The sequence below is a fragment of the Pseudopipra pipra genome, chromosome 15 (assembly GCF_036250125.1).
Source record: "Pseudopipra pipra isolate bDixPip1 chromosome 15, bDixPip1.hap1, whole genome shotgun sequence".
Taxonomy (NCBI): Eukaryota; Metazoa; Chordata; class Aves; order Passeriformes; family Pipridae; genus Pseudopipra; species Pseudopipra pipra.
The window spans coordinates 5,022,245-5,166,423 of NC_087563.1; the positions used below are offsets into that span (position 1 = coordinate 5,022,245).

At 42.8% G+C, this 144,179-nt stretch overlaps 2 protein-coding genes across 22 annotated transcripts in view; both read right to left on the reverse strand.

Annotated features, from left to right (window-relative positions):
- Nucleotides 1-273: 273 nt before the first annotated feature.
- WWC1 (WW and C2 domain containing 1) lies at nucleotides 274-67,642 on the reverse strand. Its single transcript, XM_064671579.1, has 23 exons — nucleotides 67,377-67,642; nucleotides 35,674-35,783; nucleotides 30,925-31,128; nucleotides 29,190-29,266; nucleotides 28,186-28,265; nucleotides 27,151-27,280; nucleotides 26,503-26,649; nucleotides 25,412-25,485; nucleotides 20,608-20,850; nucleotides 19,053-19,142; nucleotides 16,210-16,748; nucleotides 12,092-12,200; nucleotides 10,228-10,308; nucleotides 9,219-9,305; nucleotides 8,314-8,506; nucleotides 7,394-7,546; nucleotides 6,749-6,849; nucleotides 5,869-6,016; nucleotides 5,048-5,212; nucleotides 3,476-3,568; nucleotides 2,380-2,610; nucleotides 1,514-1,635; nucleotides 274-1,013 (listed from the first exon to the last, which is right to left on the reverse strand). Exons 1-23 carry the CDS (start codon nucleotides 67,493-67,495, stop codon nucleotides 947-949), a joined length of 3,363 nt encoding a protein of 1,120 aa, XP_064527649.1. The 5' UTR covers nucleotides 67,496-67,642; the 3' UTR covers nucleotides 274-946.
- An 11,753-nt stretch (nucleotides 67,643-79,395) lies between these two features.
- TENM2 (teneurin transmembrane protein 2) overlaps nucleotides 79,396-144,179 on the reverse strand; it is a 1,078,265-nt gene continuing 1,013,481 nt past the window's right edge. For 18 of the 21 annotated variants that reach the window (XM_064671589.1, XM_064671588.1, XM_064671590.1 and 15 more), the window contains 17 exons: nucleotides 133,103-133,249; nucleotides 122,016-122,226; nucleotides 117,383-117,502; nucleotides 115,159-115,420; nucleotides 114,253-114,520; nucleotides 112,980-113,123; nucleotides 111,198-111,447; nucleotides 108,224-108,244; nucleotides 104,129-104,361; nucleotides 102,499-102,653; nucleotides 101,128-102,002; nucleotides 94,628-94,803; nucleotides 92,870-93,105; nucleotides 87,795-88,091; nucleotides 85,278-86,892; nucleotides 82,493-82,623; nucleotides 79,396-81,287 (listed from right to left, as the gene is read on the reverse strand). In XM_064671589.1, coding sequence (XP_064527659.1) covers nucleotides 80,526-81,287; nucleotides 82,493-82,623; nucleotides 85,278-86,892; nucleotides 87,795-88,091; nucleotides 92,870-93,105; nucleotides 94,628-94,803; nucleotides 101,128-102,002; nucleotides 102,499-102,653; nucleotides 104,129-104,361; nucleotides 108,224-108,244; nucleotides 111,198-111,447; nucleotides 112,980-113,123; nucleotides 114,253-114,520; nucleotides 115,159-115,420; nucleotides 117,383-117,502; nucleotides 122,016-122,226; nucleotides 133,103-133,249 — 5,903 coding nt within the window. In that variant the 3' untranslated portion in view covers nucleotides 79,396-80,525. The remainder of the gene's footprint in view (nucleotides 81,288-82,492; nucleotides 82,624-85,277; nucleotides 86,893-87,794; nucleotides 88,092-92,869; nucleotides 93,106-94,627; nucleotides 94,804-101,127; nucleotides 102,003-102,498; nucleotides 102,654-104,128; nucleotides 104,362-108,223; nucleotides 108,245-111,197; nucleotides 111,448-112,979; nucleotides 113,124-114,252; nucleotides 114,521-115,158; nucleotides 115,421-117,382; nucleotides 117,503-122,015; nucleotides 122,227-133,102; nucleotides 133,250-144,179) is intronic. The other 3 variants (XM_064671606.1, XM_064671598.1, XM_064671595.1) reach the window with 1 other exon arrangement.

Consider the following 144,179-nt stretch of genomic DNA (forward strand, 5'->3'; position numbering starts at 1 on the left):
AACTATGTGCAAAGTGATGTTCTGTAACCAACCAGGGAGCAGTGAGTTACATCTGTAACACCTTTAGTAAAACCTGTGTTTAGAACAAAAGGAAAAATCCCAGGAGCAAATTCCTCCAAGGTATATCCACCAGCTACCTCTCAAAAATGTCTCAAGGACATACAGAGGAAGACACATGAAAAGCTATATGCTTCCAGACAGTGACAGAAAACACCTCAATTTAGGTGCCAAGGGATGAGAAGATTCACACAAGACAAAAAGCAAGAAGACAGGTTTGTCCAGAAAGGTCACTTTATTGGAAAAACCTAAAATGGACTTTAAACCTGCAGCCCTCCACCCACAACAGTGGTTTCAATGGGCTCCCCACGTTACCTTAACAGACCCATTACAGACATGAGCTGCAGTACAAATGTTAAAAGTGCAAGTATTCTGAACTTCACACCTACTTTTATGACCTGGCAGGAAACACAAATGCTTCACAGCTCACAGAGAATTCGTTCACAGCACTTGGGAGTCCAAACTGGCTCCCTGCATTCCCCACGGGGTACAAAAGACATCACTGAGAGTCCGATGCAGAACATCATAGAAGGTAGGGGTGAGGTTCCTTCAAATTCATTTTATTGCAGTAAAACCTCTAAAAGGTAGAGCTGTACAAAAAGTCTAAACAGCATTATTTAAGAATAACAGCACCTTACGCTGCATTTGTTCTTATTTAAAATTCTATTTCCCAAAAATACATTCCTAAATATACAAACTATACAATCTTGTCACTTTAATGCTGGTTTCTGTGATGATATAACTTTAACCTAAAAATCTTCAAAACATCCACATACTGACAAAAGCTCTAATATACAAATGCCTTGGTACCTTCATAATACCACATAAATAACTTCAAAACCCAAACTGCATTTGTAGAATTGTCCGGAAAGCAAATACTTTATGGTGATCACACGTCGTCCGCAGAGAGTGTGGGGATGTTTATCCTTGGCCGTGTGAAAAATGCCATTTTCTCTCTAAAAAAAAGAAGACCAGTTGTTAATGCAACAGGAGTCTTGCCAGAAATGTCCATCATCCACATGAGAGTTTATCCCACCAGCTGTTCCCACAAGGAGCAGCGGTAGGTACATCCTCCCTTAACCTACACCTCTTAATTTACTTATCAGGCATGAGGCTGCAGTTAAACTCACAACACTGACCTTACCAAAAGCCATTTCAGAAAGGCTCAGGGTTTTTTCCCTTCTAGATCTGTTAGGGAAGCAAAGGGCTGCTTCTGTGTCAAAGAAGCTGCTGCTAGGTGGGGAATGATATGGAGTACTGCTGGTTGCTTTGGTCATGTGCAGTGCTGCAACGAGTTTCCCTGACTCTCAGACCTTATACTTTGATATAAAAATACAGAAGTTCTTATTAACATTTAACTACTTCTGCAAAGATCAGACTTCCTCATCAGCATCTTTGTTATCCACAGAAAAATCATGGCAGCAGTCCATTTTTCCTCCCCTTTACCTGTAATTACCTGAATGACTGTACTTCCAGAGGCTCCTTCCGACTCTGCCCTCGCAGCCTGTGGACATCCTTGGCAGCAGCTCTCATCATTTTATCAGCCTTTAGCTCACACTTGTGTTCTGTTTTTTGCACCTAAACAAACAATAAAAATAAACAACACATAAATGTTTTTGTTTCCAGGAGGAATTATTTTATCCTAACTAATCTCCAAGTACAGCAGTATTTCAGCTAGAGGTCTGAGGGGTTTGAAAACTGTTGACTCTGGAAAGCATGAGCCACAGGAGCTAAACTGAAGCTTGTCAACCAACCAATGTAATGGAGAGAGCTTTTTCTAAGGTCTTCTTCCAGCCTTTGGTAAGAATTATGGGTGCTATCAGCACTCTCTTGGTGTCTTCTTGATATACCTTTTAAGCCAAAAGATCAGCTCACATAAGAACATGGCACCCCACGTTCCTGCTGTGCCCAAAAGCATCTTGCACCAACTCCCTCCTACCCCTGGTGCCATCACAGCTCAGTCTCTGCCTGGTGTCAGCAGAGGTGCCCAGCCAAGCCCAGAAGCTGGGAAGGAGCCCTGTACATGAGGGAGGGTGTGATGTAGAGTGAGGTAAGTGCCAACCACCACATGCTGCACCTACTGCAGGCTGGGAGGCTGCCCTGGCAGAACAGATGGCTTTTGTGACATCTCCTATGGGCACCTGTGCTAGGGCAGGGAATCTCTGTGCTGGTAAATGCCAGCTAACAGCCTGATGGAGCCCTACGTGGAAGACAAGAGTGACTAGTGCTGAGGCTTCCTTTAGTGATGGTCCAAAGTCCCCTATTCCAAAAGCCCATTTTCCCCAACTAGCTGAATGAAACCCAAAGGCAGGTGTTACTCACTCGTTTCTCCACCAGCCTCAGCAGCAGCCGAAACCTCTCATCGTCCTTCACCCACTGCGGCAACTCTTTCTCACCCTGACTTTGAGCTTGTTCCAGCTGTTCCTTCAGCTCCCTCAGCACTGAGATCTCCTGAACCAGCTGGTCGTGCCAGGTTTTTGAGGCTTGCAGGTCCAGCTCCAGGTCTAGGGAGGTGCGGATCAGACGCTCTGTACCGAAGGACTTGACTGAAGGCTGGAAAAGAAAGGGTGTATGAACACAGGGAGGAGAAGTGTCCCAACCACACCCCCCAGGAAGTGCCAAATACATCATAAGACCCATTTTTCCAACCATCTCTATTGATCCTGCTTTCTAGCCCATCTCAAGACAGAAAACACAAACTCAGAGTCTTTGACTCAAGAGTCAAAACTCAAGTGTTTTGATTTCTGTGTTCCCACTAATGTTCTTCCTTGGCAGCTCCTCCAAACCAAACAAATCCTGCTTGCACACCTTGATCCTAAGTTTAATGTCTCATCTTCAGATGAATCCACAATGCTGCAGAAAAACCTGTGATTGCTTTTTCCAGTGACGTGTTGCCTTCTGCTGGTTTCAAGCACAAGCTGTCCCAAGAAAACCATCTCCTTAGGAGCTCAGTATCAGTATCCCGGGGGAATTTTAGTGACTGCCACCACAATGGGCATAGGGATTCATTGTGTGCCACGGAGTCACTATAACAGGGTCACCTGAGCATCTGAGACATTCTCCTCACCCTCTTCCCCAGCTCCTCACATTTATTGTAAATACTTAAAATCTCAAAACAATAAACACAGCAAAACTGTTTGTGCTACTCCTTGTGCTCTGACAAGATGGAAAATACCAGGAACCATCTTCCTAAATTCATTGTTCTAAATTAATTCCAACTTCAACGTTGCTGTCATATTCTGTTATATCAAAGAATCCTTGAGAGCCTTGAGAGACTTCTCACACACAAAGAAAAGGTTGTGAATGAAAGCATGTGGCGATTGATTTATGTTTGCAAATTTTTCCTTTAAAACACTTTTCTGGTTTTTGCCAAGTGTCTGTGCCAGAGGAAAAAAAAAAAAAGTGGTGATGTTCTTACCCGTTTCACTCTGACACTTCGTCTCTCCATCGCATTTCGAACGAAGGGGGGCTTTTTGGATAGAGTTGAACTGTCACTATCACTGCGATTCAGCTGAAAAGGAACGTGAAAACCACATATTTTTCATAAAGAAATACAAGCAGTGCATACACACATTATCAGTGAGACCAGAGGGTTCTCTAAGTGGCTGTAAGCAGAGCTATGAAGCTTTGTGAAAGGCTACAGGAGACACCCCAGTCTGAGTGCACAGACAGATCCTGCCACAAGCCTTGAACTCTGTCCCTTTTTGGGAATTGTGTCTCTATTTCTGTACAGTCTAAGATAAGGTATGATATGGGACTCTACCCCACTACTGCTCTTCTACTGTGAAAGTAACTAGCCTGGGCAAAACAGCCTAGAAAAATAAGCTCTAAGTAATAATAATAATAATAATAATAATAATAATAATAATAATAATAATAATAATAATAATAATAATAATAATAATAATAATAATAATAATAATAATAATAATAATAATAATCTTTTCTAGCATCTGTAAAACATGGGACTTCTCTATTAGAGAATTCTCTTTTCTCTAATGACATGTATTTTAAGCTAGTGGTGGAAGAGGCAGGTTTACCTGAAAGCTCCCCCCGGGTTTGTCAGCTGAAGAGTTGTCATGTTACACATACACAGCCTGCCTTCTTTTGTGATTGTCTCTAGACCCTTACAAAGTGCTCAGCTAAGTGGGGTTTAATTCCCTTCTCAAGTTCTTTCTCCAAGCTGGGGGAGGAGGGGAGCAGGTGTGTGGGATCTGCATGTGCTGGAACACAGTAGCTGTGCTGCAAAGTAAGTGAGGTTTGTTCCTCTGGAAGCACCTGCTTTTGAAGCAGAGAGAACCTGCACAGCAAATCTGGCTCAGCTGTGTTCAGAACATGCCCATTTGGGACAGGTTGTGCATGATTAAAAAACAGCGCTTGCTTGTTTGCCAATTCTACTAAAAAGATGCGTTATTTATAGTTTATTCTAACCCTCAGTTCAGGAAATAATTGTGAACAAACATTTCAAAGCAGAGGAAGTGACATCTGACCCAACACATGATCTGTTCAGTTACCTTGAGACAAAGCACATTGGTGACTTTCAGGCTTCTACAGTTTTTTTGCTGACATTATCAGGTAATACCTTTCCATTTCTATCAAGGTTTCACATTCACCTCATGTAAAGTCAGGTGGACACAGCTCAATCAGTTCAAATTAGCACAGAACAGTCTTAAAGCAGCAGGAAAGGGTTTGATATGCAGCCTATCCATCACTATTTTACAGCAGCCCTTCTAGGTCAGTTTGGGCATCTCAACATGCTGCATGTACCACAAACACATGTGCACATATATATCTTATAAATTTGTGCTTAATGCTGTTAGTTCCAGGGAAAGATACTCTCTGAGAGGTGAGGACAGAGCAAATTCTGAAGCCAGAGGGGGAGAGAAGAAAGCACTGTCATGTTTCTGTGAAAAATTCAGACTAAGTGAACACTGATATCACCCATCACAGAAGCCCAGCACTTGCACCCTCGGGGTTGCCCTTTCCTTACCCGACACACGTACTGACTCTGTGGTCCCGGGGAGAAGGTTTTGGAGCGGATGATGGTGCTGCCTCTGACAAACTGAGTTTGGGGTGGGTTTGCTGCTCTTTTGTCTTTCGGACGAACCACAGTGGAGGACTGTGCAGGGCTCTCTGTGTTGGTCTCTTTATCCACCTGGAAGACACAGCCTGCAGTGTAAGTGCCACCTTGCCATTGTCCCCATGACACACACCCAGGGCTGTCTGACAGCCACACTCTCAGTCCCACAGATGTTGCATTCAAACCCAGAGATTCTTTTAGCCCTTTCCATGCAGGGTGTCCTGACACTTCACTCCTGGAACTCTGGCTGCTACATGGACTGTATTGCTCCCTAAGGGCTCCACATCCATTGATTGCTGTACAACACAATCGATTCCAACGAGCTTTGCCTGTGGATCCAGGACATCCTTGTGACCTGGCAATCTCACAGAGAACAGAGGTATGATTTTAAAGACCATTATCTTGTTGTGCATCTGCAGCAGAGATCCAAATCAATGTGTAGAGCACGTGTACAGCATACCTTTGACTACAACTACATTCAGAACTAAACAAGGTCAAACCACTGTCACATAAATGAAAACAGTTTTCGTGAGCAGCAAAAAAAAGGCATGAAACAACCCTACACTAACTGTGAGACACAATGGTCACACAGTCATTTACAAAGACTTTGGGTAGATAGAACATTTAATCATCAGTGATGAACTTTGAAATAACTGCTCACTTCAACAGCAACCCTGTCAGCTGAGCAATAGGTTTACTCATCTTTCTGTTCAAAAGGCCTTTGACTGTACCTTCTCTGCTATTTCCACGTGCAGCTGGGAATTCAGACTTTCTTCTGTTTCCCACAGAGATTTTCCAGCACAGAATTCTTCCTCCTCCTCTGCTTCATTTTCACTGATCTCGTCCTGTTCTTCTGGATCAGGAACCTCTTCATCTTGCCTGTTAGGAACAGCTTTGTTATTGAACTGGCCTGTTGTGGCCAGTACTGGTGCTGCAGCAGGAGTTACCTCCTGTAAGCTGCTGGACACAAACACATCCCCAAGGCAGCCAGGGGATTACACAAACTGGAGTGAAACTGCACCAGAAGGCAACATTACAGCCAAAAACTTCATCCTGATCTGGTTTCAAAAGAAGAAGGCTGAGGGTTCAGCCATGTGGTCTGGGCTTAAGGTGAGTGCATCTTGAGGGGAGCTCTCGGGATGCCACTAATCTCAGTTAAAAAGTGTGGCTGGACAAAACTGAAGCAATGTTTTGACATCCTTTTTAGCTCATTTGAAATCACAGCAGGCTTCTCCATTAACCCCATTGGCCAGGCTTACTTTTTATTTCAAATATTGGGCTTCATTAATGAAATCTGAATCTGAACTATTTAAACAACAGCCAAATTAATATTCAAGCAAAGCCTTGCACTATACAGTGAAGTTTTCAGGACATCCATAGAACATTGAACAAATAACAAAATTAGCATAGTGCCGTTGACTATTTTCAACATTTATCAGCTTTGTTCTCATTTTCCATGCACAGCCTCCAGAACAGAATAAATAGGATTTTTCACCAAAACAGAAACAGAAGAGGCCTCCCACAGCTCAGAATCATCTGCTCTTCCTCTGCACATGGATATCCAAATGCTCTGATCACCCCACAACACTAAGATGGTGGGATGCTACCTACCAGCTCTCTCCACTAGTTAAAGTGCTTCTGCTTTCCTCCAGCTTCTTCTCCACAGCTTCCAGTTCAACAGCTGTCTGCTCTAAGAGTGCTGAGACAGAGTCCTGAGGAGAGCAAGAGGCTTCTTGTGAAGAAATGACTCTCACAAACTGCACAGGTCAGAACAGCCCCTGCTCTCCTCCAGGGGCAGGAGGCAGCCCTGCATTGTTCCAGCAGCCCATTGCACACCCAGTGTGAGCCCAGCCTGTGTGAGCACTCCTGGCCCACCTCCCCCAGCACGTGCACGTGAGCAGCTCCAGGCTGAGCCTGTTCCATGCCATGCGTGTGCAAAGGTAAGTGGATCTCGACTCGTCCAGCAAGTTCATTGCAGCAAAGTGAACTGCCTGGTGGGCAGACAGGCAAGAGCTCACACAGCACTTACACCAGATCAGGCACCACATCCCTCAGCTGCGTGAGGAGCAGGTTTCAGTAAGTATTTAGCCCAGGACAAGGGCATATCTGTAATTGACATGTTTATTATTTTGCTGCACTAAACATTTTCAAGTTGTAAATATAAACACACCAGCCTTCCCTTCTCCTCTACTCTAACAGTCCCTCTTGTTAGTACTGTTTAGAAGAGACTTGCTTGATTAAAGCAGTTGTTCTTACTGTTTTTTCAGTGCAGGGTACTTCAGAGTGACTGTTTCCTTGTTTATTTTTCCTGTGTTGCTTCTGCTGATATTTATAACTAAGGAGGTTATACCACCGGGTTGATTTCTCTCCAGATCTGCATATTTCAGCAAGGCTGATTTGTGCTCCACCCTATTGAGAGAAACAACACAGTTTTAGTGTAATACTAAAATGAACAACTACCTCACCAGTCAGAAGAAGTGAGAGTGAAGATTCAGGACTTCTTGACTTTGGCAAGTTTGACAAAAAGAAAAATTGCCTGTTTATCCCATTTCAACATCACTAGTAATGGTTTATTTATGTTTATTTTTAGCATTGTCTAGGGCTTCCAAGTAACAAGCGTTTCACTACAGCAGTGTACAAGAATCCAGAAGTAGGAACAGGGCTACTGCAGCCAGGATAAATTACAGCCAGAGCTTCGAACAAAAAGAGAAAGCAACAGGAGAGGAAGACACCCTTTCAAGAAATTTGCAAGGCTGACAAAAGTCACTGCCCAGCCCCAGATGTTTTAGCTTTGTAGGTTCCATTCCTCTTCATCTGCTTTGTCATTTTTTACTGCATTACATTTAGTACATAACCTGATACATTCAAAAACCAAAGTAATTGGTTCTCAATTACACTACAATGAAAGCTTCCAAAAGGAAGAACAATAGTTAGAGTTTGACATCAAGTCATGAGAGAAGAAATATCTAGTGGTCTGACAAAGTCATTCATCTAATAATTTTTTTCCCTGATCCAAATTGTTACTGCAAAGAATTCTATGTGGGACAGACCATACAGCCAAGGATTATCAAGAACACTTATGTAATAAGAAATTGCCATACTTTAGAGTGCAACATTCTGTCTAATTAAAAAGATGGAACAATCACAAAGTTATTAAGACAGAGCTGAATACTAACCAAACACTCCTCAAGGTGAGACTTATCTACAGTGCAAACATCGACTCTTAAAGTCTTCTGGCGCAAAGCCGGGTAGGAGATGGAAACCCAAAATACTTCATTGTACACAAGATTGTCTGAAGCTTCCACCGGTCTGGTGCGGAACAGGCAGCTCGTGCTCTCCGAGCAGGGCAGGACAGCCACACGGATGGTCCTGTGGAAAACATGGCACTCAGGGCTGCCCTGCAGCTGTGCAGCTCCACACAGCTGTCAGGCAGAGTCATCCTAAGCACCGTGGACACCCCTGTCCTATCCTATTCCCTGGAGGATCAGTCAACCGAGAAAAAAGGAAGGTCTCGTCACAGCGTCGGAGATGGGAAGTGGCAGGAGTTGCCACAGACCTCGTCCTCCTGAATCTTGTAATCAGACATTGTGGTAAAAACATTGTTTTACGTGGTTTTTTACACCTCTGCAACTTGTCACATGCTTCTGTAGGTAGAAACAGCAAAAGTGAATCAAATCTTAGTCAGCACACAGCTGAATTTAAAAATCTTGTGTCCAGAATGAGTCTGGTAGAAGCTGCATTTTCCCACACCTGCACCTGTGCAGGTGTCCAAGGAAGAGTTCTGCAGCAGAATTAACACCCCCCCTCCACTCGATGCAGTTGCTACAATTAAACCTCACCAGCTAGTGCTAATTCCAGGCAAGTCTTTTCCTAGCAAACACAGACCTTTGGAGGAAAAAACTGCACTTTATTTCATTTTACAGCTCTATTAATTGATAAGTGTTGCTACGCATAACAAAGTACCCAAACATTTCAGAAAGGGTAAATATTTAAGAGTGTGAAAAGCCATAAGCCAGTGTCAGTTTTATTCCCGCTGGAATCCAATACAAATATATCAAGTGTGTTTATATCACCCACTTACACTTTTTGATCTTGTTGTAACAGCAGTGCTGGAACATTACTCAGCTGGATGACCAGTATTGCAAATTGCTTATTTTTGTCGTCATATCTGAATTGGAAAGACACAAAAAAGCATTATTGTTAGAGAGTCTGCCTTGCACTCCATGAATGAGCGTTCCACTTGTTTCATTAACACAAATGACATAAAAAATTTAAAAACAAGACAACACTATAATGGGACCATGACTGCCTATAATTTAAAACAAAACCAGTTGCATATTACATGAAGTCTTGCTACCAGAGCATCAGAATACAGAACAGCCCAGAACACCCAGAATTTAATTCAGATACAATGGACTACAGATTTGACTTAACATACATTGCTTTTCCTGAGGTCTGGTTAAATTGCTGTGTTGTAACTAAAATTTTTTGAAAGGCCTTATATAGTGACTGTAATAGAGGAAAGTTACAAATAAAAATACTTGCAAGTACAACAGTGAAGGTATTATGGGTAATCATTGTTTTACTGTGGCTGGCCACGACCAATGAGTTTTGTGTTACGTATTTTTCCTCAAATCCCACAAAAATTCCGCTAAGTCTTTTAAGGAGGGTGCCTCTGTGCCTGCCCTCCTATGCCTTACCCACTACTGGGATTCAGGTGTGGTCAGTGATTGTGACTGCCATTTACTCTCAGCAGTCTTCCCCCCACAAGCTGGACACTTAAGGACACTGCAAGCCAGCAAAAGGCTTTCTCCAGCCCAGCACTCAGTGCTCCCATTGCTGCTTTGCACCCTCATAACACGCTAACACCAGCTGATTTCCAGTGACACAAAAGAGGGTAACTGGTCCTAAGAACCTCCTGGAGCCAAGTGTATTTCTCAATTACACTACCAAGAGGGCATTAGTTAGTTAATACAAATAGGACAGGATAAACAGGGTAAGAAAACAGCACAGAAAGCACCATCTTTTAAATCCCAGCTATCATTCTTTTCCATTGGAAGGGAAATCCAATAAAAACCTGCCATGCTTACCTCATTGCAATTTGCACTTTAGCTGTCCCAACTGCTTCTGTGTCATCACTGTCAAACACCATCACTTCTGACACACGTGGTCTGAAAGGAATCAAAGACAATTAAGGACTTGATTTGCCTCTTATTGAAGTGTTTGCATTTAGGTGATACAAGATCTTTTCCCTGCCATTCAGGGGTTAGGGATATGGATTTTGTACAACTAGCAGCTAAAAGAAAGCTCATTTAAGAAGTAAGTGCAATCAGCCTTAGAGGTATGTATTACAGTGCTTATCAGCAGTAAGTCATATGTCTTCCCTCTTCACTGCCAAAAAAAAAAAAGCCACACACAGACTGCAAAAATAAGGCAGTGGGGGATTTTTAAAGGGTTCCCTTGACTGATTTTAGCAAAAACGGCTGACTGCCCAGCAAGAGAAATAAGACTTAACAACTGCAATCCTGTCCTGAATCATGACAGCAAAAATTCTCAAGTTTTATTAGATTTAAGTAATTCCTTTGTTTCTTTAAGAAATCAAACTGTCTTAAGCACATTAAAAGTGACAGAGTACACTGACTGGTCTTGCTGGAAACAGCTATTCTGCATCATTTTCCTCCCCATGTATTCCTCCTCCAAAGTTTTATGCACTGAAAGTCCCCAAAACTACATTCATTGTCTAATTGACTCAAGAGGCTATGCTGTAGCACATGAAAACAGGATTAGCATTCTTCTCTTCTAATTATTTTCCATATTACTATCTAGCACTCTCTTGGATTTCCTTGCTTTTCAGCTACAAAGGACACATGGAAAGCACATCCCACCCTGACCATCTAGAACAGGCATCAAAATGGCACTGAAGTCACCATGAAGGTTGGTAAACTGATAACCCAAACAACACTAAATAACATCAGACATGTGAGTGTGCATGGGATGCCTTCTGTGATTGCCACATGTTATCCCTCCTCCCCTCTCCACAGAGCTGCCTGTCCCCTCGAGGGGACACAGGGGCTCTGAGACACCCAACTGTCTGACTGCCTAGGTTGAGAACCATGGGCTCTAATTTACAGAAGCATTGCACTTCCTTGTCAAAGTGAATTGTGCTGTAAACATAAAAATTACTCATTTATCTAGAGAATTAATGAAAAAAATGAATGAATGGGGGGAATATGAGATGAGCAATTTTTTGCTTCTACAGTTGTGTCTTGCAACTAATGACCCTCAGTGCTAATAAAAACAGGAGGAAAACCCATGTTAGAGCAGCCAAACCAGGTACCAACAAGATCAGTGCCTTCCAGTGAACTTTTTTCAAAGCTCCCCAGACAGCTTGAGCAAGCAGTATGAGAGGTCCACAAACCCAGCAAGAGCAGTGACTCCCAGCTCCAGTGACAAGTTTTGTCCTCAGGGGGACAAGTCCTGCAGGAGACACATACTGGTTCCAAGAACTTGGGAACTGCATCACAGCATGTACACAGCCATGAGGCCCTCCAAGGTGCCTCTGCTGTTTTCCTTAGACATCCCAAATCCCCTCCCACTGACTGAGGGCTGTCACTGACAGCAGAGTGGCTGACTGAGAGGAGGGGAACTTTACACCTGCCAGATGGCTCCGCTACCCCCACCAAGGCAGCAGTCACAGCTTACCAGCACCTCCACAAACAGACCAGCTGTTCAAACAGCTCTCTGTGAGCTTGCTCTCTGCTATTATGGGAAGCACGGGCCATTTTGATAATCAAATTCAACCTGCTCATGGATTTTTCAGAAGTATTAAGAAATCCGAGATTGAGAACTTCAGCCGCCGAATTACAAAATAGGTCACAACCAGCAGTATTCCAGCTGACTCTCTGTGCAAAGCTGAGTCATTGGCTTCATCCTAGAGAGAGATCTGATGTCTACCTTTGTACAGATGCCTCGTACACCCCGCTATCTCCAGCAACAGATTCATCAGACACTGCTGCTGACACACACGCCACCTTCAGTGCTGTCCCTCCAGCTGTATTTATACCTGTCAGAAAAGCACAGAGGAAAACCAAAAGTGGGTGTTAATGAAAATGAACTCTCTGAATAAGCAGCAGCTTTTTTTCTTCTCCTCCCCTTGAATTGCATTTTTTCCTCCCACCCAAGTACTGTTAAGCAACAGGCACATTTCTGAAGACAAGAGAGGGCACGGGTGGGGTGGGCTGAGCTCAGAAGCAACCATGGAGTGAGTGCACTGGGAACATGCTCGACTGCCCTGGAGAACAGAAAGCCTCAGGAAAACATGAGGAACAGCCTGTGTGGTGGAGGTGAGAGCAGGGCTTCATCACATGTCAATGAACCATGGGTCCTGCAGCAGTGTACCCATGGGTTGAGGTGACACAGAGGTTGTGCTGCGTGTGTTCCAGTGAACTTATTTATAAGTTCCAATGAACTTATAAATATGAACCAATAAAACAAGTCACTCTTAGGCAGACAGCAGACCTTCTGGTTCAGCCACCCAGAGAGCAGCAGCTGGGCAAAAGCTGCTGACCAAGCTCTAGCCTAGTATGGATTTTGGGGAGAGGCATATTCTGCCTGAAGAGCTTATGCCAAGTTTAGCTTCAAGGAGGGGGAACAGCAAAAAAACCCATCCCATGACTACCCCTAAACCCAAAAGGTTAGTGTACACAGGACAGAAGGCAGGTCCACAAAGACCAGGTTAATTAGCTGAACATGGAGAGAAAGAGATATTCAAAGATTTAAAAGAGCAGCCACGGGCAGGAACGCAGGGAAAAGGAGATGGGTAACAGAAACCAAGGAAGGTGAAGCAAAGAGTTTTGCACAGAGGTGTTATCTCATGTAAATTCCTTTGTGCTACAAAACTGCCCTGGAAACTTCTGTAAATTCTGCATCTTTTCTTGAACATTTCTGCAGAGAAGTTTTGGCCAAGAGTCTGGAGAACTCCATCTACCAACGTGGGTAAGGAATGCTGGGCCATACCCAGCTCCTAGATGTCCCTCACTTGTCAGGGCTGTGGGAGACCTGCTCCCAGAGTGAGGAGGTGCCATGTGTGTCACCCCAGGAGCAGCTGTGACCCCACAGCAGCAGTGCAATGCACTCCTCTCCAAGGGGCTTTTTCAGCAGTGGTCCCTCTTTCCTGTAGGCTTAGGAAAGCGCTTGCCCCCAGACCAATATATGGTTTCCATCACTTGTTTTTTCTTTATTAAAAGACAAGTTTGAGTTTTGATTGGTCTTTTGGGTTTTGAGTTTGGGTTTTGGGGGTGGCTTTTTGTGTTGTTGGGGTTTGGGGTTTTTTTCACAGTCTCGCAAAGCCACTCAAAGAATTAAAACCAGCTTTGAATAAACTGGTGGAAAAAGTGTGCAAGCTCAACACAGGGTTATGGAATACCATTAGGACTTGTTCTACAGCCAACAGTAGAGGGTGCTACAGGTAACACCAATCCATTGAGACACCTGTGTCATTTGGGCCCGTTTATCCATGGATTTTCTGATACTACCATCAAATGGAATTTTTCATCTTGGTATTCCCATAGAACTATCACAGAAATAAAATGTCCAGACCTTTTCCCCATAGGGCAATCCACATAAATAGAAGTTAGCATCTGTAACACAGTAATTAAAACAAGTGGATCCATTTGATAGTGGCATTCACAGTTTAATCCATCCTCCCTCCTGCCCTGTGCAAGGGCCTGGTCCCTGCTGTGCTCTGGATCACAGGCTGTGCTGGAGGTGCGTGGGCAGGGGCAAAACTGTGGTGCTTCTTTCCTCAATGCTGCTTTGCACCTCCTAGTCCATGGTTTTAATATGAAAATAACTTCTAGATCAGGTTGTTTGAGTTCTACACACCACTCTCAGAAATGCTGCTCTGGGAACCCCTTTGCATGAGGTTTCCTTACTGGGAAAGGCATCACAGGCTGGCCTCCACACACCCAACCTCTTTTTCTCCTTCAGTTACCACTGCCATCTAGTCCTTTCAACCCAAAAAGCCTCATTTTTTACCACTTCTCCTGAGCACCTCGAGGCCAAGGGAGGTGAATACAGAGGGTGCATAGACCTCAGCAAGGAAGTCAGTCTCTGTACAGTGGAGTGTTAATTAAGAGGAATACTTCCCTGAAAAGGATTCATCATGCAGCCATCCTTTTCCTTCCTGTTTTTGCAAAGGACTTGGAAGCTCAGCCCTGCAAGTCTTAAGCTCTTTCATGCAGCTAATTAATATAAAATTTGGATTTTCAGTTTTTAGCCTTAGGTCTGTGAAGAGGTATCACTCTAATAAGAAAGTTTATGGAAGAGTTCAGACCTGACTCAACTCTCTTCCATATTTCCAAGCAGGCAGATAACACTACCTGTGGTTTTCCACCTTTTTTCCCTCCCACTCATATCAAGAATTTAAAAAGTTTGCTCTTCTCTTCCTGCCATTTTCCCTTCCTTGGGCTCTCCTGGAGACCCCATGACAAAGCTTTGAAGAGCCATGTCATGCACTTTCCTCACATCCACACCATCTAATCAGAGAATGCAGGACTCTGCCAGATCCCAGGTTTTCCTAAATTGCACAGTTTTTCTTCAGGTGAGAAAGGAAACCTTATTTCAGTCCCAAAGGCAGCAGAGGTTCTGTTCTAACAGAAAGACAAAGCAAATCCCTCAGATATATACTGCTGAGCTCTGCTTACAGAACACGTGAGCGTGCTTTGCCCAGGACTGACCACCCCAGATCCAGCCACTTCATTTCCAGTGTTACAGTGAACCACCACCTCCCCCCTCCAAAATGCCTGAGGAGTAAAACCTCATCTCGTTATTGCCCTGAAATAAACTACTTATGGTGATTATTTTGTCTGCTGACTGGCTAACAGCAGTAATCACTTAATCTGCTTAACACCTGAGCTTTCACTTTAACAGCCTTGGCAAATCTTGAAGAGCTAAAAAGGTTAAAACTAATCAGTGCCCAGTTCTAATAAGAATAATTAGTGTTTCCTACTCAAATGCATAATACCTCTTGCTTTTAGGAAAATGGTAGCTCAAAGGGGAAGATTTGCACTCGTGTCTTTTATTGTGTTTTAAATAATGTCAACCTCCTTAATGCAGAAGGCAGTGATAACATGGTGCTAGTTCCCTTTATTCGCACAGGCTGTTCTATAATCCCATGAAAACAGAAACAAACTGCACTGCTGGTTCATAGGACTATAGCTTGCAAGTTTATATTGTCTTTAAAGCTCTTTCTCGCTGCAGCTACAAATCCAGTCCTTTCACTCACTGGATTTTACCCAACTACAGCCAAATGGGCTTCAGACAGGCCCCAGCACCGTGCCCTGACTGTGTCTCCTGCTTTCCATCCACCATTCTAAAAAAGGATGAGCCCTCCCCACCCACCAACAAGCCATATGCATATATGAGAACATCCACTATCTCTAAATGTCTTATTTTATCACACTCACAATCTACACACGTTTTTGTTGCTAAGAGACCACCCGCCTCAAAACATCAGAATTCAAGCACAGCCTTGACATGTCTGCTCAGCTGAAATTAATAAATTCATTGCCACTGATTTACTGGGAACCAGGGCAAGATCTTATGCATTCCAAAGTGGAAGGGAAGGATTATTACTATAATTTCTTAACTATTAAGCTAAATGGCTTTCCCAGCCCTCCTCAAAAGCTTGGTCAAAAAGTTTGTGTCAATATGGCATTATGTGTCTCCCAGACCCAAAACACTAGATGACATTCTGAATAGTTTAGTGCCAAATTAAACCAGGAATCCCACCACAACCATTTATATTTGCACATCAAATCCCTGTGAGTTGTGTACATGTGTGTGTAAGTAGAATAAAAACACACCTAAATACAGTCTTTTGAAAGACTCATCAGATCAGCAGCACTTTTTGTGTACAAATTAAAATACCAACCCTTCCTCCCAAACAAGACAGAACTCACAGCTGAAAACACTTTTCAACATAAAGATATCAAGATGACAGAGAGCTTCTGAAACACTTGCTTCTCAGGGCTTTATGAACTACATTAAAAATAAATGCATGCAGTGCATACCTTGACCTAGATGTTTATCTCCTGCTCTAGGCTCTTCCAGTCTACAGTTGCCACTCCCAGTGTTTAGGGTAAGTTCTGAGAGATTTGTACTTATCTCTGCATCATCAAAATCCATATGGCTTGAAAAGGCATCACCAGCTAGGAGTGGGTCTATCACCAGTGGAGAGCAAGGTGGAGAGGGAGAAGAGAGAGATGACCTTGGAGACAGTGATGTCATGGATTTTGGAGTACCAGACAAGGATCTCAGAGCCTGAACGCGACTCGTGGTATCTGCTTTTTGAGTTTTTGCTACTTCATTTTCATGAATAGTGGTGATACAGCCTGATGGTCTAAACCCAGTGGCTCCTTCCAAGAGCAAGTCAAGCTTGTTCTGATATTCTGAGTCCAACTGCTCCAACTGCTCCAGGTGCTCGTAGTAGAGATCAGTGAAACTGGCTGAGGTGGATGAATCTTGGCTGGAGGTGGCAAGAGATCCTCTGCTAGATGCAAGAGACCCAGGGCTGCTGCTCGAGGAGAGGGAAAGCATGCTGGTGGAGAGACTGGGGGAAACAAGTCAGAAAACCATTACACTGTAATTTCTCCTGAAAACACTGCAATGTCATCAAGCCCACAGGTTTTGCTTTGTTAGCTCAGGCCATATGCATTAGTCCCCACAGCAATCCAGAACCCCAGTCTACGCAGCAGGAACATTGGGTCACTTCTCAATAAAAACAGTGTCATTCATACACATTTTTCTGCTCACCATATCAAACCCATAAGAGTCCTTGTTTAGCCAAAACAACTCTAACGAACAGTTTCAAATCAGTTAAAATTAGTGACACCATCCTCCTCCCGCATCCGTCTGGAAAACATCTTTGGTGCCTGTTAATCTCCAAAGCACAAAAACCAGCCAGGCCCATGCAAGAAGATGAAGTTATTGCAATGAACTGTCTGACCATTTGGAAATTTTTTCTTCCATTTGCCTCAATTTTGGATCTGCAGCCAAAAGACAATATCACAGCTGCCTGGAACTGGCCCTCAGAGATCACAGCAGCCAGCAGCTCCCAGAAAACTGGCAGGATTTACCTACGTGAAAGACTGCTACATGGAATACAGGGCCAAAAGAGCAAGGGAAAGAGTTGGGGCTGGGCTGTGAAATCAGTTCACACACATTATTCATCCCTAGAGTTCTAGGTTCAGAACATAACTGACAGCAAAATTAATTTTAAGCAGGTGCCGAACAGAAGTTTGTTCAGATGAGAAAGCCCAGACACCACGGCACAGTTTTCTGCTCAGAAGACCAACAAATACTCCAGTAGTGACTACAACATGTACCATCTCTAGAAATTCCATTCAAACCAACACTCCTGCTCTGGATATTAAAGACCCTGCTCACTACTGACCCTCACTTCAGATAGGGATTAGCTACTGAAAAATCACTGCATATGTATAAGTGGCTTAAGTTGCCCCACTGAAAAGCAGTGACATGTTAATAAGCCTAATAAATCCTTATTTATTATTTATGGGGTAAAAGCTGGAAGCTACATTTGTATAATTATGTCCATGACCTTATGAGAGAAAAGGCAAGTATGCTGTATTTTGTATAATTTTGGCACAAGATGTCTTCTGCATTTGTATGACAGATGTGTACTGCATCACATTTGGTCAAAAAAGCTTCTGAGTGAAATATAATTGAAACATGAGAGATGGTTTTGCATATTGGCAATATATGTAGATCTGTCAAGGTCTAATAAATTTACAGCTTTTCAGTGTATTTCACTATGAAAAGGGAGGGGGTTTTAGTTAATCTTTTCCCTATCAAAAAACTGTGCTTGACTTCCTTTTGTGCATAGCTTTGAATGCCAGACATTTTGCATTATGGGGTTAATAACAAACACTTATTCTTCTGAAGGAGCATGCCAAGAACACTGGGCACATGGTTAGGAAGAAATTAGTTTCACATGCTTCTTGGTCACCTCAAAAGATCCCTAATCAGCTAGGTGAAATGAAAATAGGATGCATTTCCACTGCATAAAAGCCTCACAGATTGCTACTCTCCATGGTGGCTTATTTACATGTCAGTCTTGCACTATGACATGTGCAGTCTTTCCAGTCTTTTCGGTGTCATCTTCACAAAATCAAACAGAATCCAAGTGGAGCAGAAGCTACAAACAGAGCAAATTCAGTACACACTGATAGGAAAAACCTCAAACAAAAAATCCATCGAACTTTCTTGAAAAGAGAACAATAAAAACACAGTTTTAGCAAAATGATGATTTGACCTTACTGCCTGCAATTTGTCTGGAAACAGTAATCCTGTGCTTTTCCAAAAATACAGCCTGAACTACCAGGCCCACATTCTGACTGCAGAAACCTTATGGATCACAACAGATTCAGGGATCTCTCAATACATTGTCTGCACTTAAAGCAACAGCACATTTGGAAATAATTTAGAGAAATACAGTCATGACATTCATACATGTAGCTGCATTACTAAGATCCACTTCACTTGCTGTATGTGTGTTAAGCTGTCTTTACCATACTTCATTAATATAATACTTCAGGAATTCAACCTGTAGTGAAAAAATCTCAGCTATCCTTGGTCACCTAAATGTTACATGTCTGAAGCAGAAGGGACTGTGCAAACTCCTGCTGTCAGGCAGAGGCAGTTATTCAGGTTATTCAGTCCAGTGAAAAGCATCCATCTAAACTGACGTACGATCCTCGAGGCTTCTCTTTCCACTGCCTACACAGGGCTCTTAGGTCACTACTGAAAGGCCTTGCAGCCCTCTCAGCTGGGAGATGAAATTGTTAGCAGAGAAAGGCAGTTAAAGCACCTACAGCTTCTGGAAAAGGTCACCTACCTTTTCAGCTGGGTGTGCAACATTGCAACTAATCGTGTTGTTTCTTCCAGCTCCCGGACAAGCTGATTTCTTTTGCTACTCAACTTCAATCTAAGAGAAGACAGAAGAAAAAGATGACCTAAAGCAGCATTTACTATTTAAAATGCAGATTAAAGATAAAATCCACTTTTTTTTTTTCCTGTGAAATCCTACAAAAGTTAATAAGAATACACAGTATAACAGAGGACAGAATTTGGTCGAGAGGTGTAAACGTTTACCAACTTCAAAAACTCTTACAATGTGGAACTCAATCCTGAAAACATTCACAACAGGGGAAAATAATTACAGCTAGCACCATAAAAGTTAATGTTTCTAGGATCAGGGCTCAAAAGAGTCAAGCAAATTTTACTCACTATTCATTATTGCATTCCTATAGTTACTGTGCTGATAAATGTATAAATGCCTTCATTTCCTTTCACTAAGGTCTGTGGATGACTAAGGGTTACATGATTTAGTTATTAACCATCTCATTACAGCTCTACATGAATTATTGACTTTAGCAACATCTCAGCTTTATTTCACACCTGAACTGGTTTGAGACAAAGCACTTGGATGCTCACACCCTAACTTAACAGGTCTCTGGACACAAAATCCTTCCCCAGAAATATGCTATTTCTTTGGCACACTAGAACATCACCATATTCCTAAAAATCCCAAATGAAAGGGTTCATCTTAAGACCAAAAAGATTCGTCAAACCACTGATATTTCAGGCTGGTAAAAGTCTTGCAGCTGAGATGTCTATATTTTTTCCAGCATGATAAAACCATGAAAAGACTATATAAAAAACTGGTGTCATTTGGACACTGACCATGTAGAAGAAATGAAAATACAGAGCCACAGAGTGAATGCAATGTGCCTATTCCATACATATTCAAGAGACTGTAGCTACCAGAAACATTGTTGTAGCCACCCACGTTAATACATCCAGGTTGTAAAACACCTGTAGGCAATGCCTAATGCAGTATTCATCCTCACTGTACATCCCCATGAGATCTTCCCCTGCAACACAAGTAAAATTAGGGAGCATAGCCGGCATTTTTTTCAGCTAGTTTAGATTCACAGGATATTCCGTGCAAGTCCCACAGCCCTGTCAAATACCAGATCCTACAGGACTCACATACGAGGATGCTGAGAACAAACAACAAATTTTAAAAATTTAAAATTCCATCTGCTGACATTTACCAAGCCTCAGACTGCACAGCAAGTGTAGAAGCTGCTGTGAGGTGCTGGCTGCATACAGAAACGTTACACTGCACTAGCACCACACTGGGTTATTTTGAGCATTTCTCACATTCCTATAAAGGATCCATCGTAGGAACAACAACCTTTTGCCCGCTGGGGGAGTAAGACTTGCAGGTGGGTTGTCTGGGAGATGATTTCAGAAGCCTCCTAAGAGGAGTGTCCTGGGAATCCGAGGGCACACTGCTCTGAGCAGTCAGCCAGGGGATGCTGCCGCCTGCCCCTGGGTACCTCTCGCCCAACAAGGCACACTCTGTCCTGTGCCCACTCACCTACCTCTCAGTCAGAGCTTTGCTCTGAGTGTCTCTGGCAGCCTGAAGGTCTTCTTCCAGGCGCCTCCTCTCCATCTCCAGTCTCTCCACCTCCCCTCGAGTCCACTGTCTGGGGTTAATAAACCGCAGTTCTTTCAAGAGCTCCTCCTTCTCATTAATCAGTATCAGACGGTCCCGCTCGGAGTCCAGCACGCCAGGCCAGGCCTCACTGTCAAGCTTAGCCAGTTGGATTTTCAGGTTTGCTATTCTGGAGAAAAAAAAAACCAACACAACAAAGCAGTTATTCCTAGAGCAGCTGATCTCCTGCTCCAGACACACAAAGGTGCACCACAACCAACCACATCTTCCACTGCCCTGAGGAAGAATCTCAGCCCAGGGACAACCACCCTTGGGTCCCCATTACCAAAATGCTGTCAAAGTGACAACAACCCCTGGCATGTGGACATGAAGAATGGGGTTTTAACTCAGGTTTGTTCCCAACAGAAAACTAAGTCTCTAGCTAATCTGTAGTGTCCACCAGAACAAAAATTCTGGATCTCAGAAAAAGCTATCGGATACATTCTAGGTGCTCCATATGCCTTACAGCCAATGACCTCACAGTAGTTCATGTGGAGAGTATCATGTGGCAAATATCTGATCTTTAATCAGCTTTATGGAAAAGAACTGTATACTCCCCATATATGATTCAGATAAAGATCAGTGGTTACTCAAATTTTAGGAATTCTTTTTTGTCTTTACAATGAGGAAGTTAATCATGTCTCCATGCTGCTACTGGAAGCATTCACCTGTTGACTCAACAATAAACATTTTAGACACATTAAAGAGCTACACTACTTCTGGGGCACCCTGCACCTGCAAATGTGAGGAGTCAGAGAGGCAATAAAACACTACCTAAATCCAGAGCTTCCAGCTTGCACCCAATTTTAAGTCTATTTTCACTAGAGGTATCATTCCAGATTTCAGTTTAAAGTCTGAATCACCAGTCCTTCAGCACCACACCACATGAGCTCAGGCAGGAAGATGATGACTAAAAGCAAGAGCAATACAGATCTAGAATTTAGCAAGAGCTTTGACTGACAGCACAGCTTGTGGCAGGCAAGGAAGCTGCCTCCTTTGCACTCACTGACCTACAACTCTCCATGACCTGACAGGGTGATCATGGCAGTTTGGTGAGAAATCATAGTACAGATAAAGCTGAATAAGAATTACCAGGGACTCGCATTTCTGGAACTTGCACAATCAAAAACATCAAGTGGAAAGCAGGGAATGGGAAGGGCAGAATGGGTTGGGGCACAAAAATTAGAAAAGCTTAGAAGGCAAACAAGAAGAAAAAGTATTTTGCAATGTAAGGCAAGATACTTGCAAAAATAATTCACCTCACTGAAGACCAGAGAGTTAAGGCATATGTGCCCCTTCATGTGATTAACTCAGGTTAATCTCTCACTTGGATTTAGTAAACACATAAGAAATGGAAGTGAACTGTGTGTGTAAAACGAACATCCAACATTCATCTCCCTTTGAAAAGGGCTTTGTGGTCTAGTGACAGAATTACTGGACTTAAATTGGGCACAATAAACAGCTGCAGCCACTAATCTTGGTTCACCTCTTTCTAGAATTTGGTTTATGCTACAGAAGTGCAGGACGGTGCTGCTTCCCCCAGCAAACCAGCACACGTGCAGGCACAGAGCAAGTTCAGTGCCAACCAGCAAAATCAAAGTGTGTGGGGTAAGCAATAAGATGCAGATCTGGGCAGCAGCAGCTACATGGCTCCTGAATGGCCTTGAAGAATAAAGCTTTGTCTTCCAAGCTCCAGAGGCCAAGAGGAACTTGAGCCCCGAGAGAGCCTGTGAAGGATTAGGCTCACACACACCGACCTGCCTCCACTGTCACAGGAGACACAGCAGAGATCACCTTTCTGAAGAGAAGCCTCACTTTCTGTAAACCCATTTCCCACAGCAGGTTGCTCACTCTAATTAAAGTTCCATAATTGATAGATATTCAGCTCAACTATTTTTAGGTCTTCTTAAGAGCTGTTTTGTTTTTGAGTGCCTGATTAAGTGCAATACTGTGCTCCAACGAAGAATTAACAGTGGCATTAATTCATAATCCAAGAATTCCTCTGTGCATTTTGAAGGGATATGAGTCTAAGAGGATTGGCTGGCATTAATCTGATCTCTTTTGGCATACATTTGCATGGATATGGCTTTTCCACGGGAATTTGTTCTCTATGCATTTCCGAGTTTAACAGCTTTGTTAAACTAACCTCAGGTTTTACCTTTGGTAAATGATCATTCTTTTTGCCCTTCTCAGTTAAAAGGAGATTTATGTATTCTATTTTTTCCAATAAAGCAGCACCATTACAAAAGGAAGACCTTGCAGGCACTTGGCTGAACACACCAGAACTCGCTGCCTGAGTCTGAACTGCATCACTGCTGAGCCAGGCTGGGTTTGCTATGCTGGGCTCAGGTCACATCATCTTTCTGAATGGCCACCAGCTTGCAAGACTGAAGAAATACTGACCAGGAAGGTCAAGTTTTATTTCACTGTTTTCTCTTTACCTAGAAAAGGCAGTTAGATGATTTATTCATTGTCATATCAAGTCTGTTTTTTTTTTCTTTACCAGGAAAAGTTAGTACTGTCTATTATTATGCAACACAGGCACAACACATAAAATTTTTAGTCTCTTTGGAGAGTGTTCAGAACACATGCATCTCCACTGAGTGGACATTAAGATGTATATCTACAACCAGTAATTAGCAATCCTATCTGACATCAGCCTCTGTTTCTCTCTGTGTCCTTTTCTGGCAGGTTTTACATTATCTGCTTTAGGGCTTTCCTGCTTTAGTGGTGGGTAAGGGAACAGGCAGAATTGTGTCCTGACAGATCTGGTGTACTGAAGGTCAGCAAATTATCACCTACATCTCTGCCTTTAGTCTGGTCCACCAACAATGGTGTAAACACAGCCTGCCACAGTCAAAAACAAATCTAGTAGTTCTAAACTAATTAATATGGGATCATCTTGATTTCAAGCCTTCAGTTTTACCTTTCCAGAAAATGCAGAGCTAATAAGGCACATGTATTTCCACCATTTGGTTCCTTCATAGTACATGTGTGGGCAAAGCATTTACTCTTCTTTGAGTTTTTGAAACATTTTAATGCTGCTGTGGGGACAGGAAACACTTCTAACATCACAAGGAAGAATTTTCACAGGAACAGAAGGTTCCTTGTGAGTCACTATATCCATAGTATTGTTCCAGCTTTAAAGCAGTCAAGGTATTTGTTTCTGCAGCTCCCACTAAACATTCTGCCAAACCCACAGTGCTCTGATAGCTGGAGAACTTTGCATTTTAGCATCAATCATTCATATCCATTCAGATCCATCTTTCCTCATAATAATATTTTTTAAACTCTGAGAAAAATCTATAGATAATCTAAGACAGATATGGGGAATGGGTATCAAATATTCTCTAATTGCAAGATGTGCATATGCCCTTCATCATTACTTAAATGAACTACTGCACTGCCTTTATATAAAGTTCTGACTCTTTTTAAAGAGCATATTGATTATGTTCTCACGTTTGCCATTATTCCCTTGCCCCTCCTTGGAAAAGATACAGGCTAAAGTAAGAGCATTCATCTTACCACTGAAGAGGTAAGATCAGTGTGAATTAAATTGCAGTCTTCAGCAAAGCTTAAAAGTAAAAAGCACTCTTAACACAGAAAAATTAACCACTGCATCTGAAGGAATAATATTTTTCATGTTGTTTTAAAACGTCACTGCATGATTTCAATGTCAAGGTAGTTTGGCAAATCTTGGACTGCTAAAACAAATAGTTCTGATGAAACTGCTTCACGTAAGAAAAAAAGTGTGAGTTTGTGTCAGAAGCAGCTGAGCACTCACAGCCTTTGACAACTGCCACAGACAGATCAGATTTTATGCCACTGAGAAACATGGCCTATTGGCCGTGCCAATATACCAAAATGAGAACATTATGAGTAATCTCAGCCTTAAAGCTCTTATTTCTAATTAGAGGCTGGAAAAAAATCCTTCTCTTTGCATATATCCCAGTACAGAGTGTACCAAGCATCTGAACTTTGTTATTCTGGAATTGCAAAGTCCCTCTAGAGCAGTTAAAAGTGAAAAAGTCACCACCACCAATGGTTACATCACTGTAAGGACTAGGCCAGCCAAAGTCTAAATAATAATGCTTGGTGGTTTCTCATTTAACTACACAGTTGTGTTAGCTATTATCTATCAAAAAAGTAAATCCTGGAAACCTTTTGCTTAAATTGGCCTGTTAAGTAGATAGAATTTTTTTTTAATCTATTCTCCATTCATCTCAGACCAGAGGGCAAGGGTGAAAACTTACGTTCTTACAGATAAGCTCTGGAATTGCAGCCATTGACAATATTTTGATATGTTAGGTGTTAACACAATATACCTTTCTCTTTATCATCCTTCAAGCCATGCAAACATTCATTTCATTTTGAATAAGGTAAGGAGATGCCTTGCAGTACAGTCTCCTTATTAGGAATGGGGAAGCACTGGCAACAGGTAGCAAAACCACTTATGTCCCCATAGGTGTGGCCAGACTGAATTCTTCATGTATTAGTCACGTCTTAGTAATTTCTAGGATGGTTATTTATTTCTTGAAAGATAATGCTGGCCCGAAAAGCCTATTGTCTCACTGGCTCAAAAATTACCATATTTATTTAGCAGTACTGCTGGGTTTCAATCTGGTGGCACCTTTTCTAGTGAAATATCCTCAGAATAAGCTGTGTGACAGCCAAAAGGTCCAAAGAATTACCTTCTCTTTGCTTCTTCATACTGCAGGCGTAATCTCACTTTCTCAGCCAACTGGTTATTGCTGCTGGTAATAAACTGAGACACAAAATATATCATCAGCAACTTAGTAACCACTCCTCTTTTGCTCTTTTGTTTTTTTCTGTTGAAACCAATGAGGTTACAAGTGACACTTTCTCTTCTCAAACTCATTTCCTAGTTAAATCCATCACAGAATAGGAACACGCTGCCTTTGATTACATTTTTTCATGATTTCTTCAAATACTTGAAACCCCACAAGATTAAGAGGCTCTTTTTGGCCTAGTTTATCAGAAAAAAAGTACCACATCTATCTTAGGGTTCTATTTCCATGCACACACAAATACCTTTGCAATCTTTTTTTCTAAAATGCTGTTTGCACCCTTGGTTTGGGATGACATCTTGCTTTGGCTCTAAAGTCTTAAAGACAAGGTACACTCCATCATGCCCAAACCTGCAGATCTTCAGTAACATGCATGGCCCTGACTGAAAGTGGCTGCAAATGTGTAAGTAAAGGTTCACAGGAGAGGCTCTGTGCTATCCTGTGAGAAATAAGATGCACCCACAGCACTGATCAAGGCTGGCACCACCTGACACTTATGATCTTGTTGCACACATGGACTGAAGGTTTATGAGCTTTACACGTCTGATGGCATGAAAATATCTGCACATACACCACTGTTCTCACTTGTAACACCATAAAAGCCAAACACACTCCTAAGGGAAGAGTCCTCATTACAGCTTGGCCCACGTGTAGCTGTAGTTTTTTGTCTCGTAGCAAATCATCGCTATAAAGAGCTGTGGGAATATTTGTATCATAAGAAGCAAGAAAAAGCTTCCTTCCCTTTTATTCCCACCTGGGGTGTTCTCATAGAGACAGTGTGGGGAAACATGAGGTTGCCCTTAGAGATCCATTAAGGTGGCACACAAAAATGAAGGTCACACTGAAGTTTAAACCAGGAGAAGGCATGATTTCACAGAAACTTGCCCATGCCTGGAAACTCACACTAAGGCAGTACTACACATAGTTCAGGGGGAATGTCTCCACATGCACAGGGTTTCTCAAGCATTACTCACATTTCCTGAAACATCTGTCTGGGAGCTGACATCCAGGTACTGCCGGGGTAGCAAAGGGCTGGAGCTTTCCACAGACACGCTGCTGGCCCACAGGTCTGACTGGGATCCTCTGTCGTTCACAAAGCTGTCTTTTAACCTGGCCAGGCTCTAAAACCATAAAAAGTCATGAGGTGAGCTCACCCCTACTCAAAGCACCTCAGCAGCTGCATAACTTTAGCCTAACCACATGATTAACCACATGTTTGCTGAGCCCACTCAGACTCCACAAACAGGAGCTCAGGCATGGCTGGACTGCATCTCCCACAGCCTGGAGCAGCCCACATCACCATCCTGCCTGGACAGACAGGCTCTCAGCTGGACATGGCAGACCAAGAAGGCCACAAGGGTTCATTCTTAACCAATAAACCCTGAGATGAACACCAATCTCTAAGAAAGTGCTTATTACTGTTAGTTGTTATATTTTATACTTCTTATTTCCAGGATCTGAAGAACTAAAAGGCTGCAGTCCAACCACAACATAGAACTAGTTTATGTTAATAAAAATCTCAATTACATATCTGAAAGGCAAAATACTTGAATTACTTCTCAGAAATTCAATCTTCCAGCAATGGTGACACAAAATAATATAAAGTCATCTTGTTTCAATACCTGAATGAGGTCTTGTTTTTCCTTCTCCCCTGATGTGATGGCCTTCTTGAGAGCTTTCATTTCACTTAAAATGGCTTGTGCCTCATCAAGTTTGTAGCCACCTTGAGTATCAGACATTTTCATGTCAATTCTGCATAGAAATTAAAAAAAAAACAACAGTAAGCTAACACTTTATAACATCCAGTTAATTGAATCATCCTAGATGCATGCATCTTGACAGGAATTTTTAAGAAAAACACACTCCAAAGTATAACAAGGACAAGGGAAGGAACAAAGAACCCCATTCATCACTGCCTAAGTTACTCCACTCAGCAGTACCTTAAGCTTCAGAATTCTAATTTTAGCCATATCATCATCTCTTTGACTCCCTAGGGAGGACAAAGGTGCACACAAACCCCCCAAAAGGGTTTGTTTGGGCAGACTGCTGCCAGCTGCCTTGTTCCTAAGCTGGAGAGGATCAGCTATGAGAATTACCTTATTTTCAGTCATGATTTCAGAAACCAGGCACAGACTCACATGCACAGATGTATTTGCTTTCACAACCTAATTACAAACCACCTTATCCTTCCCTTTTCCCAAAGGAATTCTACCACAGTTGACATTTATAATAAATATTTCTTTAAGAGATGCCAGATGTCTAGTCATACAAAGGTAAGTACCTGAAACTTTTCCTCCCCTCACACTCCCCCTCAGGTTTTTCCTCAGTGCTCTAGATCCATGGCTCTTATAATCAAAACAATGGGCTGTGCTGTGTCATCTGTGTTGAGCCATACTGAGTAAAACTGAATACCAGATCCTGGTTCAAAATCTTCTTGCCATGAAGTCAGTTCTGACGTGGTCAATCACATACAGGCATTGATTTGAGACAACTACCCCCATGGCTGTGTACTGCTTTCAGCTGCATATGCCTAAAGATATCAGCAGCAACATATTTCAGCTTACGTTATTTAGGCAGCTATTTATAAATGTAGTGGGGGATGTATTGCAAGCCAGAAATGTTCTGCACTGAAAATAAGATCTTGAGAACACACTTACTTCTTCAGTGTTTGAAATCCATGCTCTTTGTACTGGAGCTCTTGCTTCATGTGAGCTACTTCCCTCTTGAGTTTATTAACCTGCAGCAAGGTGTCACATTTTTAGAATGATATCTTATATGGGTACTTAGGTATAGCACTACCCATTCAATTCAGAATTTATTCAGTGGAGACAGTACTCTAAACAAATTTTCCAGATAATCAGCTCATCTCAACAGCAGCAAACAGCCCTAAATGCATCCTCATCAGGACTTTATCACTGGCTAGGGTTTTATCCAGCACATGCTGTTATACCAGGGAATTAGGGCTCAAGAGAAGTTCCAACCTCATAAGCAGAAAAGTTAAGAAAAGTTCAAGAGAGACAACAATGAAACACATGTCAGGTTTACTCAGAAATGTTTAAAACCTTCCCAGTCATTAAAAAAACTATTAAGCACCAAAACAGGAGTTACACTCCACAAAAGCCACCCTCCAAGATACCAAACTAAAAGGCCCCACTGCACGAGTAACACAGCAGGATGATAACACATATTGTAAATCCACTGACCCTACAGCTTGCTGTTTTATATTCCTCCACAGAGGCCACACTGACCTACTTTACTTTAGTCCTTTCTTCTTCCCAAACCGGGCTCTGCATGAGAGCGCACACAGCCACTGCTGACAACCCGCACTGAGCCCAGGACAAAACAGCTGCCAGTCTCTGGAGAGAACTCACAGCTCTCCAGTGCTGGGGCACAACCAGGAGCCAGCACATAGCCCACAGCGTGTCTGTGCAGCAGGATGTCCTGCCAGCTGCCAAGGAAGTCTAAAGTCTAAGGGGAAAAAAAAGTGTTTCAAAATCCCAAGATTGCAACGTTTGAAAATTCTGATAAATCGCCTCCTAGATTAAAAATGGTCACATTAGCTCTTCCAGCTGCTTTGGCATCCCCTTTTGGTATTTGCCATGAGGTCTGGAAATATCTGAAGGTTACTCATGGCAAGCAAAGGTCCCTTTGTACTACTCACCCTGGATTTTGTAGTAGCAATCTCCGCTTTGAGGATCTCCGGGTCATACTTGGAACTTGATGATGAGCCAGAGAGCACTAGAACAAATACAGCACCCAGTTTAGCAGCTTTACCTTCCTCCCCAGCACAAAGCAAGACCTCCATCACTCCTGCACACCCAGATCCCCACACATTGCTTGTGTAAGCCTTTTGCCAAATTTCCAGATCTCACCGCTTTCACAGGCAGGGAAAGGCAACGGTGCAGTCAAGTACTCCACAACAAGTGTTTGAGTTAAGTCCTGCATCTCCAGAGTCTGGATTTGTTCCAGGTTAACACACTTAACTCAAACTCCCAAACACATTCACTCCATTCAGTAGTGTGGCTTCCTGCATGTCCAAAGGCATTTAACAGGGACAGGCATTGCATGAAGGTTTACTTAATTATTTTTTTCAGACTTTCTCATTGAGCAAAACAATTCACTGAATGTTTAGGAAAAAAGGCAAAGAATGACAAGAAACTGAAAAATGCAACGCAAGCCTTCTCACAGCCTTGAGGACAAAACCAACCACACAACGTGTCATACTGGATTAAATTAATGTCCCATTAAGAGCAGAACTCTCTTCTCAGCAGCAGTTAAACCCCTTCTGCCTCAGAAGGTACAGAATCTCCCCAATGTACAATGTTGTCAGAGGTAGCTGTAGGCAAGAGAGATATTTTGATCCTTGCAGCCATCAGTTTATGCCCTATGGGAAAGCAGTTCTAGTTCTTTCAGTTTGGCTGTACTTCTCAAGACAGATCACATCACACCAGTGTTAACTCATGTTCTTAGTGTACTGCTCTGCTACACCAGCACTCAAGTAGAGTCCTCTTAAGTAAAGACTAAAAATTGTACTTCAGAGATGATGGATGGGACCCTTGTCAAACAAGAATGCTTCAGCTGACAGAAAACCACTTAAAATCTTCTAACATCAGGCACAGGATTAACCAGTGGAATTGTTCACCATAAGACATAACTCACAAGAGTGAAGCAGGGAGACAGAGGTACACTGATGGGGCTAGCAAGAACACAGAAAGTTTGCAATTATGAGGATTATAAAAAAATTTCTGGAATACTTGTAGGAAATAAATCCTCCTCTGGACATTTTCCAGCTCCTAACTAGTAAGTGAGGAGGAAATATATGGCATTCTATAGTCATTTCTGCACCAACTCTTGAAGCAACAGGTATTGATGCTTCCTGTGCAATAAAGAATACGGAGCACAAAACAGTGTTCCTCACACACACAAGAGGCAATCCACCACTGTTGGCTTTTACATGGCATAAAACACAGGCCCTCAGCTCCACAAAACAGCCACTCAACTGGGATGTTAAACTATGAAAGGCCTGGGAATGTTATCCAAGATGGCCCTTCTTGCCTTGTTTCTGTATTTTAAACAAGGGAACCAAGAAAAATACCACATAACTTCACATTTTCACACAGAGCCAACCACCACATTTTTTCCACAGTTTTTGAAGCCCACGCTGAAAAGCTGCACAGTGACACCAGTGACTGAGCCAGCCACAAGTGTGTCCCACAACAATCAGCCTTTACCAACCAGGTGTGGGGCAGTGGCTGCTTTTGAGACAAACTGAGCAAACGTGGAGAGTGACGTGGCATAACACCCCAGTCATCAGAGGAGCAGCCTCATGCACGTTTACTGTCCTAGCGGGTTCACGACAGAGGAAGCCACTGGTTAAGAGTTCACTAAGTACTCACGGCTGGTCTGAGAGCCCAGTTTGTGCTCCCAAACATCATGAAGCTGCCGATATTCCTGCTGGGCCAATTCAAGCCTCTGCTGCTTCACTTGACAGATCTCCTTCTGTGCAGCAATCGCCTCCTGGGCCAGGACCAGGTAGTCTTTGAGCATGTGCTCCTGCTCCCGCCGCCATTGCACCCGGGGGTCTTCTATCTGGGTAGTTTCTTGGACAGAAAACAGGAGAAAGCCAGATCAACAGAATGCAGGTTTGTTCTGCTGCCTGGAGAAGCTCCACTGTCTATGACAATATTTTAAAATAGCCCCTTGCCTGTAATAAAGAATGTGGAATAAGGATATTTTCCTTTTTTCTTAGGAGGTGACCATTGATCCACAATGAATTCCAATGAGTTTTGCTGAATCACTGTGTAGAACAATTCATTACAAAATCATCATACAACTCTCCAACTCCTCTGCTGCTGAAGCCACCCTGGTTCTGGCTCTTAAAAACATCCACCCAAGAACATGCACACACAGCTCTAAGATACTGACATTGACTGTTAGACTTATCTTTATTGCAACTGCTTTATAACATTACTAATAAAATACCTCTACTGTTTCACTGATTAAAAAAACCCTTCAGAAAATATCATTGCCACATGACTGCATTATACTGCATCTGACAACATGAAAGCATTTACAACTCTGCCCGTCCTCTTTGGCTGCCAAGTGGCTTTTATTAAAGAGGGGAAAGAAAACCCTCTCACTCTGATTCCATAGGTAAGTAAAAACAAAGACTCATCAAATCACAGGATGTATTTGTGAAACCTTCTTAAATGACATTATACAAACAGCATCTCAGAAGGGGAGCAAACAATTCCTTCACCAAAAGCAGGGACAGCAGTAAATCACTGAGGAATACAGGAGGAATACTGAAGGTGACACAGGCAATGCAGCCATGAGCAGTTACACCACTTCCATCTCTGTTACCCCAGCACAACCAACACATTGCTTTCCAGGTTTCTAATTGTGAAAAAGGCATAAGGTCACAGACACACAGCTGGTCCTAATACTAATGAAGCAAATTTATTGTCAGTGTTTGTCTCTGTTTTGTGAGGAAGTGTCCAAAACATTTTTCATTTCTATTTCAAGGCTATTACCTGTTCTTGTTTGGAACAGGTTCCAATATTCAGTTGACCAAGAGCTCTGAACTGTCTAAACTAACACGCTTGAATAAGGATGTCTAGTTACCACATAATGAATAATTAATAAAAAGGACCTGCTTGAAACTACCAGTAGGAATCTAATCTGCATATCTTAAGAGCCTCTTTAAATATTTAGTAAAAGCTGCCAGGGTGGAAGGTATGAGCAGCTCTTGAGTGAGTCAGGTATAATACTAACACTGGAATGCACAGGATGTAGGGAAGAGAACAGTTGGACAATAATCCCAGGAGCAGAACCAGAAATAAAGGATTTTACCCAAGGGATGGACACACATCCATTTTCACAAGCTGTCTGTGATCATGCTGAGGAGAAAATTAACAGGCTATTCCAGCAATAACTTCTTTTAACAGTATCTCAAGACTCAGAAGAACACATGGCACTTCAAATTACACAGCAAAACTTGGAGAAGCTGCAAAAAGTGATTAAAAAAAAACCAGTATAGCTCGTAGAAGCATTTCAACAAAAAGTCCTTTATGGGTCCTGCAAGCAGAAGCAACATTTCAGCCAATGTAACATTAAAGCTAAGCCTGGGCCTGAAAAACTGCCCCAAAATAACCTGAGGAAAAAGCTGCTTGTGCCAGCTGTAGGTGCTGGTGCCCTCATGGACAGCACTACAGCCTCTCTTAGAGGGAGCAAAAGAAAAGTCACAAGGATACAGGACCTATAAGGCTCTGAAATCCCCAGGCTCCTGCCTCTGTTCTTGTACCCAAATCCCATTTTCATACAACCATGACCCACACCCAGATGGAGTAACTCCCTTTACTTTACAGTTGAATCAGAAGGGGAAAGTCTGCTGTGAGTTACCCAGAGAGCTGACCCCCCGCATTCCCAGACACCCAGATTCCCTGGACTAGATTCCATGAATAAGCACCAGGAACTGTGACTCAGGACTCTTTAATTTCAAGCATAATAAGTATCTTGGCAAAATACCCACAACTCTTGAGTCTAATTCAGGACACTGGGTCATAAGTCTACATAGACATAAGGTCTTCAAGCCTGGCCATTTCCAGTTTTTCCTTAGACTAGCAGCCCATTATTCCCATAATCCCAAGAAGGGTGGTGGAAGCTGCTGCAGGGAAATCCCTCCACTATAAGCAACCAGGAACAAGACTATAAAAACATACAATCCTGAACACCTCTGTTAGGTGGGGAAGCTCTGCCACTGCCCCAAGCCCATACAGCGTCTGACACAGGGAATCCTTAGAGACCAGCTCAGGGAGAGGGTGGAAAACACATTTAGGTATTGAAATGCTTTGTTTCCATACTTTATTCTAAATATTCACCTCCACCTTTACAGTAATCACAGCACTAACTGTATTCCCTTGATTGCAGCTTTGAGCTTTGGTTTTCAAACATGTAATACCAATAAATGAAAATGCTGGCCAAGGGCTCTCGATGGGCCCCAGCTACTGAGAAATGCAAAATACATTCAAAAGTGAAATGAAAGGGCTATAGAAATGAAGGCTATTACATCATGTGTTGTCTTGTGAATTTTTAATTTAATGTTGAGCTTGTCATAAATAAATCTGGTTGTTTCATGTTGGAGGAATGTAGCCTTACCCTGCTTGCATCAGCATCATTTCTGTGTGCAAATCAAATTCCAAAGAAGTTTTCCCAGAGAGATACACTCAGGGCTATGCATTAATACTGTATTAGGAATACTCTGGGTACTCAATTCAATTTAATTGTATTTATTTTCCCTCAGAGGGGTGGTTAGAATTGTTCTCCATCTCACTTCTTTTAATGGCTCATGGCTTTAAATTTAGTTTAAGTCTGTCCTTGGGCTTGTTTCTGATAATTAGTCTCAAGCACTTAAGCAGCAAGAACCAATATGGCTCCATCCTCTTCATACCTTCTGATGACAGTTCCTTCCTGCCAGGGAATCTGCAAGAGACCTTGGAGAGGAAGAAGGTTTTGGACACCCTCCAGAGGATACTTCAACATAAACCACAAGGATGAGCTGCTGGATTAGGTTAAGGTAAGTGGATATGTTTTGCTTTATCATGATTTGGATGAGAGCTGGCATAAGAAATAGGGTCAGGAGTTGGCTTCTCTTCTTTTTAACCTTCTAGTTGAAAGTCTTGTAGCCTCTGACATCCCACAGAAGAGTAACTTTTTAAAAGCAACTGTTGTTTTAATAAGCAGGTGTCAGCACAGTTTGAAGGCTTCTCTGCATGCCCCTGAATCCTGTGGTGCTTTTGAGTGGTGCTGACCAGGGGTAACAGCCCTCCCAGACCTGCAACCAGACCTGTGCACGGTCACCCTGGGGCCAACCCTTTCCTTCTCCACTATCCTTTCCTGTAAAAAGTAAAACCTAACGTCCCATGCCACACAGAAAAATACTTAGGATAAAGCCATTTAAAGATATGTAAATCCTGTGATTTTAGGGTGACATAAGCTCTAAATAACAATATTTGTGGAACCTTCACATCCAGAAACTTTCAATCTTTGTATTGCAGAGGTCGAGCAGTGCTTTTTGGGAATAGGCTTTTTTCAGTCTGCATTTTTAATACCCAAGAGAAGTTGCTAAAGCCTGGATGAATTTTTGGCATTTCTGAAGAAGGGTATGTAGATGAAGATACTCAAGGGAAGAAGAAAAAAAATCAAGGAAAAAAAAAAAAAAGCCACATCAGGCTTCCACATTCTTATTTTTAAAAAGATCTTGATACTTGATGAGAAAAAATATGCTGAAGCTCTCAGTTGAAGTCCTAGAAGTAGACTTAAAAAAATCCCACAACTTTGAGGCACTTCTGTCTTAATTTTAAAAGTTTTTCTCTTTGTATGAGTCACAAGCTCTCCCAAAAGAGCCTGAGCATGGTTCTGCTGTGAAATTCTGGACTGCAATTGGAGCTGCTCTATAAAGAGAATCAAAGTCACGAATTTATTTTGTTTATTACTTTTTCAGGGGATTTGTTCTAGCACAACCCAATACACTTATCCTAACAATACCTGCAATGATATATCAAATGCTGTATTTTCTCACAATTCAAATGAGCTTATAAAGTTAACTTTTTTGGCCTATCAAGCATTCTAAGAAAGAGTATAGTTTGAGGACACAGAATAAAAACACCACAAGCCTGAACTTGCACACATCTCAGGAGTTTCCTCTCCAGCACAGGCAGTGCAAGCTCCTGCAGCACAGGGAGCTCGTGCTGTCATTCAGTTGATCCCTGCCAGGGGAATCAACACAAGACCTTTGCACTGTTTCTGATGGTCTCGCCGCAGGGACAAATTCCAGGCTAAGAACAAACTCCAGATCTCTGCTGCTTAGTTGGGCTCCTCAGCAGAACCAAATCTCACAGAGGTGTGTCCATAGGATTAGCTCAAACGTGACTGCCAATTTGAAGACTGCAAACCAAAATGTCTCAGATTCCTGTTTAGAGAGGGAAGTGCCTTGTTCAATGGAGAAGGACAGGATCTGATTTCACGAGCTGCAGATCTCAGATCTACTCTAAAACACGCTGTTAGCAATGTGGTTTAGTGTTCAGTATATTTTAACACAGGCACAAAACAATCACTCTGCAAAAACACAATAAGATGTCACTTACTGGTGTTGTGGTCTATGTAATAGACTCCAACCTGAGGGTCATAAGCTTCTTCCCATCCTAATGGCAACTCATCACTAATGCAGTCTGCAAAGGTTAGTGGCTTAGTGTACCTGAAATGCAAAGTAATATTTAGCATGAATAAAAGAACACTTTCACATCTCTATTCCAAACAACTGACCAGAAAACAAGAGCCACAAGGGCTCCAGTATCAAAACCAAAGGAAGTTGAAAACTACATTAAAGCTTTTGTTCTTATCATATAATACTCCACCAACTCTTCCCTTTCTTCATCTGAAGTTACAGCAAGAGGAATTCATTCTGACAGAGCTCCAGAGCCTTGCCTGGCTCAGCCAGTACTTGCTTGACAAAGGAACATTAAGAACTTTGCCAGAAACAATCCTTGTCTCTCAAGTGAAAGAACAAGACTGTTTGCAGGCAAGTCCTGTACCAAAAATATGTAGACAAGAAGGAGCAAGATGAGAAATGCAATTTGCATAGCATGAATAATTAAGACTGCACAATCAATAGCAAGTGCCGAGGTCTGTGGGACCACTTGTCATGCAACTCCTCTCATTTGCATTGCAATATGTTCTGTTTCATTAATGACAAACTAGATTAGTTTCTCAGTATCACAAAATGTGTAACCCGCTCCATCCGAATGAGGAAGTATTTCCACAGCACTGCTCTGATGAGTTTTTCTATTAGAGACCACATCCAGCAACACTCTGAGGGCTTGTATGGCTGAACACAAAGCTCAAAGTACCCACTCCTTGAGCGACCCCACAGATTTTAATCACCAAATCCATGTCCCTTTCCTCCCTTTGACTCTGAGTTAATGAGCTTCAGCTTGCCCCAACAAAACTCCTAACCAAACACAGCGCTGCAGGGAGGCACAAGCCAGGAAGAATTAATCTTGCAGGTGTCTCATCTCCAGCTGCCAAAAGCACAATATGCCACAGGTCCACAGATCCACCACACAACCCCAGTGCACGTGGTATATCTGGAAGGGGGGCCATGCCTTCATGTTGGGACTCACAGGTTTGAATTACTGTGACTTACCAGGGGAGCCCTTTGAGCAGAAAGCACAGCACACACTGTACAGCACCACAGCCCCTCTCCAGCAGGCACATGCTGAGAGCAACTGGGTCAAAAAGCAGCCATGGAGCTGTACCCAACTCTGCCACACACGAGCAGCACGTCACAGGGAGGTAAGGGGGTAGGAGAGCAAGTCTCCAACCCACTGGGAAAGACTGAACAGGTTTGCAGAAAGTCTTTGGTATCCAAAGATAATTCAGCAGAGCTGACAGCTTGACAAAGAGTTTAAGTTCTGAGCATACTTCACCTGGAAGCACTGAGCAACCCACTGGTAACTCCATATTACAGTCACCTTACAGTGTTAAGGGGAATTTTAGGAAAAAAAGCCTCTAGCCAGAAGTAGTGCAACATAATTCCCCTCAGATATGATCCATATGCCTGGTATGCAGTCAGAACAAGTTGGGAACATTTCTGTAAAAGCCACGTAAGCCACTAAGACCTCTACTTACCTGATGCTGCATTTCCCTTTCAACACATTGCCTTTGCCATAAGAAGCAGCATTTGAATCACTATTTTCTCAGAAAATTTCAATTTAATTTAAAGCTCTGCAGTGCAAAAAAACTCAGAGCTCCACAGCATAGAACTGTGAAACTTTCTCAATAAAGTTTCACCGAAGGGTTTGTTTTTACCGTTGTTAATCTAGATTGTGTACCAAAAGCATGTTTGTATAGAAAATAGAGGTTACCTGAAAATAAAATAGAATCTCAATACTTGTGATTGCTATCCCTTATCCCATGTTATTCCCCATGATCAAGCTGTTTCCTCAGCCTGAGTGTGCTGCTGAGCTGATCAAATCAAAGACGCACAAGGGTAAAAATGCAAAGCAAGGTCAGATACAAGGCACTCTCTGGAGATAACACAGATGAAAGTGCAGCAGCAAACGTGCTGGCAATTTTAAGTTAAACACCGGGGTTAGCACTTTCACCCTCTCTGCAAATGGCATCTGCTTTTGTTCAATGTTAGTGGTTTGTGTAGAAGCAGGACAGGTAGGGAAGAGTGAAGTGCTAAATGCTGAACTTTGGAGAACCTGCTCCCACCCCTGAGAGGGCACAGGCATATTGGGATCACAGAATATGCTGAGTTGGAAGGGGCCCATCAGGATCATGAATTCCAACTCCTGGCCCTGCACAGGACACCCCAACAATCCCACCATGTGCTTGACCGTGTTGTCCAAACACTTCTCGAACTCAGACAGGCTTGGTGCTGTGACCACTGCACCAGGGAGCCTGTTCCAGTGCCCAACCACCCTCTGGGTGAAGAACCTTTCCCTGTTATCCTGCCTTCAGGATGGTCATGCATTTGCAAAAAACCAACTCAACTTCACACACATCAGGAAACGAAGCATGATGACACTTCAGTGTAACTGCTGAGGACTTGGTTGTAGTAATTATTTGATTGCCCTGATAAGCAGGACATTGTTCTCCCATTGCCCAATATTCCATAAAAAATATTCAGTGAAAAGTTTTCACCTGTAGTCCATGACAAAGCCTAGATTTAACACTAATTAGATGCTACTTGGAAAAAGGGAAAGGAAGACAAGTTACTATATATAAACAAAGTCAGCAGGGGTAGAGTGTGTCAGCTAGACCACAGGAAGTCCAGGGGTCTTCTCCTGTGCAACATTTGATAAGTAACATTCAAAATACTGCTGTGGATTGGTGATATGATTGCTGTTTTGCTACTTCTATAGAGAGATTTGTAAGAAGAGATGCAATTCCATCCTGGGTTTGCAGTCTCTGACATTCCACCCTACAGATTGATTAAACCAGGAGCCATGCCTTTCCCATGTCCCAGCTACAGTGCTCAACATTTTTGGTGAGTGATCCAAGCATCCCTCAACATGGAGCAGTAATTAAACCCATACTTCAAATACATTAGTTGAGGGTGTGCTACAGACATAAAACATACCTCAGTATCTTAATTAGCATTACATACTGAACAGAGTTTCTGCAGCAGAATTTCGCTCAAGAATCACACCTAACACTAATATCAAACTCTTTTTTTGGTTAAGAACAAGCAAAACCAAACCAAAAACCCAGTGTTGAGCTGCACTATCAGCCCTAGGTCTTGGGAATACTTTCATCAGGGAATGGCACTGCAGTGCCAAAGTTTAATACCAAACTTATAAAGCTTCTGTTCAGCTTTTGTCCAGTTCTACTTTGTTAGAAACAGCTGAATTCCTTCTAAATGTGCTCAGGAACTGTCAGACTCAGTAGGAAGCCAGGACCAAGCAACTGAAGGATGCTTATTCCTATTTTCCATATGAAATGCAATGCATGAACTACATCCAGCCAGTTCTTTCAGCTGGAGTTTTGGAAAAGGGGGAGAAAAATCAAGGCAGGATCAGTCTGCTCTAGCAATGACACAAGCCAACTGGAGACTTGCCAGTTACTAGGGCTCAGAAATAGACAATTATCTCACTTTTGAGACTCGTATTCTCAGCATATCTCAACGAGCACCCATCACCAAGCACGGACTAGGGCCATCCTCCCTGGCTGACCACAAGCTTCCAACTATCCTATTTGTAGAGAGGAGTAACTACTCATTAAAGGAGAAATTTGTCATTCAGCTAGCAAACAGAAGAGTAATTAGTTTTATAAGTAAGTGAGTAATTCCATTTGTTAGAGACAAAAGAGTTATTTCCCCAAATAACTGCACCTTCATAACCATAGTACCTACTTTCCTAAGCTTCTTTTCCTTGCTGTTGTGGGAAACACTGGCACAAATCAAAGCAGCAATGCTACAATTGCAGATGAAAGACATGCAATGTATTGTGTAGCCAGACTCTGAATACAGCATAAAAAGAAAAAGGAGATTATTTCCTTGTTTTAAGGTATGATTTTAGGGTTTGTTATGAAGACTGAAATAAACCAATTTTCCAGAAGAGGCCCAAAAATGAAGCATTTCCCTAAGCACATTCACAATGTAACATGAGGGATTAAACGAGCAAAAGGAGAAGTTTCTTTTTCACAGCAAGACATGATTTAGTTAGTGTATTATTCCTGCATAAAACAGGACTGTTCCTGCATGTGGGAAGTTGAAGCTAGGACACAACTGCAGGTCTATTCTTTTGAAACATCTCCTTTACAATTCATAAAGCTTCCTGATCTGCTTTGGAAAAAATCTCATCAACTCAGTCAAACCATGTTATCATATAACAGGTCCTCTCTGTAGGCAGACTCGAAGCAGCAACCTACAAAAATGGACCCCCTGCCCCAATGTGCTATTAACTAAGGAAGGAATGGTTTGTGCATTCCTTACCCTCCTCTGTTAGGGAAACCTCCAGATTCATTCATCCAGCTTTCAAACAAAAGCAACGCACCCAAAAGTTCAGCAAATCTTGACTTTGACTTCTGATCTCCAGTCCCAAAGAGGGAACCAAGGGGGCAAACAAAGTCTGTAGATACAGCACTTTTTTATTAAACCCAAACTGGTCTAGTTAGAAGAGATGACACTAAGACACGAGTCTTGTCTGCATCTTCTAGCCATGCAAGATTTGCTTTAATGCATCAGCTAGACCAGAACTACTCTTCAAGTGCTTCATCTGCTTCTCAGCTGAGCTTGGTGTGGAGGTCTACAAGAGAAACCAGTCTGAGATAGAGAAGATATTTGTAAATCATACCCTAACTCTGTCCTTCTAGCTCACCCCTAAGGAACCCATATGTTCACCTCATTTCAACTCACCTGTATCTCACATTCATCGTACCTGTGACTGCCCTTCCCCCATTAGCTACATTTTAATCAAAGTCATTATTAGAAATATTTAGCATTTTGAAAATGAAACATAAACCTAGATTTATCCATTTACATCCTATGTTCTTAGTTTTCAGTAGGTTAGTTTTTAATTTAATTGCATTCAAGAAATCCAAATTTACTTGAACAAGTGCAAATGCTCATCAAGGCACCTGGAAACCAGGTGCCCACAGCAACCACCACACACAGCAGGTCAAGGACACCATTTCAGAAACTAATCCTGATAAACAGAGATAAAAGATAACGGCATCACCCAAATTCCTAACCTGAGGAGCATCTGACAGTCTCCAGGTAGAGGCAGACTGAGGAGTGCTCACCCATCAGCTATGCTGAACATACTGAGGCACTTCCATGTTTCCAAAACGTTTGCCCCCAGTAGATCAACTATTTGTTCAGCAAATGATGTTCAAATCCCACTGCTACATCAGGAAATAGAAAGTTAGTTTCCTACCTCTACTTTCTAAGTCACAACATTTTCAAACGAGAAGGGTTTCTATACTTCTTATTTTTGATCACCTTCAGTTTCTATCCCAGATAAAACTGGAAGTCAATGTTATCATGTGCAAACAGTATTAAATGGAAACTCGCTCATCTCAGATTCAGAAAGCCGTTCTATATTCTTTAACTCCACTGTTGTCAATCAAAAACCTCATTACGCAGGAAACTGAAGGCAAATAATCCTTGTATAACCAGTTTTTGATTGACAGAAGGTTTGTTAAACGTGTCTGTACAGAGATTCCTGATGGGAGCAGGAGATGGGTGACCTGCGCCACTTACAAATCTGGAGTTAATGCTACAAAGGCAACAAAAATCAGTTCTGAACCTCTTAAACCAGGAAAAGGTATTTTTGTAATTACTGGATTTCAGTATCAATTGGTGGCCCACAGCAACTGAGCAAACTCACAGGCAGCTGTCAGTAAAAGTGTGCCTGTCCGTAAATGTGCAGTCGGCAAACACTGCCTGTGGGTCACCGAGATGGGGACCTTTATAAACCAACAGTGCACTGCCAAGCCTCTACACCTCACATAAACCCACTTAATCCCTATGTTTGCAGGGTTCCTCAGACCCATAACAAAGTAAAGCCATTTAAACAGGAGAGCCTTATGTTAATCAGTTCAGCACAGATCACATGGCCTTACATGAAATCCTTCATGACTCCCTGCCGGTGAAACGACAGACCAGGGGATTTCCTGCAGGTTGCTGCACCCATTGCAGCAGCTCCCTGCACAAGGAACAAAGGCAGCACCTGGATCACTCAGGACATTCATGCCAGCTCCTCTTACAGCTACAGCATAAGCCACCAAACCCTAAAAACCAGCTTTCCAGCTCTGTTCAGGTCTCCCCTTCCCTGCTGCACTCACAGGTACACAGCAAGCATACGAGTCACACAGGTTCATGGGCAAGAAGTCAAGCCAGGTAATAAAATAATGAGTTGTGGCAGATACTTCCACTCACATCATTTCTCTTACAAAAGCAAACAGTTTTTAAACCCAGCATTTTGTGGGAGAAGCTTGGAGTCAGATTTTATTTTCAGTGGCTTCTGCTCATTATGTGCAGGATGTGCTGCACGGACCAGGATAGAGAATGAGCTAAAAGCACCTAATTCCAACTGTGACACTGGGGCAGCTGTACCCAAGATCCATGTGGGTCTGAGCTTTGAGGAAGCTGTTAATGGGCAGAGCTCCTACTGTAACTCAGAAGGCTGCTGCAGGAACCACTGCCAGGAGGCTCGACACGATGACATACAAGCTTCTTTGTTTTTAATGAGGTCATCCCATTCTCAAGACAGACGATGATTATTTTTAAACTTCAGCACAGAAAGACCTATCGCTTTGCAGACAAAATTTCTAGGACTACAGCAGTCTCCTCCTCACAAAAGCTTTTAAAAATAGACTCCTACACATTTATTACTCAACTTGGTGATCCAGCCCTCAAACACACCGGGGCTATTCGTCACTATAGTAACTATTTTCCCCGGGAGCATCTTCTCTCACTGCAGGGAGAATTGCCTTTGGAGGCTGGAGGTGTGGCAGGAAGGAGGCCCTGTTCTATGATCTTGCTGGCAAAGCTTTTCTCACCCTGTCACCACACACCTGGGCACGATGAAACACTCCCTTGGATTCCCACTCCAACTGCAACTGAGGCAAAAGGTGATGAGAACAGCTCGTCCTCGCAACCAGTATCCTCAGCAGTGACACAACAGACAGCTCGGGGCCACGTGGCACCTTCAATTGCACCAAAACCTCACCGACTGTGAGGGAGTGAAAAGGGGAGACCTACACACCGAGGGGAGCAGAAAAGAGTAATTCAGACCACCACAAGCAGACAGGAACCACGAATGGGAATGTGCTTCCCAGGTAGCAAAGAGAAGCCTTTAAGAAGTGATCACAAATTTGAGAAGCTTCTTAACTATACTCCAAGGAGCCTGATGAGAGATCAGATATGACATTTCAAAGTTTTGGAAGCCAGACATTATTCCAAGACCCGCAGCAAGGCACAGCCACCCTAAACTTCTAGTAACCTCAAACACAAGTCATTTCAATGACTGTCAGTGTGTGGTCCTGGTCTTGGTCTGATAAAGGGTAACTAGGAACAGAATTACAGCCCTTACAGTACAAATGGGGTCAAGTCTGAGAAAAACACTATTTGAAGCTGTTGCTGTAAAATAAACAAATCTGCTTCAAGTACAACAGAAACATTACCAATAGAAATGCCTTAAAATAATCAACACGTGTCCTAAAGCAACTCAAACTGCAGAGCTGTTTGCTTTTCAGAAGTGCTTTCTTTTGTTGCCATGGTTATTGAGCATCTTCTCAGCCTCCTGAAGATCCCTTTCATCCTGTGTCTCCTCCTGGCCCCTAATGCTCCATGCATTGGGTCACCTCCAGGAGAAGCAAGATCAACATCTATCTTCAGAGCTTATTTTCCAAGCTGTCATAATTTTAAACATTTTTATTGACACAAGAACTCAGTTATGTCCTTTACTGCTCTTTGGCCAAGCCCTGTACCTCGTTAAGGTGATTTTGAGTCGCGTGTAATTTGCTAATTTAGACCCTTTCACATAAGCAGGTAACATCTAAATTATTCTCTTTCTACAGATATTAGTCACATGCTGCCCAAGTAGATTCTCCACAAAAGAGATTAGGAGGCACCAAAGACACCTGAAAGTCAAGCAAAAAGTCTGTATTTCAAGAATTCCAAACACAAATGCATTTATACCTTTAATAGCAATGCATTTCTATTGGTCAAACAGATTTATAGAAGCATAATACATATAATACACAATTTATGACCCCACTAGTCACTACCAGTATGCCTAGAACACATCAGTTGAACAGTTAACTGCTTGTTCTATCCACTTCTGAAAAGGCTTGCATGTTTACAAGCTCTACTTTGCACACAGTGACAGTCTGTTTGCCCATGTATTTCTTTTCAGTACAGATCATTTACCCCTGGAAGCAAAGAAACTACTAAGTTATTTGCAAGGAGAAGACCATCAAAAACCACTTACAGATTTTAGATCATTCCCAGAGATTAACAAACTGGTTCTGCAAGCAGGAAAGAGGCAAGAGGTCAGTTCATACCTTCCTAATCACTCAAATGCAAAAATTCCTGGGATAGTTCAAGGTTAAAAAGTCAGGAAATGGGAGCTGAAGCTTCTCACAACATTAACTTGCCTGCCAGCCTGTATATCCTGCATGCTTTCCTGAACTGATTAAGCAGAAAAGATATAAAAGAGTAAGGTACAACTTGATGAGAACAGTGCAACACAACTGAACTAAAAGCGTGCAAGAGTTGGAATTTAACCATGCAAGTAATTAAGATGTCTTTAGTTTTAAATGGCTGAAGTTGCTTGCAGTTCTTGTAGGATAAGCAGCCTTGCCACCTGCACAGCCTGAGTAGGTTGGCTAAAAACAAGTCAGTTCTCTCTTCGCTTGGAAGTTCAACTGTTCTCAAAGAAGGGGACTGGTCATTTCACAGTAAGGGATAAATTGTCTACCAAACATCCAGAGTAGTCAGACAAGTTTCTTGACATATTTGGGAGATTATGAACTGGAAGGCTTGTCTCTGTTCTTTCAGTCAGCATTCCTACTTCCCTGAAAGGCTGCCCATGGTGTGGGTGGCAGCAGTTTACATTGGCAAGATGCCTTGAGATAAGGAGGTGTTTAGGACAGACTCCCCCCACAACACAGCTCCTAAAGCTGTGAAATGCTTTATATACCTAATGCACTATACCTACTGCCAGGAAAAGATAAATATTTGAGATGTCAGCAAGGAGGTAAGAATGGAACAACTGCTGTCCCTCAGCATTCAGGAACACGTTATCCATGGACAGCAGCATGCAAAGACAGGCAGTGCAGCAGTGAGCACTGGGCTGACCATCCCCATGTCTGTGTAGGGGAACAGACTTGGGATTCACTCCACAACTGGACTTCATTGAGCACTGAATTTTCACTTCATGTATGGTGATGACAAACCTTAATTCTTTGAGAAGAAATGCATTTCTCACCAGCATGTTCTATCTCTACTGTGAAAAAGCAGTATGACAGTGAATACCTCCTGCGACACTGCCAGCTCCTGTGCCCTTTATTCACATGGCATTTGGAGTGGGAAAACAGACAACTCTAGGATGGCATCACTGGACTCATCTAGAGACCTAATCTACCCAATGTAGAAACCAAGCATTTCTAGCATGAAAGCCTATTTGCAAAGGGGCAAGGGAAGCACAAGAGGCTGTTTTCACATGCACATGGTTTGTATTCTGCTCCCTGCTCACCCCCTGCCAGCACTGACTCTGTACAGCAGCTTCAGCAGGACTGCCTGCTTGCTATTTCTGCATTATAAACATTCTTATTGAGTTATATAGCTATTTGATGGTCCCAATCCCAAACTGCAACATTAGCAGGCTCTCTGGTCTGCATCCTCTGCAGAACACAGTCTAGGCAAGCAGCAGGACACCACCACAGCCCATTCTGCTCTTTGCCCTAAGAAAGATCAACTGCAGCCACTCAGCTTTTATGCAATGCCTAGGTCAGTTCTGAAAATATTACTACTTGGCTCTCTGATCTGACATCAGTCCGGCAACTTGGAAACCTTGTCCAGATGGAGTTGAATCCAGCTACACAGAGGAAACTACCAAGTCAAGTGAACTCCAAAGAGGCAGTCCCAGGAGTTCATGGGCCCCTTCAATGCCATTGTAAACTCAGCAGTACCAAGTATGAAAAGGAATATTTCTGACTGCCTGCAAGAATCAGAGGAGGTGCCTGGTCACGATGATCTTGGAGCAATGGAGAAAACAGAACTAAAATCCTTCCAGTTGCAAAGCAATTGTGAATTCAAGGTACAGAATAGGTACTTCAGCATAAGCACTGCCCTGCCAACTGTAATCCATGCCATATCCTTCAAGAGGGGCAAACCAAAATTATTTCAACAGACTCAGTCTTGTGAGTTAGCACTGAAGGCAGCCTTTGGAAATGAAAGCATGGCAACTCACTTCTGATCCAAAGTGAAGAAAGTTCAGGTTGCACAGCCCTCAGCTCATGGATGCAGTGACTGCTGAAGCACATAAGCACTTGGAATTCACAGTATCAGCTTTACTATCTACTACTGCTGCTGTAAGTGTTGATGCAATGTCTTCTTAGTTCCTGAAAAGCCATACTGCATAAAAATAAACAGAAATGTCAGAACAAGAACAGATGTCTAAAACAACCTCATGAGAGTAAAGCTTTAGGAGATGTAAAGAGTTAGAAGGTAAGAGTATAGAATTCATAGGTTTAGTATCTTTTTCATCTAAAGTAACAAAGCCTTGATTTACCATGTAGTTAAGCTACAGAAAAAATCATGCCAAACTGCGTTTATAGGCAGAACTGTACAAAGCACTAAACATAGCTCAGTATTTCACACATTGCAAGGGAGTCGATACAAATCAACAAGTATTGAAGGTTGCTCGCGCATCTGAGGACAGCAAAAGTGAGATTTGCATCACCAAGTGAGTTTGATTGATTTACTCTTATAAACATCATTTATTTTTAATGATCTGCTATCAGTATGTTTTGCCAACAGATCAAATTTCTGTTAACATGGAAGTTATAATGCCTCTTGCACTTTACATTCCCCTTCCCCACCTGTCTCGTGTGGTTTAAAGCCCACTTGCAGTCCTTCTGCCAGCTCTCTGCGTGCCCAGCACACAACTCAGGAAGAACAAAAGTTTCATCTGTAAAAAGGCACAGGCCAGGGACCACAGCTTAGATCAACCTGAGGGAAGGACTCTGGTTTTGGTACTGTCTACTTTCAAGACTTCTGCAACTGTGCCACCACCATGGAAGTCTTCTTCAGGTTTAGGAGGAACATGCATTTCACCACAGGCAAAGCCAAACGTGTCAGCACCACAGTGTCTTGAAAGCACTACCAGCAAGCCCCAGAAGCAGTGTGTCACTTTTCAGAATTCAAGGGAGAAATCCTTTTGAAAAATTTGTTTCCCAGGACTGTTTACAACTCAAATTTTACTGCAGGGAGCACTACCCGAGGATCTGTGAACACAAGCTCACAGATGGAATCGATATCAAGTTGTTCACAGAGGATATAAGCAGTTAGGTATGACCAATAAATGATATCCTGATCATAAATTATCACTGGCTGCCACAAAAGTAAGGTAACATCTTTAAACATGAACATGCATATGTGCCAAAGTGTCATCTTTCACTGGCAGTTATTTTGCTGTTAAGGCCTTGTGGAGAAAAGACTGTTGTGGCCTGAGGCAGTTAACCAAGTTTCTATCTAATGCATTGTATTATAATTTTTGAAGTGTCCAACAGACCTTTACATAGGTACCAGATATCAAAAGCTTTTTAGTTACTCCTCAGTTCAAAACATACAGCATTTCTTTCCACTAAGCAAGGACTCAGCATACATACCACCTCATCACTGCTGCTCACACTTCATGCTCTAGGTATGTGTCAGAGACACACCTTACATAGTCTTATTATTAATATTTAGCTACTATTTTACTGTGGTGTATGACCAAGAGTACAGGAACCTCCTTCCAAAGGAACAATCTTCCACCTTCCACCTGGTGAAGGTGGCTAAAAACACAGTCTATTTGTGTCTCTTTGGTATCTCTGTATTCCCATTTCTCCCATGCATGTGTAGCAGGTTTGTACCTCATTCCAAGTTCCTGGCATGTACGACAGTAGAGAGACACCAGTTTCAGCACCACCACACTAATTGTTCCACATTAGAAAGTGAGGTAAACCCCAATAAACAGGCTGCATTTCATCTCAGCTTTACAAGCTGGATAACTTCAAAGAAAAAAGCCAGAGATGCTAGATTTGTCTTAATCAAGTATCGTGGCAAACAAAAGCTGAAGTTATGGCATGAAGGTCAGCAGGGGCACGTTCCACCTCCCTGAGCAGAAGCCATTGCATTCCACAGTGCCTAAGAAAAAATGCCCCAAGATCATCAGCACAAAGCCAAATTCCCAGCACACACCTAGATCCTCTAAAACTGAGAAGGATCTGGATTTGTTAAGTGAGAAAATGTTTTTACCCAAATGCTCTAAGCCAAGCATTTAGGAAGGAATTATCTAAAAGACACTGCCTGAATTCCTCCAACAAAAAGCCCCCAGCACATAAGGGTAAGTTCATATACCCACAGAGAAAGATAGGATTTTATTCTATCCTTGTTGAAAGAGAAAAAAAAACCCAAAAAAAACCCCACCACAAACCAATGAATTTTAAGTATCTGCTCCTGAAGCTGCAGTGCAGTCTCAGCAACAAAAGTACCACAGTCAAGCTGTAACTATACTTAGATTTCTTCAGGAATGCAGCATTTTTCATTTTACAGCACATACAGTGGTGTTGATTTCTTTTCTGCACTGCAAAGGTGCACTGCTTTATCTGCATGGTGTCACTTCCCTGGGACATGCTTCAGGATTAAAAGCACACAGAAAGCATTTTAGGAAAGGATCAATTTCTAGGAGATGTAGTTTCTTAACCTGAATTAGCATGTGAGTGTACAAGTACACGTGCTAGCACAGGGGAGGAAGGGAGGGAGAGTTGTCTTGGATCCAAAGCACAAAGACATCAGCAACTAAACCAGGCTAATGGTTTGTCACTCCCATAAAAAGCATCTCTCACACCTTACACCCTACACGGCTTTTCCTTGCTCGTCTTCCCAGTCCAGCAGCTCTGCTCTCCCCTGTTGCACCCTCCAAGCCCTTCCACAAACTGCTCCTGTCCCGTAAATACAGCAGAACAGCACCCAGAGTGTCCTGCCCAGTGAATTCCCAGTTGGGTTAGCGGGATTCAGCAGTCAACAGCATGCCAGGGACATGAGTTCCTGACAGGAGTGTCAGGAACAGGAGCAACACTGGGGAAAACCACAACCCCCCCTTGTTGGTTGTGATGAGCTGCCTGGCTGCTCACCAGATTTCTGGGCACCAAACTCGTAGATGAGCTTTATCTGCCATGGAATCATAATTAAAACGGGTCCTCTCGAGTGGCCCATCTTCTCCACCTGCCAGACTGTGCCTTGCTACTGCCTTCAGGCTCGTTATTACTTATAAATGCATAGAAACCACCAACTTTAGAAGCTGATCCCTGGGATTTACACACACTCAGACCAGAAAACCCTGCCGGGCTGTGGGAAGGCACCTCCCGGAGCTGCCTGCGGAGCTCTGTGCAGCCGCAGCGCGGGCTGTCACACTGTGCAGCAGCGTGGCCGCGCAGGAATGTGCTCGCTGACTGCACCTTTTCATCTCGATAAGGATTTTCAAGGTCATGTTCGCTCCCCTACCGGCTCCTCCCCGGCTCCAATGAAATCCCAAGCACGCAGCCCTGGGCCCTGGTGCGTGTTCCCACCCTCCGCGTCTCCCGGACACCGGCACAACCTGTCGCATTCCTCCGCAGCAGTAAACCCCAGCCTTTCTATTTGCTGGCAGCCCGATCCCGGGCTTGGGAACACCTCTCCCTCCAGCAGGCACCGCAGCGGCAGCGCTGCGCCAGCAGGACCAGCAGCTCCTGCGCTGCAGGGTCAGGATAGCTCTGCAGTGAGGCTTGTGACCTCTGGGATTAACATTTCTGAATTAAGTATTTCAAATAAAACCAGATTCCAGTCCGGGCCAATGCCAAATCAAACTCGTGGGCCAAGAGAAGGGCTCTAATGGTAACTCAGGCTGTGCATGCTGAAGCTGAAGGACCTGGTGAGCCTGTCAAGGACACAGCATGGGGACTGCCTTGGGGGACAGCCCCTGTCCCCACAGCTCAGAGCCTCCAGCCAAACCAGCTCAGCCTCAGCAGCCAAGGGGGAAGAGCTGCTGCCAGCCCAGGGCTCAGGGGAATAGGCAGAGGTGATGGCACTGGGCCTGGGAAGCCCTTGTCCTGCGGGCACAGGGGATGCAGCCCCCTCCCTCACGCCCAGCAGTCATGGCTGCATGGATACAAGCTAAAGGACCCACATGCACTCCCTGCACCACACAGGATTTCTAGGTAGCTACTGGAGAATCATACATGCTGCCAGCTTACAAAGCCAGCTAATTATACAATCTGTTAAGCATGTATGCGCACACAACAGTGCTTTGAGTCATTAGAGGACGGGATTTATACTTCACTGCACGCATCTTGCTCTTTGTGAGTGCGTGCCTGGATACAGCCAAAATGAACACAAGTATCTGGAATGTCTGCAGCTCGCAGGCCAGCGCATCTGAATACAAAGCTGAGCCCTAAGAGGCTCTGACCGGCTGGTGTGACCCGCAGTTGCACATATTGCTTCCCCAAAGATGTTTAAAATCCTTACTCCCTTTTTTAACCGCGCTGAGCATCTGGAAGCAGATCACAGCACAGTGTTTGAGCCACATTCTGAAGCTGTAAGAGTGATGTTAGTGAGGATGTGGCAGCAGTGCAGGTGATGGGTTGTGAAGACAGAAGAGCTCGACATCGGAGCCAGCAGCAGCGCCTGCCATAACGTGTCTGTCCCGGATTTAATCCCGGCAGAAGGGCACTGGCAGGGACCTCGGTTCCTATGGCAGCAGCCACTCCTCGAGGGCCGAGCCCACGCCAGATGGAGATCCCTGTCCTAGGTGTTTGCCAGACAGAGAGTGCTGTGGCACACCAGGGATACTGTCTCTTCCTTTCAGTCATTCTCTCTTCATTTACCAGTGCCCAGATTTGCTGCCACTGCCGTCAGGCAGATCGACTGCAAGGCAACAGCTCTCCCCAGAGCAGCCCAGATGATGGCTCAGACCAGGGCTCCCTTCTGTGCTGCATGTGGCCAAATGATTTGGGTGATTTTTAGGCACTAAGAGCAACAGCTATGTTTTTGATGGATTCTATGATGTTTCTGACATATCTTATTTTTAAAAGAATTTCTTCTGCTGAGTATTTCACTTCAGCTTCCCAGATATCTAAATATCCAAAATACCATGCAGGTGAGTTCTAACACCCCCTCAACTGGCTTCATCCCCATAGCATGGCTACATCCTATGGAAAGCCCTATCCTAAGCAATCATCTACCTATAGCTTATGCTATACTTTGTACTTGGCATTGGATTTTCCATTTTTACCTTCTGTGTATTGCCATTTTACCTATTATTTAACATGAACTCCAAAAATAGAATGATCTTAAACTGATTTGGTGTATAAGACACAGAATATTCTTTCAGGGCTTTGTAACATGTGAAGCCAAACCACCTCCATTTTCACACATTTCTCTTTGCCTGCAAGTCAAGGGAAGCAGCAGAAGGCACCAACTCTGTAAGAGTCTCAGCTTTGTCTTGGAAAATATAAGTTGGTCAAATAAGATCCTAAAATGTAGTAGAGACCACACAAACCTAGCACAGTAGGAAATCACATCTTTCTTTGTGCCATAGCAAGCCCCAGACACCTTTCACCTGTAACAAGGTATTTTCTCTCTCTCAGTTTTCAATGCAGGGGACATAGCCAGGAAAAAGAAGATGGTGAGCTACATCTGTGCTCTGCTCACAAACCCTCTTTGTAGAGCAGCCAGGCAAACAAGTTGCAGGATCTGCAGGTGCTTTAAGGCACAAGACGTTTCACTCCTGAGATTTTCTTGTGGGGCCTGGAATGCCCCGGGTCACCAGTACCTTTCCTTGAAATTTAGAGAGCAATGTTCTGAAAAACAAACTAGTTCAAAGCCAGTCTTCTCTATGCACAATCCAAATCCTTTATAGCTGACGTTGTTAGGAAGACAGCCCTTTACCTCAGTCGACTTTTCCCTTCTTCCATTCAAAAAAAAAAAAAGGAAAAAGCTGGTTTGGGGTTTTTTCAGACAGTGTAAAGTAGTATTTCATGCCAAAATCCCTCAGTAACACTTTTTCTCCATAACTATCAGGTTTTGCAGCCCTTATATATGCCAAAGGATAAGCAGCAGCTGAATGAGTCAGTCTCACTTAGTCAAAACCAGTATTTGTAGCAAGACACTTGAAGTAAAACTGAAGCAGCTGAGGAGGTGGAAAGTGTTATGGAAACCAGAGCTGTGTGGGTACAGACACCTCCCCTGTAAGGGAGCTCAGGGTACACACCAGGGAGAACAGCTCACACACCGTGTGTGCTGCTCCCCAACCAAGCTATGCCAGGCACTGTGCACAATTATCAGTGGCTTGATCTGGCCTCAGCTGTAGCTTGTTTATAACTCACTGAAGCTGTTTGAATACAACCATCACTGCTGCTCAAGGCAGTTACCTAAAATATCTCAGCTATTCATTTTCATCCTTAAGTCAAAGCTGTGTTTAATGGAGCTGACATTGTGCCTTACAGTACTGTACACTTGGTCTTAAGCAAGCCATCATGAGAGCTTACAGGTTTGAAATTTGCTGCTTAAATGAGTACTACTTCACCATCAGCACCCAAATGAAATGCAACTCCCATGCCGATAATTTCTTTTGTTAGCAATTAGTTTCACTTTGTTATCCTTTTTATTCATTTCTACCCAAATGCTGATCTACACCACCAATGCAGAATTCACGTGTATATTCACTTACTCCCATCAGCTCAGCTAAATAAATCATTATCCACAGTTCAGCTCACCTGCAAAGACCAAGCTGAAATTCTCTGGCAAATAAAATACTCCTGCTGCCCTTGTCTAGCAACTTTAATCTACAGACTGATCCAGGGAACCAACTTGCTGTCAAGTTCCAAAATCAGTGATGAATCTGCAGAACTATTAAAAACAAAGACCTTGTGGGCAGAGGTCTTTAAATACTCCTCCTATCCACTAATAATGTCCTTTATTCAATGTCCTTCTAATAATTGCCAAATCAATGGCATAAGCAGATGCTTCCACTGTTCCAGACCGGAGAAGACAAAGGGCAGTGATGTTGCAGAAACTGCAGTGCTTGGAATGAATGAAATATGACATTGAAATTCAAACAGCATTTCAGAGAAAAATATTGAGCGTTCTGCTAGGCTCCTGAGCAACCACACACTGAGCAAGGCCAGCATGCAGGTAAAATGGTGCCTCCAGTTATGTATGCAGGAGATACAGGGAGGACATCCAGAAAGCAGCACATACCTTTTTAGGTGTCACCTTCACCGTGTCGCAGCAGATGGAATTACAGCCCACAGTGCAGCACTGAGAAAGCATCAATCTGATATTTAAGCTGTCTGCTTTGAAAGACAAACTACAAGTGACACAGCTGCCTGGCTGAACCCACACTCACCACCCGTGGTGCCAGGCAAGCACAGCACAACTGCTCCGACAGCAGCTCAGGAGTGAGCCATGACTTCCAGGAGAACAATGTTTGGCAGGAAGGTCACTCCCACCCCGGCAGGTCACTGCTGCCAGACAGTCCTTGGGCCATTCCAACTCACTGCACCAGCAGAAACCGTGCCCAAAAAAGAGGGAGCAGTTTCCTGCATGCTAGCGAGCTTGGGGAGGAGTCAGATGGGCACCTGGGCTAACAGAGTGGCCACCTCCCACGACCGGATGGCTCAGTGGCTCCTCAGCATTCTCCAGCCCTGCCAGTGGGGCTTGTGCTCAGGCCCACAGCCAGAACCAAGCCCTAGGGCCAAGATTTTGACCTTTTCCACCAGCAGAAGTACAAGTGGTTGCAATGGTTCGCTGCACTCCTCTGAGATGGATCCAGAGGCAATCACCTATGGTTACTAAAACAGGGGGGGAATCAAACTCACCTCCCATCCAGCCCCTACCTGAGCAGCGCTCATTTCAAACATGAGATTTGTTAAAAAATTTATCTCTTCTAGCTTTCCTCATTAATATATAATAAAAAATACTGGCATAAAACCAGCTCATACAGCCTCACAGTAATCAGGGACATCACGCCTCACACACTCTGTGTGCACCTGAACTGCTTCACAGGTGCAGTGAAGTGTCCAACATCTAAAGCCAAGAAGTCACCAACTCAGGGCTCAATTTAAGGAGAGCTGGATTTGTTTCCTTCAGTTTTGTCCTTTCTATGAAACTACACCAAATCATATTCTTCAAGTACCCAGTGCTGCATTTACACTCCCTCCTGTGACCAGCCACCAGCTCAAACAGCTGATGCTCTGACATGGCAGATGATACAAACTCTCAGTGCTCATTGTAAAAGCAACAACTTTTCAGTTACCTGGAGACACTACTTCAAATCAACTGAAGTACAGCTTTGTACAGCAGAGCCCCAAGCACCAAAGGGACATTGCCTCTGCTATGTGCCTCCCTGATCACAGCACAAGAAAGCAAACAGGGAATCCAGGGCTCTTCTCTGATCACCCAGGAGCAGAAACTACCTGTGACTGAACAAGAAAAACAAGTAAACAGGACTAAAAGGGCAATTTGTTACACCTGTGCCAGCCAGAAACATACATATAGAGTCCTTAGTGAATTGAGTGCACTGCTCTGTCTTGTTGAGCTCAATCAAAGCATCCCACAAGCGAGCTGTTACAAAACAGGAGTAGGAAAGCTAAATCAGACAACATAACTTTCAAAGACACACTAACCTCAGTGGGGAAGAAAGAACACAAGAACTCTCCTGGCTTTTCCCATCCAGCATGGATGTACATTATACTCTGCCAATGCAAAACTATGCATAAAGGGAAAAGAGCTCATAAAGCTACAAAAAAGGAGCAATTCCAAAATGAGCCATCAAGAACGCCACGAGAAAGCGCAGTAAACAAGAGTTTGTGATGGTCCAGACACAAGAATAAACCACAGCTTTCCCAAAGGGTAAACAGGGAATTTACAGAGATGGAACTGAACAGGCTTAGGTCCAGCTTTAAGAATTGAGAAGAACTTTGGTTCTTTACTACCTGCCCAGAGCAATACACAAACACCAGCCATCACAGAGGTCCAATCTACATGGCCACCTGTCTGCCGCCCCAGCAAAGCAGCTGGTGGATCTAGAGGAGACACAAGACTGCTAATTCTGGCTGCAAAAGGCCCCTGAGGAAGGTGAGGGTAGGCACAGAGCATGTAACACAATCACATTGTAAGTCTTAACCTTATCTTATCACAGTGATATTAGAGGCACAGGCTGAGCTCTGTTTTTTCAGCAGGATGACTGGCAGTTGCTGTCCCATTTGCAGAGTATCATTTAGTCCGACGACTGAAGGGCAAGATGAATCAGCCCCATCACCCCACCCTACCCAGGAACGCTGTCGCTGAGCACTCACCCGCTGTAACAACCCGAGTTGCAGGAAACAGTTATTCCACAGCAGTATTTTTTTTTCCCCATTCATATGTTTGAAAGTAATAATTTCACGCTTTTGAAAACCAAAAGCACCAGCAACAGTGTATTCATATTCATCTCTTAGTGCTACATGAGGAACTGAGGCTACATATTTTAAAGGTAAGCAACCTTTGTGAAAGTGGAGTGAATTATTTCAGACAATGGCACCCCAAGCTGTTACTTATCTGCCTCCTTCCTTACCTACGGGATACGAAAGTTTTAGACAAAGGTATTTGACAATAAATCAAGTTGAGAAAAACACCCTAACAAGTTTCTAAGCCTATTTGCTTCTCTTAGCGTGATAGGCTTTATAATATTTCTTGCAATTCTCTGCTCCGTGTTTTGTTCAAAACTTACTGATTATACTAATAAAATAATGCCCAAAGCACACCAGAAATCTTTTAATAGAGTGAAAATTAAAGTATCAGATCTATTACACCACCCAGCCTTTCCCCTCCACTGGAGAAGCATTAGAGCCTTTGGACATCTCATTTCAACAAGAAGGTTATTTAGTTCTTGAGTTTGGAGTAAAGTATTTAATCGCTAAAGGATTTGCAAATTACACATGAATATGCATGCAGCACTTCTCACCATGACATAAATCCTATTGTATATTTATGAATGGATTGCTTTGCCTCCAGCTTCTACATGTATATAAACACAGGTTTTAATCTTCAATTCCTTCTTCCCTCCCTTCTTTTTAAGGGGTTGCTTAAACAAATTTGCATTTTTGGAATCTATTACCTACAGCGTATTTCTTCCTTTTTTTTTTTTTCCCCCAAACTCCATAAACCTCCTTCTGCCATCAGGCAAAATGAAATGCTTACTTTATGAAAGGCCTTAAAGACCCTGTAAGTATGGACATAAGAGGACTAAGCAACAGTGTTGTACAGCTTGTGAGTGAGAAAGTTGAAGCAGCAACAAGGACTGGAAAAAGGAGTGCATCAGAGCTGGCAACACAAAGGTATGAGGGTATGAAGACAGCTTGCCTTCCGCTGCAAAGTGCGTTTAAGGGGAAGTAAACTCTTCATAAAGACGGAGGATGCCACATAAATAATAAAACTGTTATTGTAAAATCCCTAATTCATACTGACATAACTCCATTATCCATTATTCCCTATACCTTCCAACGGGCATCTGGGCTGGTCACAAAGCAGTTGGACCAAAGCAGCATTTCAGCCTGTCTTCAACAATAAGAAAGGCAAGAGGCATCACCATCACTCAGAGAGGCTCTGCCACACATCTGTCCGACTACCCCAGGGAAGTAATTCAAACAATAGCACCTTTGGAGGGCATTGTTAAAATGATTTAACTTAGGTTATTTCACTGCAAATCTATTCTGTACCAAATCTGACTGCGAAGGAACACTTCCCAAAGTGCCACACTCCATCAGAAGTGTCACAAGCAGATTTCCAAGCAGAAGGATTACGGGTGTGAATTACCACTTGGGCTGTTCTCATTTTTGTTACTACACGGCAAAACCCTAACAGGAGGGGTAAACTGCACCAGATGCCACCTTTTCTCAAGGACCTGGTGTCACTTGGCTCTGCTCAGAAAACGGGAACAGCCTGGAGCCCCAGCCCCCACCTCGCTGCCTGGGGCTCTGGTAGCAGCCACTGAGACAAGATGGGACATGGTCTGACCCAAGAGCAAATCCTCCCTCCCAAACAGTCATTGCCTGGTCGCAGGGCCAAACCAGGCTGTGAACTGTGGCATGTTCAGCTGCAGTGATCTCCTCCCCCATTAATTGAGGGACCTTTTCCCAAGAGGAGGAAAGAACCATCACAGCACCTGACTCAAAACCCACAGTGACCCCACTAGAAAGGGCCACCAGCCCAGCTAAGCTACTGAAGATGCAACACATGTCAGAACTACCATCCAAAACTGCAGGAGCCTGTGTTGGGAAGCAGATAGAAAATAAACCAGGAAGCACTATGAGGCATCAGCTACAGATTGCTGGACAAATAGAGAATAAAGATGAGAAAACTCAACACAGAACATTTGCTTTAGGGATAAGAGTGGCATTTACAAAGGATGTGCGAAAACAAGCCTGAGTGGAGGACTCAGTGTGACCAGTTCAGTTGCAAATTTGTCTTTGCAAACTGAGATTTTGCAAATGACCAAGACAGGCTCCTCTGCCACATACCCCTTCCCTCCCATCCACACATTCTTCTGCTAAACAGAAATCTTAAAAAGGAAGGGAGGAGTAGTGCCCAAGGAGTATGAGATCAGGCAAGCAAACACCACGTGCTCTAAGAAAGTATTCACACTCAGGTTATGCTTTCATTAGCATCAAGCAGATGATGGCAGATACCTTCAAAATTAAATTACTACTAAACCAGTTGTATGAGAAGCTCACCATGCCTGCCACACACTAGTCTATGAATAATTAACAGATGACATATGACAATGTGTCTACCTTTATTCAGAATTATAGACCAACTCAACTGAAAAGATACCACATTGATATTAGACAGACCGGATTTAAATTAAAGCTGGAAGCTTCCACACTCACATTTAAAAAGCAGAAAATAAAGTCAGGAAGTCTAAGATATCTTCCAAAATGCTGGTGCCACAGAAAACCATGGGACACAGCAGCAGCCAGGACATTTCACTTTCCGGCATATGCACATTAAAGTAAGACAGAATAACACTCCCTGATGACTGCAAAGAGATCTCTTTGCCAGACAAATCTGTCTATGTCTAGAATACTGGAAAACTTACTTTTTGAGAACTGTTAAACAGCTTAAAGCCTTCTATGTGTGTGTCCATATGAGAACTAAACAGTCAATGTCCCATCAAGGCAATAACTTGTGTATCTCTGATGATTAGACATTGTGGTGTGAAATCCTTACTAGTGACACAAGACAATACAAACAGCAAGCCTGGCTTACTGCCTTGCTGGCTGACAAGCTGTTTAGGTTAGCTGGATGTGGAGATGACTTCAAGGAATTCCAGAAAAATCTAAACAAGTGGGTTAACTGACAACTGAAGTGGAGAGAGACCAGATGTTGACAAATGTTGAATATTATCCTGAACAGAAGAGTTTAACCTCCTTATTCTCTGCAGCATTAACACACACCACATCAAATATACCTGTCACCACATACATGCTCCAACAAAAAAGTCTGTTCAAAGTGCTGATTTAATTTCAATGCCAAACATTATTCATATAAAGAATATTTATTTTTTTAAAAAACACAGTTCGATATGAAAAGCTCACCTGGAACACTAGATACAGGTCATCCTAATTTAGATAAGCCTTACTATTTTTTTCTTAAAAAATATTTCTTTTTCATACCAAGTTCTCCCTTGAGAAAAGTTTCCATCTCTTCTATACAGGAATTCATTCAGAGCCAAAGCAGTCAATAAAGCTGCATCATTAGCATCACTCCACTAGTCATAGGAAGCATCTGGAAAAATCCTATAGAGAACACAGAAGCTGCTTCCAAAGAAGGAAGGCCTCTGGTCAGCTGAGCCCTTCTCTTTCCATCAAAACAAGAACAGTCATAAGCAGCAAGCAGAAGACTGAACCAAAGTCACACCAGATGCTGAGGAACAAAGGTTGGGTCTGAACACCAGAAGCACATCCAAAGAGCACTGCACCAACCTAAGAGCTGTTAGAGACAAGAGCAGCATCACAACTGGGCATGGACCTTACCCAGGGCACTGCTGCAGTAGATCTGTCACACCCCCTGGATTAGTGACATCAGGAGCACACCACACACGCTGCCTCAGAAACCCTTGTAAACCCCCACTGAGCTACAGGAGCCCTGTGGAGCAGCAGCAGACAGGCTGGAGGGCTCCCCTCAAGGAAAGCAGCACTGGGAGAGCAGTTTTAGAGCACCACAGAACATCCACCTGCACTACTGCAATGCAGGACATGAGTTGCTCACCCTCACCCACCTGGCAGTCCCTGCCAGCCAAGGACAACGGGTGCCCTGTTGTTCCTGGGGTGCTGCTGCCTCCCCACTCCCACCCACACCCCTCCTCCCTTGCATTTCAGCAGCTGCAGAGCAAGCCATTCTACCAAAGGAGTGTGATTAGCTCCCAAAGGGGTTACCACAACCTTCTCTGAACCAGGCTGACTGACCAGCAGCACCCAAGGCAGGCCACCAACCCGAGACACCTCACAGGAAATGGGCTGGATAATATGCAGAGCAGCATCACACCTGACAGTCAAATACTTTCCGTTGTCATCCCCACCCAAATCCCCAATGAGATAATTTGGACAAGCAGCTCAAAAACATACTCACTCTTTCAAACAGTCCAACTAGGAGACCTTCAGGTGTCCAGGATAAAGATGTCAGCAGATGACTCCTCCTGTTCACTCAGGGTTAGGTGCTGTGGTGTAACAGATTGCTGCTGCCAAGCCGTGGTGCCAACCTGCTTGAGCTCCTCAAAGGATGTCTCAAAGGATTTGTGTCCCCCATGGCCTGGACACAGCATGGGCAAGGGGACAGCCTGCACAGCTGGGCCACCAGCATGTCTTCTACCAGCTGCAGAGACTCAGCTGGCACATGACACCCAAGTTGTGCCTGACACAAGCTAAATGAACCACTAAGCTATCTGCAGTACAGCTTTACAGAGCAGTTCTGGGACTACCTACGTTTTCCTCTGGTGCTCTAAAGGTCCAGAAGATTATTTTACCCACTGCTGTTCCTCTGCAGGCCACCCTCCCTGTGGTAAGGCTATGAGGGATGAAATAGCAGAGAGCCCTCTCCTCAGCAGGGCACTGCCCCTGTTCTGAGTACAAGGCTATTAAGGCAGTTGAAAGTCACATATGAGAAATTTGCAAGCTGCTGCAGGGTCATTTAAGCAATATTTTCACTTACATTTTAGTTCAAAATAGCTGTGTGGCCACCTTACGTCTCAGCTCTGCATAGAGCAGATATGAATGACTGCCTCTTGCAAATCAATACTGTTTATTGCGTGCTTTAAATCAATAAAGCTTTTCTCCAAAGACTATGTTCTTCTAAAATAGTGATTAGGCATTTGAGGAGAACTAAACAGTTTCACTGAACAATACCATTAGTCCTGAAACATAAGTTTGGCATCTCAGCCAGAAAGCACTTTGTCAGAACTAATTAATCCCCACAGCACCTCTATGAGACTCAGAATGCAATTCATCTGGTTTTTAAATGTGTTGGGTACTTATGTTGCAGAACATCGTGGCTGGGGTGGAAGCCGTAAGTATCAGCATAAACTGAGAACAAACCAAGCCAGGAGAACCCATCCAAGAGTATGAAAATACCAGTGAACACTGACAGCTGTAGGATTTGGCTTCTTTGCATCTTCCTGTTACACACCAAACCTCCTGTGACTGTCTGGAGAGTCTTCCAGATGTCACTTCATTGAATGAGTGGTAGTGAAAAGCAGTTATTATTCTACTGGGAGCAGTTTTGCCCACTGTTTGTTCAGCCGATTATCTATGCATGTAGCTTAAAAGGGAGGGGGGAGCAGTAACCTCAGGCTCTGTGAACAAGAACTCTGGGTTTTATTTGAGCAGTTTAAGCTAAGTCTTCATTACCACAAGAAAAGCACGTAACCTCACTAAACAGGTCTCATGACTGGCACCCAGCCAGCATAAAAAGTATTTCTCCCCAAGGAAGTGGTCAATCTGCATAGCTCTCATATATGTGTATAGAGTAGTCTACATACCTGCACTTGAGTCTGCCAAGCTGCTGCCACCCCTCTTTATTGATTTATTATTTCAGCCAACACTTGCCCTGCTGGTGCAGCACTCAAGGCCACCAGGTCCAGGCAGCCAGCTCCTGGCATAGGGAGACCAGCAGCAAGGCTTTCCAAAGCCAGCTGTTGGGTCTCTCTTTGAGAAAGGCTTGAAGTTCTCCCATATTTGACAGAACCAAGTGTGAAGTGAAACCCAGAACACTTCTGTCCTGGCAGGCAGTGGGATCAGTGTCAGTAACACGCTCAGGAGCGCGCTGTGGGGCGGTGACGGTGCCTGGCACCCTGAGCAGAGTGCAAGGCTGGCCCTGGCAGTGAGCACCTTCAGGAGCACAGAGTAGGAATCAATCATTTACTAATATGTTCCTCCAGCAACTGAGATTAGAGCCCATCTGAAAAGGTGGAGTGGTGGGCAGTGACAGGACCACCCTGAGCCATCCAGCAAATATCGCTTCTTTACGTACAAGTTATTTGGTTAAAGTCCTTTGGACAAGTCTTTGTCTGTCTTTGGACAGACAAATTTTCTGGCACGAGCTAGAGGAATTTAAATCAGATTCAGACACGGAAAAGTTTGCTGCAAACTCATCTTCCCATAACTGTGCTAGCTATGAAGATGCCCTGTGAAGAATTCCTTTAGGAGGTGCTCTGCCTCACTGCTGGTTTCACCTGAGCTCCAGCAAATCCATTCTCCCCGTAAAAGTTGGTCAGAAATCATGAGGCAAACCTAAGCACCTCCAACGCTGGGAACACCTCCTCAGCTGGGCTGGCAGAGAGCCTGACCAGGTCAAGTGCCTGGGGACAGTTTCACAAGTGCACCCTCAGCAGCATTCCCAGGTTGCCACCAGAGCCAGCCCCACTCCCACACCTCCCAGTCTGCTGGCTCTACCCCAGCTGTGCCACAAGTTTCTGCACAAGCACACACAACCTGGATCAACTGTTTCTGTAAAACTAACCCAGACAGCAAAATAACATTTTTCAGCCAAACCTGCACTGATACAGAATTTTATCCTGGCAGTGGCAGCAGCTTAAGGTGCCCCATCAGCAACAGCACTGAGCATCCGCCCCGGGTGACTGACACAGCAGCCACCTCTCACCTGTCATACCCACATCTCCTGGAATTTACTAGCCAATTTCCTGCCATTCCACTGGATGGAGATCAAGATAACTACTTTGATATGAAAATACATGACCTACATAGGGATGAAATAGTTGATTCTGTTGCCAAATAAGTTTCCAGTCAGTGGCAGTGTCACTAAACTTCACAAGCTGTCAGTTTTTGAGGCAAAATTAAAGGACTGATCTTGTGAGCAAGATGACCTTGCCAGAGAAAGAGATGAAGCTCAACCTACATATTTCTAAACAATATGATTTATGGAGATTTCTTCAAAAGCAGTTCTGATCTTTTAAGACTCAGAATTCCCCAAGATACATTAAAAAGCTGCTGAGCTTAACAAAGCTTCTCATTTTGCTTTTTTTTTTCATATTCCAAAGGGAAGATAGAAATAATGCTTTTAGTACTTCTAAAGTCAGTGCCAACATCCTCTGTCATTGCACATGTGTGCATACCACACCTTTAGCAGTGATGCCCTTCTTAAAAAGCATCACACCTGTTGTTTCCAGCCACCTTCCCCAGTTTGAAGTGAGCTTACACAAGAGAGCACAGACTCTGAAGGCAGTTCCTGCAGTGTCCAAAGTGATCAAGACACCCTAAACCAGGCTTGTCTGGGGAGTCTAGGGAAAAAAAACAACCCAAACAAAACAATAACAAAACAATAAACAAAACAAAGTCAGATTTTTTTCATAACTGAAGCAGTGTGATCTATTTCAGCTCCAGTTCACTTTTTCCAGTCACAGGTGCATCCTGTGTTACCTCATCTTGGAAGACACTTGATATTAATCAATTAAAATAATTTCAAGTGTCACAATAATCTTACTCACTGTCCTTGTCTCCCTTTATATTAGCACTTACATAAACCAATTACTGTGGAAAGTAAGAACAGCACAAGTCCTACACATTAGGACACCTGTTCCCAGAGATGGCACTCAGATGACTTTGAAGACTGCATTTTTGTCACTCACTTCTGCACTCGTGGAAAACGGCCATCAGCAGTTTCTATGGGCACACACTGAGCTGCCTGTTCTTTATAAAGTAATCAGCTATTTTGGGGAATTCAAACATGAGAAAGCAGCAGATTCACATATATATGACAGGGTGCTTAGCTAGCTATCAGTAAAGAAAGGCAGCAGCAGGCATCAAACTAGGAGCCTTCAGCTGCATGACCTCTGCTGCTGCCACTGATGAAAGAAATCCCCAGTGAAATGCTCCATCTTGGAAAATTTTTCTCTCTTCTCCTTATTCTTTACTGATTTTCATCTATAGAAAAGCACAGCTCCTTTTATCCCTGCTGCCTTTTATTGCCCTCCCTTCTTCCAGCCCTTTTACTTTGGAGATCTCTCACATTTAAGTTAGCTATATTTAGCTTTATTCCAATGATTATAGTTATGCCACAGTAAAGCAAATAATCCAAGGAGTAGACGGTTACATGTGAAATTTTAGCACAATGCTCACATTTCTAAATCTTTAGTACAGGAGGTTTGGAGACCAAGTGTGCAGAGCAGACTGGGGATAAAAAGCTTAAAGATCAGAAGAATGTAAAGACAAAATACTTTGCAGCATTTCACATGAAGCCTAGAAGGGCATGGTTAGATGATGGTGCTCTCTACGTGACATGCCTGGCTTTTCTCCACTAAAATCCTCAGGCTCAGCAAACTTGAATCTTCCTGAGTAAATAGGTGGCCCTGACTATTTTAAATACACAAGGTCTTCTACATGTGACACCACACACCTTGGTAGATATTGACCCTCAGCCTTGGCAAATCTCTTCCCCAAAGCTCTACTTTGGAGGTTCAGAGTGGGAAAACCTCCATGTGGAGTAGGAAGGGAGTTTAGGGAGCAATTGCAGAGAATCTGGGCTTTCATTTAATGAACACCTCCAACCCTTTACAGCAACAAGAGCCCTCAAGAAATGAAGGGCCATCAACTGAGGCACTGCTGCCTTCCAAAAACTGAAAACATCTGCTGCTGTTTAGTAGCTTCACCAAACTTAAGCTAGAAGTGCTCCTGTTTCACTGGTTTTCACTCTCAGCAGGAGTCCAGCGATTGAGGTAAAATGAGAAGTTCAGTCAGCTCCATCTAAAATAACCTAGAAAAAACTGCTTACACCACCATGCAAGAGTAGGTGAGTAGGAAGAGTACCAGAACACAAATAATTGAGAGTGGGGCACGTTATCAGGCATCTCCAAACCCCCAGTGCAATCCTGAAATTTCTGGCTTGAAAGGCAAGGAGAAGCAAAAAAAAGTACCCTCTTCCAAGACGCTCTGAGGGAGAGCTGAGGTTCCCTAAACCTGTTGTAAAGAGCCCAAGGACAGCACACCACTGGATCCTAAATTCCCACCTCTAATGCTCGTGTCTGATGAAAGCAGAAATCTCACTCAGGGTACTCTGTTAAATGTTAAATATTTAAGTCTTGCTCATGCTGATGTTTAAGAACAGGCAGCAGCTGGTGCTAAAGTTTTGAGCCACCACTGGTATTTTCTCTTTGGCCACCAGCACAGCAGCTTCCCAAGCAGACCCACCCTTTGTGTTCAGAAAGCAACTGGGACAACTCTCTGGCATGGTTTACCAGTTGGTATGTACTGCTGCATACCTGAAAGGTCATGCCTGCCTTTAGAACTAGGAATGACAAATTTTTTTTTCCCCAGCTCAGTAAGGTTTGATCTCCCATAACACTGTATTGAATTCCCAAATTACTCGATTTCAAACAAATCTGCAAAAAGAGTCAGCTATGTGAGCTTCCTTTCACACAAGGGAAAAAACACAGTAGCTTTGGGGATCTTTTTCTCCACCTGTTCAGCAGAACTGCCTCACAGCTTTTTAACCTGAAATTCCTGCAAGCAAGGTACCTTGATGCTTCTCTGTTACACCATATCACAGGTACAGTAACAGTTCCATCACAAAATTCTTCAGATTATTTAATCTTAGATGATTTCCCGAAATGCTCCAACATCCACAGGTTTCTCGGGACTGCCCTGAAGTCTGGAAAAGTCAACCAAGACTCCAGGCATCTGAGCATCACTCCAGCCAGCTTTTCAGAAGAGTGAGATGCCACCAGGTGCCAGTGACTTCCCACTGGCAAAGTGTAATAGCCCCTCTTACAGCCCCTCTGCAGGACTGGTGTCGTGCACTAAACAAGAACTGGAAAACCACCAGCCCAGCTTTTGCTTTCACAGCCTAAGGCCAGCTGAGGTCCCACCTTTCACCCCCTGCCTCCCCTTCCCTGCTGTGGATCTTCCCTGTGTGCCCACAGCCAGGTCTGCTTCCCTCACAGCCTATTAAACCAATCTCAGTCAGCAGGACAACAAACCTGACACCAACTGCTGCCACAAAAACAAGGAGCAAGCCCATGCCCTGAAGCTAGATGGTATCCCTGCTCATGTTTATTTCCACTAAATTAAGCTAGAATGAAAGATTTAGGGAAGGTTTAAAACCTTCTGTGTTCTGTCTTTCACTGGCAATTGCTGCACTCTGAATAAACCCATCAGGTGTTACAAAGGTACAGTACCACTGACATTTAAATTTAAAAGGCACTGATAAAGTTCAATGATCAGTGTGAAAATCCAGGTTTAGTACTGCAGGGAGCAGGCACCTCATGACCTGAGCTGATCAGAAATCCCTCCCATCAGCTGTTTTTCACAGCCAGTGGTAAATTACTTGGAAGAGAAATTTCTTTCCTGTATGTCAGAGCAGGATTTCAACTCCTACAAGCACATCATCCCCCAGATAACGGGTAAGTGTTGTGTCACACAGTTGTTCCAGTGTGGACCAATAAACTCTTCAAAACTTTGAGGGTTTTCAGGGGGAGTGTCCAATACAGGTTGTTTTCTCAGTAGCACTACTGGAAGATGACTCAGATGCAAAGCTTGTCAGGGCCACGTGTATTCAGGTGTACTTCTATGTGCACAACAAATATGTCATGTGATAGGATATCAGTGTGCTTTTGAATATTGTCCTTTAGCAGTGGTGAGCAGGTAATGGTTCTGCGACAGCTCAGTATACATGGCTAAATGAGGCACCCAGTTAGTCATTTCTGTCATTCTTGAATCACTAACCAAGGACACACCGGAATTTTTATAAGCCTCTATTATAAGGCCTATTAGATTTCTCATTTGTCTTCATTCGCTGCAACAAAATTAAGATGCCAGGAAAGCATCCCTAATTTAAGCTTCTACTGACTTTTATGAAGGTTAAAAAAACCACCTTGAAACTACTGTGTTACTAGTCCTTCTCAACCACATCACATTACCCCAAGATGAGTTCCAAACCCCCCAGCTGGCAGCAGGTTGCATTTGTGTACAGTACACACAAGGATTATTCCTGGAATGCAGAACACTCCTTGAAATCTTGTAAAACTGGACAATCATTCACTTCCATGCTTCACAAAAAACCCATCTAAGTAAACACAGTGAAGGCAAAGTCCTAAAATCCCACCACAAATGGAAACCCCTTCAAGGAACTGATCCCTGGAGCAAGGGGAAGAGAGGAAAACCAATGCAGAAATCATACTCTCTGCCCCATAACAAAGTGAACACTCACTGTCAGATGGGGAAGTGCATGAAATTTATCGATGACAAACTGCATATTTCAGATTGTTGGGATTTCCAGCTCACTGACACGGATTTTTGAGTCGCTGCGTCCGGGAACTTCAGCTAACAAAGCACTAAACGGGAAATTTAGAAACTTCTGATTTCAACAGCGATCCAGGAGCTGAGCTTCCAGCGTGCTCGAGCTCCTGTGTGCTGGCTCCCCATAACCGCCTGAAGCACGGAGTTATAACATGCTAGAACAGAATATCGCTTGGAAAATGACCTGGGTCTCGAACAGCAGACTTTGCTGTTACTCTTACTTTCTCTAAGTGACTGATACAGGGAAAGAGCTACTCAGAGCAAGCAAGGGGATACTGCAGGGAAGAGGGCGGCAAGAAGGGGCGATGAGACACACCCTGAAGTCAGCGACCTCCGCGATGGCCAAGCTCGGTAAGGCCACGGAGCCGCTCGCAGAGCTGGGCCACGATGCAGGACACGGCGCAGCGACCCTTCCCTGCCAGCCCTCCCCAAAACCACCGAGCACCGCTGTGACCCGGGCAGGCTCCCCCCTGCCAGGGCCGCATGGCCGCGGTACAGCGGGATGGCTGGGGACAGGGAAGGAGCTGGGCAGGGAGGCGAGGAACAAAACTGCAAAACACAACTCGCCGATCCCGCTCCATCGCTCCCGCCCCGCGCAGCCCGGCCAGGCCCGCAGGTGAAGCCGCGGCCGTCCCGCTCTCCCCTCCCGTGCGGAGCCCGCCCGGGCACGGCCGCAGGTACCGCCCGGCCCCGGCCCGGCGGGGGCACTCCGCCACCGCGGTCCCGCCCCGCCGCCCCCGCCCACCTGTCGCGGGGGTCGACCCAGCTGGTGGTGCGGCTGCCGTGGTCGATGTAATACACCTTCCCGTCGTAGTCCCGCGCCTCCTCCCAGCCCTCGGGCAGCGGCAGCTCCTTCCTCGGCATGGCCCGCGCCGCCGCCCCATGCACCGCTCCGGCCGCTCTCCGGGGGCCGCGCCGGGGCTGCCCCTTCCCTCCCTCGCTCCCTCCCGCAGCCGCGGTGCGGGGGCCGCGCCGGCCCAGCCGCGCAGGGAGCGCCGCCGGGCAGCCTCACACGCCGGCCCCGCGGCGGGGGCGGGGCGGGGCGGGCGCGGCGCTGCCCGCGGTCGGTGCCGACGCTCCGCCCGCTCACGCCTCCATTTCCTGCTCCGCCCGCCGCCCTGGCCACGCCCCTTCACCGCGGCCACGCCCCCTGGACACGCCCCCCGGGGCCCCGGCGGGGGCGGCTGCGGGAGGCTGGGAGAGCGCCCCCTGCCGGCGGGGGAGGGAGGGGCGGGGATCGGGGGGACCCGGGGTTCGGGAATCGGGAGTCGGGACCAGCGCCGGGCGGGATACTCGGGCTGGAGACGCGGGGCAGCCGCTGTGAGCGCTGCCTTGCACGCAGCGCCGGCGGCTGGGCTCGGCCACGCCGAGGGGAAGGGCAGAGGGCAGGGCGAGTGTGTCCCGGAGCGGGTCGGAGATGCTCGGTGCCCCCGGCTACGCACGAGCACATCAGCTCCTCCCCGACTCTGCGCGCACCCTCTGGGACATGAGGTGGCCCTGAGCACGGGGGCACTGCCCTGGGGTCGCCTGGCTCAGCCGGGGTGGGCTCCCCGCGGGCGCCATCGGAGCAGCCCACGGGGGTGGTTTTGTGCGGGTTCCAGAGGGAAAGCTCCTCGGGTGCGTGGATACAGCTCAGACCATCGGGAGGCCGGGTTATAAAAGGGCAGCACAGCAAGCCCCAGGGACAAGCCACGAGCTGCGGGGGGTGATGGTGCCCACCCTGCGGGTACGGACCCCTTCCCGAGCAGCCGCCGCCGGTACCGGAGCGCGGCTCCGGCACGGGATGGAAGGAGCTGAGGACGTGCCCTCCACAGTCTTCTGCCCCCACATTTCATTCATTTGGGCTGGAACAGCCAGCCCATGACAAAATGACACAATAAAAGCTCCTGCAAGCACGCGATCGGGCCGTGAGCTGGGGCGGGGGACGTGCCCAGCGCGGCATGAGAGGGGTTTTGTGGGAGGCAGCGCTTTCCCCGGGGAGCTCCAGCCGACGCCGGTTTCCCACTGTCAAGGGTGAGGGAAAAGCAAGAAGTTTTGTAGAGCTGCAGCTATTGAAACAGCAGAATGAAGCAGGGATCCCTGCCAAGCATAGGGGTAGAAAAGGAAACTGGAGGATGGGAAGAGGGGAGCCCCCGGAGGGCTGGAGTGGAAAAGTAAAAGTGAAAAAAGACAATTAGAAATAACATCTCATTTTTTCTGCCAGATTTTGAGGGTAAGATAACTTCTTTCAGGCTTTCTGACAACCTGCTGGGAGTTAGAACTGCTAATTCTCCAGAGGCCGAAGCAGAATGCGGTAGCAGTTGGCTGATGAAGTGGTTGAGCAGGGAAGAAAATGAAGACAAGTAAAACAAAATAGCCTGATTTAACCCCATTTTATGTGAAGCCAGACTTGGAGGGGGAGCCACTACATGTGGTGCTTTTATGAAGAGGACCATACACGAGGCTTGTAAATTAATAATAAATAAAGAATAAGGGAATAAACACTGTATCTGCCCATAACGCTAAGCGAGGCTTATAGTTTCTTTTGGAAGGGCAGGCTGGGAGCGCTGGGAGCACTGGGAGCGCTGGGAGCAGTGCCGCTCCAGCGAGCACACACCAGGACCGCCCGGAGCCCTGGGCAGACGCCAGCGGTGTGCAGGGGATTTCTACAGGGCACTGGGCTACTCACTGCTGCTCACATTTTCTCTTTTCTGCTTTTAATATCCTGGAAAAAATTTTTTTTTCTCCCCTTGTAAAACACTCAGCAAAGTGCTTAAGACGTTTCAAAGGGAGGGACTGTAACAACAGAAAAAAAAACCAGCAGCAACCAATGTTTTTAAATATTACAAGAGAAGAAGTGAATAATAAAGTGATAACGAATTACTGTCTGTTTTCATGGTCCTGTATTTGTAGTCTTATGTTCAAGCACAGAGATACTTCCAAAAGTCATTTTTATTTTCAAGTGTTTTTTTCAAAATTTCAGAGCAAATGTAGATCATATAGCAAAAGGCTCTATGTGAAGAAGCTGATCAAATACCTTTTCCCAACATCATCAACTGTGTTTATGAAGAAAGTAATTGTGTAATTTTTTAAAGATAATTGCTTTTGAAACAAATACGTCAGAAAATATTTGCAGGTAGTTCTGACTCAAGTGAAAAGATCTTATTTTTCCACTCCTCTTTATTTATTAACCCAGAAAAACACAGCCCTGCCATTGAACCACATGAATTTATAAATATAATCAGGAATGTGCATATGGTAACTTACTCCCTTTTACCATTCACACTCACGACAAAAGAATTCAGTGTTATCAGAGTCTGTTTGAACGGTAAAGCAATAAACAAACAGGTGATTGTTTTCTCATGAGCAGGGAAAGGGAAGGTTTGGTTTGTAGGAAACCTCTTACCTATGTGAAAAGGAAGAACAGAGCAGAGGCCAAAGCCTGCAGAAACCTCATTTTTTTTGCCTTGGGGTCAACATCTCCTTTGTGTGCTGCACACCCCTGTCCCACCAGAGCCCACAACAGGCAACCAACTGCTCAGTAACAGGAGCAGTGATTTTCTGCTGGTGGGTTCTATTTTGGAGAAGCTGGTTCCTTGCTGCTCAGTTTTTTTTTCCCCCCCAATACATTCAAAAGTCTGTAATTTTTTCCTTTTCTCTATTCTTAATTGACTTCAAATAACAAAAACACAAAAGTCAAAAGTAACTGTTGGTCTCCTAGTGAAAACCTTCAGTATCTGAACTGAAATAGGAGGAAAAATGGATTTAAATTCAATTGCCAAGAAAAAATTACGTTTACCCTAAATACCACATTTTGTTTAAAACCTCCAGCATTGTTCAGCTTGAAGCAATCATATAATTTCAGTGGAGAGCTCCCTTACCCTTCTAGAAAGCCTCTTCCCCATCCTGCCCACTCTCAAACTGTATGTCACTTGTTTTCAGCTTCCAAACAAAATTTTATTTTTATAAAATGGTCAGAACCGGGTTTGGAAAAATGGAACACATCATGGTGGAAGTAACCTGAAGCCTTCCTGCTTTCAGAAGCTATTTCCAGCCCAGCAGGAAGAGCCGAGGTGCCCACGAGGCAGGGAAGAGCTCACACAACCTGCTGTTCTTTCCAGTCCCAACATGAAAGGAACTTTCTGCAAACATTGGCAAAGCCACTTCATTGTTTTCTTTCAAACTACTCCTTAAAAGACCCATTGCTGGAGGCCTTAAATAAAAAAAAAAAGGCAGCTGACATCCGCAAAGCCATCCTGTTGCTCTGGCAGGTGTTGGCTGCGTCTTGCCCGGTGTCCCGCCGGTCCTGGCACCCCTTGTTCCAGACAAAGCATCTGTCGTTCTTTTCTGTGCACAGGCAGTGGCTCAGTGCTTCCTCACCGTGCCGTGTAGCTGAGGTGGGATGTGAGGGATGGTGAGTCTCAGGTTCCTGTAGCAAGGTGATTCAATAGGACCTGTGCAGCGAGCTGGGGTTCCCAGTGCCCCAGGAAGTGTGCTGGCTGGAGTCCTGGTGTGTTTCGGCCTCTTGCAAGAGGGCTGTAAGAGGTATGTGATTAGATTGTTTGTGAAACAAGATGCAATAGAAACACAGACTCGCTGAGGTTAGAAAACACCTTTAGGATGGTCAAGTCCCCAATGGTGGGGCTATCACACAGAGCTGTTACAACCCAGGGTGAGATACTGCAGTCCCTAGGACAGTCCTCAGCCACTGCTGAATCAGGGTTCTACTGAGCCATGGGTCAATATTTACACCAGCACAAATGTTCAGGCCATCCCCTGCCACAAGCAAGCTGGCTCTAACGTGGCAGTATCATTAACACCCAAAGGCAGGAAAACCTCCGTCAGCTGAGCTCTGCCTTGGGAGAACAGGATCCATCTGTGACAGTTCTCGTGATTCCTGGGGCTGTCAGTGCTGCCACAAACATCTCACTTGGCCATGGGTTTAATCTGTGCAACCTTCCCAATCCTTGGCACTTTGTACACCTGCATCAAAGATCTTTATCTTTCAACAAACAAGCCTGCAGCGAGGGAATAAATTCCTAACTATGACCTTTGAGTGCTCTGAGATTTTTTTCACGTACAAACAAAACAGGTTTGGATTTTTTTTTTCCCCAAACAACCCTTATCTCTGTTGCTTTATTAGACCCTTGCGGGTCCACTGGAAGCACTGCAATTGTCCCTTGATGTTGCTGGGAAGATTGGGCCTCTGTCTTCCTCGAGTGTGTGGATATCCCTTGGAGCACACACTAGGAGCTGAATGTGTGTCTTCTACCTTGCAATAAGTGGGAGCTGCTTAACCTAACGGAGAGACCACCCAAGTGAAAGTGGAGCTGTTCTCATAGCAGTGAGAATCTCCAATCCCATCCTGAGCCCCTGTGCCAATCCCCCAATACCCAGCTCTCACCCATGGGGCATCAGCAGCTCTTGGAAGCTGCCACCTGGCTGCCAAACCAGCCACTCACATGGGGCTGTGCTGAGACCACGGTGCCAGCACTGAGCTCCTCAAGATCTGCCCTCGGCAGCCAGCCCTGGCCCTGAGGAATGGGGCCAAACAGTCACTCTCAGTTATAAAAGCTTAAAAAAAAAAAAGCTTAAAAATGTCCATCAGCCTGTCATGGAGAACACATATGACAGAGAAATCAATTGGTTTGGTATCAAATGCTTTATTTGCTGGCCCATTATTTGCTCAAAGTCAGGGAGAGCTCCTCCCACAAGCAGGTTTATCCTAGTCACATGTCAGCTCCCCAGCCACAGCACTCCACCTTTCTGCCCTGAAAACAGGCACTTTTGCATTACTGCCAGCATGACGTGTGGCTCTCAACCCAAGAGTCACCTACAATCCCTTGAGGGTGTCCCACAGCAGCAGAGTGAGGTGGTAGGATATGACCAGGACACAGCATGGCCGGAGCTCATCCATATAAAGTGTGACAAGTGCCCTTTGCTGCACACGAGGAGGGAATAGCCTGCATGTGCTTGTGATAGGAAATGTGTCCATGTGCACTGATACCCAAAGTGGACCTTGAGCTGTAAAAACACCCCAGTACTCAGCCAAAACGAGCTGTGAAGCACCACTGCAGAGCAGAGCGGCACAGGCAGCGCTGGGGCAGCAACATGTGCCTGACCCAGTGCAAGGGGAGCAAAAGAGGTTTAATTTTGCCAACGTGCATTGTGTTTCTAACCTGACAGATGGGATTTTTCTGTGGAGGCTCATTTTACACCGCGGTGGTGACAACAGGGCACTGCAGGTGGGATTTCTGTTGTCTGGCAAAGCCCCGTGAAACCTCTGCCTCCCGTCAGTGCTAACGAGCAGGTTCAGCGGCAGGGCTGGGGGCAGCAGCTGGTGGCACTGAGTGGTGAAGGGACAGGTGCCATCGTTTCTCCAAGTGGGAAGTGGGCGAGGGATTCCAAGGCTGCTCTTGTGAGCAGGCTGCTGCTCAGCAAGGCGGCAGTGGGACAGGAGCCAGGCGCCTTGGCAGTCTGTCCTGCCGCCTCGGCGATCTGTCCAGAGGCTTGTCTGCATCTGCCAAGTGCAGGAGCAGCACGGGGAACCACCCTCCAAGGGGTGCCATTGCTGTCAGTAGCACGGCGGGTCCCAAAGGGGACAAGACCACTTGTACCAGTGAAGGGCAAGGTGAAGGCAGGAGCAAGTTCTCCAAGGCTTTCCTTTCCCACCTACACACATCACACCTGTATCATGCTGTTTTGCTCGGATGTGAACTTGAATTTGCCACTCAGAGGCTGGTAAGTGGGTGCTGGTACCCAGAGCACCACAGGGATTTATCCAGGGCTGGGAGCAAGGGCTGAGTGGCTGCAGGGCAGTGCAGCAGTGATGCTGTGGCTGGATGAATGCATGAGCACAGCCCTGTGGAGGCAAAGCACTGCTCCTGTCCACACACAGCAGCTCACAGCTGCAGCAGCAAAGAGAGAGAAAAAACACCCCAAACACCCCCACTCGGTCACTGTACTACATAAATCAGAGACACTAAAAAACAACTGTTTATTTAAAGCAGCTTCACTTTGAAAATACTTAACAACAGGCAGGACTCTAAGGACCACTTATTCCACATGTTATTAATCCAAACGCTGTTTTGTAGCTGCTGCTCACCCCCATCCCACTGAACACAGCACTGACATCCTGGCAGCGTGGTTATCATCCCCTTTTCCTCTCGGGGACCCTGGAGCACTCCTGAGAAGCCGAGGGAGGCCTGTGACCACAGGGACAGCAGCATTTGTCTCCTACCAGTGGTACAAGGGTGGCTGGTGGCACCTGTCACACCTCAGATTAGGTACTGGTGGCAAACTGAGGTGGATGCAACAGCCCAAAGATCTGCCTGACTGCTCCTGCCCAGGGGCTGCAGGGGCTGTGGAAGCAGGTGAAGTGTGGGGTGGCCAGTGGGGCTGATGGAGGCACAAACTGCAGACCTCGCACACCAGACCCACTTCCTCAGGCAAACAGGCACGGATTTTAAATCACAGCGAGTTTTGCAGCGAGTGTTTGTGTAAAGATCAGCACAGCAGTGTGAGCTCTCTGCCCACTGCCTGCAGTGGGGGCTTGGTGACAAAGAAAAGGCTGAGGCACTCAGTGCCTTCATGGCCTCTGGTCATTCCTGGTGTTCAGCTTGCATAGGGAGAAAGCCCAGAGCAAGGAAGACTTATGCTCTCCGGAGCAGGATAAGGCAAGGGAGCAACAAAAGGAATGTGGACAAATCCCTGGGACCTGAGGGAGCTGGCTGATGGCACTGCCAGGCTGTTCCCTGCTGGCTCTGAAGTGCCATTGCAATTGGGGGTGGTTCTGGGCAAAGCAATGATAAACCAGAGGGTATCATCCAGGGGGAGAAGGGCTGATGGGAGCCTTGTGAAGATCAGCAAAGGGAAGTTCAGAGTCCTGCACCTAGGGAGGAACAACTCCAAGCACCAGTACAAACTGGAGGCCACCCAGCTGTAAAAGAGCTTTCCAGAAAAGGACCTGGCAGACAAGAAGTTTTGACTTTGAGGCAGCAATACGTTTTTGTGGCAAATCAGGCCAGCAGCACCTTGGGTTGGATGTGGCAGGGCATCACCAAGGGGCTGAGGAGGTGATCCTTCCCCTCTGCTCAGCACCGGTGAGGCATGGCTGGAGGGCTGGGGCTGGTTCTGAGTGACCTGTATGAGACAGACATGGACTTACTCTGTCCACAGAGTTGGACAAAGAGACTGGAGCATCTGAAACAGGGCGAGAGACTGAGGGAGCTGAGACTGTTCAGCCTGGAAGGGAGGTGGCTCAGGGGTGATCTTATCAGAATGTACAGGTATCTGAAGGGAGGAGTAATGACAAGGGAGTCAGAGTTGTCTCAGTGGTGCCCAGTGACAAGACAAAAGGAAAGGCAAAGGTAGAAATACAGAGAGTTCTGGTTAAACATAAGAAATACTAATTTTACTGTGAGGGTGACTGAGCACTGGAACAGCTTGCTGTCTCCATCCTTGAAGATATTTGTAACTCAGCTGGACATGCTCCTATCAAGGGGTGGGCCTCACCCATCTTGGGACTCTGAAACCAAAGAAAGGAGCTGAGCTCCAAACCCTTCACCCACACCACCCCCTCCTTTTCAATAAGGGCCCTGTACTGAGTAAGGTATGAAAACTGTCAGGTTCTTTGTACCAGGGTTTTTAATGACCTGCCTTCCCCACCTGGGCAGAGACCAAGGCATTAAGAAAGGGACATTTTCTAAAAGATCATTACAGCCCTCAGAGGCAAACAGGCATCTCTTTGTTATCTCTAGAAAGAACTTTTGACAGATGAAAAAGTCTGATTTATCAAGAAGAGCCTATTGAGTCATTGACTGTTGCAGACCACTAAAAATGAGATAGCTGAATTACTGATTTATAGCACTAATATTTTTTAATATTTTACCTTAATTTACATGATGGATGGAGTTAGTAGATGTTGAGGAGTGAGAGGTATTTGACACAGTCACAAGGCCTGGGCTGTAGCATAGTAAGTGGTAAAGCCCACACAGTTCTGCCAGCAGATTTTCTTTTTGTATGCAACCACCAAATTAGACTAAAGCCTGTCAGAAGCTGTCATCTGAAGATGTAAAACTTCTGTAAATACAACTTCTCCAATTGCAATGCTGCTGAGCTGCTGTAGCAGAGCACGGACAGAGTTACAGAGTACTGTCTGCCACCTTCTGTATTCATGATGGCTTAACTGCTGCTTCCTTTGTAAATCCTATTTGTTAAGGACTTATAAATTGGCTGCATTCATTTGCTTGTCTGAAAGTTGGCACATGGCTCTCTCCCATGGTGTTTTTACCACATTTTACTTTATTACTTGCTTTTTTTTTGCCCTTGGCTCAGAAGCACCACAGAACTATCCTGACTCTAACCACTAAATCCTCCCAACGTGCTACACAAATAATTTAATGAACAAGGAAGTGAGAGGAAGTCTTACCTGTTCCATTAGATACATGTTTTTAAGAGCAACATCCCCCTCCTGCTGCAGGAGGTGCAGGGAAGCCTGGGCAGGGCTGGTGGTACCTGCTGAGCTGCAGCACGTGGTGGGTCCAAGGCATTTGCTGGGCACTGACTCTTGCCTTGGTGCAAAGCCCACATTGCCCAGGTCAGAAGTGGCTCCTGGGGCTGGTGGTGGCAGAGGTTGGCCAGCCTGCAGCATGCAGGGTGCTGGCAGACAGCCTGTGTGGGGGAGAGGCTGTTAAAGTCCCTTCTTTCTCTGCCAAGCTGTTTCCTTGTTGGGAATCTGGCTGGATGTGTGGCTTGTGTACCTGGGCACATCCCACTGGTGATTCCCCTGCTTTGTTTTTACCTATTTTTGGTGATTGTGGTGGGGAGGCTGAGCTGAAACAGGGTCAGCTGAGATTAAAATTACCAATTTAGGCCATGGGTGTGATGGGTCCTGTGTGAGGGTGCTGCAAAGCACTCTGTGATGAGTGCTGTGTGACCCAGTCTCAGCTGCTTGTTAAATGCCACCTGCTCTTCCTACTAGCCCAGGTGGTGCTGTAGACACACACAGCTCGTGCCCACAACTCCAGTCGTGCCCAGCACTGCTGTGCTGGGTTAGGCAGAAGCAGAAAAGGCTTTATCAACACAGGGGTGTTGATGCTTTGACACTGGCAATGGTATTTGCATTTCTAGAGCTCTTGGTCATGTTTAAGCATTGCATAACACTGTTCATTAGAGAGAGGCAGACATACACAGTAAGGGAGAGGGAATTGTTCTGATATTGTTGACCTAAGCAAGCAGCTACAGCATATATGTAGGTGTGTTCATACAACCAACAGCAGAGCCTTCAGAGACCCAACAGAGCCACCTGCTAGAGCCTGCACTCCTTCACTATTTTCTGTGGGCTGACAGTGGCTGTAGCCTTTAGGTTCTTGTTGCTGATTCAGAGGGAGATCTGCAGAGCAAAACATCTTTAGCAGCTGTGTCAGCAGCTGTACCCTGGTGGATGCTGACCCCCCTCTGGAGAGTGCAGCCCTCAGCACTTGGTGCCACAGAGGTGGAGAAGTTTGATTCCAGAGGAGTGACAGGTTTCAAATGCAGTGAGTAATGTTTAAACTAAGTAATCCTTGTAAATAAGAAACTTTTACACTGCAGGTTGTAACTGAAGAGGTTGGGAAGGAACTTTCCTTGTTGACAGAAAATCTCAGGGGCACCTCAAGGGCAGAGAGGTCCCCATAACTCTTCACTACACCCTTTAACTAAAGTCAGGGTGCCTGATACACTCTACGAATAAGGCTAGTAAAGCCCCATTTCCACATTCAGAATTGCTCAGGGATATCTACTCTCTATTCCTCTTTGGAGAAGAAATTACAGCCATAGAGGGCCTGATAAATTTGCCACCTGGAGAGGCCAAACACCTGTGGTGGTGAGGAGCAGGGTGTGGTCAGACACATGCCTACACCCAGAGCCAGGCTTTGGGATCAGTCAGGAAACAAAACAGCTTTTTTTCAAGCTGAACTGCAAGGTTGTAAATACCAAATTCCTTCAGTTACAGCAGTCCAATGGGAAAAAGGAAACATAGTCTAATGCTGATTCTCCATCTGGTTTTAGCATCAAACAGGAACCTGTTCTTGGATTCCTGCTCTCTCTGCAAGCAACTCAACTTACACTCCAGTAAGTCAGGAGGGCAAATCTACCTTTGTAGCTCTTGGGCTGGCCTGAGCTCGTGCACTGTGCCTTCCCACAGCCAGCAGTGCCTCCCAGGCCAGGTCCTTTCACAGCTGCCCTCGGCCTGTCCTGATCACAGCACTGCTGGGGACACAGCCACAATGTCACTGTTAAAGCCACCACTTAACTACTCCCCCATAAGAAGAATCCATTTGTGTCTCCGTGGCATTGCTTTAGGTTAATCATCTATTCCATATGGAAAAGTCTAGCAAGGAGGAGAGAGCAAATGCAAGAGCTCTGAGAGGAACAGGAGATACCAATTTGTGGGGGGTGAGGAAAGGGAAGGTTGTAGAAAGGAGAAGGGAGGAAGAGATGCCTCCAGACACAGGGAAAAGGGGACCACAAGAGAGCAGGCCATGGCCACACCAGTAATCTCCCCCTTTGTTAAGTGAAACTCTTTAGTATGGCCTTTAACAGTGAGCTGTTTTTTCCACACATGAGAGAATCTAACTCTTTTATCATAATTACAAAAATACAGTAGTTCTTCCAAAGTCTTTGATGCACCACACAAACCTCTCAACTGCAAGAAAAAATCCATCCCAAAAAATGACCCCAGCACCTTACCAGTACAGGGCCAGGTAATCCAGAAAAACTGTCATCATGGACAGTGTCTCCACTTTGTGAGTTCATGTTTTATGCCTCCATTTAAAAAAAAAAAGTAACAATATTTCCTTAAGAGGTTTCACTTGTAAAGGACAGACTGATAACAGCACTTCAAGCCCATCAGCACAGAAAAACACCTGCAGTGAAGGACAACCAGGACTTTACCTGAAAATGCAGCCAGGCTCCTCCTTCAGAGGATGAGTAACAGAGCTGGGGGTTCCTGTGGGTGAACTACATTGGGTGAACATGTAGGTGTAAACCCCAGTCAGAACGGGGTGGCTCTTGTTTGCACAGCAGAAATTAGATGTGCTTTCTGAGTGCTCCAGGTGTTACACAACACAGGCACTGAACGGTTTGGCTTTAAAAGTGCCCTGGAGTGAATTAATGCCCATAATCAACTCAAGCATCTCTGTCAGTATCGTGAATCATTAAAAACCTCATTCGCAACCCCAAAAGCAAAACTGTTCTCAAAATTAAGTAGAGCTCCCCAGCTACATACTTAAATGAGATAAAAGTGGCAGGGCTCTGGTTGATGGATGGCCCCCTTTTATCATCACCAGGAGTGACTGTTTGCTTAGGAGAGAGACTTTGATCTTACCTCTCATTTTTAAATGTGGTGGAAATAAGCAATCTCCCAAAGAAGACAGATTTCATGGAGACTTCCTGGCTCACAGCCTTCCATGTTCCATTTAATATTATGTTACTACATTTTCAAGCTGTTTGGAAGTTACTTTAGTGCAATTAAACTAATTCCAGGATTGAAACACATGGCTGTTTGAGGGTTGCTAGTCGTGAGGTGCAGAGAGGGAATTTCTGAAGCATTTACCAGTTTTCTCCTGTGTCCTAAGCAGAGTGTTGGGTCATGTGTATGTAGGACTTTGCTTGCCCAGAGATGAAAGGACCAGCAGAATCCACAAAGCAACAAGAAGTCATTTCCACATACAAGAAGCTGTGTGCATTAGATGACAGTGAGACATGAATCACTTTTACAAGATTTTGCAACGGAAGACAAGTAATTCACAGGAGTTTTAGAGACTTTATTTATGTATAAACAATTTAAACACTTTGCCATAAATTATCTTTGCCTGTCTCTAGTCTTTGCTTAGCAGCAAATTAAAATTAATATAAAAACTCAATGAACAATTCATACATGTATATTACAAAAAAGTTCTTGTACCAAAGTTCTTATTAGACTTTTTTTTTCTTTTTTTTTTTTTTTTAGTGGTGACCGTAATGTGATTGTCTCAGTTTCTCGACCAAACAAACACACTAATAATTTTTAAATCTGAAACAGTGATTGTGCCTTCTGGCTGATGTATGTACAGGGTGATCTGACGTGGTGCCCATTTGCAATAGTGTAACACAATGCCCACAGCTCTACTGGAACTGATACCAACAAACTACTGAATCTAAACAGACTACACCCTGTAACTGTGTTATACTGTCCACAATGGAAATCTTCAAAGACAAACAGAGTATGAAATTTATCTGTAGTGATTTATAGCCACCATTTTGAATGTAACTTTACACTCTGCCCTCTTTGAATAAGTTAAGCTTCAGGCCAGACAAGTGGAGGGTCAGAGTGCAAGTGTGGTTTTGTTACTTTTAAATATATTTTTCCTTTCCTATTTCCAGTGCGCTCTCACTTGCATTCCGTTTGTCCTCCAGTTGCTACACACAAATCACCCCAAAGTCATGTTTTAAATGCACCTGTATTTTGCTTTAAATGAAAACCTCTTGGATATTTATCAAACAAGCAGTCTGAATCATCTGTGTTTCATCAGCTGGTTAGTGAAAGTGGCCCACTTGGATTTCTTAGTTTGCTCACGTGTGAATGGAGTGAGGTAATACAATACGAGGCCTTCTTTTTGTTTTTCTTTAGACCCAGAACAAGTGGGTAATATTTCAGGGGTACTTTTTAATTTGTACGGTTAGAGTTTTCAGTCTGGCTTTAGTCCACTTCAGGATGTGGTTTTTAATCCCTTGAACAGTAGCATTTAACTCAAAAAATATGAGCTTTTTTGCCACTTACTATCCCAGAGTAGCTCAGCCTAGTGCCCCCATTTAGGTCTTCATCTCCTTAGGAGAGGAGATAACAGTTATGACTACTGATTCATCCAGCAAAGGATGACAGCAGGTTAATTTGTTACCTCTTTCCCATTTCATTCTGTCTTAAAAACTGGATGTTGCTGCTACTGTCTGCTAGCTCTGGGTACTGCTCCACGGGCAGGACATAATATCCCTCGTAACCTTGGACCCTTCCCGTGTTCAGGAGCTGCTGCCTCTCTCCGTCTGTCCATACACGGCTGCCCTCTCGGCCGTCCCGCGCCTTCTGCTGCTCCTTGGCCCAGGCCGAGCCCAGGGCTCGCTGCCGGGCCTGCTCCAACACTCGCGCCTTCTCCTCGTCCAGCGCGTCGGGGGTGAGGCCGTAGCGGATGTTGAGCAGCAGGGTGGAATACTGAAACTCAATATTCGTAAACCTTCGAGTCCTGCCGTTGACAAGGAGCGTGGGCTGGGACACGGTGACGTTGACGCCGCTGTCCAGGACCTTCCTCCCGCTGGTCATGGCGAGGGTGACGAGGTCGCTGTCGGCCGAGCCGACCTTCACGAAGTAGTGGGTGTCCTTCCCCTCGATGCTGTAGTGCATCTTCTCCAGGTAGTGAGCGCTGTTCAGGACAGAGGCGATTTTCCTGCTGTCGTCCGTGGCTATGCTGGAAACGCCGGTGGTCACCCGGCCCTCCTTCACAGCGAACATGATTCCCTTCCCAATGATAGGAGTGGTCGTGGCGAACCAGTGACCTGCTTTTTCTCTAATACTGGCGTGTAATCTTTTAGATATGACCTGTCCCTCCAGAGCCATGAAAGCCTGGTTGTGTCTTTCTGTCGTCTGCTGCACTCCTGTGATTAGCTGGGGAGAGTAAAACAAAAGAAAAAAAAACACCAAAGAAGATACAGATCTGAACATACTCATTTCAGAGATTGATAGCAATCTTTACTTTGCTTTTTCAAAGGAAAGCTATGCAGTGAAAAATTCTGCTCTATGGAAAGACCACCCTCAGTTACCCATCCTTACATATATCCTGTCCAGAATCAGGTAAACACTCACTTGACAAATTATTTTGCCATCCTTAATACCAAATAAAATACTTCTCATCACCCTTTATAACATATATGTACCAAAAATTTCAACTTTGGCAAATTATATAATGTCCAGTAAAAGAATAAGAAAGACCCAAGTCTAGCCCAGTTTTAATCAGAGCTGGAAACAAACAGAATCAATGTATTAAAAGGTGGCATTTAATTGCTGGACACTTTTGCCTAGAGATTTTAACCATTATACATAACTAAAACATTTATGAATGTAAGCTTTTTTGAAAATAGGTGAAATTTGCCTCAAAAGTACCATGGCAATTCCTGAAGAGGGGATTTAGACTCTCAAATTACTTAGAAGCCTGTGAAAGTGGTATGTTTAGGTTTATACAATAATTTCTACTGCATTACCACAAAGATGAAGTGAGCCTAGAAAAGGCTAAGTTTGGAATTAGACTAGTGCTCTTCTTAAGTTTATTAAATGGGTTGTAATTTATTATAAAGGTCAAAACAATTGTTCACCCTTAACCTGACAATTAAGCACCAACACTGTAACTGAAGTTAACTGGAGTATCAAATAAAAACCTCCAACTAGGAAAATGACAAGAGATGACAAGAAATCCTCTTACAGGGTGAGAAGTAGAACCCTTTTGTACCAGTACAAGTACCAAGCTAAGTTTATTGCAACACATCTGTTACTAGGATGGTTTTACCAAAGGTACAACAGATGATAAATTACCCTGACAAAGTCTCCCTTTGTCATTGCTAATCAAGTTAATCGAGTTACAACTTGTTAATCAAGGAATAACTCAATAAAAGACAAACTAATGACATTGTAATTATGATAACAACGAAGGCTGGCAAGAAAGGCATATGTTCATTAGTATAAAATCTAGCTATACTCACTTCATTTTACACTGAATTAAATATGTGGCCTTCTGCTGTAACTACAGAAGAGCCAGCAATTCTACCCATAGAGTGGGGCAAATTTATCAAAAGAAGTAACTTAATACTTCTGCCTACCTGTCCATTTTCACATGCTTGACTCTCAGACAGTTCGTATGGCGGTGACACAAAGTACATTTTTGCTCTAGGGAAACCAGGAATAATGTTGCTAAGCTGAAATCCAAACATCACCAACCAGCTTTTGACATCTAAAAAAATCAAAAGAAAGCAGACAAGTGAGAAACAAATGTGCGTAACAAATAGAGGAAATAAAAAAAAATTTGCAAATCCATCCTTGACATCCTTAATTTCAAGTGGCAACTGAAGTCACAATTAATATTACAGTGTGGAACTTTACAGAATTGTAGCAATCCACCATGAACAGGCACAGGAAATACTGCTTTAAATTTAACCTAAATACTTCATCAAGAATATACCACCTCTTTCATTCTTTTTCCATTATAGCACATGGCTTATCCAAACATTTTGCGGTATGCAGTACTTGTTCCATCTCTGACACCTTCTAATGTGGCTACTGTAACCTATAACTGTATTGTAAAATGATATTTTATTAGGTTAACACTTTAAAAACATTTGCAAAGTCCTTTGGGGAAACACATGGCTTTTCTTCCATGTCCTAGTTCTATCAGCTGTCATTGGGTCTCAGGAGGCTCCATTAAAAGCAATGAGAAGCCAGACTTGTAAATCAGATGTCTAAATTTAGGCACCAAGACTATCCTCCCCATCCCTCCAGGGAAGGTAGGAGCTGCATAGGAGGGTTACAGCTCAGCTCTGAGGTGAGCTTTGGGAAGTTCCAGCTGTGGGTTCGGCCAGGAAAACTCTGCCTTCAGATCTATCTGAAAAAGCTAAGGAAGTAAATTAATAACAGTAATTCTGCCTCAGCAGGTATTAAGAACTAATGATGTACTCTAGCTATCCAAATGATCTTTTTAACAAAAAAGAAAAGAGTCCATGACCCCGTTTTACATTTCTGATTCCTGGTTCATGACCATTTTCATGTAAGAATCTCTCCTGTCTTTCCCAGTATCCAACTCTTCTCGCTGGCCTACACTGGCTCCTGATGCTGCTACTGCAGCTTCTTCCTGTGAGCTGAGCTCTTGCAAAGCTGTTTTTTCCCAAAAGTCTTCTTTTCTTGGCCATTCTGACTCTAAAATAAGTAGTAAAATACTCTGCCTTTACTAAGGTTTCTGTATCTATCTCCCATCACACAGTGCCTACTGTATTTTTCCTGTACCTTTGGACAGGGTTACTGCTCCTTTTTAAGGCTTCAATTTATTTTATAGTTAAATGGTATCTCCTAAACAATTCATTTCAGCTGTCCTAATTCCACAAAAACCAGAGGAGGACCTATATACAAAGTAGTCACTAATTTGCTTAGCTAATGTGCTTTGCAGCACTGCACTTGCTACAGGAATTTCTTTTCAGCAAATCTGTGAATAAAGCAGTGTCAGGGGTTAACTGTAAGAATGGACTGGGGGGAGATGTTTGGGGTTTTTTTTTGTTCTCTGGTTTTTTTTAAGCTATGACAACAAAGGTATCACCATCATCACTTCTTGTGCAAGATAATCTGTTTAGTCCATAAAGCAACAAATATTCACATCACTGATTAAATATTTTTACAGACTACAAGGTGTGTGTTGTCCCAAAGTGCAATTTATCTTCCTAGATCTCCTCCAGTGGATGAATAAACTAAATTAATGCAATTTTAGAATGTAGCAAAATACAGTAAGATGATGCTGAAAACCTAAATCAAACAGTGGTGGATGAAAATAGGAATTCTGTTGAATTTAGGACAACAGAATTTGATCCCAAGGTAATTTCGGTCATCAGTATTCTCACACTGTCAGATAGAAATTGCACTGTCTCCAAATTGCAGAGTAGCTCCAGCAGAATCTGGGGTGTGTTACACCTATTAGGTCACAATGTACTAATGAAACTTGCTAAGATTTTCTTTGAAGAAAATGCACACTTTTCTTGAAATTCAAATTACTGCTAAAATTAAGATCACTCCTTTTTAAAAATTATATCACTGCTCTAATTATTGTACACTGCATATTCAATTCTGAAAAAAAAGCTTTTCCTGAAGACATATTAATTACCTTTCCTTTTAGAAAATGCCAGCAGCTAGTTCAAGTACTGTGTGATGTTACTAAATGAAAAATTATTCCTAATTAAGAAGGGGTTACAAGTTTTACCCAATTCTAATATATGTGATCAAAACTACTTTTGTTTCTCAGCTCTACACACTCCATAACATTTCTTAGTCTTTCAGGATGAAATAATTTTAAAAAACATCAAGGATTTTGTTTAAATGACTAAAAACTGTTTGCATATTAAAAGTTAAATGGTAAAAAGAGGTTTAATTAAATCCATTCTGGGTGCTAATTCATAATGTGCCCATGGGCTCAGTCAGTAGTTAATTTTGAAAGTAGCCCAGAAAGGAAGAGATCTGAGCAGTTCTGGCTTGTGATTCTGAACCAACCTGCCAGTGATTCCTGTAGGTGATTTCACTTTTCTTGATATAGAATTAGAATGAACACATCTTCATGCAGCACTGGTTCAACAGGAAGAACACTGTGGCTGCGCTGAAATTTAATATTCAGCAAAACTATTTTTATTTTTTTTCCCTCCATAATTCATCGTGGCTTCTCACTTAGTGCCCTTCACTCAGGGAAGAGCAGTGCCAAAGGATCAGCACTAGCCAGTCCTTTTCATAGCACAAAAAGGAAAATGGCCCACACTTGATGGGAGGATTCAGCCAAGGGCTAGTAAGGAGAAGTCACATTTTTTTCTCAGCTTCCAAACTGAAGTGTTACTTAATATAAATGTGATGAAGCCTCACCTGTTACATAATTCTTTAGATCCAGTTCATTGCTGAGAGGGTTGTTACTCTTGAACATGTACAGATTGAAAGGAGCGGGTTCTCTGCCAATTTTTTTCCACATGGTGTAATCAGGAGATGTCCAGCGCCCAGCCAGGACATCGTAGTCCCTTTGGGTGAAATGCACAAGTTTGGTTAAAGGATCATACAGCCCTCCATGGAACCCAATGACCAGCTGGAAATCTGGGTTGGAGTCGTAATAAATCTCCCCATACGCCGTGTACTGAAGCTGTTTGATCATGAGGCCGTTGATGCTGAACACGGCCAGTGGAGTGCCCGTGTTATCAGAGGCCACATAATACTCTTCCCCGCTGCTACTCTCCATTGCAAAGAGGTGGCCTTGCAGGTCGTAGTACAAAGAGGTAATTTCGGAATTGGAATGATTGTAGACGTGAGTTACCCTGGTTGGATTGTGAAGATCAGCATAAAAGTACTGCAGATGGTGCCCCAGGTTGGTCTTACAGGAAGCCCTTCGGCCCAGCCCGTCGTAGCGGTACTGAACACTCCAGCCGTTGGCTTTGTTGTAAGCTCTGGTCAGGAGCCCTTTGGAGTTGTAGTCGAACACGTCCGCGCCCCGCTGCCACAGGAACCCGTCGTCGTCGATCTTGTACGGGATGTCGCCCAGGCGCGTGATCCTGTCTCTCAGGTCGTAGCGCAGCGGCATCAGCCGGACGCTGTTCCCAGGATTCAGGAGGTGCAGGTTTCCGTTCAGATCGTAGCTGTAGCGCCAGGTGGGCCTGTCGTTTACTGCCACGCTTTGCAGTTGCCCATCTCCGTCATAATCATAGGTGTACTTGGTCGTGTTGGCGTAGGGACCGAGTTTCAGCTCCCTTTTGGTCACCCTCCCCATGCTGTCGTACTGCACGGTCATCCAGTACATCAGGGACCGGAACATTTCATACTGAACCTCTTTAATCCGTCCATGGGTATCAAAGTGCTTGCTCAGTGTCATAACTGCTGTGGTGATAATTTGGTTTATATCATAATAAATAACTCCAAATTTGCCAAAATGCTCTACTTTGCCAGAAATCTCATCGTAACGGTAGAGATCAACTGGGAGGGGCGTCTCACTTATTATGGGTTTGATGCTTGCGATTCGAAAGCTGTTATCATGATATGTATAATCAAACCTTGCATTGACCATGCCTTCTTCAGAGAATCTGTAGATTTGTTTGTCAACGAGAGGACCAATTTTCCGATAGCGAATCGTACAAGAAAATCCCCCACTCTGCAAATTCACCATTTTTAGGACACCCGTAGTTTCATCGTACCCAAAAGTCACCGCGGTGCTGTCATAAACAATTTCAGATAGTTTGGACAGCTTCCCATACTTGTAGAAGACTTGCCGGCCAGTACCTAAGAACGACGTTTTCAAAATCCTCCCGTCGTCGCTGTAATCGAAAATCACGGAAGCGTTGCTTTCAGGAGGGTTGTAGATATTCCTGATGTAGCCAACGGAGGTGTGGGTGGACATGCTGTGCCGAGCCACGCTGGGCATGGTGACAGCGTGGAGGCGGTCCGAGGAGTCGTACTCGAAGATGTACTGTCGCTGACTCTGGAGCAGCAACACCATGGACTAGGGGGGAAACAAGAACAAACAGTTACCAGCTTTCAGCATGTGGCCTGTGGGAGGGCACCGAGGAAAAGTTTACCGGAGAGGCACTAATGTTAAATGACTACAAAGAGAATCAGATACATTAGTTAGGGGCACAGAGCTGCTCAGGGATATTGTCAGATTGCCAGATGAGAGGATCTGCTGCTTGGAAATCAATATGCTGACGCTCCAGAGAAAGTGTAGGTTAGCAACCTGTGAGCTACCCTCCCTGTAGGAGGACTTTTTTTTTCTTTTTCTTTCTTTTTTTTTTTTCCTGAGGGATGCAGAGGAGTTAGATAAATGACTTGATTTATCTTTCTGCCACCAGTTGTAATTCACAGCCGTTACTGTGAAATATGTGAGAAAGCAGAGAGCATCAGCTCTGGTTTGCTTAGAACAACAAGAAGGGAAAGGGAAAACAATACGCAATTTTACAGATTTAAGACAATTTTATGACTAAAGGGTCTTAATTAGGCTAAGTAAAAATGCGTTACCATATTTTCACTTAATAAGTAATGATTAAAGATGAATTACCTGTTCCTACATGAACCTTTAGTCAGCTTTAGTCGTGCATTTTTAGGCTTAATTAAGCACAATTCATTGTGTTAGTTTATGCCGTTTTATGGCAGCCTCACTGCTGTCAGGAAAATACCAAAAGACACAAACCATGAACAAAGTATTTCCCATTAAAAATTAGTCAAATTCAGCTGACTAATTAAAAAATAAGGAATTTGGAGACCAGGTATGTAGGGATTCTTAACAGCTGGAACACACCAAATTTAAAGGGGTTTGTGTGCGTGTGTTATGTGTACAGCTTAAAACGAAGCTGGGCAGCGCTTTGTGTCTTTGCAGCTGATGCCAGGAAGTAACACAGCATCACCTACGTTCTCTAGGTAGGTGTAGCTCCACACTTTCCCATCGGAAAACATGCGGGATGTGATCCTGCCTTGCTTGTCGATGTCGGTCCTCTCGCTCATGGCGCCGCGCTGGAGCCCGGCCAGGCGCCCGTTCAGGAAGTAGGACACGTTGACAGCAGCCAGGCCACTGCTGGGCAGCCACAGGAAGGGCCGTCCCAGCTGGTCGTAAATGATCCGCAGGGTGAATTTCCGGTGGTCGTCATAGATCTTCTCCGTGCGGATGTTCCGGTCGTAGTCGATGGACAGTAAATTCCTCCCGTGCACCTGCAGAAGGGAAGGAAAGGAGGCTGCACTTCGTGTGTGGTGGGCACACCATCCCTCCCCTCTGGATTTACAGAGTGAAAACACAACAGAGGAATCAGTTTTGGGAAGTGTAGGATGCCTTCCTGTTAACTGGCTTTTGCTTTCTACTTCTCAGTGTATTCAGATGTGTAATTTTGATTTCCCATCTTCCCACAACATGGGAGATGATATCCTACAGGCAAAGGATTCCCTTATGCTCAGAACAGGCAGACAATCTGCACACCTAAGTGTTAAAGTGCAGGGAAACAAATTATTTTGCATGGAAGTAATTTTTCTACTTCTGCTATCAATAGTTCTTTGCCTTTTCCCTTACAATCATCCTAAGAACCACAGAAGAAATTATAATTTTGTGCCTTCACTGGTTTAGCCACTTGGCTTCTGTAATTCCAATGCCCTGATTAGAATTCATTCATTTATTGTTTTCTTCATTTACTTTCCAAATATTCCATAGATCCTTCAGCAACCCAATCACTAGGGAAGGGTTTCAATTCTTCTGTTTAAAAATCCTGATCATACAGGCTGGGAAAGATGGACTTGTAGTGTTGAAAAACAAAAGTGCTAAATAACAAGGTTAAATATTTTTCTTTCTTTTTTTTTGTTATAATTTTCATTCAAAGTCCAGCATGAAGAGTTTCAGTGCCAGATTTATTTTATTTTTAAGTAAAAGAGCAAAATAGAAGCAAAGGAGAATAAGAATGCCAAATGGAGAAGCTTCTAGTGAGAATGCTATAATGAGAGATACATAAATATATTCACTGAGGGCTAAGCCATAGAATTCAGGCTAATGCTGTAATCTGATAAAGCTTCTTAAGTAATTTAATTGTAGATGCATCATTAATAAAGTAGAAGTCTTTAAATTAGATACAATTTCAGAGCAATGACTACTTAAAAAGTATTCATCAATTTCTGGGAATTTGTTCTTCAGCTTATATTTTACAGTGGCTTTGATTAAGCAACGTTTTCTCTTACGAAAATTAAACTGCACATCAAACAATATGTAAATGAACCCTGAGCCTTTCTTGAGGACATAAAAGTTATTCTGAGATATATCCACTGGCAGGGGTAAACCCAATTCCCACCCCAACCAACTCAGTAGGAAATCAGTTATACAGAAAGCACATTTAAAATTAATACAATTTTGTGTTTGTAAAGAAATAATTATTTCAAATTATTGCTCATTATCCTAATTTTCTCCATTAATAAAATTTATCTCTTTAGCAGTTTGCATTTCCTCAGTGGGCAATTACTAGAAAAAAAAGCTCTCTCCTGTAGGTTTTCCCAAAGGTTATCCCGGCAACTTCTCCTATGATTCAAAGGAAAGATAGGGTATTTTTCTTAAAACACCTTGGGGCAAAATAAATCATATTCTGCTCTCCCATTATAATGAAAGCAAAGCCAGGGAAGCCAAACTCAACATTAGTACTTTCTCAGCTGGTTACTCTTGTTTTGTAGGATCAGTCCTGATGACAGAGACGTAAGAAAACCCTTTCCATCAACAGAAGAGGGCTTTCACTTCCCAAAAACACTTAGCTATAGAATTAAAGGGTTAGTGTATGACTGACAGATCCCAATTTCTTGAGGATGGGCAGATTTTCTAGAGAGAAAAAAAAGTCTTTCAGAAAGATTATTAACTGAATTTTAGCTTTTGGATTTTTGTTTGTGTTTTGGCTTTTTTATTGTAATTTCTGAAGCTTCATAAAGCAGTTGGGATTTCTGGGGTTCTTTCCCTCCATTACAGTAACTGCGACCATAATCTGCATGTAAGAAACTCTGATTCAGGTATCCTCTCTTTTCTCAAAAACATTGTAGCAGTTATTAGGTTTTTTGCCACAGAAAACAAAACTAGTAGGGTTTTTTATAATGATTACACAGACAAGAGCTGTGCACACCCACAAACATCACTTGGAGATGCACACACAAATATCACCTGCTTGGATAATCCAGTAACTCCATTTGCATTTGTAAAATAAGTAAAACCAGAGAGTGTAATTGCAGTATCATATTAATTATACAGAAACCCAAACAGGCTAACTCCCACTCTTCCTGGAAACAGTAATAACAGTTACAATTAGCACGACTGCAGATTACCTAACAAGCCCTTTCTCTTTTGTTCCCTCCCCACATGCACATCTGGTGTTCCCTCAGCTGCTGCTGAAGTGGCTGTGGGGATGTGCCCTTTGTGCCTTGGAAAGGTCTGGCCACAAAAATCACTTTACGTGACGCTGCACCGCAACAAAAACTCTTCAGAAGGGAATCTTATCACGACTTTATCAGAAGCTACCACAAGGCACTGAACGTGAGGTGCATAAAACAGCAGACAAAGTGGGAGAAGATAAAGGTGAAGAGCAGGGCTTGCTTTCTCAGGGTGATGAAATCTGCCCCAGTGTGTGTACAGAGGCTGTGATGTGCTCACAGCACGGCAGAGCACAGCTGGAGGCACAGGCAGCAGCACTGTGTGAGGACTCACAGAATCACCAAATATTTTGGGTTGGGAGGGACCTTTAAAGATCACCCAGTACAGCTCCTCTGCAGCAAGCAGGGACAACTGGAACAGGCTGCACAGAGTCCAGCCTGACCTTTGATGTTCCCAGGGATGGGCCATGTACCACCTCTGTGGGCAACCTGTGCCAGTGCCTCACCACCCTCACCATAAAAGATTGCTTCCTTATAACTAGTCTAAATCTAAATCTAAATCTCTTTTAGTTTAAAATCACCACCCCCTGTCCTTTTAGATCCTGCTAAAAGTCTGTCCCCATCTTTATTACAAGTCCCCTTTCAGTACTGGAGAACAGGGGCATGGAGGTGAAGTACTCACCTGAGAGGTGAATCCTACAGAATGTCCACCCCTTCAATAATCCTGATCCTGAACTGGGGATCCAGAGATGGCCCCACACACTCTCTCACCTCTGCAGGTTGTACCACTGCATGCCACAGCTGTCCCTGCCTGCCACTGGCTCCCCCTCAGTGTTCCAAACACTTGCTCTGTTTCGTTCACTAAACAATTTATAAAGATGAATTAGAATAAATGAGATGCAAATAAATTCTGTGCTTTCTCCCTCATTTTCGAATTTCATTTTCAGTCCACTCAACCTGTGATAATCTCATAGTGATTTTCATTTAAAAGAGCTAAATGGATATGTGATTATTGTTACAGGAACTAACACCAGACAATTAAACGTTGAGGTGTTGCTAGATAAAGTATTGTTTTGATTTGCATAAACATGATGCAAGAAAACCTATCTCAGGCAAGGTTTCAGCTCTAAGATGAGTTTAACGTCAGCTAATTACCACAAGTACCTCTATTAAATTTTTAGTATTGAGAGTTAGGATTACAGCAATTTCATTTCAGGGTCCCATTTATTTTTATTTTGAACACCCAGTCAAAATGCAGAGCCGATCTGTTTTCCACTTATAATCAACTGCTGCAGGTCAACACATCAAAAATCAATTACACAGCCATGAAATTTAGTCATTAAGGATTAGCTGCTAATCTCATTCAATTTTTTGTCTAACCTTCCCCCTCTCCCCAGTAAGTACATTCTGTGCATTTGTTAGAATAAGAATAAGGAAAGAGTTGATAACATTGGGAATTAGATGTTAAGCAATAGAAAAAACCAAAATTTAACATCCAAGTAATTTTTTTTTGGTAAATCACAACATAATTGTTTACATATGTTGCATTTAATATATCATCTTGAGCACACAGAACTGTATCTTATGTTCATTGATGTTGAAAGACTTACTAGAAGAATGAGAGCTTGATTGGCACTACATTTGTTTTCTCCCCAACACCTCAAAGCCCTTCCAAAATGACACATATAAAGCAGCCAGGCAAAGTTTAGATACTGAAGGGGGGGAAACCAGGCCAGCTAAGCACAGAATGGGATTAATCCAGCTGCAGCAGATCTTTAATTTGGCAGGGGATAGATTACATGACCTGAGTGTCTTTCTTATCCTATGCTTATGACTTTGTAATTATAGCAATTATTTTCCCATTGTGCCATTTGGGAAAGGGAATAAACACAACATGCCTGTGTCAGTGAGTCTGTAAGGGGATTTCACAGCAGCAAAAGGCAACTGCTCAAGCTGCAGTTGTGTTTGCTCCACAGCACCAACTGGTTACACATGGTGAGCCCTCAGACTCCCACCTCATTCAGGGGGGACCCCATTGCTCTCCCTTGAAAGGAGGTGGCAAGTTGAAGGTCATCCTCTTATGCCAAGTCTCAAGTGAAAGGATGAGATTAAATTGCATAAGGGGAGGTTCAGATTAGATATTTAAAAAACTTTTTTCACTGAAGGAGTTGTCAGGCATTGGAATAAGTTGCCCAGGGAGGCAGTGGCGTCACCGTCTCTGGAAGTGTTCAAGAGGGGTCTGAATGTGGCACCTGGGGATGTGGTTTAGGAGTGATTATGGTGGTGCTCAGTTAACAGCTGGACTGGATGATCTTGAAAGTCTCTTCCAACCTTGATGATTCTATGATTCTGTAATATTCTGGGTATTTTTACCAATCACTTTTGCAGTACTTTTAGTAACAGAGCTCCTATAGCTGACTGCAGCGGACGATCCCACGCAGCTAACTGAGCTCTCAAACACAGGAAAGCATGTCATACCAAAGACAATCCCACAGTTGTACATTTTCAACAGGTGAAAATAGGGAAGGCATGTCCTTCAAAATAAAAAAGTTAATTTTCCGCCCAAAGAGGAAAAGATCGTTATTGTAATGATAGATTCTACTTACCCTGAGCTTTCTTCCAAACACAGTCACTTTGCCTTTAATCTGTTCCTTCCTCAGACGCCATTCAATTGAGTTTAAACCATTTTCCATTGGTAGAGAAATATTACATCGTCCTATGGTGGGAGTCACAGTCCCAGCCAGGACATGAGGTTCGCTGTGAAAGCTAATGCTCATGCCATTGGCATACATCACTCTCAAAGTACCATTATTACAGAGCTGGTAGCTGTTCCTCACTTGATCTACAGCAATAATGAAAAGAAAATAATTTAGCTACTCCAGTCATAAAGAAAACATATAGCTTAATTTGATTGGTTTTTTATTGCACTCCTGTTGATGTTAAATGAAGTCAGCCTGCAATTACCATTTACGTGGTACTATGGTGGAAATTACAGATGTTACTGATTCATGTAAAGAACAGTAGTGTAACAGTGAGCCTGCAGAGAGATACTGTGTTTATTTCATTATGTTTTCCCTTCAGTCTTAATTGTGAATCAAAATGCACAGTGATACGTGTTCAACCACGTAATTTATTTCTGATATGAACAAAAACTCCTGAAAACTGAACTGCTGAATAAACAACAAACCATTAAACTCCGGGACAAAAAGAAAAATATTACTGGACTCTTTACAGGTAGGAAGAAGTAAGTGCCTCTTTCTGTTTCTTTCCCTCTGTTTAAAAACTGTCTCCAAGCAGAGGCTTTGTACAGAATTACAGTTTGGCTTTAAATCCTCAAGGTGTGAGGCTCCAGCAGTGCAAGCTGGCAGCCACAGCCCTTCACTCGCCTGCCTTCCCACCAGAACCACAGCAGCCTGATGGGCACACCTGGCTGTCAGAGAAGAGTTACAGCAATAGTCCTGCACTTCCAAGGCCGTGTGGTTCTCCAGCTGTTTGACACAGCCAAGTCCATTCTCAGCCAGGGTGGAGTGCTACAGTGTGCAGCTGTCAGCAAAGCATCAATATTTGCCTGACAGAAGGACAGCATCTACGTAATTAATCATCTGGTATAAGAAAAATAAAGTCTTTGTAACCAGACCTGTCATGGTATAATAGTCTACAAATGCTGACATTTATGTCAGGAGGAGACTACTGTTTGATGATGATATTCTCATTCCAGTGACATTACATCTTAATTAAAAACCCCCATCACTCACCAAATTCCTTTCAGTCTATCTTTGATAACTGACTGGTTTTGCTCCATCAGATACAATGCCTGGGTGGTGCTGGAAAGCTCTACACAAACACTGAACCCCTGTGCTGCTGATATCTCCTGCCACACTTGGGCTGTTACACTGCTCTTCAAAGTGATCACCCCCTGCCCTGATTGTTCTACACTGTAATTAATGGCAGTGTACAAATTTGGAAGATTTCACTTCTCACAGCAGGAGGCTCCCTGAGCCTCTCCAGAAGGATCTCTTCCCAGGCAGCCCACATCCAGCAGTCAGGCTGCATCTCCGTGGCACTCAAGTCAGAGCCAATTTTCCAATGAAGGACAGAGATATATGTGAGTGGGCAAAGTGACTCTGACCCAAGAGGCAGTGGCAGGACTAACTTTCCCCTCCACACAGTGACCATACATACTTGACCCAAAGCATGGTTGTGAAATATCTCTTACCTGTCATTTTAGGAATAAGCTTTATGGGAGCCTTTCTTGCAAACCTTAACACAATTTTCCCCCTGCTCATAAGGGTCCTAATGACACAAATCTTTTTCTCGAGCTGTGTGTGTGGTTAGGATGTGTGCTGAGAAGTGTGCTTTGGTACCTTGAACAACTGTATAGGAAGCCTCCACAGAGGAGAGATTTGTGATGACCGTGACATCGTCATCCCGATTAGAATTCTCAATGTCGATGGTAATAGACTTTTCCATCTCTCGATGAAGGCTAGTTACCACTCCAGTGGGACGTGTTACATTGGTCAGACGCCCTTCATGATCATAGCTAATAGAAAAGTTAGTGAGAGCAAGAAAGCATGAGGATATATGTTCATTTCAATACCCGATGTATTAATAATGCACCACATCTGTGCAAAAAAACCCCCAGAATGAAACAGGTTTTCAAGAACATCCTGGCCTTATCTAATTCTCTGTTCTTGAAAGAGTCTATAATGATGAAATAATATATTTTTAGAGATACTGATCTCAATTACATGGGTGCAAATCCAGGCTAGCATATTTCAAATTATTACATTAATTAAATTATTATGAATATACAGAGTGGTATTTGGCTCAAACAATTATAATTAGTAAATTAAGCTGCTTTTAATAGTTGCATTTCACTCTAAGGAAGTGGACTTCTGGTGGACACTACAATATATAAGTGCATACACTGCATATTTGCAATTAAATACTTAGTGGAAACTAAGTATGGTCTTTAATGACATACCAAGGAATAAACTTGCCATAAAGGATTAAAAAAAGACATCAGCTTGAGAACATAATTTCATTTTGATCTTATCTGTGGTATTGAGCTGCATTTTGGGGTCAGTGTTTTGGCTCAAAAAGATGAAAGATGAAAAGCACAGGATAGGTAGGAGTTTCACAAAGGGCAGCAGTCAGCACTCAGAATAGACCTTAGAAGATGAGTTAAGTGCTCCAGAGGCATAAAGATAAAAAAAAAATAAAATAAAAGGGCTGCTCTCTATGAGTTTATTGAGTTTAATTTATTTAGAGGTATAAAGCCTGAGGAGAGGGGAAAGAAGGAATGCTGCTGGAAATCAAATCATACCAGTTCTCCCTTTCCTCTAGTATGCTCTATCTGTGTGCATACATATTACAGAGAAGCAATTCCTTGGATCTTAAGGGCAAGAAATGGGGACCTGAAACAAAATCAGCATTCCAGGCTGCCACTCTGCTTGCTGCAATTCTCTACTCGTGCAAGAGTCTCTCACCAAAGTGCACAGAAAGGCAAGAAAAAAATGTCCTGTGTAGATAAAGGGAAAAGTTTAGGTGGAGATTGAAACCAACTGCTCATCCTTGGAACGCAGAAATCCAGGGAGCGGGAAGCCTGGAAGAGAACTGGTAAATCCATTGTATTGCCTGAGGGTAACAGAAGAGAAGAGGGGCACATTTAGTACCGTGGAGCTCGCTCACTTCTTTGTACGTCACGGTCAGCTGGAAAGATGAGAAGAAATCAGTGCTTTCAACACGGCTTTGCAATGAAACCATTCACAAACCTCAGACTGTGCCACCTGAACTGTACAGCACATCTCCACAATTAACACACAGACTGGCTCCTCAGTAAACACAAATAAAACCCACGACTTTTCGAATCCATTGCAAATGGTTGCACCCATTCAACTGAAAATTGGGGAGGAAGGAAAAAAAAAAAAAATCACCTGTGGAGCAACAAGCCTTACCAGAACCAATGGAAGTATTAGGCAAAGAAGGAAACCAATAAAACAAAGCATCATGCGACCTAAAAGGGACCAATAATACATTGTGTTCATTTAAGCAGTTTAGGATCAAAGCAAGATTAAGTAAGCAGCATGATTTTTCTCAATAAAAGTCAGAAGTTTCTCTCCACATGTACATATATATTTATATATAAATACTTCTACCATATCAGCTAGATACTGATACCAACATATCAGCAAGATACTAGGTAAAAGATAATATGTTCAGATAATCTATGAAAGGGGATTTGGTTAAGTCTTTATAAGGGTCTTCAGAAAAAAAATTGAAAAGTACTCAAAAAGTAAAGATGAGGGAAGAACTTGATCCAGCCAAGCATCCATCGAAATGGAACCAAGGAAAAAGTACAAAAAATGGACAGTTTCAAAAATCTCAAAGGTTAATAATGAGATGCTCCCTTAGAGTCTGTATGTGGTATGTTTAGTGAAGACCAGAGTGATGAAGAGAACATTTAGATGGCAAATATTACAGGAAAGACAATGGGAGTCTGTGTGACTCTGATATTGTTTAGGACAAACTAGAAAAGCCCACGAGTAGCTTCAGTGTGACTGTGCAGCACATGGTGAACTTCCAGAAAAACGGTTGGTGAAATCCCCCATCAGCAAATATATTTTAGGCAATGCAAATGAGACATGAATTTAAACTCTTCACTCACATTGCTGGGTTTTTAATTAACCTAGGAAAAATTCCTGGGGATTGCTGTGGGCTGCTCACTGGAAATCTCTGTTCAAAGTGCAAGGGCAGTCTAAAAAGTAAATATGGATGTGGATGTACAGAGACTAAAATAGGAAAATGAAAATATTCCAGTGCTATTTCAAGAAATCAGGATTTTGCCCCTGCCATGGGGCATGTTTCCCAGTGCTGTTCACAGTTTTGAAATCAGCAAAAGCAGAGATTAAAAGGGTTTATAAGCATGTGATGGACACTCTTAATACACACAAAAGTACTCTCCATGAAGATCTGCAGAACATTTAGTTTACAAGCTAGATATACAAAAAATTCATTGCTTAAATGACAGATACACATTGTGGTACCAATGCATAAAGAAGGCATTTCTATTTTATCCATTTCATCAATAAAATCCTATTTAAAAAATACCTTAAAGGTAAAAAATTTAAAATTAATATAACAGAAACCTTTTATGTACTACAAAATTTAGGTGACATATTCCTAGGGGTTGTTGGTTTTTTTTTTAATTTATGTATAATGTGAGAGCAAGCACTCAGTAGAATACAACACCCAGACATTAATCTGAATAATAAGAATAAACTATATAGGAATTAAATGGTTATATTCCTTTCTTCTTCATGTCATGAACCTGATCCTAATGAAGTAAAAAAGAAAATTTGCAATGGAAAAGAAACTAGTTAACCTGGGACTTCTTGGTATCTTTATCAGAAGCAGTCACTACAGGCTATGACACAGCATCAGGCTGGATGAACCAGATCTGATAAAGGCAACCTTTATATCTTCAAATGAGGTGGACTCTGGGTACACTGAAATTCCTGAGCTTTTGTTACTGACTTCAGTTAGAGTAAGGTTTCATCCCAAGTTTTCTGCTAATAAAATTACAAGGGGAGAAATCCTTTCTTAATGCCAGTGCCTTAAAAAACAACAGCAACTCCTTGTGCCCGCTGCTGACTCCCCAGCACATGATGGCTAACTGCCACCAAGTGTCCCCCTGAAGGAAAAGGCTTCCCAGGACAGCTCTGGGTGTCCCCAGGCACTAGGGCAGGCACAGAGGTGTTGGCTGACTCTGCCAGCCCAGGGGCTCTGAGCCTTCCAGAGCCATCCCATGGGTGCTGGGCCACCCACTACACCTACAGCTCAACTGTGGGACACAGCTGAGCACTTGTCACCATCTCAGGCAGCTACAAACACCTGACCTGAGCATCCCTTCAGTGAGCTGTGACAGTGCCCTGAAGGCTGCTCTCCCATGCCCAGGGTTATGGCACCTCTCTACCTCAGGCAATTTTTACCTCCAGCATCCTGACCTCGGAGGTTTGAGCAGGTGCTGCTCGACAGGAGCAGCCAGGACAGAGCCACATCCAGCACTGCAGAAAGGAGGAGCAGCAGCTTTGGACTTAACACAGAGCTGGGCAAGGCACAGACCCACACACATTTACATACACCCCCATTTTCTCGCCCTCATAAAACCTGATTTGAGAAGAAAACTGCAGCCTTCTCTTCAGATGCTCCCTAGACCAAGTGGAATACCACTGGGAACCGCTTCAAAGATCTGTGCTTCATGCCCAAACCAAGCTTAAATTACCCCATGTGAGCCTGCTGGTAGCTGTTCTATTATTGAAGAGCCTTGCCTGTTCCTACTGCAAATGAGCTGCCTGCACACACACAGGTGCTATCTATAGAATATACAGATGGAGTGTCTATATACACACACAAAACCACTTTGTGGCCACATTTCTCTGCATATACAGATGCACACCTACGTGAACTGCACAAATTTAATTCTCAGAGCGTTTCCAGGGTAAAGTTTCAGATAAATGAAAGGAATATACCCAATAAGATAGCACAGCACTTCAACATCTGGTTGATATAAATGCACTGAGATAAATTTTTCATAAGAACTTTAGTTCATGTAGTATTTTACTACTTAGAAGACTTTTGTTCTTTTCTAAGTCTGCTGCCATATTAACAATTTTTGGGTCCTGATTATCTATGTATGAATGCATGAATGTAATGGCACAGAAAGCTATTTTGTTGTCCTTCTAAACTCTCATTAGCTAAATATTTCTTTCATCTTCAATTGATATTAACTTACAGCTCCCAAAATAAATTGCAGAATGATGAATGCAGAATTTTCCCTTAGGAGCTGCTTTGAAGAACAAACAGAAACCAGTATGGAGTGACTGTGGACTGTGATTGTTTAGGTTTGTAAAATTGATTTAAATAATGTCTACATGGTCCTCTCATCTGTGGGCTCTATGCTTATGAGAATGTCTGTACAAATCTGGGAGAAAGTAAGTTATTTCTGCTGCCTCATCAAAGTTACTAATTATCTAATACAGTACCTCAGGCTGTACTATTTAGACCTAAATATGGTACTTAACTTCCACTGACCTGAGGCAAAGGTTGCACATCTCTTCTTATTTGATCTTGGAAAAAAATTTGCAGCACTATATACACATTAAATGATATTTTCAGCTGATCTCAGTAAGACATCAAAGCCTCTACCTTCTATGTTTCCTTAGGACTCATAATGCAATTTTTCTAATACATCATGTTAACTTACTACTTGGTGTGATTCTCAGACACCAGTTGTACCAGTTTTGTGCCTGGTAACTTTCTGATGACCTTTTTTAATGTTTCATTGATTTTCGTGTCGAGTTTTAAATTACTTTGCTATTTAGTTTTCTACAATTAATTACTGGTGTTTTGAGAAATAGCTAATTTATGTGACTGAATCTTGAGCTACCTATTGAGGAAAAAACAACGAAAAAACCTACCTAGAAGGGCATCCACATCTCATCAGCAATAATATTATTCTGCCTAGTCCAGTGAGCTTGTAATCAGCAGGTTATGTGACCTTGATGTCACATAACCGGACTAGTTTTGTAACAGATTTGTGGTACAGGAATAATCTTTGCAAAATATTAAGGAAAAAACCCACTCCACGCCTCTAAGGCCAGCCTAGACGAGGAATCAGTGGTTTGGTGTGCAGGGCCCCACGAGAGGGCACTGCTTTCCTTCGTACGGGAAAGCCAAACGCAGCAGGGACAAAGTACCGAGGTGCAGTGCTGATTTAGAGATATTCTGAGCAGATTGAATACAGTCCTTTTTTTATTCCTACGTTACTTGTGTTATCTCTAAACAGAGAGAGAGAGTGGTGGCCAAGCTGAATGCATTAATAAACTAAAAGAGGTGCGTGTCATTGCTAGTCCGTAACCTTGAAAATAAGCCTGCCATTTATAATGAAATATAAAGCCCTATTCATATTTTCTACTCACTATTTTGAGGAATGATATTTATTAATCATTAATTAACTATATAAAAAAATATATGGTGTCATACTTGCCATAATTAAAAGCTAAATATATTTTTTCAACATATCATTTAGCTTATATTTTTTAAATAGTTTCGATGAAAAAAATGGCAGTAATACTACTAAGAATAAGATAAATATTAATAAAAATCTGACTAGTTTTTCTAGATTTTTAATATACTTTTGAACTTCATCTCTTCAGATGAATTTCATTTAAAGAGGAAGTTCTGTCTATTTAATCTATACACTCATGAACACCAGTGTGCTTTTGGGTTATCTACAAATTATGGAAGTTACACCAGGGGTCTGACAGATAGCTGGGGATCTAATTTCCTCGCTTGTCTCAAGAATGAACAATCAGTGAAGTTAATCAACATTTTAACAACCATGAGTAATATATGAGTCTGAACAGAAAGGCAGATAATTTGAGTTCCAAAAGAAGCTGCAGCATGAGGGTTCCTAGAGAGGCAGCTCAGTGGGAGCTGCAGAGTGCTGGGGGCTGCTCTGGCTGTGCACTTTTGGAGCTGTGGTGACAACTAAGAGCAGGGTAACCAACGTGGGGTTCTGGGTGTGGCACACAGTCCTTCGTGCTGGAGGTGGATGAGCTGCCCTGAACTCTAACCCCGGGCAGGGCTTTAGGTGGATCGCTACCCACCCAAAGGACCCAGCATGAGTGATGCAATCAAGAAGCCACTTAATAATTTCCAGCATCAAACTAGACTGAGGTGCAATGGCCTTATTCAGTATCAGTGAAAAACCTACAACAAATTTCAGTAGGGTCAGTTTAGGGCCTACACACTACCATTTGAAAAATAAATGTACGCTTAATATATCCAAAAACATTCTTACTCATAAAATGTTGTCCATCCTGTTTCATCACTCTTCGTTGCTAAGAGACCACTGTTTCCGTTATATGTCATTAATCCGAGCTCCAGGGTCTGTGTTGAGACTAGCTTGAGTCCACCATTAGTGCCAACAGCCAGCGTGACAATCTGATTATCCGGCATCAGTAAGTGGCGGGGCATCCCACTGGCATCCCGACGGACCTTCAAGGAGTTGCCATTGTTGTCCATCACCTCCGTGACATCGTTATCGCTGCTATAGGTGAAATTGTACAAGTACTCCCCGGTAACAAGGCTGAGAGTGTACTGGTGAATCCCATCAGCATTGAAGACATACAGCTCCTGTTCTCCTGGAGATGCAGCTTCATATTGGTTAAAGGAATTAAGAATGGGCCTGTTTTTACTGACAGCCCTAATGCGGATATTTCCGAGATCAGCTATGTAGATGGTACCATCTGGGGCCACAGCTAAGGAAGATGGTGAATTTAAGATGGCATCAGTGGCATACCCATCATCCCCAGCATAGCAATTACAGTTGACATCATTTTTGCAATCACAGTCTGAAGCTGCCCCTGCAAGAAGGCATATTTCTCCATTGGTAGTTACCTGGCGGAGCCGATTAATTTTTTTTTCATCTGTCTCACTGATGTAAAGAACTCCTGTGTGTGAGATGGCAATGGCACTGGCTGATTCAAGTGCAGAATGAATAGCCAGTTTGCTAAGAGAGTAGTCTATACCAGGAACCTGGCAGTGCATGGGGCGTCCAGCAATAATGCTAACTTGATGGTTTTCTGTGATCCGTAAAATAACATTGTTCTCTAGGACATAAAGGGAGTTGTCCATGGGATTGACAGCGAGATCAGTAGGCCACTCCAGCCGTACCTATGAGTTGCACAAATTATCACTGTAAAACTCGTAACTGAAAAGTACACTTCCAGTGTTTAAAATTCCATGTGTAACAACAGCAAATTAGTGAGGGGTTTATCAGCGTAAATCATGAAACCAAGTCATGAACGGCAACTATTTCAAATAATGATTTTTTTTTTTCCGAAATATTAAAGCTACGTGCGGTCGTAACTTTGGCTAATTGTGTTTCTGTGCAAAGAATGAATGCTACATTGTGGAAGCTCTACAATAATTACAGAATAACAGGCAATTAAGACAATAACTCCCATTATCTCAACCTTATTTCTCTACAGTTGCATAAATAACCTGTGTTAGCCACAGTAAAAACGATGGTTCGCTCATTTCAGTAATGAATCAAATATGCTATCATCTTGTGCTGCATAATGTATTTCTTAAGTGGCCAGGCAGTCATCCAAAATAGATGCCCAACTCTTCTAAGGCAGAGAAGGAAATAAATGCAGTAAGAGTCTACCTGGGTGACATCCATGCTGGAATCACAGCTGAGAGGCCGAACAGCAGTTAGGTCATTGGAGCCCAGCAGGGTTGATATAATTCCGTTCTGATCCACTTTTCTAATCATAGTGGCATCAACAAAATACATGAGTCCATACTTATCCACTGCAATTCCTGCAAATACAAAACCCAGGCATCAGTGCAGCAGTGAGGCTCCTGGTTTCAAGGCTGGCTTTGTCTTATTGACAAGTCTACAAGATAGTGACATTTGTTCACTTCCCCCATTCTTTCCTCCCTCCCAACCTGAGCACAGGTCCTGGAACCCTCCAAGTACCCACAGTTCTACCAAACAAATTGCACCGAGCAGGTTTATCCATCAGGGCTTTAAAGAAAACCACAAAGATCCCCAAACATGCCAAAGAGCAAGCAGAATGCATCAGCTTATTTCTTAATTCAAACTCTGTATGATATATTACATAAACCCAGTGGAAAAACTATCTCCTAAATTTTGCTCTCAGAAATTTGAGGCATTGCTTTCTTCATCAGAAGGATCCAATGAGGATGAAGAATTTTTAGAAATATTTTAAAATTCCTTTAAAACTTTTTGAAAACTGGGAGGGCATTTCATTATTTCTGGGATGCTTTTTTTTATTCTTCGACCTGTTGCAGTAAAAATAAGGGAAGAACATCTGGTGTTTCCAGATGAAGGCACAGGGGTTGCCAGCCTAGAAAAAAAAAGGGAAGGTTCAATGCCTGTCACATTGGGAGTCCTTAGAGAGGAAAGGCACAGAATGAAAGGGTGCTCCCTCGGAGGAACAGACGGCTGCTGCTGCCGGTTGGGAAGGAGGGCAGTCTTTTTCTCACTTGCCTTTCCTGCTTTGATTTGGTGCACTGCCTTGTCCATTTATTGGGCTGAAAATAAAATATTGATCTAAAAATTCTGGCTTCAAATGGTTGCAGCGCTCATCCCTATTGGGCAGTGAGAGAAGATACAGCTTCATCTTTTTAACTTCTACGGATTAACTGAAACCGCTTCCTACACAAAGAGACAGGACCTTCCATTTTTATTCACTTTTATGATCATCTAGTTATTTTCAACCACTGAAAAAAATCAGAGATGATTGAAACATCGGGCAGTACACCTGATTAATTCATCCTTACAATTAAGATGAAGCAACAGAGAGAAAAAGCCTTAAAAAGAAACACATCCCCAAATCTCTAGATCATCTTGAAAACTTTTTGTTGGAAATAAGAAACTGGAAAGGGCAAAAAAATCCTTTTATTTTTTTCTCTAACTCTGAAGAAAAAGGAGATACATCGAATAAAAACCTCAGAGAAAAGCCACATCAGGCAGTTTTTCTCCCCAAAGACTGTATCTCAAACAGTAATTTGTTTCCTGGTTTACACGCTTGCCTCTTGGAGTGAGCGGTACCCTGCTAATTTGTGTTCTGTTCTCCTTTTGCAGCACTCAGTGTTGGGGTAATAAAGTTTGCTTTAACTAAACAAAGCACGAGCACTTGCCAATCCACTGTAATTAAAGCCCAGAATAAAAATCACCGAGCAAGGAGTGATTTAATTGCCAGATAATTATTTCCACATCCAGCCCAGCCGCACGGAGTTGTTTTCTCCGGCTTCTTTTCCCACTTTACCTCGAGGGCTCATTAGGGTTGCGTCCACTGCCTTCCCTCCATCCCCACATCTGGCTTCATCAAATGGCAGGCACTGCTCTCCCGTCCCTGCCACCACTTCAGAGTTACCCGCGAGGTCTTTTGTGCCTGTCAGGGACTTGACTCTGTATATCCGTCGACTATTGGTGTCCGACACGTAGAGTGAGCCTGAAACAGGGTCCACGGCCAGATAGTATTTATGAGCGGGATTGTTGCTTTAGAGAGAAAGAAAGCATAGAACAGAAACAGCTGAGCAGTCTAGAAACTTCACAGGCTTTCAGAGCTTGGGTGCTCATCAGGCACAGAAAGATCTGGAAAGAAAGTCTGACACCTTCATACAGAGCTGAGGTCTGAGGGACCACCATCTGAGGACCTGACTTGATTAGGGCCTGGTCAGTGTTCAGAGGGGTTGTCATTTTAAATCTCACTCATCCTTCTACACTGAGCCTTGCACAGCAGAGCCCAGTAAGCCAGAGCTGCACAGCAGTCTTGATCTCTTCAGCCCTTTAGATCTGCTCCAGGTCAATTCTCTTCAGCTTATCTGTTTCCCCCCTCCCTGCTACCTTGTTTAACTTCCTTTGGAAGCAGAAGTCATAGGGGTAAAATCAAAGAATCAGCTTCTGAGTCACTTAGATTATGCCACAAGACTTGTGAGGTCTTGTATAAATAGGAGGCAGAGGCATAACAAATTTATTCCTAAAGCAAATTTGTTCTCATTCATTCTTATCAAGAATCTCATTTACGGCAGATGAAGTTGGTTATATAACTAAAACCAGAGACCCCAAGTGTCTGACTTTAACTCCAAACCTTCTGTTATTGGAAAACTGGTCCTCAGTTTGTGATTAGAATGGGCGCTCATATGGAAAGCTACTTCTCTTCTGAAATATATGTTTTTTGACAGCTTGTCACATTTTGGAACTACTTTAGCAAATCATCTGAAAATTGAGGAATGTCAATCTTTGCAATATATATATATATATATACATTCACACACAGAGAACTGCAGTGCAGAAATATTTTCAAAATCTTGCCTGGCTAGTTTAACTCAATTTAGTTGGATTTTAAGCGTGATGTGAATTTTCCAGCCTTTGGAGCCTATGGGTGAGCATAAATAAGGTCAATGGTGGTTTCAAAGCATAGAAGACAAATGGAAGACAGGAAGAAAAAAAAATGAAGGTTACTTACCAGTAACCAGAGAGATTTGCCTCCAAATATCCACACTCCTAGTTTCATGTGGCAAAAGTGCCCATCTCCAAGAGTGAGGATACACAGAGGTAAGTTATGATGGACAAAAGCCATTTCTTGATCAGACTTGCTCAAACTCTAATAAGGCCACTTTCGGCAGATGGGTCATCAGCACACAAAGATAACTGTGGTCATGTGGTCACGACCAGATTTGGAGGAATGAGGAGGCCCCAAAATATCACCTTCTACAGTTATTTTCCTCTATGCCAGTCTTTGACATGCCATGATTTTAGGTCAATGAGAGTTCGTTCTAGAACCACAGAAGGTAGGAAGGAGATGGGTTTGATAGCAATTCAGTAGGCAGAGGCAATACCATCTGCTGAAGTCTAGGAGTGTAGAAATTAGAGATGAAGAAATACAGTAAACAAAAAATACTTGGCAGGTTTATTTCATGCATGGATCTCAAAGTACTTTAAAAAGAGGGGTATTGCACCCATTTTACAGAGGAGGAAACTGAGGCACAGAGAGATTAAGTGGTGTAGACAAAGTTATGCAGGGAGACTAGTGACATGCTTGAGATTAGAGCACAATCTCATTATTCCCCAAGTTCCTCTCCTTATCTTCAGCAGCAGACTGCACCAGTTCACTAGACCCTTATCACATTCCTCCAAAATAATGCTCAGCCTTCTTTGCCATATAGAAAAAGCGTTCTTTCCACTTAGGAGATTCCTCCAGTCTCTCATGTATCTGAGCCATACAAACATCTGCACATTTGCCACAGTTTAGAAATTCTGCTCTCTTCTCCCACCACGCTGTCCCCTGGCACTGAAGAACAATCTCTGCCGTGACACTGGTGTTCCACAGTCCATAAATACACCTGAACTTAGCTCAAGACTGGTGCCTTTTGTGAGGCCCTTCTAAAACAAGGCACACCCCCCACACCTTGGCCAGATGGAGGACCTGAGGCAGGCACAGACTGGAGCTGGGCACAGGCTGGAGCTGGGCACAGACACAAGGCAGGGCCCTTGCTGGTCTCAGCAGTGAGAGCTGCTCACACAGTGCCCAGAGGAGCTGAGCTGCTGCTGGACACAGAGCAGCAGCCACCCCACAGGAATGGAAGGGTCTCTCTTTTTGGACACGATTTTGCCAGCATGTCTGCCCACCTGCCTCCCTTCTGCCTTCAGCTACCCCCAGGCATGTCCCACTGCTACCAGGATGGGATAAGGGATGAGTTAGAGTAAACAGCAAGGGCAGAACATGGGCTTATCTCCCTCTCTCCTGCAGTCCCTGCCTTTCTCCTTTGGAATCTCCCTCCCTCAGGGCAGCTATGCCAGGGAGTCAGTCATGAGCTTTGGTTCCTGATCAGGGAGTGGCTCACTGGAGGTGCAGACCTCTTGCACACCCTTTCCCTCCTTCCTGAGCCCTGTAAGGGAACAGACAGTAGAAGATTTTGAGGGACTTTGGCAGAAAACAACTGCTGGAAGGTGACATGCACTCACTGTGTCCCCAAATGATTGATGAGACTATGGCCTCAAACAGAGATGTGTTTTATAACTGAGCAGTCAATATGTCTCAAACTGGCACATGAGCAATTAAAGACCTCTGCCTCTCTTTTCCCCATGCCACTATAATCTTTAATTTGAATTATAGGAGGCCAAAGACTGTACCTTGTTTTAAAAGATTTTCCATGGCATTCAGCATTTCTCAGAGGCCTCTGCCAATAATGTCTCTGCCTCCAGCCCTCCTGAGTGAATACAGTGGTTACCAGAACCTGCAGCCTCACTCTGCTCTGAGAGGGAGCCTGTGCCTGGTAGCAAGTGCCAGCAGGACCAGCTTATCCTCCCTGTTCTTCTCATAGGTGCATCAAATTCACAACAGTGCAACAACAGCTATTCTTCAAATCTAACCAAAAAGAGAAGCTGCCCAGAGCAAATCTCTAAGCACCTGAAAAAGGAACTAAGCTTTGTTGAAGCAAACCAGGAACCTCCAGCACCACCAATAATCATTAGCAAATTGTGAATTAATTCATCTAGATAAGAATATTTAGTGCTGTTACACTTGCTATACCAAAATACACTGTTAAGGGGAAATAATACTGTTTAGCCCAGACCATCTATTGCATCAACTTGTACTACATAAATGGAAAGTATGGTTTTAAAAGGGTGATGCACAGGACACCATGGAATAGTTTACAACAGCTCTTCTTGTTCTTGCCTTTGATTTTCTCCAGGATGAACTTCCTCCCTGTCCCACGTGTGGCATAGAAGGAGGTTTCCTAAGCTGCTGCCGTCCAGAATACCTAGTGCTGAGGTGAGATGATGAAAAATTGCTTCTCCTAACGTCCAGAAAGGTTATGCCTCCCTCCTGAATCTTACAATGACTGCACCTAGTGGTTGCATACAGCCAGCCCCACAGGTTGACTAACTATTAAATGTGTTTGACAAATGAAATATAAACTAAATTATGGCAAAGGACAGCAGGTTCAGAAAATCATTAATGACCGGAAAATGAGTTTTTGACCTATAGGCAGTCATTAGTGCTTTTGTGAACCTCTCTGGCATTTGTGAAAATGCTGTTGTAGTTTACCTTGACCATTTAGACCAATTATAGACAGCAGGGAGAGGTGTTTATCTAGAAGTTAGCTTGGGGTTCATTATCCTTGCATTCTACTAGAAATTTGTAATTACTGTCAGAACTTATTTGGTTGCTTTTTGACTGCATTTCATAATTGCTAATGCTTATCATATTCATAACACACAATTAGCACATAAAAATGTTTCTATATATGGTACATGAAGAACATAACATTACACAAGAAGCACAACACAAAAAGCAAACACAATGAAGCAAACAAACCATATCAAATTATATGGGAAAGAGCTCATGTCTTACCTATGTTTAAACTCTTTATTTCTTTATAGAAAGGGAACAGAAGAAAAAAGAACAAACAGTTAGCTGAAGAATAGATGGTAAAGCAAACATAGTATTTGTTTTATTTTACAAAAGGACACAGGAGAAGATTCTTATCTCTTTTCAGGACTAGCCTTGGCTTAGTTTACAGATGAAGAGAGACTGGGAGGGATAGAGTTCCCTATAGGATACCCCTGCCCCCACCCCCACCCCTCACATACAGGAAACTTTCTGGACCATTGAAAAGAGTTTTCACCTGGAAATATGTGCAGCTTGTGGGCTGGGAGTGAGAGAAACTAGCAGTTTTCTGAATACAGAGCTGGGCAGGGAGAAGCACCAGGCTTAGGATGTTGTCTGCCAGCTGGAGGTAAAATCTTTATTCCAAATAGTTTTCCAACAGGCTATTTCTAAACAAATTTCTACTATGCAGTTTGTTTTCCTCTCCTTCCAATCACTAAAATAATTGCTTAAAGCAAGTTTGGATGCTCCTTGGTATCTGTTTAAGCCCACCAAAGCAAATGTCAGGGTGAAAAAAACCCCTTCTAAGTGAGCAGCAAGGTACTGTACAAAGGGGGATAAACAGCATTAACTGATCCACAGTTTACTGCCCAGACACAAAGCCAAGGGAGGAGTGTCCTCTGCTTCCCAGAAGAAAATTAATACATTCTCCACACCACAGTGTTTCACTGTGTTGATGTAATTTCCATTTAGGAATATCCAGCTGAAGGAAACAAAGAGGTACATGACTCCTGAGCTGCAGGACTTGAGGCACAGCCCCCAGCTTGTAGTACCAGTGTTAAGTGGGACATGCAGCACTTGAGTCAAAATCCCTATTTGCCATTCCAATCAGGCACCTTCATAAAGGACAGTGTGAAGCAAATATGCACACTGAGATATTCTGACTTATAAAGTTACTCAAGATTTATATTGGTTTGTGTGAAACCAAAATTACATCAGTTGTGAAATCTAAATAAAGTGATGTATTTGGTTTGTAATACTTGTGCTACTGCAACATTATCTGATGTACTTGATATAAGCTGAAGACTCTGTTCTTGTTCATACTTAAATGGCTCAAATCTTCAGACTCTTACTTGGGTAACTCATGCAGATTTTAAGATGAGCAATGAATCACAATTACTGCTATAGATAATGTTTGCTAGAATGGATCTTAATTCCCTTTAGAGGAACAGGGGGCAAAAGACATCATAATGTAATATAAAACCTGTAAATCCTGAAAATCTGTCAAGTCCTTTGCAGCTGTCCAACAGCACTCACAATACAGTAGCTTCACTGTTCCTTGCTAACAGTTCTAACAGAAGCTAAAGAAACTATGCTGTGGAAAACAGACTTTCATAAAGGAGAAAGTGGACAACAGCAGATTAAGAAGTCCATCTTCCTTTTCTTTACCCATGTTCCTTCCCATTTTCCCTCTCACATGATGAAAACTGAAGTTCCCTCTCAATCTCTCTGGCACAGAAAGAAAGCAAAGTACTCAGACTGATACTGTTGTAAACTTTGAGGCAACATTTTCAAACTCCAGGTGTGCTACAAAGCTTTGTCACTGGCTGATATTAGGAAGTGAGGTGCAGGCAGATTCCTTATATTGAATATCCTAACCTGAAAATGTTTTTCTTCACCTACAAAGCTGTAGTCCTATTTACTAGAAAGCTAAATAGAACTGAAAAAATTAGAAAAAAACCCCAATTAGCATATTCTATATAATGCAGAGTTTTAGTGCATATTGATATAAATATTTATAGCAGGTCACACGTCCATGCCAGCTACCTTCTGTGGCTTACACTGAGCTGCTAGCAGAAAGCACTGCATGAGCCATGACTTTAAAAAAAAAATATAATGAGGCAGCCTGATGGTGTATGAGGTAGGTGTCAGAGAGTGATTTCAGAGTAGAATTGGCCTGAATCAGATCTCTTTTCTCTTATATAGAATCAGAATTCACAATAGTGACATCAACAGAATGACATGAATGAAAGAGAGGTGTAAAATAGAGCTAGGCCTCCTATTCCTTAACAGTCCAATCGTTTTGTGCTTTTTCCCACTAATTAAAAACTAAAAGTACAGTGGAAGCAGAGGAATTGGTGATTGGTTATATCATTAGGAAAAGACTAGTGACCTAAATTCACTCTATGCGCTTTTGCAGCTATATCCAATTTCCAGGAGCACTAATGCTACTGCCTCAGGGGGCTCCAGAAGGGTCAGCACACAGCCAGTGCACAGTATTTTTCTTTATTTTTCTGCAAATCTTCAATAGTGCTGTAAGTATAAGGTCCAGTTACATGAGTTAGGGTATGAAGCAATAGCTCTTGCCTCTCCTAGAAGAATGAAAAAAGGAGATGGAACAGAAATGGGTGAAGTGGTACACTCTACACTCATGCCTTCCCTATTAAGTGACCAAATCTTTAGCTTGGAAGGGGGCATGGGACAGTGGGACAGAGTTACAATCTCAAAAAGAGTTGTGATGATGCAAAATGGCTCTGTATGTCACCCTGAACTGCACTTGTCAACCTACAGGAACAGACAAGAATGGGAAAGTGGCTCTCAAAACCACAGATAGGAAAACCTTCTCTCTAACCTCATGAGACTGTTACACCTCTACTTATCACTGTGGCTCAGGACCTAAGGGCAGTCAGGTCTGTAGTTTTCAAACAAAACTAAAAGATACATAGCACCAAAGGGAGGTTGTATCAATGATCACTAACGAGACAGAAGGGGATGGTTTGTATTTTTTGTACAAGTTAATTTGTACTCTTAATTTCTTCTCTGTAGTCACTGCTCTGATAAGCTACAGGCTTTTGAACTATGCATTTCTGTGCCCCATTTCTCCACTGGAATTTAAATAGGTTGAAAGTGACAATGTTTTTCAAAATTATAAAAAGTAATGGCAAAGGCTGATTTGAGCACAGGCTCCAGAAGTGAAGCACTAAGGTTAACACCTTACCTCAGCTCCAATATGCTAGTAACGTTCCTGGAGGGGAAGATACGCCGGATATAGTTAAAATCTCCAACAAAGAGACTTCCATCAATACCCACTGCCAGTGCTACAGGGGCCAAAAGCTTATTTCCTTCTGCCAGACCATTGCAGCTTGGACAGGATATGCTTCTCCGGCGCCCATTCCCCATAATGCTGGTTATCACAGCCGGCTGCTGAGTTAGGAACTGATTTTCTCCGTTGCCTTTGTGCAATATACCTAATGACAAAGAGCAGAAGAAGTGGTTATTACCACCATTCATTGCAAGGGACTTCAGGCTGTTCTCTTTCCAACAGCTGCTCTTAAGGACTGTGCACTGAAAAGACTCCAGCATTTGGGTTTTTGGTCGAACAAGAAGAGCAAAAGGGCTTTGCAGTAGTGAAAATAAAGGTGTAATGAGATTTAGTGTTGAAAAGCACACACATACACACCCACAGACCCAAACCTACAACCAGAGTCCTTTGGTGTTCATTATGAAAGAAAACACTGCCACGCAGCTCTGGCCTGGTACTGTGGTTTAGACTATGATAATAACTGGGAAACAAGAAGGCAAACAGTGGTGAACACATGTTCCTTATTTGTGTGCCTGGATCCTCTCATTCCAGTTTCCTATATTATGTTTTGTCTGGAATTTTGTGCCAACCTTACTGTTCTCTTTCCGCCTCTCAGTCTTTCATACTTCTTTTTAATGGAAAATGAAAAATGAGAAATGGAGGCACCAGAGAAGATGATAACACAGCAAATGAAAAGATAGGAGAAAGATGAAACTCCCAGAAGGGCTACTAAGGATCAGTGATAAAAGGCAACAGGAAAGCTAGTGGTACAGATCTTTATTAGGCTTCAAGGAAATACCTTCAAGATAGGATTTATTTTCAAAATATTTGTTAAAAGAGCAGACCCCTGCTCCAAGAAGACAGTGGATTCTCTGACAGAGTGATTATTTTCAGTGTCATCAAAATCTGTGGACATCTGGCTGGAAAGTTTCAGCCTCATGTTCCTTGAGAAATGCAGCTGCATGATCCTGATGTAACTGGTGACAACAGGGTCATGTACTACCCAAATATCTGTTTCAACAGTGTTGGATCCACTGCCCAGCACTGGGAGTGTGTTCAAATAGCCTGACCATGCCTGTTCTGAAGGCTACTTTAGATTTATTGAGCAAAAATATCCTTTGCTGTTTGTTAACGCAGGGATCAGCAGGAAGGCTGTAAACAACACTTTGTAGGGATCAAATAGAATATGTGCTGAGCATTCAGCTCCCAAGGAGTAAAATATGGAGATCAGAAACATTCAGCTTAGGATATGGAAGGACAAAGAGAAGTGAGGAAAATACAGACAGGTGACAAATGAGAAAGACAAATGAAACCCAGTATCTAGTCACAGACTCACACTTCTTGTAAGCCCCATCTCAGAGGGAAAAAAAGTCAAGCAAAAGGAACCAGGAATGGGTGTGGTTCATAAAAAAAAAAAAAAGGAAAGGAAGACAAAAAGATATTACAGTGGAATAAATGAACAACAGAATACAAGACAGAGATTTGGATTCAGAAAGTCATGTTGTGCAGAACAGTCAAAAATTTGTTGCAAAACAATTTCTGACAGCTGAAATGTGTTCCAGACCTTACTGAGCTAAAGATGAAACAAAAAGAGTGAAGAAACTGCATTTTTTGAAAGTGTAAATATAATGCAAGTAAAAAGGGGTTGCAGACAAAACTCCATATAGGACAGAAAACACATGGAATTAACTAACTCACCACTCTTGACATTAAGTACATGGTGTTTATCCAGGGACCATCCTCCTAAGTTTGAAGGATCTAGTTCAAATCCTTGCAGCAGTGCTGTCCTCTTCTCCCATAAAATGAGACTGGGGCAAGTCTCATATTCAAAACCCACAGACACTGAAATAAAAGAAAATCTAATATACTTCCTGAACAAACATTGAATTAAATGTCTAGAGCATATTCCCAATAATCAGCATTCCAGTTTCTCTCGAGAAGATGGAGTGATTATATTAATCCCTTTTATTCTACAATATTGTATTCAGATTTTTGACTAGACACAAATTTGAAACTTCATTCACACGTACTCTGCAGGGATCTGATCACTTCGATCTTAACAGCTCACATTGGGAAGTGACTGGTTTGGTGGGAGGAGAGTGAGAAATACAATTTTTAAAATATAACAAAATTATTCTATCAGATAACAGGACAAGATTAAATTCTTTATTTGCCAGATGTTCATGGCATTTATTTAGTGTATTCATTTTACATACCATATACCAAACAGCAGTGAAAACTTTGTGTGCACTTAAACACAAGTGCACTGTAAGCATTACTCAGGAAAGCATTATCCCATGCAATAATGTAAGAAAGAAAAGCTATAGCAAAGAAGAATTTAAGAAAACATAGAAAATAATTAACATTTTAAAAATAAGCTGTTGTTTCTACACTGGCACAGCTCTGATGCTCATCTTTAGCACTGTTGTATAAAAACTATTCTGATACTCAATGAAAACTGAAAAATATTATGATGATCACTCTTTTTCCCACCCACTAAAACCAAGCAAACTAAAAATAGCTACAGAACTACAAGACTGAACAGCATTAGAAGAACAGCATTTTCATTTCAAATGTGTTATACCACAAGAGACTACAATAATGGCATGTGTGAAAACCCAAGTGCACTGCAGACTGCCAGCCATGGGGATCATTTGTTAACAGAAAAAAACCAGAAACATAATGATAGACTAGGTTTCACCTAAGTTCCTGTGTCCAGTTTTTCCTATTTCCTGGTCTAAACCTCCTAAGTCAGGTACCAGTCAGGAAACAAAGGCATGTTGATGGAGTTTAGACACTCTGAATATGATCTTTAGTGTGTAAAAGGACAGTAACTCAAAGATAAACTGTGTCAGGGAGACAAGAACTGTTCAGTCTATACTTCCTCCTCCACAAGAAATCTCTGCAGTTTTCTTGCTTAGAATTACAGGTGTCACTTGGAACGTTTTGGAGCTTGTATGTGCTGACTTACCTACAGCATCTGACAACCCATACACCTTCTGACCATATGCATCTGTTTTGTCCCAGATAAATGTATATGCCAAGTTGGGAGATGCCTGAAATGATTTTTGAAACAAATGCCCTTCAACTGCTACCATCAAATGCACTTTGATGAGATTCAGAGGCACAAGTGTCTGAGTCATGATGATCTTCAGCAAGGATTTGTATCCAGCAGTACGGGAACTCAGGTAGCTGAGCTTTATACTAGAGCCAGGGATCTCAATTTCTTCATGAAGAACCTGAACATGAAAAAGATCAAGCATTTCACATTAGTGATTTTTATTTATTTATTTTTTTAATATCACCTCGCATATTCTTATGAACTTATGACTTTCTGCTACTGGGAATGGCTACCCTAAAACCAGTGCAGTGACACAGTTCAGCTGACATTTCTGACAAATAATTATTGGGTAGACATTCTTTTTAAGTACAAATAATTTTTACTGCATGTTATATGCAAGGGAAACATGAGAAACACAGTCATAGGAACCCACAACTTCCACTAACAGTATAAAGACTAACTGAATACAGTGAAACAACAGTGTCAGGAGAGTTTTCCTTTGTCCTAAGTAACAAACAAGGAAACAGCGTGTGGTTAGCACCACATGCCAAGCCTTTGCAAAATTCTCTCGAACAACCTAAGCTGTCAACTGAAACACAGAGATATACTTGATATATTGTATCATAATGGGACAGTGCAAGGTAGTCAAAGATAAATGTGTCCGGGTGACACAAGCCTGGGATATCTCCTGCATCCCTCACTAGAAAACCTGGTACCTGTCACAACAAATGCAGCTCTACAGAGGCATTTGCTGCAGCAATTGCAGGGACATAGTGACCCTGATTTCTGTATCCTTTTCACTCCCACTGTTCTTACCTGGGTTTCTGGCACGATGGGATTCCGGCTGGGAGCATCACTGAAGAAAGTTGAAAGTGGTGATGAAATGATGACTGGGTCAGGACGGACAAACCCACTCAGATCACAGCTGGGAATGGAGTTCTCCTCTGTCTTCATCACAAGTGTGTCCATGGCATAGAAGCTATTCCATGGCAGCCACACTGTCCTTTCCTGACTCATAAACGGGGCCCGCTCAAAGTGCAAGGTCAGGGAAGCTCCACCGTTTGCAACCAAGTCAAACCTAGAAAAACGTGGCCTTTAGAAGTGACAAGACTGAATAATTCCAGTAATAGCATTCCTGGCTAATGACACAGAGGTATAACCTACAGCCATGGGTTAATGCCTGGTTTTGGCTGGGATGGGGTTAATTTTCTTCCTAAGAGCTGCCACAGTGCTGAGTTTTGGACTCAGGGTGACAATAATGTTGGTAACACAGGGGTGTTTTTGTTATTGCTGAGCAGTGCTCTCACAGTCAGAGACTTTCCTCCTCCTCACCCCACCCCACCAGAGGGCAGAATGTGGGTGCACAAGGAGTTGGGAGGGGACACAGCTGGGACAGCTGACCCCAAATGACCCAAGGGATATCCCAGGCCATATGGTGCCATGCTCAGTATATAAACTAGGGGAGAAGCTGCTCCAGATCTGGCTGGGCATTTCTTTCTCTTTCTGTTATTTTCCTTTTCATTACAATTTATTATAATATTTATTTTATTTCAGTTATTAAACTGTTTTTATCTCAACCCACGAGTTTTCTTACTTTTACCCTTCTGATTCTCTCCCCGTCCCACCGGAGGTGGGGAGAGGGAGAGGACCTTGATTATGTTTTAAATGTCATGCTTCAAATGATCAATAATGGGATGGGAACCTCTGGCAACTAAACAGCTGAAAACCAGCCAAGACAAGCAATGATTGGAAGTCACCTGGACAAACCTCATCCTGATATAAAATCTGCATTAAATAATTTAAAAAATGCCCAACAGACAAACCACCACATTTATTATTACAAGCCACCTTTATGCAGAATAAGCAGAGAAGCCAAGTTCATTCTGAGCTGGACAATGAATTATCCCTTTCCTGAAAGACCCTGTCCATCAAGCACAGAATGGGACAGGTGGCAGTAACAGAATAGTAATGAGAAGTGTTCTACAAATAAGAATTCCTGTCCCCAGGATAACTGATCTATCATTTTTCAGACATATTAGGTGTTTACTCCCAACCTCCTACACAATCACAGCAGTTATGTGGAGCTGCACAGGCATTTGAAATCTGGCCTCAATGAGTAAAATGCTTCCAGGTTGTTCTGACAACAGAAGTAGGTATCAGTTGTTCCACATAAATGCTGGCAACGTAACAAACTACTCAATGACTTCAACAATTTATTCAGATTTAAATATAGTTCAGCTCACCATTTACTGCAGTATTAAACCACTGAAATCAACATTATACTCTTATTATAACAGATTAATATTCTGGGAAATGTGGCACTTGAATACTCCCTATAGTTCAGTTGACTCAGATTAATTATTTCAATTCAATTGTTTGTATGCATGATCAAGACAAAATGGCAAATGTTTACAATGCCTGTGTCAGATACACTGCTTTAGGTACCACAGCCAGTAAACCAGATAAACCATGACACATTGACTTTTGTTTATCTGAATCTGTGTGCATTTCAAATAAGCTGATACAAGGGGGAAAAAACACTTTTTTGCACAGCAGGAAATTGTCTAAATATATTCAATTAGAGTCTTTTGATTACATTCTACCCTGAAGAAACTCAAAAGAGAGTGGATCTTCAAAAGGAAAGAGAGACAGAAGGGAACTTTTAACAAAATATACTATTCCATAATGATACTTTTCTTTTTCCTAGAAGTGTTAGCCTGCATTGCATTTTAAAATAAAATATTTCTGGTCTCAGCTGGATATTGCTGTAGTCCACAAATGTTTTCACAGATACAGAGCAATTTTCTGAAAGGAGCCTGCCTGCTAACACGTCATTACCAGAAGTCAGCCTGTTCGTATTTACATGCAGTTAGTATTCAAAATGCCACGTGAAAAATTACTTTTGTGTTTACTTAATAGCTCTTTGCCCTGGGAGGAAGGCAATGCCTGATACCACATGGTTGCATCAGATCACACCATCTGTTAAATCAGCAAAGACACCACATATGAAAGGGGGACTCAATGAAGCAGGGACACTCACGTGCCATCCTGACGAGTGATGGTGTAGCCGTACTTTGGATACTTGACAAACGACACGTTGACCCCAACTAGAGGAGTTCCATCTGTAGTCACCACTTGGCCTCTTATGAGAGACACAAGACTGAAAAAAGAAGGAGAATTAAAGGTATTAATTGCAAAAGGGAAGCTATGTTGTTTATAAACGGAGCAGTGGAACACTTGTGCCTCATTTACTCTAAATCCAATTTTCTCCAGAGATTTTTCGAATATTGAAGAACCACAATATTGCCCAGGTCCCTCTATACACCTAAATCAAGACACTGTTCATCTGTGCAGTGAGATGTGTATACAGAATGGGAGTTAGTGCTTTCCTTGGCTAACAAGGCTTTGCCTCATTGTCTAATGAGGCTTTGCAGAGTAGAAATCTCCCTCAGAGTCAGCCAGGCCAGAGCTGTGACCCCGCGGCCCCACTAAAGCTCAAAAGCCTCCCTGTGTACAATAACGTGCCTGTGGGTGCCTAATACACTTAAAAAAATATGGTGCAATGCCATATCTTTTTTTTACACAACCAGCTCTCCAAGTTAGGGTTCACATTCCCTTGTCTTAGGGAATGACTGGTGTTCCTGCACCGCATTCGGTCCTGATTTGGAACCCCGGCTTTGCACTTTGCCAGCAGGAGGAAGGATTTGGTTTTAAGGCCAGCTTTATGCACAGGCAAAACAAAGAGTTTTCTCAGCCAGCAGGATAAGCAGCTTTGCTCAACCTGAGGGAGATGAACTATTCCTCCAAGAGGCAGAGTCAGTTCTTCCTCTTTGGAGAGTGCTTGTTAAGTGCGCAGCGGGCAGAGAGTGCTGCTGCTCCCAGCTGGAGAGGAGTCTCCAGCCCTGGCTCCTTTCCCTTCCTCCTTCCCTGTACCCTGAGAGAAGCAGATCGGTGGGGGTGGAAGCTGCTTGGTAAGAGGGAGATGGAAAAGGAAAAGTTCCTTGTGGATGACTTCCATTTCTACACTGGAAACGTGAAAACAGGACAAGTTAACCCAGGAAACAGGGAGAGAGTTAAATCCTCTTAACCCATAACCTCAGGGATCACAAACCCACATTTTCCTAATGTATTTTACTGGCTATTTAAAAACTACTTCCTTGTATTTTTAATTCCAAACAGGTGTAATATTTTCTTCGATATTACATAAAAGAAACTAATTAATGAAAATTAATCATTTCTGTTATTTTTCTTTTAGGACTTTCAACTGCTTCTTGACCCTTCAGGTCAAATTCTAATTTGCAAAATAACACTTCATATCAGAGTATGGAATTTAATAGAAATTGATACTTGCTAAGAAAATCTACTTGGGAACATACTGGACAAAGATAATTGCCTTGGCATTATTCATTTTGCTTCAATTATGTTATGTTATAAACATGGAGAAATAGTTGCAGGAAAAAAGTCACTCAAGCTTCTCTAAAGAAACTGTGCTGAAAGTAGATTTAGAAAGAAATCATCATATGGCAGAAAAGAATGAATAATGTCCATGACTTAATTGTTTTCTACCTTAAATTTTAATATTTCAGGAAATAAGGTGAATAAAATATTTTGGTCAATAATCTTCCTTTTCATTTCTAAAATGCTAAAATCAAGCACACAATGGATCTTAAAATAAGCTAAAATGTAGTTAAAATCTGGATTTATAAGAAGCAATATTTTGACTAATAGTCACACATAGGACAACCTTTCTTTGCTAATCTTTTAAAAGTGTAACTTACAAATTAAGCTGATACATGAAGCGCTTTTCCCTTTTTTTTTTTTAAACAAGGAATTTAAATGTGTAAAAACACCTAGCTTTTTTTTTTCTAAAAACTTCATCTTATTTCTGCACAGGAATGATTAATGAGACTTAAGTATTTTTGCAATCAATACATTTTTGTTATTTATTGCTTTAGCAGGGTAGGAAATAACTTCTTTTTCTTATACTAAGATTGGAAAAAATTAATAACCACTATTTTGTCCCACTTTTTCACGTCTCTCAATGGAACGAGAGCAAACAGAGCCAGTACCTTTCATGGGAGCTACTTCTTGGGACTATGGCAGCTTCAGTATATGTAAAACTTGGGAGTCTAACCCTGTGGCACTTTTAAAAAGTCAAAAACCTTAGTTTCAAAACTTACATTTTGACACTATACATTAATTTGCCTAAAATTGGTACCAAAAATAACAGCTGAGCTGCAGAACTATCAAAAGCACCTTCACAACTTAGAGGCTAAGGCCAATTTGAACGTCATTAATATGCCATTTGCACAGTTATGCTAAAATCTGCAGAGTACTTCAGATGAATAAAACAGAAGTAAGACTCCTGCCACCAGGAACCCTGGAAAACATATTTAAAAAAAAAAATCTATAATTTCAGACGAGATTTTTTTCAAAGGAGCCTCAGGATTGAAGTGGCAGCTCCTGCTTAGCCTAGAGCTCTAATTCATAGAACATAGAATGGTTTGGGTTTGAAGGGACCTTAAATTTTGTTCCAATATCCCCTGCCATGGGCAGGAACACCTCTCACTAGCCCAGGTTGCTCCAAGCACCGTCCAACCTGCCCTTGAACAGTCCCAGGGATGGGGCAGCCACAGCTTCTCTGGGAAACCTGTGCCAGGGCCTCCCCACTCTCACAGGGAAGATTTTCTTCCTAATATCCCATCTAAACCTACTCTCTGTCAGTTTGAAGCCATTCCCCTTTGTCCTGCTACTCCAGGCCCTCGTAAATAGTCTCTGTCCATGTTTCTTGCAGGCTCCCTTCAGGCCCTGGAAGGCCACAATTAGGTCACCCCAAAGCTTCTCTTCTCCAGGCTGAACGATCCCAACCTTCCCAGCCTTTCCTCACAGCAGAGCTGCTCCATCCTCTGATAATCTTGATGCCTCCTCTGGATCCAGCACTTGTTACACACCATAAGATTCCCAAGGGCCACCATTTGAGCTTGTCCAGGTCCCTCTGGATGACATTCTGTCCTTCAGGTGTGTCACTGCACCCCTTAGGCTGTCAACAGCTTAATTCCTAGGCTGTTTTGAAGACTGCAACTCATATCCATACTTAAACAGCTTGACTATTTCTACTACAAATTCTGATATTTCTTGGATGGGGCAGGAACATCTGCACAGCACTCCAGCCATCTAGAAATCTGGCATGATAATCACCCCCTTCTGTAAAACACTCGAAGATCTCAGAATGAAGTGTTGGATCATGTTAACAACACAGCTAAACATCATCAGATGGTAGTGGAATACAGACACAGGGAATACACTCATTTTCATTCCACAGAGCTTAAGGAGGCAATGGCTCAAGCTGGGTCAGCATCCAGCAGATAACAGGAAACTTCTGGCTTCTCTTTACTTGAGGAAACATTGCTGGTGGTAACTCATATAGACCAGCATTGTACCAACCAGCCTGTGGACTATTTACTTCTTATACTATAGCCTGTATTCCTTTTTGAACAAATTATTCATCCTCATGAATTAGCAAGCTTCTCCCTTGTTTTCCTTTTCACACAACACTGCGGAAAATTGCAAGAATTCCCCCGTCTTAATTTTATGGAGCTGATAAAAAAGATCACAACAAATTTCGATGAAAATAGAACAATTTTTTTCTTTCTTTTTTTTTTTTTCCCCCCAAACAACTCCATGTGTGTATGCATGGAGTATTTTATAGAATAGCATAAAATCTATATTATACAGAGTAGGATCCAGCAGGGTTTTCCTGATGGAATATGGAAATGATTGTGCTGTTTGAGCAGCACAGGAATGAATACAGTGGGGACCTGCCTGGTGTATCCAGAAACATTATGATCCTCTTTTTACAGACAAATATTTAGGGACCTGCTCTACATCACCCATTAAGCCTGTAATGGGATCCTGACTGGGAAAACAGTTTTCTGTAATGAAGTCCAATCTTCTGGGCGTTATCTGAAGTGATGTTCTTTCTTAAGCTTTAACTTTGGTGATATGAACATAATTAACATATTCATCAATTTCCTAGCATCTTTCCATGGAGACCTATTTAAATAATATTGATAATACCAATCTTCTTGTAAGCATACAATGGCATCAAATATCAATTAATGATGTGCTGGCTTTTAGATTCATTAGAAATATATAATTAATAATCATAGGAAGAACAAGCTTAGGAAAAAAAAACAAGAAGAAAAAGAAAACTTAGATGTATTGATGATACAAGTAAAATGGCTTTATATAAGGAATAAAAAATAAAACTCCCTAAGTTAATGTATCTTTAAATTTATTTGAAATGTTATTCCACTATTGAAACTTGTGTAAATGGCACTAAATAAAATGCAATCTCTTTTAACTGGAAACTACTTTGCATTTCCCTTGGTCTAGACTGCATTCTTCATAAAATACAAACCCCAGAAGCTCCTACTCAGTGGAAGGAACCTTCTTCTAGGTGTTGCCAATATGTTAAAATGCTAATAAATGCTAATAAAACTCAGTGTTATAAAATAAAGCCCACATCATCAACTGCAACAGAGTGTGATCAGTGCAAACACGAAGCACCTGAAAGCAGCATCTCACGTCAAAACACGAATAAAATATCGGTGGGGGAAATTCTCCCGTACAACTCAACTGCACAGATCCAGTGTCACACTCCTAGCTGCTACCTGCTGTTGAAGGGATTTTCTCCTGGGATGATGTGAGTGCTGTCCTTCCCCACCAGGAGCTTGATTCGATCATAGAACGACTTCACAGCGGGTGCTCCGGAGTGGCTCTGCTGGATGATGTCCAGGGGGTCCCGCGAGCCCCGGCACAGGAGGCTGTTCTGGCAGGTGGACTGGAGGCAGCAGTCTGGGTCCAGGCAGTCCACCAAGCCATCTGAAAGGTAATAATTGTCATGTTCAGCCAGCTGCACAGCGCTGTTGAGCAGTAATATCCAATGGAAAACTGAAGGCACCGGGAAAAACTTATCACAGAATCACAGAATGTGCTGACTTGGAAGGGACCCACAAGGGTCATCGAGCCCAACCCTTAGCCCTGCACAGGACAGCCCCAAGAGTCACTGATGTTAGAGGAAGATCAATCCCAGAGAAATATGTTAAGGTCTGGAATTAGGAAGAAGGAAGTGGTAGGAATCAAGGATTTTTTGTTTAGGTTCTGTGCCTGGTAGGGTTTTTTGTTTGTTTCGTTTTGTTTGGTTGGGTTTTGTTTTGTTTTTGTTCCCCCTTTTTGTTTGTTTGTTTGGGGTTTTTTTGTTTGTCTTGAGAATTACGCTGTTTCATTTGATTTGTTCTGTTTGGGGAGCTGAGAGGAGATGGGAGTGACAGAGTAAGTTATCATTATCTAAGTAAAACAAAAATTAAATTGTAGCCATTTTGGCAATTCACAGGAAGTGCTGCTGGAACTCCCACCTCCCACAGATACCTCAGAACTTGTGTGCATGCTTAGACAAGGAAGGATGTATTTTTAAGAAAAAATAGAATTTCAACATCAGAAATTAAAATGGAGTCAATGGAAAGATCGATCTGTATACTTAGATAAATAACAGCTGAGTGTTTTTAGCACACAGAGTAACAAGTCTAGCATCATCCTTTCCTTTGATATCAGCATTTAACCAAAATGTGTTCTCTCAATGGAGTTCTACTGTAATTTAAAAATTAATAACCATTTATTTTAAAACATTATCATCTCTAACAATTTAGTAACATTTGTTCATCTTCTCTAGCAAGAATCAGGCATTCAATCTGCAATCCATTTATGTCTGTAAACCTTCAGAGTCTCCCCAAGTTGTATTAATCTGATTTTTTCAATACAAATATGGCCTGGGCATACACCGAACACCATACAAAATAGAGAGCATTCCAGTAGGGAAGCTGACAAAAGTACCTTAGAGTAAGATCATGACTCATGCATTTTCAAGATTTTCAAATGCACAACAGACCAGTAGAGTGATAACTGGAAAAACAACAACAAAAGAAAAAAAACCAACCCAAAACTATAAAAAACTTTCTTATTTTACAATTAGCCTTGTATTTCCAACCCACTGTGTGTGCCTAAAATGACTGTTTCTGATTTAAAACTAAAATTGCCCAGGTATGCTGGCAATGTTTCAGTCAGGCCTCCAAAGACATTTAAGTCAGACAAAGTACCTTGTTGTGAGAGCTGTATGTTGCTTTAAGGTCAGCCGCCTATTCACATTAAGAGCTCCATTTATCTCGAGATCCTTTCCAATGTGGCCGTAGGAATTTTCTGTTTTGCTGCAGTCCATTTTCCACCCACTTTATATAATCATTCTAAGGACATCATGAGCTTCAGGGTATAACTCAAGGCACTTTTCCTATTAAGCTCTGAGAACTTTTTCTCAGTATCCTGCATTCCTTTTCAGCTTGTGAGAACCCTACAACCATGAACTTAGAGCTGCCCACAGTTTAGTCCACTCAGTTCTTTTACTCAGACGACCACCAGGCTAAAAAAAATCCTATCAACACACCAGAAATAACAGAGGCAAAACACAGGATATAAATTTCACATTTACACGCTGAAGCTGCCTCGTATTTTTGCCGTACCTGTTATTAGAGGTGAGCACAAGTTACGCCTGCAACGACCTCATCATGCAGCAGATTATGGGATGCTGTAACCAAACCCTTCTGATGACACCACGAACTTTGAATGGGCATATCAATCTCCCAGCCTCCTGTCAGTCATGAGAATCACATCTTCATGCTCACGAGCCCCCCTGGATATCGCCTGACATTGCAATCTCCAGTAAATTACCCTGCCACTGCCAATCTCACCGTTATCTCACAAACAATCAAGCAGGCAATCAAACTGCTCTGAATTGCCAGTTCAGGACCTGGGAGGCTGGAAACGTCTCCATTCAACACCAGGGAGAAACCTGCCTGTGATGCCTCTCATGTAAGAAGGTTTCAGTGCAGTTATGTGAATTCAGACCCGCACACTTTCAGCTGGCTGCAACAATATTTAGAAAAGACAGGCACAGAGCATAACAAATATACACAATTCTCTTGTTTAGAACATTATTACTTATAATATATGGCTATATTCCCCTGCACTAATTTATTCCCAGATGACTGGAGTCAGGAGTCAGGATATTTTTACCTCATGAGCTAGTAGATCCAGCTTGTTGCAACAGCAGCACTGAGTTCTGGGTGTGTTCAGCACACCCAGCCAGACCCCGGGCACTGCTGCTTGGTATCAAAGGCTTATACACCACTGTGCTGGTCACATTCACAGTTGCTGCTATTATTGACTTTGCTGCTCTCACATCTCTGTGCATGAAAGTATCAGTTACTCAGCAAATATCAATTTTTAGTTCACGTTTGTCTAATTTGCTATCCAGACTATTATCACAGAATGACTGAGGTTGGCAAGGACCTCTGGAGGTCATTTGGTCCAATTCCCCTGCTCAACAAAGGCTACCAGAAACCAATTGCTCAGGTCCATGCTCAGACAGCTTTTGAATATCTGCAAGGTTGGAGACTCCACAAGCTCACTGGGCACCTTCTCCAGTGCTCACTCACTGCACAAAGAAGTGTTTCTCCTCATGTGCAGGACCTTGCACTTCATGAGGTTTCTATAAGCCCATTTTTCCAGCCATATTGTACCGTTACATATGAAGTAAATTGTTACAAAATCCTTTATTTGCATTAGACTCAGTTGATTTAAACAAGGGCTAGAAAAAAATGTACTTTCTGTAAGAGAAACTCTGCCATTAGCATGAATTTTAATTAGAATTCAGTACTTTGTTTTTTAATATATGTTTCAGAGCTTGTCATCTTCCAGATTTCCTCAGGTATGCTGAATTATTTACGCAGTTAATTCAATGACAAAACCCTCACCATTCGCTTCCCCAAAATATTGCTGCTTTTCATGGCATACATATCTGAGTTTGAAGTGGGCAGTTAGCAGCTCTCTGAAACTCTGCATGCTAAAGGGAAGAGACTGGAGAGGGAGTTAAGATGGTACTGAACCTCCTCCAACAATTTGAGACCGAAAGAAGTCCTGACTTGGCCTTAACTGAGAAGAAGGAAAGAGGAAATTTTGATCTGATTTAAACTGGCAGCACAGGATTAACTCTCCATTGCTGTTCGTGGTTCTGAATTCCCAAATCTTTTCAGAAACCAAGCAAGTGGCATAGTATTCCTCTTGAAGACTTCACTTCTGCTGATGGATACACACATTTCTTGACTTTCCACAGGCTTCTTGGCAGACATTGCTATACAGCAAAAAGAAAACTTTAAACCATTACATGTAAGCAGACTAACCTCCTTGTGCATGCCATATTTGTGAGGCTTTATTATTGTGTTCCTCTTCACCATCCTTACAAGAACTAAAAAGCTCTCAGTAGGAATATATTTTACTGCTAATGTATTTAGAACCTCTCAGCATCAGTTTTCCTTCACCACTGAATATACTTCTCACCACTTCCAGGCAACTGGATTCCAGAACTGAGCTACACCTTTCTGCAGAAACTTGATGCTTGAGCTGTTGGGGTTTTGTTAAACCCCTGTGAGTAAATTATCTTTAGTTTACACACTTCCTCAAACACTTGCAGGTTGTGCTTCAGGTTCAATTCACGATGCAGGTTAGAATGAGTGAACTATGACTTGACATCCAGCTGCTTGAGAAAATGCTTTCTGTACCCAGCAGGGGACAGTTCTGTTTCCAACCCAAGACTCCTGAGCCCGTGCTCAGCAGAGGGCATCCTTACACTTCACTAGCTGCAGGAGCCGGGGACTTTCAGAGCCTAATTCCTGGAAATTTTTCTTTTTCCAATAAACATTTCAGACTGATGATTAAAATGGAGGTGGGGAGGAGTGGGGGGGGAACAGCAGCTACTACGAACCCTGAGGGCAAAAGGGTCTTTGATCACTCTAAGGGCAAATTAGTTAATTTATCATGATCCGATTTTAATTATGTGCAGTATTAATATACCCAAGGTGAAAGAATTAGAGATGCTCTATCAGATTATCAAAAGAGTAGGCCTTCTCTCTGCCAACACAGAAATATTTTAATTGAGCTCTAAAATTGCATGCAGAACTGCTTCCACAGGCTGGCTATGCCACAGCCCAGTGTATCTTATTACCAGGAAGTTTCATCTAATATTTAACCCAAATTTTCACACTTTTCAGGCCTGATCTAATTCCTGTCAGCTATATTGCCATATATCATTCAAAATAATTCCTCAGAAGTTCCTGGTGCTAACACGAAAGAAGATGCTTCTATTCCTGTTCCAGCCCTGTTTCCTCAAATAGCCAAACTGGAAAGTCTCTCCATTATACCACTGCCTTTTATAGCTAACTGCGAGCACAACAGGGTATTTTTGTAACCAAAGCTGCCTTTCAGGAAAAGCTGGATTATAAATCCCAAATTTTGGTGAAGTAGAATTAACCTGGATTCTGTGTAATGCTGGGTGTGCCTCCAAAAACTCCACAATGAGGGTATAAAGAGCCACTGTAGCGATTTCCTCGTGCAATATCTCAAAAGAAATAGGAACCTAAAAAGTAATGTACCCTCTCCCATTCCTCAAAATACCACCTGTAATGCCTTAAAGCACCCTGGAATATCAAAGTGGTCAAGCACCAGCCCCACTTCCCTTGTCCACTCAGGATCCCTGTGCTGCCCAGAGCTCTGGCAGCCAGGAAAACCCTCATTCCTGAGCTGGAAGAACCTACTGCAGGTGTAGCTCCAGCTACACCCTGAGAGCTTGGGGGTCTCTCAGCACCCCTGTATAGTGGATTACTGATGCTCCAACTCCAAACCCCACCTTGCTCAGAGTGAAGCTGACCCAGACAGCTCCAAGACAAGAAGCAATCTTGAAAAAACACATTTATTCAGCCCCAGGGTGCACAGATACCTACACAGACACCAAGGCCTTTTTAAACCATGGAATTTGCAGCCACCGAATTTCTCGCTTTCGCCTCTCCACGGGTTGTAAGAGCACGTTATTGTGGGAACACATCCCGTGAGGGGCAGAGGCAGGATAAGCTGGCTAATGTGTGCAAAGGCGATTAGAGGCTGACACCAAATTTTAACAGAATCACACACAGGCACACTCATTAGCTCTTGTCAAACTTACATAATGTCTAGTTTCGGTACACATTTTATACCCCAGCCCACATGACTCACCCTGGCCCCCACCCCCAGCAGATTTCAACTCCTGATTGCGTTTGATGCTCTAAAACTGACTATTGTACAGGCTCTGGGAAGGTATTTTCTGCGCCAAGAGTATTCTGGGTATTTATATTGAGAACTTCATAAAATCTTTTGTCTGTGCTGAATTAGAGACCCCCGCTGAGACAGTGCTTGTTGAGGCAAGCTAAATTACATGATTTGCTTTTGTGCTGAGAAATACTTGTATTATCTTAAATGTCACGAGCCTGATGCAGTATCAAGTCAAAGGATTTGTAATTTTCTAAAAGCAATTTTTTTCTAAATGTTTATTGCAGGAAGACACTTCTCTTTTCCTTCTATTTTCCTTCTGTCTAATTTCAGAGATGAGTTTTCTAAGACAACTCAAATAAACAGCCTTTCAATCAGTCAAGTGCACTGTCCTGACAGTGAACTTCTCTAGAAATGTATTTTCCTCGTGAATTGAAGAGATTTCATACTGGAGCAGATAGCTGACTTTCTCTCATTCATTATCTTTAATGTATTGTGCCAAACAGAATTACCACCAACTGTACTTCTTGGTGGGGTTACAGCTATAAAGTAACAAACTGAAGGGCAAAATTTGCCTTCTGAGAGATGCACATCTCTCTTTGGAAAGCCAAGTGGAAAATAAATTAAAATGTATTTTAAAAAGAATGTCCCACTTTGCATAACAAATAAGAAACTCCTCATTCTATTTAGCTTAGTATTCTATACTGCTGTGGGTTGCTTCCTTTCCTTCCCCTCCCAATTTTAGTCCAGATAATTACATTTTGAGGAGAAATGTGATCTGGGAAGTGATAATAAGCAGTGATTGCATTTAAGCCTTTTTTTAATTTCTTTCTTTTTTTTTTTTTTTCTTTTTTTAACCTGCCTGCACCTGTCCTCTCCATCCTGATCAAATCTGAAACAAACCAATTTAGCAAAATTTTGGTTATTTTCTGTTTTTCTTTCTCTGAGATTACACAAATGTACTGGCAATAAAAAAGTATAAAAATGAGTAATTTTAAAAAATGCAAAAACTGAAAGAAGAGAGAAAGAAGGAAAAGAAAAGCCTAGAAAGAGCAACCCCAGTGGGCAATACGGGCTCCTGGCAGGGCTGCTTCTGCAGAGGCCAGGGTTCTTAAATATCTCTCCCAAATTATCCCAAGATGCTCAGAACAAAGACCCCTCAAACATAAAGGGTATGAGCTGCATCCAATACCTAATGAAAATATTCTTTAGAAAAGGTATATGAGTTTTGCTATGCATTACATTGTCTAATGTACCTGGAGGCACTATAAGGTCTAAGGTGAAATCTAGTTAAACACACACAATTTAAGGAGATACTAAAAACATTTTTCAATTTAGGAACAAGCAAATTATGATAAAACAGTTTTTGCAAAAAGATGGGTATAAAGAGCCACTGCAGAGATTTCCTTATGCAGTATGTCAAAAGAAACAGGAATTTAAAAAGTAGCATATCCTCTCCCATTCCTCAAAATACCATCTGTAATGCCTTAATTTCCTAAAATAAACCCACAGTGAATTAAATGGGTTATATGTGTCTATTGGGGGGATTATATATTGTAAGCACAATTATAGGTCTTAAAATAAAGCTATTTCTAAGCCCTCCAAAAGATGCTTAATAACGATTAGATTACTGAGGGACTGGTTAAGGAGAGATATTATTGGCTTTAGAAGTGGCCATAGTGAGTAAATTGTGTAATCCAAACATGGTTTGGAAAACAGAAGCACTTTCCAATTTAAAGAGAACTTAGAAGTGAGTCAATGCCACAATCCTCCTCCTTTTCAGCCAGGCTTTGGCCTTAAAGACAAATAAATAAATAAACAGATAAATAAGAGACTTTCAAGTTTTTTCAGCAAAGCACCATAGTAACCATAAACAGGTTTATAATGAATTATAGAATCATAGAATGGTTTGGGTTGGAAGGGACCTTAAAGACCATCTATTTCCACCTCTCCGCCATGGGCAGGGACACCTTCCACTAGACCAGATTGCTCCAAACCCTGTCCAAGCCCAGCCTTGAACACTTCCAGGATGAAGACCTTGTTAAGCCTATATCTTGGTTTGACCTGTGATGGTGAGGACAAATGCAAGTCCAGTGCCACCTCAGGTCATGCCCAGCTCCACCTGAACAGCCCTGGGAGGATAAAACAGCTCTGGACACCTCTCCTCTCTCTGCTCTGGAATCACATTTTATTTGTGTGAGTAATCCACACTGACATCTCATTTAAAATGAAGATTTTTAAGTCTCAACGAGACAGAGACACATCTGCCCCTTATAGGAATAAACCAACTAAAGAGCATTAAACTAAAACAGAAAGAAAATATTAAGTATAATCTTTCATTTTTCTCTTTTTGAACTACAGTGTGGAGTTTGCATTGTGGCAGATAATAAGACAAAGCAGGACAAATGGGAATCCCTCTGGAGTCAGTGGCACTGCTCTTCCTGACATCCATGAAATGAAGACTTGGCCCAAGGCCTTTGAATCTGATTGTTAGATACAAATTACAATAGGAATGGCTGAACAGGGAGAGAGCTCCAAAATATGTTGGAGTTGCTGCCACATGGGGAAAAATAGAAGATAGAAAATGATAATTCCCTTTCAGTGACATGCTGAAGGAACTGCACTTTACAACATACATAGATGGACAGAAAGGAAGGAGGTTCAGCTGTCCGAAGAAGGACCTCATTTAGGAAAAAAAAAAGTATTTTTAGCAACCCTACTGCCTTCTGAAAGAACAGCTTGCATCTTCAGTACTACCCCAGAACTACCTGCCTATGTTAACAGAGCAGTGTTGCTAATGGAGCAGCAAATGAGTTCAGCATTTTGCTGCAAATAAACTCAGCTGAGTTTCAAATGAAAAGAGTGACTGGAAGGAGAGGCAATTTCTTTAACTTCCAATAATCTTGCATTTTATGTGAAACTTGGGGTTCTGGTAACTATCTGGATCTTTAGCATTGATTCCCATAGTACAGTTTTCAGCTTTGTCTAATGAGAAAACTTAATTTTGCCTGTTCCTTTCTATACACAGTCACAATAGCGTAAAGGTGCAGTTCAAAGCAGAGAGCACACATCCCTTCCAGCCTCTCCATTCCTGCATGCTCCCCTACAAACACACAGGTCACAGGACACATTCCTGGCCAGGTGTGTGGTGATCCAGACACATAAAGAGCAGTACAGCTCAGGCAAAGGCAGAACTGCACTCTGAGATATTAAGCATTAAGTGATTAATGCTATATTTGAGTTTTGTTGTAGCCCTTGTGACAGTTTGACAAACTGATGGTGATGACAATGGCTCTGTCCTCACAGTGCATATTGGAAAGGACCCCACGCTGTCTCAGTGAAAACTGAAACTCAAAATATAATCAAGCAAACTGCAACAGCAAAAATCACCAGGGCACGAGAGAGACTGAAGAGCTCTGCAGTGCCACAGCCTGTGGGTAACTCAGCCTGTGCCAGGTTGGCAAAATCCAGGTGTCTTTGGTTTTTCAAATATGCCTGGCAAGTGTGTGGAGGAACAGCACCTGAGCTCCCTCATACAGGTACTCTATAGAAACACAGTAGAGAAACATGGGAGAGCAGGAATGACTGTTGAATTAAAGTGCTGAGCTCAGGGTCAAAAGACAAGAGGATTCATTTCTGCCTTTATCATAAAATCCCCATGTGAAAATGTGTGGGTCAAAGGGACTTCTCAGGTTATCTGGACCTTGGAACAAGCATAAATTTTCAATCTATTTACACTCACAAGAAGTGATGAGCTATAACCTCTCTAGTCTCTGGAAAAAAATGACTTCAACCTGCAAGCCTTGAGAACATCTGAAGAGTTCTCCCCTAAATCTTTCCAGCCTTCAGCCTCACCAATCTGTTTTCTTTTTGAGGTGCTTTACTGTGGTAAACCAGAAACCACGCACCCTGCATGGTAATGGAATACAGGATTTTGCATTAATTAGTAATACATAATATTAGATGTCTATTGTATGGCATAGTCTATGTATTCTTTGCCTACAATGAACTACCATTTGCCTTCTGTGAACTGAGTTTTAGAATTCTGCAATTTTACATTAGGATGAACAGCTGAATGGTCTCACTGGTCATTTTTTCCCCTGTTTGCCTGTCTGTTATACAAGTGCAGAATAATGTCCTGGATAGATAAATAAACCTCTTATTCCAGTATTTCTAATAATGTTTTCCAAAGTCATTCCTTGCTTTGAGGACACTGTAATGATACATCCATTTTTAAATTGTCCTTTATAATCTTCAAAGTCTGTAAAAACTGCAAATCTAAGCAGTTCACCTTTTAGTTTCTCCCAGGGCATATTAGGACAAGTTTAGTGGTTTTTTTTTTTTATATTTAAATGCCAATAATGTAACTTGACAGTTAGATTCTGCTCTTTACGATTCAGTTACAGCTATAAATCAAGTTCTAGTTCTCTGAAATTGAATCAGCTTTAGCACTTCTAAAATACTTCCATAAGCCCTGATCATGTGAAACCAAGGAAATAATAGAGGATTTTCCTATCAAAACTAGTGGATGATACTCAGATGTGGTTAATATCACGTAATCAAAACCAAAACCCCCTGTTTATCAGTTTGGGACTTACAAACAATTTCTAAACCCTGAAATCTTATATAAAATTAAAGCAGTCATCTTAATGACAATTTTACCCTCGAAGAAGCCATTCAAAGCAGCCAAATGTTTCTTTGCAGTTTTATGAAATACATTTATAAAACATTAAATGTTATAAAACATTTATTAAGCAGCAAACAACAGATGTGCTCTTTAGATTAATCATTGGTCAAAGAAAAGCGAAGGAATCTCAAGGACGAAAGTTGTGTCTGATGTTTGGTTTTTAACAGAGAGCAGGAGCACATGAAAAAGAATTTATGTGACTTACTAAGGACATTGTATTGAAAGTTGCTTCAAATGAAGGAGCAAATTAAGCAACCTTGTTTAGATGGCACAACTTCTTAGATCTGCCTTCAGGACAGCATGGCCTAATACACCATGGAAGGCTCTTACAAAACTTGATAAAGTAAAGCCATCTTTGGAGGGAAACACGGGACATATTCCATATTTAATAGGATAGGCCTGATAAAGAGGATGGAAAATGGAAGAGGGATGTCAGACCATACCTGCCTGCTCAGCACACCTCGTTCAGCCCTTCTAAATCTGGCACGTGACCTGTGCAGTGCGACAGCAAGTGTCAGGCACTGACACAGGCTGGGCACAGCAGAGCACGCCCTTGGCACAGACAGGGCAGGACAAACACTGCCAAACACCCTGCCCTGTCAGCTGCTCTGCTGTGCACAGGCACGGGGAGCTCTTCTGCAGCCCACGGGCACCAGGAGCCACAGCAAGCAGTGCCGGTGGGCAGGGCCACGCTCCCCACCGATGGGGTGTGGGGTGGGACTGAGCATCCCACCCGCCCCACCACGGGAGCTGTGGGTCCCCACGTCTCCTCCCTCTCCTCTGCTCAGAGAGAAATGTAACACCACCGCTGACAGCAGTGACTCCCGAAGCAGGTGTGTGCAACCCTCTGCTCTTTCGGGCCGGGAATCGAAAGGCTTTGCTCACCTCCCTCGTTATCCTTGTTGTCGGCACAGGCGGTTTCCATGGCGACGCTGCATCCCGGCCCCCTCCAGCCGCTCTGGCAGACGCACTGCCAGCTGTTCTGGCCCAGCGTGCACCTCCCGTTGCCATTGCACAGGTCCGGGCATCCATCTGGGAGGACAAACGCAGAAGATAAGCCCAGGGCACACCCACCCCGCTGCAGTGTTACTGTGCAGACAAAAAGGTCCTGCTGCTGGGACAAACACTCGGTGAAGAAAGGGGACACCTCTGAGAAATGGGGATCTAGCTCGAGCCAAAGGGCAGGAGGATCCCTACCTGCTCTAATACATGCCTTAAAAATCCTTTGAAGGTTCAGACCTCGAGCTGACAGTCTGCTGACAGAAGATCTGTCTCCTACGTGCACACAACATAGGGAGGGGGAACGTCTTCTTCAACAAGCTCGTCAATGCTCAGAGGGCTTTTGCACTGTCAATTGCATCATTCTCCAGAGTGTCTCTAAATACAAGGTTTAAATAAATAGTTTTGTCTCTAAACACAAAGTTTAAATAAATAGTTTTGTCTCTAAACACGAAGTTTAAATAAATAGTTTTGAAAATATTTTCCTTCACTGACAGTGGTTTTAGGCTACCTACTTATTTAATGCTAAGTTTACTCATATTATGAATGCAACATTTCACACTTTCTGAAAAACGCATTAGAGGAGATATCCCCCAAAAGATGTATGTTTTGAATTGATTATGGATATGACATGACTTATTGTATAGCAAGAGCCAAAATAGGAACAAAAATATTAATTAGCTAAGCTGCTAAAAAATGCTAACGTTCTAACACATGTCCATAGGTGATAGAATACCTCAGCTGCTTTTTCCTGGAACTAAACGAGTCTCAGGAGGCACTACTGGTATCTTACTGAATATTCATTATGAAGAAGGGTAAGAAAACCAAACTGCAGCCTTGGTAAATACAACTAAATCCATCAGTACCCAATCCTCACAAGCACATGTATTTGTCTGTGGAGGTGACAGAAGAGATTTAAGTGACTTGCAGCAGGTCTCTCACAGCACCTCTTCACAACTCTGAGCAGAAGACTGTGTGGCCATATTGACAATAGGTGTTGGATCTCAAATGTTCACAAGCTCTTGTTTGAATTGAAAGTACAGTCTGATCCTGCCATCTCTACAACCACTGGAGAACATGGAATAAAGATCTCATTGCTGTCACTTTTGGACAGAAAATTTTCCCTCAGAACAGCTCACAAGACTTCACCTCTCCACCAGCAGTGATGAGTCACTGTTGGAATCAAGACATGCAGGGACCCACTGCAGCTCCCTCAGCTCTCACTGACTGGCTGGGTTAGTCCTTCACATTTGACACCATGCCCCCAGGCTGTGACTATTAATTAAGTATTCCACTCCTCCAGGTATTTTAAGAGCACAAAAGGACTAATGGGCACCCTACCAGACTGTGGATACTCTTCTCACCAATTGTGAGTGAGGAAGGTAGCAGCGAGAAATACCCTGAAAACAAACAAAAATGTTTTCTTTGCCTGACAGCACCGCCTCAGATGTGCAGCACTGGAGAAAGGCTAAGATGACAGGATGTCACCTTTGTGCCCCTTGGCCTCTGCAGGTAGCAGGGAACAGAAGAAATGGTCAAGTTACCACAGCTTTCCTGCTAGTGTTGAAAGGCTGAAGCCCTCCAGAAATCACTAATTTGGGCTGCTGTGTGTTTCTACAAACCTGTTCAGAAAGCCACAGCTCTGAGTTTCTCTCTTCCTGCTCCTCCCAACTCCTTGGCTGTAGCCAGGTGATGGCAGAGGGCAGTTCCTCTGACCCCACACTGGTTTTCAGACTTCTGCAGGAGTTTACCACTTATCACAACAGGTCCAAGTCTATTCAGTTCATGTTACACAGAAAGCTATCAGATATAAACAAGTCCTATAAGTTGTATTTCAGTGTTGTTGTGTATTAAAAAAATAGTGCCCCTTTCAATTAAATTTATGGTACTTTGCCATCACATAGCTTAGCTGCAAGAAATTTCACTTACTTTTGCAGCACAGGTAATAGATTTTCAAGACATTTATTTTATCTCTTTCATTTTGTCAGGTTGTTTGAATGACCAAAATGATAGTGTTCGAGGGGAGGCATCACAGTGTAGGACCAATTATTTGTTTTAAAGGAAAAACAAACAGTAATTGTGAATATACACACACGGTTGGTTTTACGCGGAGGCACTGAAGAGAATTAAACCACTGAAGCAGTTTGCCTTGCAGCATATGAGCAAGATGAAAACATGAACAGTAGGGAGCTAGCAAAATCCCTGAAAAGTTTTAAGTGCAGCTGGGGATTAATGGACATGACTTTGCGTTTAGTGTAAGGAGAGGAGGCAGCACCACTGCTATAGACATGATGTTGCTAGGAAACACTATGCTACCTCTCTAGAGCTTATTTAACCACAGCCTTCCAAAGACACACTGTTTGAATAACATAAATATCAGAAGGAAGGGAATGAACAGCGGTAGACCATAATAATAAGATACAAGTACTTGGAGAATAATGTCTTCTTTTAAAGATCTATTAAATTAATGATGAATTAACTTCAAAACAGCTTTAAGTAATGGACAACTAACTAGGTATTTTGCATGGTTATGTCTCTATACATGCTTATGTGTATATATGGATTTCTGGTTTTGCCTCTCTTCAAGGAAATATCTCTGTAGCATTACAGTCTGCTAGACCAACTAGACAACAGAGCTCCAGATCTAGTATTCACAAGTTTTCTTCTAAATAAAGTTTAAATTCAGGCATTGCGCTGACTATCTCTTTTTAAATTTTCCTCCATGTGTATGTGCACAACGGGTAGTACTGGTGAGCATCCTCTGCACACACAGCATTTCCACGTGGCTCGTGGGCTTTGAGGGCCTTCAAGGGATTTGGAGAGTTTCACTCTGCAGCCCACGCTCAGCAGTGTGCAACCTGCTGGCTTATGAGTTCTCTGAGTAAGGCAGTCACAGAGGGAAGGGCTATCAGCATCTTATCTTAAGTAACCCACGGTGGTATGAAGCTCTCAGTCACAGCTCAGAGAACGGCCCCTCGTGCTAAGCAGACAGGTTGCTATTCCTGCTGTGCAGAGCAATTCCCCTCATCTTTTCCATTACAGTATGCTTAATGGAAAATGTCAAGAAGCAAGGTTAAAAAAAGAAGAAAGTGCTTGTTTAAAGTGCTAGATTGACAACCTATTTATTCACAGAACAGGCAGAGTACAGGCAACAGCAGTTCAAGTGTCTCACGCTTTTGCAGCTGCTGCTAAAGGTGAAACACTAATGCAGCCTCCCTTCTCTCTCAGTCTCCAACTTGTCTGTGGGATTGGAAACTGGGACCTTCAGTACAGGTACATATGCAGTAATTAAAACAGCAAGAAAGATTTCAGTATGTTTTGCATACGAGAGATCATCAGAGTCAGAATCGTTATGAACAGCAAAAACCACGATACGGACAGTGCTTGTTTCGAAAATGGGTAGTGCTGGATATATTTACAAGAGAATACTCATAGGTTTCATCTACAATGAAATTGTTCTGACACCAAATTAGAAGGTGATTAATTCATTTTTAACTTGGCAAATTAATTTCCAGTGTCTTGGCAGTAATTCTAATCCAGTTTTGGATAAATTCTGCACAGAGTTCCTTTTCACTCCACTGATACTCACAAACTCCAGGTATACAAATACACCTGTCCAGCTTCCCAGACACACATAGATTTTCCTTTGCATAAACTACTTTAAAATTGCAGAACAAACATTTTAGGTAAATTGAAATATAAAATCTGCCCAATTAATTCGTGGTTTCAGTCAGAATCATCAGTACTCCCACTTATGGTGGAGCAAATCATTCTGGAAAGAAAAGAAGGGAAAGGGCAACCAGGGATAGAGAAGTCAGAGAAATCTTGCACTTTTTAAAGTTTTCAAACTTCGAAGGAATAGGTAGCCTCTTAGCATAATTAAAGAAAAAAGGAGAATAGGAGAGATAGAGGAAAAAAAGTAAAATCTTAGTGGTATCTCGTAAGCACTTACAGAACAGAAATGGATGACGTTTTTAGCTTCTACTGTTTGTATATGGAAAAAGAAAAGTAAAAATCAAGAGGTTATGTCTTCTGAGTCCTTCTGATCCTACACTGTCTATCAGCCATCTATCCTCCAAAGTCCTTCAAACAGGATTTTCAAGCAGAAGGGGTTCCCAGCACCCCTCCCCATTTAGTGCACATGCCATTCAGTGACAGTCTGGAATGTGATATCTCCTGTTTATCTCTCTGCCTGACCTCCTTTCACACACCCTGATCCAAAGCCCCCTGGCAGGCAGTGAAGCCTTTCCACTGACTTGAAGTGAGGCTGGACCAGGTGGTCCTGTGGGTGAAGAAGCCCTGCAGTAGAGTGTGTTCTACAGCACAGTGGTTTCTCGCTCATAGGATACACACGAGTTTCAAGGGGATCATTTAAATTACATTTAAATCCTCCTCTTCTCATTAGAGCTGTTAACTACAGAGCTGTAGCAAATAACAGTAGTCTGGGCTACGATGGTACCCGAAGAATATAGAGAAATGACATAAAAGCAGTAATGACAATAGCCTGTTTAATTTGGATTTTAGAGGATAATCACTGTTTTCATATTTTCTGTTCATTCCTTCAGTGAGGTGCTGGTATGCCTACAGCTATCTAGCAAATAATAAATGAGGTACATAGAACAAGGTACCTAGCAACATTGAAAATAAAATTATGCTTTTTATTTGCTATTGTTATTTTTAAATCCTTCAATCCCAAAGCCTGCAGGGCTTAGTTAAAGCCAAAGAAAGGGCATACAAATAAAAATGACACATAGCGTTATGATAAACACACACAAGTTATTTTCTGCAGAGCAACACTTCAACTAAAATAAACTCAGCCCCCAAAGCAAGTAACTAAACACATGTCAATGCAATACAGTATTTGTTGAGTGAGAGGTGAAGCCCCTTTGGGTGAGTTTGGACAGTTCCAGAACAGGCTGGAGCCATGCAGGGGCACCATCCCAGGTCTTTGAAGCAGGATAGTGACACTGATTGACAAATTGTTAAGAATTAACCCAGCTTTTCAGTGTAACACAAAGGCCATTGTCACTGCTCAAGTACCACAGCAGCTCTGCTTGGTTTCCAGAGAGGACTCACACAGAGCAGGAGCTTCTCCGTGGCACTGAAGAGTTTGTTACCAACATGCTCTGACTGGCTTTCTTGCCTCTTTTCCTCTCATTCCTTTTTATTTTTCTGGAGAAAACTTTTTTTTTTTAAAACTACCCAACACCCTAAATATTTTTTTTAAGCCAGATATCAAACAAAGGAATGTATAGAATAAATATCTATTTGCAGATGTGTTGGGCAGATGAATACATGCCTGAGTTGGCCCAGCTACAATTTTATTTATTGAACAGGCTGGAAAAAAAAGGAAAGACCAAAAATTAAGTTTCAAGGACCCTGAAATCCTCCACTCTATTACCTCTTGTGCAGACAAACAATTGTTAATTTTAAGTAGGATTCCTTTAATTGCCTGGGACATGCATGTCATAACAGAATTTCCCTCTAAATTCTATCTATGCAATTTCAGTCTTTCACACATAAAGGCAGGAACTCGGGGAACTTCCAACTTTCCAAACAAAATAGAGAAATATGAGAAAAACATGTGATGTTTTAGAAGAGGAGTAAAGCTCCCACAAAGGGGAACTGCTGGTATCAAAAAGGAAGTTTCAAGAAAAGTCACTTGCATCTTTTTGAAGAAAAAGAACAATAAAAAGATACACACACACACACACACACAGAGAAAAGGAGAGGAAAGCTCATGTTGCAATATAGGTCCCAAACATCTGAGACTGAAAAAAACCCCAGGGCTGTCAGAGCATCATGCCTTGTTAACAAGGGATTGCTCCCAGCAGAACATTCCATTTTATCCAACTTCATTTTAAGCGACTCAAGCAGATGGGCTCCTGAGACTTTCTTGAGGGGGAGACACCCTCGAGGTCTCTCTCTTGTGCACAACTAACAGAATTTTTTCTGTCACCAGCCTTTGGTGTGACCCACCCTCTCCAAGCTGCCAACGGCTGGGCAGGGAAAAGAAGGGGACAGTTTGTGTTACACTGTCCTGAGATTTGAGGAAAGCAGACAGATCAATGATCAAAAAATCCATGTCTGCTCAGAAGGTTGAGTCTACACACAGAATTCCAGCTGAGCCCCGAATCTGGACTACCCGTGTATATAAAAGACAGTTCCAAGAAGGAAGAGAGGCTGCATTTTGGGAAGTTCAGTCACAAGAGTGAGGAGCCTCTGCAATGCCAAGTGCTCTGCAGCAGCCAGGAGGCCAAATCCAGTCCTGCCAATGTGGGATGCTCATGATATCCAAACCCCACACAGCCCCCACATCACCCACAGAGTGTGGGCAGGGCCAGGGTGGTCCTGCCAGGCAGTGTCCTGCCTGCACCCTGACATTGCCAACGTGAACATGAGGACACATCACATCCTGCACACAAACCAAGGCTCTGCACCGTGGCTTCATCGTGGCCAAGTGCCAACAGTTTGGGTTGTGCACCAGCATAGGCACAGTAGTTACATGGAACATAGGTAAAGACTCTGCTGCAGCAGAGCTGCATAATTCCTTCTACAGGCCAAGGAGATTATTTGCTGAAATTCTGAGCAAGAGCTAAAATCTGACCCCAGCAGCACATTTCAGTTACACAGTGTATTCTTCTCAAACAAGACTCATATTCAACTCCTATTCATACACCCAGTAAAAAGACATATAAAGATGCAGTAAAATTTGTATTTAAGATAGCTGAGTCTTTCAAATTAATCTTACTGTAACAAAATCCATTTAGAATATAATTCCAGGTGAAATTACATTCATAAAACCACTACCACAACCATAATCTTTTACTGTATTAATGTTTCTGATATTGCACACAAGGACTGGTATCATCCTTTGTAATATGTAATATCTTTTCTGAGAAAGAAGCCTTCTCAAGTTGGATTTATCTCTAAAATAGCATCTATATAAATAGTTTTGTGGCAGTGGAATGATGAAGTGACCTATCTGACAGGATGTGTAAATTCAGTCAATTGAAGGGCAACAAGCAAAACACTGACTTCATATTTAAAAGAATACATAACCTAACTACAGTGTAGTAAGTAAAATCCCTACATTAATCACAGGGTTATGGCAAGCGGTTTCAGTCATTCTTTCATAAAAATTAGGATTCACACCATAATTGTATTTCAGCTTTTTCTCTCTGAATGCCCCGATGGGTCAGCAGAAGAAGCTCCACTGTCACTGCCCAGCTTTCCTCAGGACACAGATGCCACCCAGCATTTTGCCTGCTTCAAATTCTAAAGGGAAGGCAGCATCACCAGATTTACTGCTCAGGAAATGTTTTTAAGCAACGCTGTTTGTTGCAAGCAAGTTTCAGAGCAGAGGCAGGGGAGGTAAACACCAAGCCAGGTTAAATCAGCCGTTTCCTGCTAAGCTGAATGTACAAATACTTTGAGTATAAGCACACCAGTGTAATCCTTTAGGACTGAGGTAGACAGAAAACTATCCTGCAAACAGGGTCCACACTGACAAAATTCAGCCAAATTCAACAGAATTACACGGATTTCAGTCAGCTAATGTACAACCTCATGTCAGATTGGCTGTAGCTGGGCACTTTATATCATACTTAAACTTAATATAAGTGGTTGTTCTTCAGAAAACACAGGTTTTCTCTGGTTTCTATGTGTTAGCTGACTACCAAGCATGGGGAAAACCTCTGGATCATAAACTGCTGCTGGTGGCTTTATAGTCCTTCCTGCCTGCTGGAAGGATCATGGATAACTAGGGCTTCTCCTGCCTGAAGGCAGTGAATCACTGGGAAATGGACTCCTCTTTTCATCAGGCCAGCGTGAGCCTGATCATTCCCCAAAGAAAGAAGCAGCACTTGGATGTATCCATCCTAGCCAAATATCACTAGCATCAAATTTTCCATTTCCAAACATTTTCATAAAGTCCTACTAAAACTAAACTAATATTCCAGACCTAATGCAACTTACGTTTTTTTGGGGGAAGACATTCTCAGTTCAGTTATTAGCTCCAAAATACTTTTTTTTTAACTTCACAAACCCTCCACTTATGGCATACAGGAGGAATGAACTCCTTTACTCCTTAAATGACAACTTCCACATATATAGAAAAATAAAAATCACTTATTATCCACTTTAGTTCCAAATACAAATTGCATTCCTCTGACCATAACTACTTTAACATACCAAAACCTTTACAAAACAGAGGAGTTTAAGTCAATCGAAATGTCCAGTAAGCTTAGTCAGCATTTACAGGGACCAAACAGACCTGTTGCCCTTATGTCAGTGCTACTTAATAGTGGTTTACACCAGTATTTTTAATTTGATTTGAATTCAGGGATGTGAGGGAATGGGCTGTGCACACACAAGTAGGGAACTGCAGTGAGAAAAAGCAGATATTACACACTACTTATGTTGCTCAATATGCTAAAGAAGATGCATAGGAAGGGCACTGAGTGGTAACAGCCTGTCCAGTGGGCAATAAGGAGGATTGTAGGGAATCTGCCAAAAAACTATGGGCCCAAGTCTGATGTCTGACCTCATAACAACCCTGCTTTGAGGAAGAGGCTGGACCAGATGACCTCCTGACATCCCATCCAAACTGAATTATCTATGATCCCTTTGGTTTTAGAGCCTTATAATTCATAATTCTCAGGGCAGGGAATCCCAGTTTTCTCAGGCATTATTAAAATATAATTACTTGCTATTCATTAGATATTAATGCCTGCATAGAATTTATAATTTAGCAATTAACTTTCAGGTATGCAAATGCAGATCCTGTGTAGGAGCGCAGGTTATCTCTAACAGCAGAATAAATATGAGCCTTAACATAAGTAGACAGTTTCCTCTATTACTGTGTAGCAGATTAGTATGTTCTGTCCCTTAAATTTGGTACAGGACTTTGGAATCCCTTCAGGACTATATAGACATGTGCATTATATTTTGCAGCTGATCTTCTTAAAGTATTAATCACATCGATTCCATGGCTGCACACTGTATGGTTTCAGACTTCAGAGTTCAAACAGTCCAGCTGTCCCAAAGGAAAATCCCAAACAAAAAAATCAGAAAGTTTTTAAGAAGCATTGTGGGATAGTTTGGAATGAAAAATAGTAACACACACTAAATGCTTCTCATGCTCCTTCTGGCCTGCAGTAATCCTAAATATTCATGACAGTAAAATATTATTAGAAGTGACCAGAAATAATGGATATTTGAATAGTAAAATAAATATATCTCACATGTTTGTTAAGGCTAGAATTTCTGGAGCTTAAATATGTACAAGCGTGAAGTCTGAAATAATGCCCATGACCTAGGAGCAGTATTCTGCCACAGAGGCAATATATGGAAAACAAATTAAAATAGATAAGCAATGCATTCTGAGTTATGTATTTGTGTATGCTGAGTTGTTTGGCAGATGTAGGATAGAAGATGAATATTTCAGTACGTAAACCATAAACATGCCTTTAATTCTAAAGTGCAAGGCACCATTCTGCATTCCTTGTCAATATACATAAGCCTCATGAATATCATGCCATTTTCCAATTTTTATATCTACCAACTGCACAAATAGCTAATAAAAGCTACAGAAATAAAAATGTTGTTTTCATAAATAAACTGGTTTAAATCCTGCACACACAGACAAAACATAAGTTAGTTCTCTTTTTGTTCCATTTTTTAAAACCTGCCTACGTGGTGAAGGAAGAAACCTCATAATCCTTCATATATAGCCAGTTGCTTTGATATTTAAATACTAAATAAATCTGGGAAAGTGATTTTGATCTGCTAGGGAGATCATCTTCTCCATTCCACCCCCAAGAAAGCCAAGAGTGTTTAATCTGCACTTGGAAGAAATTTGGAAGAGAAACAAGTCTTTAGGCTCTGCTTGCTTTATATTAAACATATTTACTATCAGGCAGCTGATGGCTCTGCTCCTCCCCTTGCCTCCACTAGAGGTGTCTTTAATTCTCTGGAACGAATACTTAAGTCTTTCTGCTGCTAGGCAGAGTATTTATTTTCCATTTCTCTGTTCAAGCCACCAGAAGAACCAACAAGACTTTTAACTTGATTGCCTTGCATCTATATTTGACAATTTTTAAGCCATACCAGGACAAGCAGGTTGTTACTTAGTGTACTGAGAGTGTTTGTCAGGAGCACTTCACTCAGGAAGAGAAACACAAGATAAGTGGATTGGAGATGCAGCCAAGATATCTGGAGACTGCCTCATCACCAGTTAAAAGGAATTTCCAATAACAAAAATAATAATAAAAAAAATCTAAGGTCTGTACATGGGACAGCTAAAGGACAACGTGCTACAGTTCTGTGCAATTAGTTCTTTCTTTGCAATGCTGAAAATACAGCTTGAGTAGCAGCTCACAGTAAATCTAAACATCAAAGAGATGTCAAAGAAATCTTTCTTTTCTGTTTTCTATCCTGATTATCATTTAGAAAAGTTCTAGGGGTAGGTACCAGAACACAAGATCTCTGAAAGCCAGCATTACTGACCCCCAGTGCTCAAATAAAAAGATAACAGGTTTTCACACTCTGGTTCCCACAATTTCAATGGGTTATATTGTCATTGTTCATTGCTTATACACAGCTGAACTGTTAGCACATTTCAAGGAACATGTTAGAAACTCATAATAATTTTCTTTAGCTAATAACCATTTCTTCAAAGCTGTGAAACCAAGCAGCCTTTTCCCACTACACAGCAATAGTTTGGAGCAGAAAGACAAGTTCTGCCCTGGCTCGAGCTGCAGAGGATTTCCAGAATGCTCCATGCCATGAAAACCTATGAAGAGAACACCTTGTAACACCAAAATATCACCTGAAGGTCTCTCTCCTGAGGTTTGATGCAGTTTGACTCTATTGAGTTTAATATCTCCACGGGTCGTAATCAAGCAAAGTGAATTTTGGAACGGCTCAAGGTTTCAGAGTAAATACATATGTGGGAATGTGC

Bases quoted from the DNA above. Each gene is read 5' to 3' on its own strand.
- WWC1 (XM_064671579.1), bottom strand. From the start codon at position 67,495: ATGCCGAGGAAGGAGCTGCCGCTGCCCGAGGGCTGGGAGGAGGCGCGG. The intron at 25,486-26,502 runs GTGAGTAATGCT...TTTGTGTCTCAG, and splicing joins AGACAGATGTTTCAGGAAAT to TTTATTACCAGCAGCAATAA. The intron at 1,014-1,513 runs GTAATTACAGGT...TCTTTTTTTTAG, and splicing joins CTGGAAGTACAGTCATTCAG to AGAGAAAATGGCATTTTTCA.